Source organism: Acartia tonsa, chromosome 8, assembly GCF_053477335.1.
Source record: "Acartia tonsa isolate MP-2025a chromosome 8, ASM5347733v1, whole genome shotgun sequence".
In the NCBI taxonomy this organism is placed as follows: Eukaryota; Metazoa; Arthropoda; class Copepoda; order Calanoida; family Acartiidae; genus Acartia; species Acartia tonsa.
In genome coordinates, this window is record NC_137267.1 from 27141374 (window position 1) to 27285552 (window position 144179).

At 30.1% G+C, this 144179-nt stretch overlaps 1 protein-coding gene across 8 annotated transcripts; it reads left to right on the forward strand.

The window, feature by feature from the left end:
- Positions 1-5810: 5810 nt before the first annotated feature.
- On the forward strand, positions 5811-91962 carry LOC145326414 (CUGBP Elav-like family member 5). 8 transcript variants are annotated; one of them, XM_080169755.1, is made up of 15 exons: positions 5811-5981; positions 26268-26357; positions 41494-41545; positions 43976-44060; positions 53266-53329; positions 54955-55034; positions 61254-61298; positions 63979-64161; positions 68051-68135; positions 68848-68922; positions 70642-70695; positions 78351-78416; positions 84983-85227; positions 85358-85460; positions 88226-91962. In XM_080169755.1, exons 4-14 carry the CDS (start codon positions 44025-44027, stop codon positions 85397-85399), a joined length of 975 nt encoding a protein of 324 aa, XP_080025881.1. In that variant the 5' UTR covers positions 5811-5981; positions 26268-26357; positions 41494-41545; positions 43976-44024; the 3' UTR covers positions 85400-85460; positions 88226-91962. The 8 variants fall into 8 exon arrangements, with proteins under 8 accessions (XP_080025881.1, XP_080025885.1, XP_080025883.1 ...); XM_080169757.1 differs by having other exon boundaries at positions 5822-5981; positions 78360-78416; positions 88226-89112; XM_080169758.1 differs by lacking the exon at positions 61254-61298 and adding an exon at positions 85895-86047 and having other exon boundaries at positions 5822-5981; positions 88226-89112.
- The last annotated feature ends 52217 nt before the right edge of the window (positions 91963-144179 follow it).

Here is a 144179-nt window from a genome sequence, read left to right on the forward strand (position 1 = left end):
AATGTAAAATAAGAAATTATCAAGATTTTTTACCCTTAACCACCCTCCCCCCCCCCCACAAAAAAATAAAGATCTTGCACGTCCTTGAAAATATCTTTGGTTATGCTAATGTCAGTGACACATACACCATGTTTTGTTTAATTATACAGTGTTTGAATTTTTAAATTTTTTACTACAATTGGACAATTGTATTTCATTTAATTATTATATCTTCAAAATTTGACACAATTACATTAAATCTTTTACTACAATTTGAATTTGACAATTGTATTTTATTTAATTATTATATCTTCAAAATTTGACATAAGAAAAGTATTAGTTATTGGACTTAATAATATCATTGACGAAGTAGACTTCAGTTTAAGATTAAATATATTCAATTTCAAAGATTTATCTAAATGAACAAAACACTAGATGATTAACTATAAGCCTTTAGAAGACAAAATTTTTCGACTTATCACAAAGCTTCCCTGAAGTTATCAACCAATTAAAAAAATTTGATTATTGGATATGTTGGCTAGCATAGCTATCAATATGCTGAATTAATGTATCCAAGATTATTACATTTGTTATAAGTAAACTACTCATACTTCATGGACCATACAACATATAATTGATGTCAATTCTTAATACCAACTCAATAACACAGAAAATGCTTTGCTAAGATCACAAACTGTCGAGGTTAAAAAAAATTACATTAAAATAAACTATAGATTGGGTTGTTAGTACCACGACCTTTATGAAACACTTTGCTATGGTCACAAAAATCTAGATGAACCTTTATTAAGAACAATTAAGTCGATAAGACGCGCAGCAACAAGCAAGAAAATTTGTGTTTATGAGCAAAAGATAAACAATGTATTATTGGGTAAATAGTAAGGAAGCAAAACAAATAATTAAATTGGATTTACAAATTTGATTTTAAAGGTTTTAGAAAACTTTAAAAAGCCAAAATTTGGCAAATCATTTAAAATATTGTTAAGCGAATGAGAACGGACGTACCTATCATAATTATGGAGTGGCGACACAACTTATATAATCACTAGCGGATCGCCATTAGCATATGGGGAGACAGTTTAATAGCCTATAACCGTTTCCTAGACTCAAATCCAAAAATATAAAAGCCTTAAGCTATCCAGAGCCCTATATGAAGCCAGCCTAAAATAGTTCAGAAGTTGGCAGGATCCTAAAGAAAAAATAAAATTTTTTTCTGCTTTATATAATAGGATAGAGTAGCTGCGCTACGAAACATTTTTTCCTTGTTTTAAAGACAAGTATTTGGGGAGGAAATGTTAGAATAATGCAAATTTATGAAAATTTTATTCATCGTTTTATTCTTTTTAAAATTTAATTACAATCCTTCTCACGGTGTACATTCACTTTCGCATATTAGCAAACCTGCGTGACAGTTCTATTTCACAAAACATGGATGACAATATCCATGAAAGCAAAGCTCTGTAACGGCAGGACAAACGAACATTAACACTTGTAGAATATTAGAGCTGAATAAGAAGAATTTAAATACATAAGGACACACTTACATTATTAGGACATAATATAGAGATGCTTTCATGCATTATATGGACGTACGGACTTTCTTGTGACGATTATAGAGTTGCTACGCTTTCTAAATTGTACCTAACTGTTATAGGAATCATATGCAAAGTTTGAAATCGATGGGACAATTCAAACATGTCTAAATTAACAAAAAGAGCTAACCGTTACGGACGTACGGACCGACCCTAATTATAGAAAGGCTTCGCTTTTAATAAGAAACAATAGAAGATAAATTTAAGGTGATGTTCAAGCGTGAGATAAGGGGAAAGAGCAGTAAATGCTATTGCTGCTGTTCTGATGATTTGATGTTGTGAAACATGTGCGTTTGTGAATGTACACCCTTTCTCACACATTAGAAGAGGGTCTTAGATTTTTATATGTATGCCACACATTGCAATGGGTTTTCATTTTACATTTCTAATTATCAAGGATGCCAAGATCCGCATGTACAAGTCAGACAATATGATATATATGGACTTACAAAATATATCATCATAATTATGATTGTAGATATGATTTTCCTAACAACATATCTAGTTGTCCTAGGAATTAATAATTCAAAATTGAAAGGAAATTGCAGTCCTAAGATTAAAAAAAAACTGAGTAGGGGGAGTGGGGTCTTTTTAAAAGCGAAGCTTTTCTACAACTAGGGTCGGTCCGTACGTCCGTCCGAGATAGAAAGCTTTTATTCGTTAATTTAGGCATGTTAGAATTGTCCTATCGATTTCAAACTTTGCATGATGATTCCTGTAGTAGTTAGGTACGATTTAAAAAGCGTAGCAACTCTATAATTATTACCAGAATGTCCGTATGTCCATTTTAAACATGTTGATTTTTTTACTTCTTTAACAACAAATTTTTATGTGATCTAATTATCCGTTTGATCTGATTTTCGGTATATTGATTCCTGGGACAACAAAGTACAACAGTATAAGCAAAGCAACTCTATAATCAAGTCCTAAAAATGTAAGTATGTCCAAAACATTATCCTGTATCAAACAGTTTTTCAACAAATTTACTTACAATTTTGATTCGACTCTTTCGATACTTTTATATTCTGATTATTCAGTTCAGACACTATACAAGTGTCTGTTTGTCCTACCGTTTCAGTGCTTCGCTTTTATGGATGTTGTCATCCTTGTTATTTTGGATTTATACACACCTAAACATTTAATAGTTTAAACCATTAACAGTCTGGCCCCTTGCTGCACCTTTATCGGTCGGGGGTGGAGGGGTTTTCGTTCAACGCCCCCCCACCCCTATTATCTCAGCTCCAATAAGAGCTAGAGGGCTCAAAAATTTCAAAGGGCTGTCATTTTTTTCTTTTTGAAGCTAGACAATTTTTTTCTTCAGAAAATGTTTATCTTTATGTAAATTTTATATTAGAAATCTCAAGTTGGCGGTCAGCAGGAAACAGCGGCGGATCTTTATGAAATTTTAATACGTTATGTAGACATACCAGAAAAGCTTAAGTAGAAAATTTGAAGTCTCTAAGTCAAAATTGCGGTCACAGGAGGCTTTTAAAGATTTCTGGAGACCTGGAGGATCAGGACTTGCAGGATCAAGCCTGGAACCTGAAATTGACTTGAACACCTATATTCTATTTAAGGGTTTAATACTGAATGATATTTTAGTATTTTGGTAAGATAAAATGCTTTGTTCCAAGAGTTCCAAGAAAAAAACATTCATTTGAAAATTAGATTACAAGCACATCAGACTGACATAATCATTCTGTTTGTTGCGCTAGTACCCAAAGTCGATTCAGAAACTGCTAAATTCTTGTACATTCCGTTTAAGCCAGTACCCAAAGTCTGAGACTTCCAAAAATTGAATATTTGATCCATTGTCCCCTCCCTTACTCCCTGACACAATAGGCTATGATTTTTTCGTCAAATTGTACCTCATGGTTACTGAATTTTAATGCAAGGTTTGAATTAGATAGGACGATTCCAGCATATCTAAAAATAGGTTCCATCCGTTGTAGACGGACACACTCAGATGAAGAGAAAATATTGTTATAAAAATAGCACACACTGAGTTGGACGGGCAGGCCAGACTTAAGAATGTAGAACACTAAAAATAGTTGGGAGTTGCAACTGCAATTTTGGTAACGCAACTACTCGATAATATATCTCTACAATGCCAATTTAAAGAGGATGTCATCATTAAACATGCACATTTTTCTTTTTTATCAGCAAAATAAAATTTAAAAAGAGCAAAGTTTTAACAAAAAATAATGTTTGTCGTCGAAAAAACGTATTAATCATCAAAATTTCATATAAAACTTTAATGTCAAAACAGCTAAAGGTCAACATGCTCAACATACCTATAACAATAGTCTTTAATACGGACATATGTACGTAAAATCCTAAATATGCATTCGAAAGTTTTGCTTTTAAAAAATACATGTCAAACTAAGAATTAAGACAGAATCCATTTTTCCATTTACATAATATTGGCTTATTTTGTTTACTATTGGCTTAGTTAAATCGAATAGAGGGTGAGAAACATATGTAAACCTCGCACAAGGATGACAACATCCTTTGAAGCCAGCTAAACAAATAAGACGCACAAACATAAACAATAATAAAGTTTTGTGTTTGTTTTGAAATTCCATAAATAATCGGGTATAGTACCTTTCGTGGCAACGCCTCTTAAGGGGCGTTTCTTCGTATTTTCACAGCAGCTTTTCTCCTATTACTAGCCCCTGTGGGGAATATTGCCTAACCCTAAGTGGCAATCACCTAAACCAATATAACCTAACCTAACCTAAAATGTAAAACACTTAGTTACAAAAAATTGAAAAACGTATTAGCAATTGACAATTTTATCAGTGGATTTGCAGTGCGTAATTCAAAATTATTGTTTGACAAGTTTGACCACTGATAGTTTGTACAATTCACTAAAGTCTCCTAAATGTTTAGCCATTGAATGAATGATTGTCCACTTTGGAGACAAGAATGATTTACAATCCAATGTCCATTCTCTCCTTCCCAAAAATAAACTAAAAAGCGTCAGTTAGGAACAGGAGTTAAACGGACAGACCCAGTATAAAAAAATCTCAGCTTTTCTAAATTGTGTCTCTCATTTAATCTATTACAACCAAACACACAAAACATTAGGAAAGGGTTTAAAAATGGTTAAAACCTTCTTATAACAGGACAATAACAGGTGTTATAGATAAGAATTTGTGCTGTCAAAGCATCTTGATAAATACCTACAGGAGCAAACTTAAAGCCAGTGACAAACAAAGACAAACCGACAGATAGACAAACAAACATGCTTAATCCGAAAGGAAACATACAAAAAGGCATCACAAAAGAGGAGTGATGTGGGGGGGGGGGGGTATATAATAGATAGATCTTAAAATAGATAGATAGATATATGGCCAAAAAGCAAGAGAAAGAGAGGTTTAGTGCTTGTAAGAGTTGGTCTAGATGAAAGTTCTTCCTAAAATAGCCCAAAACCATGCCATTTTATATAATTACTGCAAGACGGCTTTAAAATTGTGTTGTTACACTGTAGAAAAAGTAAGATCTAGGAAACGGCCATGTGTCAAGCAAGCAACAGGCAGTAGACTTGGCATACGAGAGATAGACTTCACACAAACTTTTGGCCTCATCCATCCCAATCCCCCCCACCCACCCCACATAATTCCTGCAACAATTTGCCTATATCCCCCAGAAAGATTTCACCCTCCGCCCCCCCCCCCCCCACTTCAAGAACCCAATACTTCTCTTTTATCCTAACTTGTCTCTAAAAGTTGCTTTAATGATGATATTTAAGGAAAGATGTCCGATTTTACAGGCATACATTTCATAATTTATTTTAAATGTTTTTTTAATTAGTGGCATATATTTGTAATAGAGATTTTTTATGAAGTTTTTAATAATATTGATTTGTCCGAAGAGGACCTTTTCTAATTGCCGGGGCACACTGTCCCAACCTCCCGGTAAGAGTGGAGGCCGATTCCCCCCTCCCCTCCACCAAGGATCCACTCCTCCCCCCCCCCATATGTTTAAGTTGAAATAAAAGTATCCTTGTGCATTCCTTGCCTGTTGCTTGATTCCGTACATTGGACTTTCGGAGGGAAATTTCCCCAGTTAGGGGGGTGAAAAACTCTAAGGGGGTAAACCAAATTAAATGCATACAGTTCTACTTGAGGGAGGGGGAAATCAGGCTCTTGGGGGTGGATTGTAAAGGGACGCGGGGAATATAACTTCAGGGGGGTTCAGAGGAAGATAGAATCCTCTGTGTAAAATTTAGTAGGCCGCTGTCAGTTCTCTTAGGAGGTCATATACACGTACTTGCTCCGTATCAACACCAACAATAATTCATATAAATCACAAATAGAGGACCCAATTAGTTTTCTCATAAAATAACTCAGATTTGCCTAACAGAATATAAATCAGCTTTTATATAAGGTAGGATTTTTAATATATATTTTTTTTGGAAAGATTTATTTTAAGATTTAATATGTAGATGAATGTGTCTGGGTCTTAGCAGACATTTTTCTATATAATCTAATCTTAAAACACATCTAGGCTTATTTGCAAACTTTTTTATATTCACGTCATTAAGAATTACCAAACCTCGCAACAAATATTTTTTTTAGTTTTTTTACAATTTCTTTTTCATTCCATAGTTTATTTACTTATGGTGTGCAATATAATTGATTTAGGTATGAGTAAAAAATAAAATAAAAGGGTCTTAAAACTAAAAATAACTAAAATTTATGACAACATATGCTTCTTTCCTATTGAATTATTTATTCTTTTAAAAACAAACTATACATAATTAAATCATATGCAAAGTGACATGTAAATTATTTTAAAAATATCTTTTGTTTAAATTCTTGATAAAAAAATAGGCCCAACCTTCCCCTCCTGTCAAAAAACAAGTATATGTAATGTTTGGTATAAAATAGATTAACATCCTTACACATAAAAGTGATTTTTATACCATCGCTAAAATGAAATAATAGTAAGACACCTAGGGAGAACATGCAAATCTGCTAGTATTTCTATTTCTCAGAGTAGAAATGAAGTCTATTATTCTATTTTGCATTAACTCGTCCCGTTTTCTTAATGCACATTCGGGTTGTAAAACTAAAATCTCTGATTTTATTTTCCTAGAATGCACAATACAAAGTTGTGTGGGGAAACCATAAAGTTAGGTAACTTCATATTTAACAGCCCTGTAAACTATGGACGCGGCATAACAACATTTTTAACGCCCACAATTACTAAAATTTTACATAAAATAACCTAAAATTATGCTGTGATTTCACTGTCTTTCTAACCCCATAGGATTCAATTTATATGGGTTTGCAAAGGCTTTTAATGATAACTGTGGGTTAGGTCTGGTTAAAAACTATCCAAATATGGAAATATTTTTTTTTATTTTACTAAAAAATGGAAAATGAAATTAAAAAAAAAATATTTCAATACAGAATTTACTTTTTAGTAATTAAAGAAATAGTTTTTATTACACTCTGTAATTTAAAAAAAGGAATACAAAATATTTGCTTTCGTTTTTTAAACTATTACTTTATTACTAAGACAAATATTTTAAAACATTTTTGTTAATTCTTAAAAGTTTTAAAACTAAAATATAAACAACGTCTTTATGCTAGTTAATAGCATAGGGTTAAATTTGAATTTTTGTTTTGGAAATTGTGTTTTATATTTAAAAGGAAAATGTTTTATAATAAGATTGATCTTAGTTTACATTTAAATTTAGTTTATTTTAAACTTTTAAAGCAAAAAAGCATAGATATATTTACAATTTTTACTTGTTCCAAATTATAAATGTTTTTACTTTAATTAAACTATTTGAATTATAGATTCTAATAAATTTTAAATATCCGCAAAAGTAAAGATAAGCAAATCAAACAATAGAACAAACAAACATTTGGAATTATAGGTTGAAAAACAGAATATTATTTAGAAATTATTCTTTATCGTCTATAGAATTAGATATTGGTTTATGTAAAAATTGGTATGAAAGTTGAGCATGGTATTACTGTTGTTAAACTTTTAAAAATGAAACTGTTTGTCAAAAGAGTCCAAATATAAGGTTACAAATTGGTGGGTAGATTCTTTGCCGAATTTTTAGATAAAATCTATAATTTAAGAAATATTAAATTCTATAATCTATAAAAAATGAATATAATGCATTTAGATAACCTTAAAAGCAGCGTACTACTAAAATTAACCCTAGGGGGACTTTATAAAGCTTTGAAGAATAAAGCTGGTTCCTTTGGTGGCTTCATTTTGGAGCATCACAGTAATATTTTATATAGTTTTACTTTTGGTATTGAGATAGAATATAAATGTGACTGAATAAATTTAGAAACCACTGTTAAGAAGTGAGTGTAGAGTGAGTGTTTTTCCTTTAAATATGTAAATTTCAGCTAAAGACATGGTTAGACATACATTCAAAATAACAAATAAAAAGAATAGCATTACAACACTTGATTGTGTTTATAAGAGATTTACCAACCTATCTTATAATGACATAAAAATATCATTCTTTAGATCTATAAAATCACATTTCAAGTTTTTTTTGTAACTTTATATAAGAAAAAAATTATTATTGTATGTTATTGTAATATAAACATAATGGTTAATTACTTATACTGTTATTGCTTTTCATTTCATCTTAATGTTTTATGACCGTAAGCGTTCTTTTTTCCAGTAAATTTAATTTTTTGTTGATATTATGTTTATACCTGCCAGACATGAAGCTAACCAAGTGAATATAAAGGGAAGATTAGCATTGCTTTCAAATGGGGAATTAAAACAGCAAAACATTTTATTTGAAAAAAATCTAAAAAAATTTTTTTGATTCGGTATTTGAATAAAAATGTAATAGATTTATTTATTAGGGAAGATACTCTTTATCTATTTGACCTAAAATAAAAAAAAAGATTTTAAGATTTAAAGATATTTGTTACGTTATTCAAACCCTCTGGTTTTTAAAATGCCAACGGGAGGGGAAATACAATTCTAACAATATGCTTATTTGCTTATTTCATTTCCATACTATTTTAAAAGCTTTACAGTTCAATTTTCATTTTTTATTCTATATATTTTTCTTTTGTATTGTTGATAAATAGATATGGAGCACTGTTTACTTTTATCCAAAGTAGTAAGCTTTTTTGTCTGTAGCAAAGGATCTCGCTAAACGCTATGGTTCTTTTTTACAGCTTCTTATGGGTCCAGTAAAGGTTTATAACTATTTTGGGGAGAGTTCCCCTAGATGCCTCTAGGGGCGTAGCAGCTAGTAGATATGATGAAGTGGTAGATTATTTTGGTTAAATTAACTCTATTGACTAATATTTTTAAAAGTACAAGTACTGAATAAAAAAAGATTTTTTTTTATAAACAATCAGACCTTTAACAAGTCTGTAAACGGTAATAGCACGCAAAAATGAAATTTAAAAATTGAAATTGTATATATGTACTGGATTTATTACACTTTAAAGAAAAACCACAGCGTTTTATAATTACATAGTTATGAGTATTGCACGTGAAAACATGCTTTAAGTAGTATGAATCTTAAAGATGTCTAATATAATCAGTTTATTTTCCATTTCTCAGATTCGTTGGATTAAAAACTTTGGGTACTTTTACTAATTCTCAATTAGTTGGTTAATTAGCAGTTTTAAACTTTCCAATCAATAATTTTAATCTAGCACAAGGGTAATTTTGTTTATCAATAATTGGACTGTACATCTATTTACCGTCCATTGTCTTATCCCTTCTAATACTTGTGACTGTAGGTTATCAACGGATTACTGCCTGCAGAGTAAATATAGGAAAGGCTTACAGAGACCTACAATTATTACACAATCTATTTATACAATAAAAGGTATTACAATAAAATATATTTATCATTTGCCATTGCAGACAGTTGACCGCGGATAGGAAAATAACAATTTTAAGATAAATTCCTTTTTTTGTGAAATATTTTTATTGAATAATAATATACGAGCATTTTAGAAACGCTTTATTATTAAAAACTCAAAAAGATTTCGTTGTTTTTTGTTTCTCAGATGACCGTTAGTGTAATTATTATACATTTAAAATATGTTGATTTTCAAAACTTGTTCAATGTTGATTCCTAGCACGATCAGATAAATGTCTTGCTTCTATATCCTTTTCTCTATAAATGTCTTTTTAGCCCGCAGAATCCAATAACATTCACCATAAAGTATATCTTTAATAATAATCTTACAATAAAATATTTACAGCTATAATACTGAAAGGTTAGGTCAGGGGAGACCATACAATCACAACAATGTTCATCATAATAAGCTAACATTATTCTAATAAAAAGTACAAGATAAAATTTAAATATATTTTTTAAAGATCCACTACACTTTGTTTTAAAATATCAAAAAAGAATGCTTTGTATTTTTTATCTTAGAAAATTTCTATATTTTCTTGGGTTAAAATTTCATGAATATTGAAATGTATTTTTTTTTTACACATTTTATGTAGTTTGCAAGCTTGTAAAGGCTGTATTTATTTGTGTGTGTGAGAGTGTATGTGTGTCTATGTGTGCATGTGTGTGTTGTGCCTAAATTGTTCATTATCATGTTTATTCATGCATTATAGTAAAAGGATTTAATGTGTCATACCACGACCATATCACCCCTTCTTATTTTATCCCCTCTCACGCCCACTGCACCCCCGCTCTAAATAATCCCCCCTCGCCCCATGTCATCCACTAATAATAGCCCTGAAATTTCCCCACTTACACAAATAGGGATGAAGATACCATAAAACAAGGATGCCAACACTAATATTAGCGTAGCTCAACAAATATGAGACCGGACAGACGAGAGCTAAACGTATAGAGTGACAGCGCTTTCAGTATCTAAGAAACAATAACTAGAACAAAAATTAAATGTTAATCAGTCGTACAATGAATTGCAGAGTGTTAAATCTTTAAGACGTTATTGTAAAAATATAGACTCTTATGAATTTACTAATCGCCTTAGTATTCACCATTCAAAATACAAAGACTAATAAAACATTTCAATTTTCAGAATTTAAATCAATGTTCCAATTTTTTCCCTCGGTGCCCCCACCCCCTTAATCCTTAACCTTACTTCTTATACCTTTCCGTTTATTTCATCCTTGATGCAATTTTTACAGGGAAATGGAGATCTGCAAGTGCAATGTTTAGTGTTTTTAGATTTTGAAACATTGATGTTATTTATACTCGCGGTATTAGTTATTAGTCTGTCATATGTTTGGTTTGAGTCTGGAACATGCAACATCATAATAATGATACTAAAAAGTAATCTATGCTATGAGCAGAATGTAATTTCATTAGTAGGAATACCTTGACTCACAAATAGACGCAATAAATTACCATGCGCAGTTAGGACTGCAATAATAAAAGTCGGTTATCCTTTTATTGGTTCTCTTACTTTTCTTTTATCTGAATAATTCCCTATAAACATGTAAAACTATTGATTTCTTCTTATCTCTCTCTATGCAATAATAATAATAAAAATAATAACTACACAACCCACAAAGTTATTATGCAGGGTAGGGTATTCTAAAAAAGAAAAACTCTACAACCTACAAAGTTAATATGCAGGGAGGGGTATTCTAAATAAGAAAAACTCTACAACTTACAAAGTTATTATGCAGGGTAGAGTATTCTAAAAAAGAAAAACTCTACAACTTACAAAGTTATTATGCAGGGTAGAGTATTCTAAAAAAAGAAAAAAAACTATGCAACCCATAAAGTTATTATGTAGGGAGGGGTATTCTGAAAAAGAAAAGAAAACTTTGCAACCCATAAAGTTATTATGCAGGGAGGGGTGTTCTAAAAGTGAAAAGTATACAAGAGACCATTTACATCATCAAATCATACTAACGACATCTTATTACCACAACACAAACTTATAATGTTCTTTTGTTTATACGAAATATTAAGCTGAATTGATAGCACACCAAATGTAACCCGAGACAAAAAATATTTCTTTGATTGAATAATATCATGTGAATATGGTTGTTTGTAAATAAAAACCAATCAGCATGTGCGTCGTTAGTTTGTTTTTTTTATCCATAAAAAGGATTTATATTGATCTTAATAAAGTTTTAATATAGCATTTACGTGAACTTATTCAAATATGATTTTTGCCTACATAGATTTGATGATTGCCCGAAAATCATCATGTTTGGCTATGTTTCATCCATGTAATTTGGCGGGAAAGATTTTTTTTATATTTCGTACCTTATTTTTGGCGCCTATTTGGTCTTTTTTTAACGGGACAGAAAAAAATTCACAATCTAAAACTTCTATTCTGCAAGTTCTTTTTGTGCAATTATATTCAAAAATAATCAAATGCTTATATAATTAGTATCGTGCTATAATTTTACATGTCTGCCTTCTGGTTGAGATAGCTCATACAAATATATTTACGAATGAAATTAGATTATAGAGTAGCTTCCTCTAAAACCAATCGGATTAAAGAATATAGACTTTAATTGTCTACCTTTGCATGTTAAACAAGGTAGTTCCTTAAGCTATTAGACATTAATTTATCACAATATATTTTATTGGTATTTTACCGGTGAAATTATTCTGTTATATGTTGATACATATAACTTTAGGACCCGGTATTAAATCCACCTGCCTGTCAATTTTAAAGGTTCCTCGTCATGTATTAAAGTAAGCATGTTAACTAATACTTAGTTATCCAAAATCGATTTGGTTTAATTCAGTTTCTAGGAACTTTCGTTAATATGACATTACATTATATTAACTATCTAAGTAAGAACATTTGCATTTTATCATATCATATATTTCTTTTTTAAAATATGTTAAATGACAATTAAAAGCAATAACGTCGAAGTTGATTTTTGTTGAGTTTTATTTTCAAGTATATTTGCATCCTTGTTAGGAATCCTATTTCCCTGTTGAAAACCTTTTTGTTCCTTTGGTGGGCCAAATAATAGAATTAAGAAAGTTTGGAGAGGAGAATTAAGTAAAATAATAGGACAGCCCTGGTTCAATACTTCAAAAGTAAACTGAATAATCATTTGTTATTTTTCATGATCTTTCTCTTCATTAGGTATATTATTCAGAGATCTAAAGGGATAAGATAATGGTCAATGCTGATATACAAAATAACCCATTTTGATTAAAATTAGTGATTGAATTGTTTTGACCCCAACGTAATAACCAACTAATTAAAATCCACCAAAATTAAAATCCCCCAGGTTGTTAAGCCAACAAATAAGTATAATAAACAGCCCATTGTCCCCTCTCTCTCTGATATCATTTTAGAATTAGGATTAATAACAAATGCAATTTTGTCATTTAGAATATAATTATATTCATTCATCTACCTTAAAACTTTTTAAAGTATCGGACTAAGTCTGGTAAAAGAATTAAGTGTTAGTTGAGTGTATGGAAAAAATTACCATGGAAAAAAACTTGGATTAGTGGATTTTCTAAAATATAAAATTATGCTCCTTTGATATGTTATGATATTTTTTTTAGAGATTAATAACGAATTTGCAAAGACTTTAAAATAATTTTCTTCTTCTTCAAATTATAAATGTCTTTTTATCCATTTGTCAATATTCGTTTGTCCAACTATATAATTATCTAGGACTCGCTATTATGTATGTTGTCATCCTAGTTATTTTTACAACTATCCTTATAATAAAGTAACAGGATGTGTGTATGTCTGTGTGTCTGTCTGTCTGTACCGAAGGATCTCGCTAACCGCTGAACCGATCGGGTTCTCCTTAACAGGGTAACTTCTCATAGGTCCCGGGAAGGTTTATAACTATTTTGTGGGAGGGTACCACCACCTTCCCAAGAGAAATCACAATAAAATCGAAATTTTAAAAAATATTTGAGAGACTTGAACGTGACATAAAGAGATATAGTAGAGACTTGAACATAATGAAGTATCGTAGAGACTTGAACAATAAAACATTTAAAGTGCCACTAGAGGCCTCTAGGGGAGTAGCCACTAGTCTATAATACAAAGTAGAACGATGTCTGTCCGTCTGAAGCTTAAGATCTCAGTAACCACTGAACCGATTGGGCTCTACTCTTCAGGGAATATACCTACTGGTCCTGTGATGGTTTTAAGCTATTTGTTGGAGGGGTGGGACACCCCCAACCCCCCCAAAAAATGAAAAATACCCCCCCCCCCAAAAAAAAATAAATTTTTTTTTTACTTTTTCTTTTTAAATCTAAAATACAAAAAAATTGGTTGATCAAACCTCTTGGGGCAAAGCCCCTAGAAGCTAGGGGCGAAGCCGCTAGTGAGTGAATAAGGAACCTATTATTGAAGAGGGTACAAATAATGTTCAACAAATTAATTGTTGTATCACATTAACAGATCATCATAACCAGATTTTTACTAGATTTACATGTAATTTTAAAGACCTTCCCATTTTATTACTATATTTTGCTAAAATGAAGCACTATTCGTTTGGATTATTACATATTATGTGGAAGTGAATACACACTAAAAATGAGTGATTGAAACAAAAAGTGTAAAATGTAAATATAATTTATAATTTATTACATGTAGGTTATGTTCAACTAATTTTATATTGTAACATTAACATTTAACCATTATCCTATTATATAAGGTAGTACGGTAGTTTGTCTGTAGCTTAGGATCTAACTAACCACTGAGCCGGTTGGGTTCTCCATTGTAGAGAACCTTCACATAGGACCTGGGGTGGTTTTAGGCTATTTTTTCTCTTTTCTACCCTTTGAAATACAAAGCAAATATCAGGGCGGCCGCTCGTATTATATAAAGTTTTACGGTTTTTATGTTTGTCCCTTTAGATCGCACTAACAAAAGAACTGATTAAGTTTTACATTATGTACAGTCAAAATAAAATATTTTCATAGAAATAAAAATGAAAATGGCTTAATTTATTCTATTAATAATACATTCTATTGAATAAGACTTTTATAAAATAATTAATCATTGAATCTATTCTTTTCATATCAATATGTAGCATGAATAAACGTATGCCATTTTAGGTCTAAAATAAAAAATAATAGATTAGTATTTAACTAAAAAAAATTCCTCTGTGTTTATCTATCTATCTTGATATTCTATCTTAATAATCTATGTGTCCATCTATCTATCTTGATATTTTGATGTTGTTGAACTGGTAAAAGATTGAACTAGCAGCCCACCACATTCTAGTGTCCATACAACATTACATATAATCTTATATTAAAACATTTTATATAGAAATTGTTTGATAATATGCAATCTTTCACCAAAGTTGCTTAAAGTAAAGTCAAATGTTTAGACTGTTAGAAGTAATATGCGCCTATTATTGCCTAAAGGTGCCACAATATGTATTTACTAAAATCTTTCTATTTTGCCAGTAGTAGGTTAATTGCACTCAAATCAGTACCTACTATCCCAAAAAGAATAATTCGTATTACTAATATTTAAGTACACTACAATTTATAGATATTCAAAACTTTACTATTTCTTAGAAAATGTTTTGTGTGAGAGCCCCCCACATTAAAATTCCCCCCACCAACTCTCATTAACCATGGGAATGTAGTCAGATTCAACTCACAGACAGGCAACATTTCTCCAGAAAATGGGAGAAGAATTTTAAAAATTAAAACATCCCCTTTACCTTTATAAAATTAAATATAACATTTCTTTTAATTTAATTTTTCCTGTATTTTTATTCTTGATACTCTAATAAATGTTTGTTTCTTGGAAAACTTATACATTTCTGAGGATTGAACCAAGGATAAATCCCTCACAATTTTCTAAAATCCATTATAAAAAACTTTAGAATTTTCATAACTTTCAAAGTTTTGTCCCAAATTTATGAGAAGATAACGAATTTTTTACTTATTTTTACTCATTTCCCCATACTTGTCTAATTACAAAAAATGTGGGATGATTACAGTTTTTGGTAAAAATTGTCATTCTAAGTGTTTAAAGTTTATTTTGAAATACTTTTTTCAACTAAAAATATTTCTCCAACTTCATTGCTTAGAATAAACCTTTATGCAAAGTTTGATTTTATTTTGTGTAGTTTGTAAATCCTGTGTGTATCAAAATGTCATGAATACTGAATTTAGATAAACATTATTAGACTTTCATTTTATGTTAATTTTTAAATAATCGATTTATCTACATATTTGAAGCCCTTCTGCTTTCCTTACTTTACCTCTATTCAATCTACTTAATTTACAACACTTATTCATCACCTTATTGACCACTAATCTTATTCTCTTACTTTATTATTTTTACCTTTTTGAAGAACCTTTAATCTTGTACCCTTGCAAATCTATACATATTTCCATAAAATAAATCTTTGCGTGTTATACGTTCTTGTGTAGAGTACAGTATAAAGTACCTTAAGAAAAGTTTCACACTAACGATTTGAATTTATTTTATCCATTTGTTGTGTAGCCTTTAAATCTTAGCTTGTGACATTTAATAAAACTTTTACAATAGTTCTAAACATGTAGTAAAGATTGATAGATAAATTTATTGAATCTTAGTTAGATGAATTGAAAATTAAGATACAAAGATAGATAAATGAATTTATTCATATACCCTATGAGCTAAAGATCTAACAAATTGCTGGTCCGAATGAGTTTGTTTTTTCAGGGAAGATTTAGGATGGTTTTAGGATATTTTTTCTTACCTTTACCAATCCAATTCATATAAATCAATATTTTAAAATTCATTGATTGAAATAACATGCTTCTAAATGTTAGGAGAGTTGTTATTAAATATTCATAAATCTCCAAACAAAATAATAACATATATACTAAATGTATTTTAACAAGGATGACAACAGCCATAAAAACGAAGCTCTAAGCAGAACATAAATGTTAAGTCTAAACAAAATGGTAGGTAAATTTGCTGCAAAACTCTTTAAATACAAAATACCGTTTAGGGACATGCTTACTTTTTAGGACTTATTTTAATTCTTTTAGATTTTTGTATTTTTTGTTGTCATTTTAAAAATTGAGGAATTGCCGTAAAAAGTATTTGAAATAAACAGCGGATGAACGGAAATACTGACATTCTGTAATTATAGAGTGGCTGTCCAACCAATAATATATATTAAATATATTACTTCCAATCAATAAAACAAAATCTTTCTCTTTTTCTCTCTCTCTCACACACACACCCACACTTTTTGTCTCTTTTGGTAAAAACGAAATAGACAAAAAAATATGGAAAAAATTGTTAATTGGTTTAAATAACTTTTAGCTTATCCTATTTTCTAGAGAAACTGAAGGTTTGTCTAATAAGATCTTGTAAACGACTAACACAATGATTACAAATTTGTTTGGATGCTTAGTGTTAGCCCTGAGCTGGTCAATGGTTATATGGTTGGGTGGCGAGACTACAAAGCAAATCACACTAATATTCCTTTTTAATGTATTTCATATTTTAAAATACTTTTTAGATCATAGTTTCCAGTCCCTGTGAAGTACAGGAATTGACATTTATGTTGAAATATAAAAGGAAGGCAGATATAACTTTTTTCCCTTTCATCGCTTCAAATCATTTGTGTGTGCGTAGGTGTATTTATATGTGTGTGTGTGTGTTTCTGTGTGTGTACTGGACTGTAAAAAAAGATGGTCCAAAATTATATTTATTTGGCTATTTTTGGTAACAAATCTTTTTAACTGTAATTAGAAATATAAAAAACTTTTTTTGGTTAAAAAAGAAAAGGACATATGTCATTAAAATCTCGTAAATGGCTGATCCTTCACAATTGTCTGGAAGTCTTAATATCGGTCCTGTACAAGTTTTAGGCTATTTAAAAAAATTTTAGCACCTCCTATCCTATAGTATATGTAGACAGACAGGCATTGGAAAAGAGATTTTGGTGTCTCCAATATTCCAACTATATTTCTATATTTTCTATGGTAGAGATAAAGTCAATTTTGTTCAAATTTCAAGACATATCTACATAGCATCTATACTTTTACAACTTCTTCTTTTTCAAAGCATAAATACATCATTCCTAAACAAGGATCATACTGTTCATAAGTAGCGCTGCGTACACATTTTGTATATTTATGAGAGGTTACCAATATAAATAGTATAAAAGTACAAAGCCTAGATCTTAGATAAAACAAAAAGATTAATCAGACAGCCAATGTCATTTTATTGTTGAACATACATTTTAAGAAGAAAGAGATATCAACAGACAAATAAAAAACCTTACCAATTTACATAATATAGATTACAATTTGATTTCTTTAGAAGTAAACAATGAAACATGTGAGGTATTATAATTCTTATTACCAAGATCTCAATTTTAGCTTAAAATGAATAATAAAGTAACTTGATTACATGTGAGGTAGGTAGATTCTAATATAAATTTAAAATTGTTATCTCTCTGAGCTCCCAGCATACCTCCAAGGGATACAACTTATAGTTAAAAGAATTAAAATGAGTGTAGAAACTCAGGGAATAAGGATAATTGCCATATTCATTTACACCTGATTTTTAAAGAAAAAATGATTAGTTAACAACACATTAAACATTTTCTAATACTAAGTTTAGCATAAAAGGATATCTCAAAGCCAATGTCTTTGCTGATTGTCCTTAATTTTTCAATTTGTAATTATGTATACCTTGTTCCTGTGTAAAACTAGTGAGAAGTGTTCTAAGTGCCAGGGACAGGGACCCAGATTGAAATACATTAGAGGATCTTGTCCGTCCTTCTGTCTATTCGTCATAATCGGTTTTTAATGTATTTCATTCATGAATTTTAATTGTAAACTAGCGTCTAAGGTTCAAATCCAGTAGAATACATTTTTTATAGGTTTGTATCATCTTTGTTTTATTATTGGTTGAAAAGTTCTAAATCAATCATATTGGTTGAAATTGTAATTCCTCTTTTTTAGTTTGCTTTAAACAAACCTTGCTACTATTGGGATTAATCGTCCAAGTTTGATTTTCAAAATACTTGTCTTTTTTTCCATGGAGTACTTGGTTAATTATTATTCTCATCGCCTAACAACACAAAGAAAAAATAATATTCTTCTCAATTTATCAATTTTACAACAATGTATCTTTAAAAAGCAGGCTTTGGTAGCAGCGAGCCAACCGTTTATTAACTGCCATTTAACTGCTGTATAGGGGGGGGGGGGGGCATAATAAGAATGGGGTTAGCAATGCAGATACACAGGTTGCTTTTAAAGTAATAAAAAGTCTTATTGGCAACATGCGTATTTATTAATAACAAAAAGGCGTTTGAATTGTTAAGATTCGGATTTAAGTATAACTCTTGGAGAAGGCTTGGATGTTTTCATCCTTGTTATCATATGTTCAAGAAAATTTAGGTTCCCTTTTGAGACATTTTTGTAGTCTAATAATCATATTCCATTTGCATAAATTACACTAATACATACAGAAACAAGAAAATTGCCTTCCAAAACAGCGAAGCAGCAACTAAAAAACAACAAGGCTCCAAACGGTCCTGAACTGTGCTGAAAATATACATATGTATCGTATTATTTTATTTATATTGTCCACAGAAAATAAATTATAAATTATAGGATTAATTCTTCTCTTGTCAGCCAAGGCATTCGGCCTTCAGGACAAGAAAAAAAAGTGATGATCATATAAATTTTCCTCCCCGCGGACAACAGTTTACAATAAAAAAGATTATTATTCATTTTATGGCTTCCATTAAAATTTGCTATAATTTTTTTCCGTAGTTTTATGTAAAGTTTAAAGAAGACTACTTTTTCCCTTAATTTACATAATATTATTTGCTTTTGATTAATAATCATACAATCATATAAAGATTCATATACCTTAAGCTGCAGTATTGTGTCTTTTTACATAATTAAACAAGCACAATTATGTCCATATATAGTGAAGTATAATTAAACTATTATCAAAATCAAAATTATTTTAATGTTAATAGCAAAATTACGCACAGATGCAAAAAAGTAGGAAGGTTTAAGACGGTTTACCTTACACAGTAAGATATAGACGGTATAGAAAATGAATTAGAGGGTAATGAAACTGATTTATGTATAAAATTGACCTTTTTCATGATGGACAGTTGTCGGAAAAAAATTTGTGAAACGTACATTGTGACGAAGATACATTAATTATATAGTAGCTCCTCTTCTAAACAAACTAAAATAAGAAACAAACATGTACAATTGTAAAAAGCTAAAAATAGAAATATGATTTTCCTGATTTTATTTTGTCTAAATTTGTCTAGTAAAATAGTTTGAAAATTATTTAATCATGCAATTTCATGATTAGCTTAAAGTTATGACGTCATAGTAGCAGACTTTATTACTATTTAATATATTATTACTATTTAATATATTATTTTGATTTTTGATTACTTTGACACCCAATCGTTACATGATATCTTTTCCTATTCACTTGATTTTAAATATCAAAAAAAAACTTTATTTTACCAAAATTGTTATTTATCTCTAAAATTCCCCCCAAAACATCCAATATTAAATTATATTATGATATTATACACAAGAAAAGGCAAAATTGGTAGTAAATATATTTATTATATTGTTTATATATCATTTATTATCATATATTTGTGGCAAAATTTTGAACAAATGTCAATAATGTATTATTTAGTAGATTATCAAATAAGTATTTGTTGTCAGGAGTTGGGGAGGGGGGATAATAGAATAATTTGTTTGTAGGGGTAAGGGGGGGGTGGATAATAGAATAATTTTCAATGTACAAAGGTAGGAAAGAGGATTAACAAAAGGGAGGGAGGGATATGAATATTAATAAAAAGAATTAAAAAGATTAGATACCCTTAAAAGCGTTGTTCTACACTAAGAGATGATTTTCCGTGATTAATTTAAATTCCTTTCAAGTTGATAATTGAAATGGCAATTCATATTACGATAAAGTACAATATAAAAATAGCTTTACCGATATATTTACATCGATTTATTGTTTAGACTTGTTTTTAAGTATCTTTGTCTTTACAGATTAAGTCTAGATTAAGAAGGAACAATGTTATAGACATGAAATATTCTCAAAAGTATAAATGTATTATTAATTGTGTTCCATCACTACCGCGTGTTGACATATCTTTATAGTGATGATTCATATTCGCTAAATGACAACATAGCAAAACTGATGACTTTGAATTGAGGTTTATATGATTTGCAAATGTGATTATTTGCCGGAAACGATAGCACACCCATATTATTATCTAGAAATGCTGATTAAGTATTTTTATTTATGCTTCAATTACCAGAAATAGAAGCCCAGCTGTTTGTCAGTTTAACAGTTTTTAAATCTAGTAAAAACTCAATAGTAAGGGAAATGCTCTTTCCAAAAATATTTAAAATCAAAAGGAGATGTAAAATAGTTCTGTGAATTGAAAAGGCAGACAATTCATGTTTCAGTTGGGTTTGAGGGTTATGAGTAAAGGGGTGGGGGGGGGGGGGGCTATAAGCATCTCGTAATGTATATATCCTTGAAACAATCTATAAATATTTGTTAATTTTTATCATACAACTTTTTTTCTCCTTTATTGTCATTTCAATAAATCAAAAAAATATACATTTTTCCAAAAAATATATTTAGTCTTTAAGACATTTTTAGCTTTCCATGAGTGCTCACGATGGATGGATTACAAGATAACTACAACAATCTCCTCCCCCGATTTTTAGCCCTCTATGAGGATGAAGGAAGATCTCGATCATAACTATTTTCGGATAGATTCACCCCCTCTCTTTCTCCATTCCCTTTGAACTGGATGGATCTGGATTGTCTATTACCAAAACTTGTTAGCGATAAGGTGTTTATACAAGTGCGCCAATGTTTTTTTTTATAAAATTGTTAAAAAATGACATCTGTTTGGTTTTCCTTTGCAATTAAGCTTTTTTTAAGGTACAGGGAAGGTTTTTAACTATTTTGGGAGAGCGTATCTCCACCCTCCCAATTTAAAATCACACCCCCAAATTTTTTTTCTGAATATTTCTTATTAAAACTCAAATTAAAAAGTAGAAGGGCGGTTGACTTATCCCCCTCCCACCTTAAGAACACCTAGAGGCTTCTTGGGGGCGTCCGTTGCCCCTAGTCTTTCTTAAAATAAAAGCTATGTCTTGCATTTTTTTTCAATTAGGTGTTTGATCACGAATTTCACATGGTAAAAATATTTTTCTTATTTAATTGTTATCCTAATAAGATAAAAGTTATGCTTGAAAATTGTTTTAATAGCTATTATTATATGTTGCATTTTAGATAAACGTCAGAATTTGCGTCAGAATTTGCGTCATTTGCGTCATTTCTATTTCAGATTTTTATTACCCGTCATCCTCTATGAGTACTCTAGATAGATGTATTACAAGATATCTACAACTATCTCCTCCCCCGATTTTGTTGCAAGATAGAGAAATTGGAATGGGGGGGGGGGGGGGTTGAAATTTAAAGAAAGAATTATGGCCAAACTTTGAAAGTAAATTGTATCCCGTCTTCACATTTCATCCAAAAACTTTTGGGTTCATACTTTTTTTTGTCCGGTTTCAAATGCAAGTTTTTATATTTTAAAACTAGACACAAGCTACTCTTCATAAAATACATTTTCTCAGCTGCTATTAAAAGATAAATGTCTGAAATATCTTACAAAGATTCCAGGGACTATTCTATATTTATTCTATAACTTATTTGTCCATCCATCATCCTACATAACAGATTTCTCTAATCAAGGAGTATCCAATCGGTTTAATTATTCTATCAAATTCATTTACATTCATAAACTATATATGGACGTTTTATTAAATCTTCTAAAGTTGAAAGTTTTTTTTTCACCTAATACATAGCTCTCGGATTTTTTTTATTCCCTTGCTTTTAAAGCTCTTTCAAAGATTACTAAATCGAGCTGTATCACATCTTAATTATAACTCTTGTCTAGCCTCATATTTATGTGTGACATAATTGTTATAATGATTTTGGGTGGGAGATAGTAAGTGTCAAGAACATAAAAACCTAGAAACACTTTCAGTGTGTCATTTACAGAAAAAGAAAGATGGCGTTTCTCTTGGTTTTACACAAAAATTGGTTCTCTAATAGGAATGTGGGATAGGTATTCTAGAAACAAATTTTCTCTTTTGTTAACTAAGGAAGTAAATGATGGTTGAAATAGTAGAATTTGCTCTACACAAGGATGAAAACATTTATAAAGACTTTGCCCATTACATAGTCAGGCAAATTAATTGTATTCATGATTATAGATTTACCACACTTTCCAGATTATTCTTGATTGTATTAGAAATCCTTATATTTGATGGGACGATTTTAATATTTATAATTTAAAACTTAGATCCTTGCTATCTACGGACTGGAACGTTTTATATCAAAAAATATAAAAATAAAGTTCTCATTTACCTTGGCCACTTTTTTCTTGTGAGTTTTCCTCCCTTTCTCTGTAGCTCACAATAAATTGAGAAAATGGATGATAGTGTTGTTGTAAAGGTGTTTCTTTTTATAGAAAAATATTTCTTGTCCTTAGCAAAAAAAAAAAAACTTACACATAGGTCAAGAATTGATCGATGTTCTCCCAAGGTATTTGTTTTAATTATTTTGAATATTTTTGGGGGGTTCTAAATATAAAAGGACAAACAGTTTTTAAAAAATAAAAACGTTCTTTTTATCTTATAAATTTGATCTTGATTAGCTAAAATGTACGGACACCTGTGTAAATTGAAGTACATACCAAGTTTGTGAAAACTATCTATCTAAACTATCCATCCAATCTTAACAACAAATGAGTATCTAAATTCCAAGATGGATAGATTTCTTTCTAAAGTATTGTGGTTCCCTCAGTATTTAAGGGATACCCATTCTTAAAACAAGACGCTTTACGGAAATAACACACAAAAATGAAAAAGAAAAGCGATGAAATAAAGATATCATAGATTATATAATTTGTGCTTTTGTTGAAAGATTTTTTTTATAATTATCACAATGTGGTGTAAATTAGGCAAAAAGAAGTATATCAGATACAGCGTCACAAAAGCAACGCTTTATAGTTCTCATTTCCAAACTAATAAATTTTGTCTGTACTGTTCTACCTTTTCTTTTTTTGTACTCTTTCCCTCCCTTTATTTAATCTAAAAATACAGTTAAGCCTTTTACTTTTTGTACATGTACAATATACATTCCCCTTTTACATTTAATCTAAAACAAATGATAAAATGTTGTATCTATTTTAAGTAAAGACTACCTTAAAATAAATTGAAACACTGAAAAATTTCCAACTCATCGTTCAGCCACCAAAATTTACTCTATTGTTCTTCTCCTTATCTTTAATTAAATTTGTAAAATGTATTTATGTAGCATAAGATTTATAATACGGATAATTAAATATTCTCCTTAAGTTTTAAAAAGTATTTTCTTGAACTTTGTGAATGAAGTTGTAAGGTTAAATTTAGTTTTTAAGTAAAAGCAACATTAGATTAATACAGTCTCATTAGATTTAATTGACATTATTTGGCGTGTGCTACAATAGAGTTAACATAGATTATTCTTATTAGGGTTTTTATTATATTCTTATGTAGAGGTCACGTATATTGATTCCATTTCCATTATGCATCCTGTTTCTGCATATTATAAAATATGTAAGAAGTTTTGGCCTTTATGAGATCTCTGTAATAATCATCTTTCAACTTTTCTGGAGTTGTTAATATTTCTAATGATTGTTAAAGTCATTTGTCTAATGCCATGTCCCCCATCTACTAACATGGCGTTAAAAAGTGTTTCTATAATAACACATAAGTTTTCTTTAACACTTTTTAAAAAGTAGTATTGCTTTCATTGTTTGGTAGTGTCCAGAAGACGTCTAAAACGTTTGTCTTAAAAAATTAATTGTTTTAACTTGATAGAACAGTTAAATTACTTCTTTCAGATGGCCTAAGTGTTAACTTAAACTAAATTTGTTTAAAGAAACTTCTTTTGGGGTAAAAAAACACATATATAATAAATAAAAAATAATATCTACGCTTTTAAATTTATTTTCGTTGTTTTGCAAAAATATTTTGAAAAATGTCCCCGAAGAGTATTTTGTCGTTAATGAGGTGGGAAAATAATGCTTACCCGCCCAAGCTAAATAAAATGAAATAGGATGGTTCACAAAGTGGATTAGGGTGGTGCAGTTGGATAAAATAATGAACACCCTTCTAAAATAAAAGCAAGAATAATTGACTAATACTATGGTAGTTTCTAAACATGAAGAAATTTTTCCAATATTTTCCAAGTTATTTTAAGTCCATAATAATTACTCTAACAAATAGGTATATTTCCTGTTAAGGAAAGCATGTATTTAAATTTGTTTTATCCTAACACAGGGTGCATTAGGAAATAAAAATGTAATAGTCATAATTTTAGCTAGATATATTTTTGTTAAAAAAAGTTAGGGCAATTATTGTAATGTAGTCAAGGATATTAGGATATTAAGAAACTTCATATAAAATTAAACCGATTTTGGATGTTTATAAGTATCTTCATACGGTGAAAACTAGATTTGTATTATAACTCCTCCCCCCATTTATAAACTAAGATATTTGTTGACTGCCCTGTATTTTGTTGGTCTCTGCTACTGTATATGACAACTTGACACTTATTGAACATGGACTCGACTACAAACTATACCAACTATCTTAATGCAAAAATTTTCTACATTTAGTGCTCATTCTTACTATTGTTTATAACGGATAGCTATTTGTTTACATTAAATTTTTTTAAAATTTGTTAGAAAAAAAGGTCACTTTATTTTTATTAATGTACTTTCGTTCTATTGGCTCATTCATTAGGCTTTACTTTTATGGATGTTTTAATTATCGCCTTTTTATGATATTTATTTATATTATTAATTGTTTTTGATAACCTTTATCCCTTACTATTTACCAATAAAAGAAATTATTTCTTATTTCTGTGTTAATTTGTAATCCTAGTAAATGTAGCTAATTGGATGATTTATTTCAAAAACAGACACGTTAATTTAGCCACACTTTTTAGTCTTTACTTAGTTGTAATTAGGGATAGAACGATTATACAATAAAAATTGTACTAAATAAGTTGATTTGTTGAACAATAACTTGTTTGAAATTCCCTTGAAGATTCCGATGGATATTTGGCATATAGTCTTTAAGTTTGTTGATAAAGATTGACATTTCTATAATATATGCATAACTGCTCTCTAACTGACTTTGTCAGTCCCATCTGCTGCTGCTGATCTTATTCTTTTTAAGTTTGTTTGATATGAATAAGCTCTCCTACTTTTCGATATTGTCATCCTTGTATCTTAATGCATCGTTTTATTTAATATTTTTTAATAGAAAGCTTAATAAAAAATGAATAGATGATAATAAATATGTAAATAACGATAAATATAGCTTTTGAATATAATATGGTGTTATATGTACATACATATAATGTTAAGGTATATTTATCCATAAAATCTTTCCCATACAATATAATACACAATCAGCTCTACTAAAGGATCGAATTTCTAACAACGCATATTAGAGAAAATGAAAATTATGAATTTGACTATCTAAAGATTATTTTATTAAAGACCAGTGAAACAATGTTTTACTTCGTTTTAGCCCCAACGTACATTGAAATGCAATTTAAATATAATAAATTTTGCTACTTATTAATTTTAATTTCTTATTTTTTTCAGGATTAAAGAAGAATCCTAGGCCTTTCTGAACCATATACATTGGCGTGTCTCGATTTTACCTGATTTTTTTTGAGAAGTACTGATCTTACGGTAAGAAATATTTTTATTTAAATAATTCATATCAAACGCTTTGATAAATTCAAACTGATCATTAATTGTCTAATTAAATCAGAACTATGAATTTTAAAAAGTTGGTATTATAATGTTTAAGAAAGGTTGAAAAAAGGTCAAACAAAGGACCGAGAACTGTTTCTAGAACGTAGAATTTGTCTAAGAGTAAAACTTCAATATAATTTGAGATTATTTCTTGTATTAGAAAAATTTCTGTGTACGAACTTGAAAGCCATTGAAAGTCTTTTTTTTTCTTAAAAATTATATATCTATCTAATGTTACTTATGCATATAAGAAAATTGAACATTTAATTGACTATTATAGCAAGACTGTGTAACCTAATGTACCAACTGATTAATTTACCGCGGGTTTATTATATAATATAAATATATATGTATACATATATATCCTATTTAGAGGTGGGTGTGCAGTTGGGGGAATGATTTATTTCAAGCTAAACTTCTATTCAATCTGGTTGGTTCGTCCGTCTGATTTTTGCAAAAAATGCAATTGTCGAAAAGTCTGTAAAGAGTTTCATTGTTTTAACAAAAAGAAGTTATAGTGTTTTAAGAAATATTTTCACAGTTATCTTTGGATTTAAAATTGAAAAATCATAGGATTAAATATTTTTTCTTTGGCTCTTATTGCGAATGAATATTATAAATTGTTTTATTTTTACCTATTCATATTTTGTAATAGATTGTTATTGCTGCGCTACTTATGAACCTAATTGTTCGTATTAATATTATGTACATTATTATATGCATAATAATCACACCTAGTTCATACCACTGCCACACGGATGGACAATCAGACAAAAGAACATAAACAAATTTAGAGTGATAGCGCTTTTTAATATTACTAGCGGATTCGCCCCTAGCCTCTAGGGGCTTTGCCCCAAGATATAATAAAAAAATAAAGAACTGGTGCTGCTCATAGTCTAATGTGTTCCCAAGAAAAATATTATTTTGGGGGGGTTTGGGGTGTCCCACCCCTCTAAGAAAATAGCTTAAAACCACCACAGGACCAATAGGTATATACACTGAAGAGTAGAATCAAATCGGTTCAGTGGTTACCGAGATCTTAGAGGACTGACAGACAACGTTCTACTTTGTATTATAGATATAAGTTAATTATTATCTTAAAGTTAAAACAAAAATACATTTCTCAAAGGTTTTTTGATTGGTTAAAATCTAGGATGGGTAATTAAAACATAATAGCTAAAAATAGCTAGAACTTTCCAGAAAATTAGTTTCATAAAATCGTCACGAACACTTTTAACCTAGCCTTTAAAACGATAGGACAAATCCAACGAGTCTAAAATTACAAATCTTACAAATTATATAAAGAACCATGATCACTACTCTCCCCTATTAAAAAAATATTTCCCTCCCTTTATCCTACAGCAGGGGGTGTACTTACCAAGGTGTGTATTTCAAACAACTTGTCTTTATTATATTTCTTATATGCGAAAGAAATATACAATTTAGTCTGACTGTTGTTTTTATTATAATGCCAAGCCTTAAATTTTGAATTTGGATGGGAGAGATAATATTTTACTACAGTAGGACAAACAGAGACCCGCATTTATAGAATAGCTTCGCTATTATATATATTTTGGTTGTTATGTGAGGAAACCATATATTTAATCAATGTCTACTAACTAGTGTTGGTAGAATTTTGAGGTTAACAACGATTAGCAGCAGAAGAACATTAAATTAACTAAACTTTACAACAATAAAAACTGGTAATTTATTTACAAAAACTTTTTTGGCTGGTGTAAGAAAGTTAATTTTATCCTTTCAATAAGAAAATTACAGTACTTTTAGGGTGGTACATAAAAAATATTATCAGAATATCTTTAATTTCTAGCGCTTAGAGATATGACAAACATTATTGTGCTATTTATGGTTTTTTAATTGTGATACAAAGTGGGTATGTGTGTTTGAATGAAACAGTCCACGACAAGGCCAACAGACTAACATTAAACAAAAGGCCTCTAATTATTTATATTATGATATAATTTAAGCCGATATGGAACAAACTGTTCTCAAGACATTGAAAATTCTATATGGGATGGGATAAAAAATCATTTATCATTGGGGAATTCAATTTTACATGGGGATTTTTAGTAAAACAAAGATTAAATTTTAAGGTAAGGCGAGAAAAAAGTTTATACTTTCTTAAAATTCAATTTTAACTCTTTAATTTTTAAGATGTTTTAAATAGTTTGAAATTGAATAGAAGGAGAAAGAATTTCTTAGTGCTTGTGTGTTTTACATGGTGTTTGCTTTGGATACTTTTAATTTTCATTTAACCCTTATTATTTTAGTCCTCCTTCTCCAGGGATAAGGGGGATATTAGTCTTTCCCCTCAAACTTAATGAAATAGTTGATATAATTGCAAGATTTAAATTCTTTTAAAACCTTTTTAAAATCCACCAAATTAGAATTTTTGTGTTTCACAATTGGGTTAAATGATTAATTTATCGTTTATTGTCCAATCTCTTCCCTTTATTCATGATCCTCTCTCATTTTAGAAACAGGGTTAGACAAGGAGAAAAATATTGTTAGTCTGCGGGGTTTGGAGATCATTTAAAAGCCCAATATATTACAGTAAGAAAGGATAAAACAAGCAAGAATTTCAACAGTGTTGTGTATTTTAAAAGTTGAAGGAACCAAATTTGGTGGTCCCCAAGGGAAGAGATGAGTGGAGAAATATTGAAATTTTAAATTAAAAATCCCCCCTTCCCCTCCAACTTTCAATCTCCACATACCCTGTTTAGAAGCGAAGCTTTTTTACATTTAGGATGTGCAATTACGACCGACTGTTTGAACTGGTTATCTCTAGTCTCTTGCATGTTGCAATATTTCTAATGATCTAACATCTTGAATGAGGAGTCCTGTATAAATCAAATATAACCTAGAAAGCGTATGCATGTATGATTCAAAGTTTATTTTGAATGTTGATTTTAAACTTTTTGATCCAAATTCTTTAATGATAAAATTATTGCTCAGCCTACCATTTCACACATAACATTGTAAGTATTCGTTTGTTTAACTTCGCTTTTATGGATGCTGTCATGCTTGTTTGTGAGTCAGGCCATGATGATATATGAGGGTATTGTGTTCAGGTTATTATAACATTGTAATGATACATTATACCTATAGGAAAAGGCGTGCAGTGGGATGTTGAAGGAACTGTTTCCTTCTCCTTTCCTGTAAAGTTAAATTCACCTCATACTAAAGTAAAACTTCCATAAAAATGAAGGGTTTACCCCTCCCTCCTAGGATTTACACTATGGATTTTTTTGATGAACACCCAAAAAACCTCTAATTTAAAATATTTACCCCCTATCAACCAATGCACACCCTTGATTAAACCTATAGGAAATACATTATAACCAACCAAAGAATAAGATTAGCCAGGGGTTATTTATTGAAAACTTTGACAAAAACAAATGAGAAGAGGGGGGAGAAAACACCTGTTTGTATTTGAGCAACTAGTATTTTCCTAAAATTATATTGCAAAAGAAAAGAAAAAAAAACGAAGTGTATGTCCATCATTAAAAATATAAACTATAAAAACTAATGTGATTTTTTATTACGTTATAAGAAACGGACATACAGAAGGCACTAATCATAAAGTAGCTGAATTCTTGTGTAAAATATTTTATTTAAATATTCTTTATTTCTTTATTGAAGGCGAAAGTTTCAGCCATAAATGCTTTTACATTGAATATATTTCATTTAAACTTTATTCATAGACACAGGGTCATGTTCTAAATAAGGATGTTAACATCCACAATACAAAGTTAACAAGTAATTTTGATCTCCTGTAGAATTTCCTAATATGATAGATGCTGATTATGTAGTAATTGCTATTTAGAGCATAATAATGAGATACTATGCATACAACACATTGTCTTATCGTTCAGGGAAACACCATTTTAGTAACAAAATGGTAATTATTTTATATGAGAATTTCTCTTCAATCTCATAATTGTAATAATGTTGATTCGTTTTAAAGATTATACCCTATTTTCAAAGGAATCGATGACCAAGAATCTTTTCAAGATTTTCTATATATATCTGTGTTAATGAATGATCTGAAAATCAATTTTGATTTGCAGACAGAAGGAAGGAAGGTTGCTCTTGTAATCTTATTCAAGAACAATACAAAAGAAAAGTTCTATAGTCCCCAATGAAATAATATCATTACAGCACAATTTAAACAAATTGTGTCTGGTTAGTTAGATGATACACTATTGGAATAGAACCACTTGTAAACTAACATCAAGTGTGATATTAACACTAAATTACAATAAGATAGTACTCCCCCATTTAATACTTTCCATTTTAATTAAATTGCTTTAAAATCATCCATTTTTAATACAATTAAGGCTTATAGGCCACTAGCTGCAGAACAGTCGTGTGCAAGGTTTAGGTCGAACACCGAAACTTGCTTTACGCGGCCTCTAAAAATAATAGAATAGCCCAAAGTTAAACAAAAAACATGTCTCGTTTGAGAAAAGAAAATGAGCCCTTTTTAGGGTTTGTTTGTCGTTTTTTTGTTTGACCAACAGTTTTCTAAGTATCTGGCTTTAAAGTAACTGAAAATAAAATGATTAAATGGGGTTTAAAATGAAATTGGTAGGATAGTGCACCAAACCCCTCCTATCCATAACAATATCTTTCTTTCATGTTAAGATTTCATATTGAGAAGTTAACTTTGAAACTTTCATATACAGTTAAAATAGACAATAGTTCGAATCACAAATTGATATATTCATTCCTGTGAATTAAAAGGTTTAAGTAAGCCTTTAAATAAGTTATGTTTCTGATTTCTTTACGTTTTCTTACAGTTTTTTAATACCAGATCAACAGAATATAAAGACTTGGGAAATACAGGCAGAAATAACACTCCAAAATAACTTTTTTATGTCGTTTTTTTAGAACACTCAGCTAGTTTTCTCAAGAAGTAAATTTAAGAAGATGCAAAGATAATACAATTACAGGAATTCTGCAATTTCTTTATCTCTCTTTTTCTCCCTTTCTCCCTCTCTCAATTTTTTATCTTAAACCTTCTTTCTATTGCTCTATCCATATTTCTTTCTCAATCTTAAAATCTGATCAAATTTAATTATCATCAAAAATGACTGATATTATATCAGACTTTCTATGAAATGTGGATTCTTTTTTTAACTTTATTCTTTATTAGAAATATTACCCATCATACTTTAGAAACGCCACATTAAGTAATTCAAATATAAGGTAGGAAATAGAATACAAAAGAAGAACTGTTAAATATGAACATCAATTTTACTAAACAGAAAGCAAAGTTGTTTGTAACAGTAGAACAGTTAAGATTATTATTGGGTTTATAATCTAATGGTTAACTAACACTGTTCATAGTAATTATTATTAAGATTATCCCAAATAAATTGTAAAACCATAAATGTTTACCTATGAAGTCTAGTTATGGATGGTATTCTTCTACTTTTCTGCAAAACTTTGAAAAATAAGTTAAGGGTTATAACTTTGGGAGCCGTGTACATAAAACAAATGTAGTATAAGTAAAGTTGTAAAGTTTTCAATTTCAAGCTCATTCCATAGAAAATAGAGGGGGTATAAAAATACACTTACCGGCCAAATTACTCTATTTATTAAATCAACATCTGTAATACAAAAAGGACAGAAATAAGTTAGACAAAAGAAAAAGTACTTTTCTTAAGAATTATTCTGTACTGGGTGGTTGGTGTGAATTTATAATGATAGTAAAACTTTTACCCAAGTAAAAAAAGTAATTTACTAGTTATTACAGGTCAACCCTTTGTAATTGTATTGACTATTGCCTAAACCAACATTAATATTATTCTAGGATATGTATTCCTATCCAAGAGACCATCCTATTCTTACTTTACTTATCCTTCCTAAAATTAGAAAGTTCTCTAGAATGTTATGAGACTCTGTCAGATAGATAAATCTCATCAACATATAATACAAAGAAAAAAGGGAATATTTTTTTATATCTAAAAATGAAAATGTTTTAGTTTTTAGTCACAGTATAAAGACATATAGATGAAGTTTAGATGGTTCTTTCACTAAGCGAATTAATTTTACCCCTCTAGCCCTTCAGGGCCCTACTATTGCGAAGCTATTCTCCTAACCTAACCTAAAATAAGCATCAACAGTTAAAATTAAATCTTTTTTCAAAAAGATTATTTGCGGTGCATTTCATAGATTTTAGCTAGTAACTCTATCATGTCAAAAATTTATAGAATTAGTTGACCTAAAAGAATCAAATTATAGAAAAAATGTCATTTATAATCCATATACCTTTTTTTCTAAAATATCAGAAAGCATTTTTTATATTTTCTTGTGTTCTACTAAACAAATAAACAAAAGTTTTTTTTTCGGTGAATACAAAGGTTTATCCAAAAGCTTTTGAGAAAGAAAAATAGATTTATAAACTATTTGTTTTTATTATTTAAACTTTTTTTCGTCCCTTTTTTATATTTTGAAATAGTGATATGTATTCTGATAAACTAATTTTCCACTTTTAAACAAAAAAGGAAGCAAAAAAGCAAAGTTATTTTAGACTTTATTGAATTTATTGGATGCTAAGCATTGTTCAAAATCGTTCTGAAAACCAATAAAACATTTTTAATTTAAAAAAAATGGTCAACAATCAACGATAAACGATTATGAACTAGCTTATCTTTACGATAGTACCTAATAGTTACAGGAATCTTCTTGCAATTTGACTGAATACATGTCCCTGTTTGGTGAATAAAAATAAATAAACAGGGCTTGTATTGACTCAATATAGAATATCTGAACTCTAAGCTTCTCAAATCTCAAGATTATTCAAATTAATTCTTTTCGGCAACGATTCTTTTCTACAGGTATTAGAATTGGCATTACCTACGTTTGGTATGAAGGATGGGGCAGATATTTTTCAAATGAGAGAAAACATTTTTGCCCATACTTCCATCATCTAACTATTGTGTTTCTATTAAAGCATTTATTAGACAATACATACGAGTATTGTAGTGTATCATTCAAACAAAATATGATATTAGTGTTCGCTGCTATTGGATGTACTTGACCTATCTAGATTTTAGAGGGCTGATACAGGATTTTGAATAAAAGGGAAGTAAATAAGGATTTAAAAAGAGGTTAAAAGGCTTTAGAATCATGAAATATGGCTTATTCAGGGAGAATGATTTCTCTTCTTAAGTTAAAGCAAAGTTATTGAATTTTCTTTTTTTAATTAAGTCATAATTATCTTATCATAAAAGATCCTAAAATAAAAGCTGCAAAAAGTAGTATATTGATAAATAGGTAAATATTTGAGATATTTAAAGTATTTTTCGCCTAAATGACAATATATGACAGTCTATAGAAGTGTAGAGTGGGGAAAATATCAAGGACATGGTTGGGTCATTCTAAAAATAAATCTGTCTGTAATACTGCTCTCAACTCGGTTCTCTCTGCAATATAAATACTTTGTACAGTAAAGATTTGACGTTTTTGGCTTTCATTTGAAAATTACTTTTATCCGCTCCCTATTTAAATTCACTTTTATACTTTCTTGGCATTATAATTCAAACAATAATTGGCACTATTGGACAAAGAGAGAGGGGACAATGGAAAGTTAATTACACTAGTCCCCAAATTTGATAATAACTTTTTTTTATTTGTTGGCTTAAAAACTTATGCTACTTAAGTCAATTTTGATTGGTTGATTCATAGAGTTGAGTTTTCAAACGTTTCAACAACAAATTATAATCTACAGAAGATGTAATTTTGTGTATCATCATTTGGGATGTACATCAATTTACCGACCATTGTCTTATCCCTTTAGTTCCCTGACTATTGGGCGTAATCGTCTTTGGTTATATATTTGTCCCGTGTCCTGGAAATGATGAAAATAAACGCTTATTTACGTGAGAAAATTGGAAAAAAATAGCAGGGAACAAACAAGGAAAGAGTGGGGCGGGGAGAGGTTACACAGGAGCAAAACAAGTAGAGAATGTGTTCGTTAACCTCTAAAAAGGACTATAATGAATATTGAAGGGCGGGGATTAGGATCTTAAAACTGATTTAACATTCTTAATTATCAGTCCTGGTCTACCCTACTGCTTTTCTGATTTGTAAGGGCCGGTGACAAAAATTGCATCTATAAAATGTGTGTTAATAAATTTAAGCATTTTAGAATTATTTTTTTAATTTAGAAGCCATGCATAAAAATTTTGTAAATATGATAATACAGAAAGCCAAAAAACTCTATAATGATTACCAAAAAGTTTTTAATTCCAATTTCAAGTTGTTAATTTTGGTTATATTGACACCGTTTTTTTTATGCATAGAGTGTCATTCAAAATGGAATAAAATTATCTATTTGAGGATGTTGAACCTAGGATATATTTGTTTGCGTGGAACACAACAGTGTTAGAGCTCTATTCTTATCTCAGCATGGTATAAATACCAAAAATTTATACAAAAATTACAACAAAATCTTATTCTAATTCTGCAATTTTTACACAAAATCATTAAATCCATTTTTGTTTTACCATTAAATACTTTTAATCACGTATCAATAATAATTATCATTATAAATACTTTTTTAAAATTGTTGGTTGATTTGTTGAAACACCCTTTTTTAGCAAACCTAGGCAAAGCCTGATAACAGATAACAAGCTCCTTACAAACAATACAATGCATTTCATATATTTCCTTTTTATAGTTTGTCATTTTTCAGCGCAGAACTCTGTATTTAATTTATGTCCGTACGTTCAACCCCACAAACTTTGATATCCCTCTCATTGCAATGTTGGCTAAACAGTCCTCCACCTCCAGTCTTCCTTTATACATTAAATCCTGATTAAATCTTAACTTCTAATTCCCACCAAAATGAATTTCTGTTCGTTTTCTTTCAAATATTTTGAGCAATAAGATATATTATTAACTATAAGTACTCGAAATTTTTATTCAAATGTATCTAAGTTTTTGTTTATCTTAAAATGTGCATTTTTGATATAAAAATATTTGCTAACAGCTCATAAAAAGTAAAAAAGAATGTTAAAAATTTACATCGTTTGAACCTGAGAGTCACATAGCGTAAAATACAAATGCATACTCGGCAAGGGATAAATATTATCACAATCAAACAAAGATTTTAAAAAATAAAAGGAGTGACATTGTTTTTTTTTTAAAAGCCGGTCAAAATTGTATTTATGAAAGAAATGAAGCAAGCAGGAAGCAAAAGCTTGTGGTTTAAAATACATAAAACATAAAGGATATATAGAAAAGGTTATTTTGTACATATGTGGGCGTGTCTATGTGACTAAGAAAACTAGTGAGAAGGGTATGGAGTTAGAATTCATTTTACTTCAATGGGACTCTACAAGGTGTCCAAAAAAATTAGTCGTGTGACGCCATAAAAGGGAGAATAAGAGGAGAAATGGGAAAGGAAACCCATTGAAAACATATGGATCTATTGACGTCACACTGTTTATCTTTTTCGGACACTTTACAGAGTCTACAACTCTACTTCAACATATTCAAAATAGTAACAAAATAAAACGCAATCATTAAAAAACTATTATATAACATTAATACATATAAAATCTTTATTAAGGTATATTAATGTGTAATAAAGGCCTTTCATTAGTTATTTATCAATATAACAAGAACGAAACCTGATATAATATAAACTATTAGATATATTTTATTAAAATTATTTTGACCACATGACCTTTGCCTAAAAGTCGTAACTGTGCACGAAATTGAATTGAGCCTTTTTGGGCCAAGGAATTTCCCATAAAATTATAATCCATGTTGTGCCCTTGATTATCTACATTTTTTAACATCTTTATTTATGACCTTATTTGATTAATTCTTCTCCCATTGTACTACCCACATGAACCTAAATACAACGTTTATTTTGGATGCACACTCGCAGACCAAATACAAATAAAAGCCTTGCACTTTCTAATGAATAATTTTATTAGTTGTATATGACTATGCATTAATGAATACACCAATGATGTAATAATAAATTTATTACAAAGAAAATAATGTCCATAAGTAGCACAGCTTAAAGCTAAAAAAATTTGTGATTATGAAATCTAAAACAAGTTATATACAAACTAAAGAACAGTAAACTATGTATAATAAATACAATATTATGACATGCTCATCATCATAAATTTTAAAGACATATTATCAAAGTATTTCTTTCATTATTCGTATAAATGTATAGTGCATTATAATGCTCTAACTTACAGAGTGACGTATAGAGCTATCCTAATTATCGAGTAGGTGCGCTACAAATAAATAATCGATATAATTACAAAAGTACTAAAAGGAACTTGTTTTCTTAAAAATGTATTGAAAAAGTTAAAATTTAGTAATTCCAGATTGTTTTCTAATATTTAATCTTTAACCTCCCAGCTCTACAAGTATTCTAAATAACAAAGCTACTCTATTATTGTGATATTTAGAAAACATATTCCTTTCCAACGTTATGTAATGCTTTAACATTTAATCAATTTCGTGGTAATTATGTTGTACTTAAAATTAGGGAATTTTTATTGATGGTATACCAATTAGTTTCCAACTTACCGTTATTAAGATTCAAATGAAGAAAATGTCATATATACTGACAGACAGGCCATACAAAATAGAGCAGCTATGCTATTAAATACTTTATAAAGTAAAATATTCTACTGAAATATTGAGAAAATAATTTAAAATGAATTGAGAGAGGGGGAGGCTTACAAGCAGATGTCTTATTTCCCATACGCGGAAAAAATGCGAAAAAATTACAATAGCATAATCAAAGGTTAATAAACAAACTTTTTTGTCAATAGAAACATAACAAAAAAGTTGTTTAGAATATATTCAAATATAAAATGTTGTTTTGCTTCTTACAAAATAGTATTTAATATTATGTAGATGAAATGAAAATATGTATTTGAATTTTCTTTGAAGAATTCTTAAAATTAGGATCATCCCTTTTACATAAAGAATTTAAGCCATACAAAATTTCTTTACCAAATTACTCTTTTTAGAACTACAGAGGACATGTATTTAGATACACAAATACCAAAATCATGTAATTTTTTAAATCCTCTTTGCTGTGCTGGATAAATATAATTTTATTTTTTTGCTGCGCTACTTATGACATACACAATTGTCTGTTATTTTTTGGTTAAAATTTTTACATTTAATTTTAACGAAACCTATACCTTACCTTAATATAAATAGGGGAAACCATATTACTAAACATTTAAAAGGATATTTTCAACTAATCTCTACATACAGATCTTCTTTTTCATATGATTCAAAAGAGATATTAAAACGGATAAAAAAAATTCTATAACATTAAGATGGAAAATATGTTTTTGATAAAAATTCAAGTTAAATTCATGAAATATTAAATAATTAAACTGATTATTATTAGATAAACACGTGAAGAAGAATGTTGTAGGGCAGCTATATTTATTATATTATTGTGTGAAAGCCAATGAGAGAATTTGTATAAATATATTTCCTTCCTACAAATACACAACTTGTTTAAAGCAAATATAAGGGAAGGAAAGAAAGATTAAGCCTCCCAAGCAATAGTGCTTTAGATTGAGGCAGTCCAGCTAAGTCTCCAATCCCCCCTTCCTCTTCCCTACCCCTCTCTCTCTCTGTGTAAAGTTTATCTGTGTGACTTAGTATAATGTTACCCCTATGGAAGGCATGGCAGGCTTAAAGGCAGGCAGTGTAGTGCAGTTGCCTGAATTTCCCCGCCTCTCATTGGACAAATTTCCCCCCCCCCCTCGCTGAGGATTGGTAGAAATCTTAATATTGGGATGTTTCTATATTTGTGTGTGTGTGTGTGTGTCTGCCTGCAAGCATTAGGCAGAGATCTCCAAACACACACACACACACACACAAACTTCCAGAAACTTATTTAGATTGTATATATTATATAAAGTATACATGTATATTATATACATTGCAAGATGCTGATTTATAATCCGAGGCAGTAAGGGTGTGTGTGTGTGTGTGTTGTTTAGTTTCGTATGTCTGTGTGTAAGATCAATGGTATACAAGATGTATATAAATATATGTTTAGGGTGGGACTGGTATTTGTAACTATCCAGGCCAAACGAAGCCTACTGGCTTTGAACCCCACCAAGCCACCCTCCCCCCCCCCCCCCTCCAACCCTTGTTTTACATCTTGTTTTGCCGCCAAAAGTTGGCAAATCTCTTGGCAAAATAAACAAGACGGCCCACAATTTTTTTGCACAACGTTTTAGATCAAGCTTATGTTTTTTTTTTTTAAATCTCAATATTAATGATAAATCAAGGATGGCACTATATATATATTAAAGCGAAACTAAGCAAATCAGATGATAAAATACAATGTTGATTGGAAATGAAACTGTTTTAAATGCATAACGTTCCAAAAACGTGCATATTTGTTTAATAATTACACCATTTATTATTCAAGGATGGTTCTAAATAACTAAAACATCAACTTGTTTGAAATTAATAAACGTAATTTTTTAAAATGGTTTTTTTTTTGTATATTTTTGTCAGAAATAAAACATTTTTATAATTTGTTTCTTATCGTTATGTGAATATGATTATATAACTGTAAAATAAACTTGATGTTGAATTAAGTTGCTTAAGTTGAGTAAACTTAAGGCCTCTGCTACCTAATATATGCAATTTCTTGCAAATTTACTGGTACATGTGCAAAACTGCAAAATTTTTCCTTGAAAAAAATGATATTTTCAATAAAGAAGATGCTTTGCAATCTACCAAAAAAAATGGGAAAGTTGAAAAATTAAGCATTTATTGTATGCCTTTTAAAGGGCTTGAGGGGAGGGGGGATGGGTATTTGTGGGTGATGTTTTAATTAGTCAAAATTCTTTTCTTATATTTGATGCTTAGGAATTCATCTATCTTTAAATGGCATTTAAATAGATAAGAAGTTGTTAGTTTATTCGAATTCTTACTCCAAAATGCCTTGCATAAAATTTCTAGTGACTAAGGGAAAATATATCAAAAGAAAAACTTTTACCAACCTTTAACTATTCAAAAACAATAAGCTTGAATTACAAAAAGATAATGAAATTATTACCTAAAAAGTTTTTCTTTTAATGCATTATGCCTTGTTCCTGGGAATTTTGAAGTTGAAGAAAACAAACATGCATACAAAAATTTTATGTGCATTTCACGTCAGGTACAAAAGTTATTTGGTTTTATAAGATTTTAAATTTTTTTAAACATTAAATATATTAGTTATTATATTGCTACTGCAGTCATACTAACATGATAATAAGTTATATAGATTACTAGCGGCTAGGCCCCTAGAAGCATCTAGGGGCACTTAAGGATGGAGGGGGAAAAGTCTACCTTAAATTTGAATTTTAGTTTCAAAACAGTAAAAGAAAATATTTTTTTTGGGGGGAAGGGAGTGAAGACACCCTCCCCAAAAATAGTTTAAAACCTTCCCAGAACCTATGAGAAGCTTCACTGTTAAGGAGAACAATATTGGTTCAGCGGTTAGCGCGATCCTTCGGGACAGACAAAAACGCTTACTACTTTATATAATAGGATATGTCAGCCATGACCACGAGTATGTTCCATAAAATGGCGACACTAATGATTTTACTATGACTTGCTTTTTCTTTTATTTTTAGCTATATTATTGATAAATATTATACATACATTAATATATAAATCATATATAATAAGTACTCAAAGGAACAGTAACATAAAATCTGCAAAAAACAATCAAATTTTATCGACATAATATAAGCAATTAATTTTTCATATAATGATTCATATTTTACATTTAATGCAGCGAAAAAATGCCAGTATTAATAAATGTTCAATAAATGTTCAGTATAATTGTCTGTTCCCGAGATATTAAGTGCAAGGAATGCAGAACTCCAAACTATGATAAGAGAAAATTGTTGACTCGATAGTAAGATCATAAAACAGCTGGAAAAAGTAATAGCAAAATTAGGTAAAGTAAGGAGAATGCCTTAGCTCAAACATATTCCCCTCATTATCATAATAAGACTTCTATGCATAGATTGGATATTATATAAAAAATGGTTGTTTGCAATACTATCTAAAATTATCATAAACTTATCAACGTAGGAGAATAAAGAGACTTTTTTGCTTTTTTGAAATTTTATCCCCTCACTTTTTCTTTCTATCCCACAGATTATTATTATTACTTCCCTTCTTATTTTTCCTTTTTCCTCCCTCTCCCTCTCGCTATCTCTCTCTCTCTCTTCATCTCTCTCATCTATATGACATCACCACTAATCCTCTTCACTTTTCCCCTAGGGGCAAGTATCTCCCTCTACCTCCCCCCCCCCCTCAATAACTCTGATTTTTTCTAGAGCTTTGATAAGTAGATGAAGGGGTTTTGGGGGGAGGGGGGTTGTTTGTAGGTTTGGTATAAGTATCAGGGGTAGAGATAAGGATATCAATAAATGACAAAAAATTATGCCTATTGGCAGCAAAAACAAACTTACAACAGAAAAAACGCGTTGTAAAGTAAATACATAGGAGTGTCCCACAATCTAAGGAGACTAAGGATGGCCCTTAGTGGGTACTCTTTGAAGTTCAAGAAACGAACGTACGTACATACCTTTATTATAAAGAAAGATGTGCTGATATGAATATGGAATATAAGAGAAATTTTTCAAAAATATATGTCCATGTTTCTGAAGCGGATTTAGCAAAGTTATCTTTATACTTTGTAAACAGAAATATATTGGTATACCCGGCAAAATAGAGTTAAATTAGAAATATATTAGTATACCCGGCAAAATAGAATATTAGTATACCCGACAAAATAGAGTTAAATAAGAAATATATCAATTAGTATACCCGGCAAAATAGAGTTAAATTAGAAACATATTAGTATACCTGGCAAAATAGAGTTTGATTAGAAATATATTAGTTAATAAAAAAAGTAAAGCAGCATATAAACACACATGTTCACAAACTATCAAACCCAAAATAATTATTGATTCAATTAAAAAAGTCAAAATTTTAATTGTATTAAATTTATTTTATGTTTTAGATCTCGTGATACTTTCTGAGGTGGATATTTCTGCTCATGATAAGAAATTTAGGTAATCTTTAGTAGTGCAGCTACTCTATAGTTAGGGTATGAACGTACGTCATACTGTTACTTTGATTTGATTTGGTTGTACATGCTGGCTATGTTCAAAATGGACTTATACCTTAATATTCCTGGGTTGCAGCTTACCCAGATTTTCTGAAACTGGCTGAGGTTGAAAAACTCTTGATTTCAACAATCATATAAAAAAGCTAACATATGTTTTATAGCTTAGAAAACATGATAAATTAACTTTTTATTTGTAATGATTATTTTAAATGAAATAGCAAATAGTACTTAAGTACATTACTGTTATCTTTTACCATAAAAGAAATAACTACCTTGTTTTACTTTGAAAACAAGGAAAATTTTGTCCAAAAATTGCTGAATATAATGATATATTGAAAAGAAAACAAATGTAAGAAAAAAAGTTAGTCAAAAAGTAATAGAAAAAGTAAAAAAAAACGCAGAAGTAGGGAAAAAAGGTGGCTAAGGACGGTTTAGCTCATTCAACTAGAAGGTAGAGATTGAAATTGCTGCACTTACAAAATGTGGACGTGCACTGACGTGCTTCAGTTATAGAGTAGCTTATAAAGAATATCATAGATTTTAAAATCTCAAATTGTAACATTGAACAAGAATTGTAAAAATTTAGAATATTTTCATTGCTATCAAATTTAAAAACATCACAGTATATTATATGCCTGCTTTAGACTCATTATGTTATGTAATATTTTTATAACTAATTGACTATAGGACCACGTTTAGATATAAACAAAATTTCAATGTATAAACATAAAACACTGATTTATTTTATAAACAGAAACAGTAAAATGCAAGAAGGAAGGGGACAATGGGTTGTTTATTACACTAGTCTCTAAAGTTTTATAATAATGTTTCCTTATTTTTTAGCTTTGGGGACTCCTACTGAATTTTGATTGATTGGCTTATTAAGTTGAATGTTTAAACGTTTTAACCACTAACTGTAATCTACAGAAGGGGTATTTGTGTATTAACATTGGGGATGTACAGTTATTTATCGGCCATAGATCACTAAGTAAAATGGCTTGGATAAAAATACTTGTGGGATTTGTTTTATGTAAGATTTCGGATAGACTGGTCAGGGGAAGATTATTATAGGATATCTGACGGAATAAAAAGATATCTTCCATATCGCTACTGCTGCTAAATATTTCCAAATGGTATGATTTATATCCCCTATATAACATAAATGTCAGCCGGTTTTCCTAGAGCTTTTACCAACTATATAAACTAATACATTACCATACTAAAGAGTGCAAAAAATATCTGCAAAATTAGTTCATAGAAACGAACAGAAAGAACTTTTGGTACAGTTATATAAAAGTGCCAGGTACAAGCTTGCTACTTAAATTAGTTTACTGTTTTGTAAATAAATGATTTTTCTCTAGAACCCAGCTGTCATTGTATTAACCTTTAAAAGGTGTGTTAATAATTAATAAGGTTTATATTGGATGACTAGAATATATTTACTACAGCGTACCTTGGATAAGGATGCATGATCTAAAAAGAAAGGGCGAGAAATGATATAAACAAGGATCACAATATTCATTAAACATTTGTTTTCCCTTTTCATAACTGGTTTATTTACTACCTTTAGATTTGAGAAACTAATTATAGAGATGATACGCTTAAAACATTATGCTAAGTTATCATTGGAATCGAACAAATTTAATAGTACTATTACATTTTTGAATGATTAATTAACAAATTTAGAATTGTTGTTTAGGCTTTCTAGTAATATTTTTCCTCATTATTACAATAATCATTTTGAAAACTTCTCCCGTATATCTATCCCTGCCTTTGCAATGCATCTGTGTTTATATGAAAGTAGGTTAGGGCACCTGACTCACTAGATGTTTCAATATAAACAGTTTAAATTTGCGAAGCATTTCTAAACTAAGGTCTCTTAGAATCTAAAGACAATTTTGGTGCTTAGTTAGATATCATAAAAACACTAAGTACATTTTGTAAAAATATTTTGGTATAAGCAATTTTTCAATGAAGGGGTAAGTGGGTTGAACTAGACATAATTACATACAAGCCTGTCTTTTAAGAATAATATTTCTGGATTTATAAAGGCCTTTAGCATGATTTACACCTATAAATGTGTTCATCCTTGTTAAATAAAACATGAGTTACATTTTGTTTACAATTTAATGTTTATATTTTACACTTAATGAATGCAATTTAGAATCTAAGATATTGCCATTAAACTCTATTACATATTTTTATCAAGTTATACATATTCTTTTTATGAGCGCATATAATCTATAATTTCTGTTTGTATTTCACATTAATTATGTTGGTGGCTTTAGCTAAGCTTCTTATGTACATAATTATCTTTGATTAATTTGGAAACTCGTTCGCTTTATTGCAGTACTTTAAATATTTCTTTTTTTAGGTGTACGGCGATTTGTGTGACTATCTTAAATAATTGCTGAGAAATCACAATGCTGGGCAAGGAAAATAATGAAGACGCAGCTCAGGTCTGTTTTTAAGCTTTTTGTAATTAAATCTTACTTCAAAAAAGTTTAAGAGCTTTTTGACCACATTTGTTGTATTTGCTTTAATCTAAAAGTGTTCACATAGATAGGGATTGGATACTAAAAGAAATAAGAAATTGAAGCTAAATGTCCCCGGATATTAGCTGTTTTATTCTACATCAGATGGATAACTTGCATCTGAACTGGATCTTATTTATTATTACTTATACCAGGCCTGATGTTGGCTGTTTTCTTATTTTAATATTAAAAAAACTTGGAGTTGAATTTAAAGTAATATGAGAATTTAAACCATATAACATTGTTAAATTTAATGATGTTGTGAGCAGAAACAAACCATCAATAAAAATTATTTTACCTATCCCTTGTAATAGGTATCTAAGTTTGTCAATATCTTGCAGATTTTTATAGACACAGTTAACTTTACCCATAGGGGCAATCAAACGTGGTCTAAAATGGTGTTTCACCATAAAATTACATCCAATCACAGGCTGTAATAAGTCATAATCATACTGTTCTGTTAAAGACTTAAAAAGTTTGAGAAACCCTCTGAAATCATTTTCCAATAACCACATCAGTCTGTTGCTCCCTCCTGGATTATTTCCCAGATTTTTATATTTTCAAATATCACGGAAGAACTAATACGTTACATAGCCCGTAACTTTATTGTAATATAACTGTCATTTATTATTCTTGGACACCACTTTAAGTCTTAGAGACATTTTTTTCAAACTTCTCATCTGTACTCTTTCCTTTTGCTCTAAAGAAGGAAAGAAATCTGTTAAAACAAGAATGACAACATCCTCAAATGCCCAACCTTTAAGAGCTTGCACAGATATTTGACTGTAATTTTTTAATGATTAAAATTCTTTACCTTGTCCCCCAAAACGATATATTGAACGTTTTTCCTATCCAAGAAAAAAGTGTATTGAAATCTTTTCTTTCCGTTTTCTTTCAAAAGTTTCTCTTGTTATTGAAGAAATTCTGTATTCAATATAATGAGGGGGATGGATTGGTTTACTCAATTATTTTTTAGTGAAGAATCCCATAACAAATGTTTACGTGTATATTCTCATTTTATTAGTTTATAAGATGGAAGTCTGAAATATCTCTGTGTCTGTGTCTGTTCTTAATTTGTCCTGATATTTTTTTTGATAATACAAGTCCATGTAACGAAGTTAGAAATAGATATTTATGACGATATTTGTCAAAAAATAACAAATTATTTAGATAGTTCATATAGAGATTATTAGGGCGACTGTGCCCCTAAAATTTAGGGGATTTTTATTCGAAGGGGAGCTTTCCTAGAATAGAAAACTTTGAATTCTTAAGCTACTGACAAAAAAAGTTTTCTCCTTTATCTATAATACAAAGTAGTATATATATATAGAAATATCACAAATATGAGATATTTTTCAAAGATAAATGTAAAAAGAACTCATAAATAATTTATATACATAAAAGTGTTGTATAAAACCTAAAACAAAGGTTAAGTGATAAATACATACTGACCCATCAGAATTTGAAAATTAAGAGTGATACACTTGTGTCTTATTGTAGTTTGAGCAATAATATTAGTAAGCTATCAATCTAAATTATTTCTATTGTAAAAAAATATATCTGAAAAGAATGGTAGTTATTTATTTGTTATAGAATTTTGATAATCCACCTTCTTTCTTTTATTGTTTAATTGTTTCTTTTAATAAAGAAATAATACAATAATATTAGATATTAATTCCATAATAATTAATAATTCCATCTAACTTGTTCTATCAAAAAGCATTATTTATTTTAAATTATTCTATGAAATTCAAACTTTGCATAAATGTTTTTTTTAAATAAGGTAGAATTAGAATATTAAAAGCGAAGCAATATATAAGTATTAATAAAACGCCCAATCAACAGTATTCGTTTTATGTGGTTTAGTTATAAAAAGTGACAAACTGAAAGTAAATCTAATAAAGTTTTGTGCATTTTATGACATATGATCACAAAGTTTTTAAAGTAATCTTCAAGAAAATATAAATTATTTTGTTTGTTCCTATTTTATCTGATGTTATCCTACATATATCTCGTGGCAATTATTTCTATTTCTTCCAATCAATATGTTTTTATTTCTCAGGATTGCTTCCTCCTGGTTTTCTTGCAAAACAGTTACAAAAACAAGCACAAAAAGAGCCAAGAACTTTTAACAAAATCTTTTCTATATTGCTTCGCCTCTTAATTAAAGAGCCAAGACTTTATTAATCATCAATGAATAGCAAAATTAACCATATTGGTTAAACCAGTGGTGTGCAGTCATGGGATGTAGGGGTCTCATCACCCCCTTAAACACTGGGTTAAAAAAAACAAGTTTTTTTAGTAGTGATATACCAAAACTTTTTAAAACTAGCTACATTGGAAAAACTTAGTGTTTTTCTGCCCTTACAATCAAAATATATCTTTACAATATGTGCTGATGACCAATATTGGTACTAAGAAAAATAGCTGCAAAGAGTAAATTGGTAGGTAATGGTATAGTAATGCATTTATGTGGGCTTGTTTCTAGAAAAACCAAACGGCTTCCGAAATTTTTAAAGGCTATTTATATTGGAATAAAAAATCTGTTGGAAAAATAAATGATCAAAGATATGTTGTTCAGTAATGATCCTCGAATGAACAGGACCTTCGTGTAGAAAGATGGCATTTCTAACAATTTGGAACATTTGGACAATTGTTTTTTTTCTGAATAAAAATTTCTCTTTCAAACATTTAGCTTTAATGTATTACTTTGTGAGTTAAACATGTAACTTTAAAAAACCTTCTTATGTCAAATGTTTGAAGCTTTCCTGTAATGCAAAACTTCCTCACTCGAGATCTTTTGTTTTGATTCACACCACAGGATTATGATTTTTGCTTTTGTTGATAACAATTTTGAATATTAATTTTTATGTTACTATCACAAAAATGGGGTGTCTAGGTATCATTGCGTCAACCATATATTTCCGGCCAGGGGCATTATTGTTTATAATCACCAATAATATGACGTGCTAGAACGTTTATCTGTTATCTTTTAGGCGTGTTCTTTAAATAAAATGAAAGCCCAACCCCTGGATCTTTTTAGTTTACCTGTAAAATAATTCCAATACTTTATGATTCTTATTAAAATAAAATTATACATATCCTCCTGTCCTATCTTTGGGACTCTGGGGCTAGAATATCCTATTATCTCCTGATTTCCCTCCCTTTGGCTTTTATTGAAGACATGACATACATTAGGAAATGTTTTAGGGACCTAAAATAATTTTGATCACAGTAGAATGTCTGCTTAGAATAGCCTGAGATTTCACTGTTATATCCGTGATACTGATAGATTTATAGACCCAAGACATTGCCTGACATCTAATCTCTTTCTGATAGTCCTTTCTCTTCATAACCTGGAATATAGGGATGGGACAATAGACTTTAAATATTCTCTTTCTCTTCCCGCTTCAAGTTTAATTAACGAATTTCATATCATGGTAGATTTAAATTATTTGTAAAAAGTTTTAAGAATGTAACTTTGTACCATTTAATTATAGTCCAACCTTCCACATTACAATTTTAAACTACTAATGACAGAACAAGTTTAAAATTTTGGGGGAAGATTCATCTATAAATAGTCCACTTCCTGGCACATCTTGTCTATTTCTGATAGTCCTTCATAACTCAACAAGGAGATTTATTCTATAATTTTTTTAAATACTATTTCAATAATAATTCTATTATTTTGTTTGTGTTTATCATTGAAAAAGCGCAACCTTAGCCTTTTCTATCTAATATAGCAGTACACAAAATTTACAAGGAAGCTTTTTTCTTGTTTGCCTATTTTTTTCGAACTAAAACATTTCCCTGTCCAATAATTCAAAAGATGTAAGAACACTATTCTAGGAAAGAAGAAAGAATACTTTTGGAATGTCAACTTGAATTACAATTTTACTAAGAATTATTCTTATATAAAACGGCCTTTTTAGGTCTAAAAATGTAAAAAAAATGCACAAATTAAAGTAAAATGATTTATATTCAATGTTTCAAAACTCTTTTTCCTAATCCCTTATATACACTCTCCTTAATCAGTTGGACAAATTCATATATGAACATAGACGTACTTACATGTCTCATTACGAAGCATCTTATAGTGCCTGTAAAAATGATGTCATACAAATACAAATGACCAATGATAGGCAGTATACATTTTAATAGAGCAATCGTAGGCCAGTATGACGTCATTTTGCTAGGCACTATAAGCTGCTTCTCTCATTACCCATTCATTCTTATGGACCTCCATTGATTGTGTTAGCTAATTTATCCTCATTCTCCCTCCATTGATTTGTTACAATTATCAAATTTTGTTTTATATTTCTACATAAATATTGTTCGCTACTTTGAACATAGTTGTATTTTGGTTGTTTATAATATTTATCCCTGTCATTGCTATAAGTTGGATTATGTAGTTGGAAAGAGATTGTATAAAAAGGGAGGACAGTAGAAAAGAAAATTGTGGCAGTAAGAAAGGGAGGAAAAAAAGTTTTTGAGGCCAAATCTGAAAGATCAACAATAATTCTCATTATGGTATGCATTGCATACAGCTTACTCGATATGTACTCAATAGATCACTATGTCCGTCAGTCCAAAATGGAAAGGGTAGCTTTCAGTTTTAGGGGGGAAATGTGATTTTTCGGTTGCTAATTTTTAGTACATTGATTTTTCAATATTTAAATTCACTTTATGTGTTTCGCTTCGCATGGTTGTAACTATCCTTGATATTTACTAGACTATAAATACATTTAAAAACGTTTTGCATCAGTTTGTAGACAAATTTACTAATTGATGAAAACTACTACCATATTAATCGATATTTCATTACTAAGATGTTGCACCATATTTTCATGTACTCTAATAAAGTTATGCTCGCAGCTGGCTATACTATCTCGATCAGTCCTTCCAATCTAAAGGCACTTCCAAGCTGGACCCGTCTACCTTAGCCTTCAGAGCCTTTTTTTCTCCCAAACGATACTCCCATCTACCCTCTTTACCCCACCCCCTCCCTTCCTACTGAATGAACGAATTGACAAATAAGTGAGGTTCATTCCATATTAGCATGCTAAATTGACGACAAATTTATCCATTATCATATCAGATATAATGGTTACTAATAAATTTGATTATTTATTGTTGTTTTGACTTTATAAACGGATTTGACTATTGACAGATACTTTTTATGGCTTTTAAACTCATTAAATTAAAAGAATAAAGATTATTTTTATAAGTATATGAATATGTATCTAATTAATTTTTACCAGCAAATAAATAGTTTTATGTTCCCTTTTAGTAAAATAAAACTAATTTCCTGCTGAAACTATCTATTTAAATAAGTTTTATTCAAATTTGTTGAATAAGAAAAATATCTTGAGGCAAAACAGGTATTTAAGTTGTTAACAGTTATTTCTTTGTACCTGGCGGCTAAATTTTAAATTGTTTCTACATTGCATCGTAAAAAAAATAATTTGTAAAAGCAAAGTTTTTCATTATTTACAGGTTTTTAACTGCTAAATTGAAAGCTTTGCTTATGATCTAAGGCATGTTAGAATTGTTCTATCGATTTTTAAATTTTCAAGAGAATTCCTTTGACAACGAGATATAATATATTTCAAGTCTATTTAAAATGTATGCTATTTCAAATCAAATTTTTCGCTAAAACAGTGAATCCTATTAGTAAAAGTTACAATGTACTGTGCAAATCATCAATGTTTTATGAAGAAAACCACCTGCATTAAGAGCATCATGTGACTAAGCATTTCAGCAACAAATATAAATCTTCAAGACTTCAAATAGCAAGCACTGTTCACATTTTCTTTTCATATTTGCTTTTGTATAGAAACGTAATTTTACATTGGTATCAGAATTTGTTTAATTTCCCGTTTGTGAATATTGAATTTCAATCTACACATAAATATATTTCCGTAGCTTACAGCCATATAAACACTTTATTTTGACATACACGTTGTGTTTCCACAGGATTTTTAAACTTTGCAAGAGACTTTGTCATTGTCATTTTAGGTTTTCAACACTCAAAGCGTATTCTATAAAATTCTGTCTGGTTTGGTATTATGTGAAGTCTGATATAATATGAAAAAATTACAAGCTCAGAGGATAAAATGCGATTCTGATTATATTTATACTTATTGAGATTTATATAAACATATCATGAACTAAATAGTAAGATAGAATTTGGGATACCCAATACAAAATTATAATCAAAATATGTTTTAAACTTAATTTCCTGAAGTTGAAATAAAAATAATTTTTATATTACATTGCCTGGGAGCATTGCTTAAGAAAGGTAAGAGAAGTGAGGGGTAGGTGAAAATTTCACCGAATAAAAATAAAGTATCCTTGAAAAATTGTAAATATTGTTATTAACCCTCCCAAATCCTGTTTGAAGAGATAAAATATGTCAATCTATTTCAACAAAAGTTACAAATCATATCTTATTCAGTTAATACCTCAGATTTTCAAATATAATATTTAAGGTAAAAGAAAAAAAGTTTTATAAAATAAATAAATATGTTTACGCGCATAAAGTCATCTAGGGCCACTTGAGGATGGGGGGGGGGGGGGGGGGTATTTTTTATGGGCGATTTCTTTAGGAGTTTGGTGGTATTATATTCTTCCTCAAAATAGTTGTAAACCTTCCTCGTACGTATTAGAAACTCCATTGTACAGGAGAACCATTTCGGATTGGCAGTTAGCGATAACCTTCGGTACAGACACATAAACACACAGAGATCCTATTACTTCTTTACTGTTTGATTTTTAGAATAATTAAAAATGTATTTATATGGAACTAAAAAGTTAAAAGTTACCCCCAAAGTATTGAAAAGTATTTATGGTGAAATGTTTACCTTTTTCCCCTAAGAATGAATAGTGATAAAAATTATAAAAATGGTAAAGTAACTTATTTTTTTCTTTTATTACGAAGGTTAAAAAGAATATAAAACATTTTGGTTTTAAAGAAAAATCATTACATTTTTTCACAATTATTTTAGTTTTCTGGAAATTGTATCCCAATTAATGTGCCTAATTCCCTACACACTGATAAAAGCTCTTGAAAAGTTTTTGCATAATTTAGCATTTGCAATATTCAGGAATTAACATACTCACATTCTACTAATCTATTTAACATATTTTTTATTTTTGTGAAATCATTAAAAAATAGACTATTGTTTTACCTTTGTATATAGTATTAATGATATTCCCTCAAAAATTTTTATATATGGGCTTCAAAACTTTTATCTTTGCCTGTCTATAGGATAATATAAAATTAAGTGTTTTTATCCCAAAAACTTGAACTATTTTTGTTTTTTTGCACCTCAAAGACAAGTCAAATCCACATGATCATGAACATTTTAGTAAATTTTAGCTTGTTTATCTATTTGAAGCATAATTTATATCAAATTTACATAAAGCTCAAGCTTAATTTTTAAATTATTTTAGTAAATTTTAAATATTTTAGTAAAAAGTTTACCTGCTGATATTGGTATTCCTAAAGCCAGCTAATGATCTTAATTAATATAAGAGCTATGAATTCGAAGAAGTAAGGAAAGTAGGAAAATAGCCTGAAACTAAACTTAGAAATAAGAATCAAATAAACTAAAAACCAACCAATTGGAAGCTTCAATAAAATGCAGAACTTAATCGGCCCAGTAGTTATCGAAATCTTAAGCTACAGACAAAAAAAACCTTACTACTTTATATAATGGGATACATATTTCTATCAATATTACCAACCCAAAGGCTGATTACTGCAGTATTAGTGCCTTATAATTTGTTCCCATTTGATCATTCTAACTATTTGGTGATAGAAAATAATACCTGGTTTTAAAAAAGAATAATATTTGTACTATAATGCCTGTAAAGGATTAAGTGTGTATTTTTATCCTGTATGTATGTGTATAGTATAATATTTAGCTTTATACAGAGTTAGTTGACTCAATTTAAATTTGCATAAAATTGTAATAACTTAATTGAATGCAGTTTACCTAGAAAATGGACAATAATTCATATAATCTAAACCTCATATAAAAATACATGATGTTTGCCTGTTTTGAGAAAAAATGCTTTCTTCTTAACAGAGAAGTTGCTTAAAATTTGTGTATTGTCATTTATAATTCTTAAAAAGTAAAGGGTTTAATTGTTTTCTATAGGTAGTGCAACAATTTAAAAAAATGAGACTGAACGAATTAGTTTCTGTTTCCGAATCATTGTACCTGTCCCTGACTTTGCCTGCCTGGATCCAACAGGATGCCAGATGGTCGTCCAAAACAGCATATAATATTCTAAATTTTATTATTCTCAAAGTAAAATAATAAAATTGATTTTTCACAGAGACATTCATGTTCATGTGCAGATAAAAAAGAGTCTGTTAAAAATGTTATGTAGCAATATAAGAATAATATAGGGAACTTTGGAACAGCTGTTTTTGTGTAAAACTGGAGGAGTGTGTTCAACCAATCAAGGACCAAAATTATAACTTAGAATTTGACCTAATAAGGCCAGAGTTTGTGTTTACATATCTGGCCAATGCTTATTATATTGCTAGTTTAGTTTCTCTCTCTGTGTAAGAGTTTTAAAGTCTAGCCAATGAGGGTCTGAACATTACCTTGAATTTTAATGTTTTTAGAAGGAGAATAAACGTTATTAAAACATTTAAATTTATAATCAATGTTTAAATTGATTTTTTTTATTTGTAGCAATGTTTTGACTCCCCTCCCCCTGAAATTGAATGTAAACAAACTTCACTGTCACAATATAAACACAAACTTACAAAATCATAGAAAACAAAATTTAGATATTTCAGCCTAGGTTCAACTTTTTTATATACTTTCACATTTTAAAACTTTTTAGAAACTCAAAATTTTGTTTATTTGTGGCAGTGTGTGAAGGCAGCTTCATGAAATAGTTTAATATTGAAGTGTATTATTTTCAAATAGTATGAGAATTTGATTGGTTCTAAAAACCACTTTTCAAACTTTTCATGTGAGCTGTTTTTAATCATATTGTAAAAATTTGAAATTTAAATTTCTTTAGATCTATTTGGTTTATAACTGCTTTGTGCTTCTTGTTCCAAAGGCATGAGTTTTGGCTAGAACTAATCCTGTTTTTTTTTCAGGTTCAATATCACAGTTTTCCTGCCATAGAGGAAACTCTTTTTAGACAAGATAATAATAACAAAGGTCAGTTTACACCTTCTTCTTTAACAGGGGTCAAGATTAGAAATATTTTGTTAGGGGGACAAATAAAAAATAAATTTTTATGAGGTTTTATAGATTTTTTATTGTTGTGAATAAGTGAAAATTAAACTCAAATATAGTTTAGGGCGAGTCTAACCCCTACACCCCTTGTTTTTTCTTACTTTTGTAAATTATAGAGTCCTAAGACCTAAGATGCATAAAAGCCCACAACGTATTCTAGTTTTTAAAATCCTAGACAAATATGTTGTTTCTTTATTATACTATATAAATTTTCCCCTTTGCTTGTATATTTCACGTCTATGCATGGTGTCATTTATTATGAGTGACAGAATCATTTATTGGTTGCTTTAAGATGGGTTCTATGGGTATTTATCCCCATATAATGCTACAGTACAGTTTTATACAAAATTAAATCTAGAGTATACTGTCACATTTTAGGGATATTTTGATTTTGGAACTATTTTTAAACAGGGAAAGATACCTTACTAACAAGGTGACCAAATAAATTTCTTCATGTTATAATATTTTGTTATAAATATCCAATCGGTGGAAACTATAACCCTGCTGGACTCCTTAACAAACATAATCAACCTAAACATTTTAATCTAAAGCAAGCATAGTAATTTTTGTTTCGAAATATTTTTATTATATTTACCTAGATAGAAAAAAAGATATCTTGATATATTGCACACTTTTAAATTTGTAAACTTTTGGTAAAATTTGAAATACCATGTATCTTAAGAAAGGAAGCTTCTAATTTTCTTTGGATTAGCTTATGATAAATGTTTTAAGATAAACAACGCAAAATTTTAAGTATTTCATTAAATCACAAGAGGGTATCAAATTTATATTTTATAGAAGCAAATCTGCTCAAAAAGTTACAATGAATGTCTGTCATGTAGATTTCTTTGAATATCTGGGTTTTTATCATTTTTTTTCTTCCTTATCTCTTTCAACAAATTTTCTCCTTTTTCTTCTTTATTCTTTTTACCTAGACTAATCCTTAGCATCTTGATTGATTTTTCATAATTATTTTCCTTAATGTTTAGCCTAGCATTATCTACTTGTGTACATAACTCTTCTTGTTATATTGGAAAGTATCTAATTTCTCTAGCTAGAATAAATATTAAAGAAACAAATATCTTGAAATTTAAGAAGTTACAATTTTATACATCTAGGGTATATCTATCTAGTTGTTCAAGGTACAGACACAGAGACAAACTGGTCTATCTATCTATCTAGGTGATCAAGCTGTCTAAAGGACCAGACAGACAGACATCTCTCTCTATCTATCTATCTAGGTTGTTGCAAGGTATACAAGCTAGCAGGAGGACCAGACACACAGACAACCCTCACTATATATCTATCTATCTATCTAGGTTGTTGCCAGGTGTACAAGCTAGCTGGAGGATCAGACACACAGACAACCCTCACTATCTATCTATCTATCTATCTAGGTGGTTGCCAGGTGTACAAGCTAGCTGGAGGATCAGACACACAGACAACCCTCACTATCTATCTATCTATCTATCTAGGTGGTTGCCAGGTGTACAAGCTAGCGCTGGAGGACCAGACACACAGACAACCCTATCTATCTATCTATCTAGGTGGTTGCCAGGTGTACAAGCTAGCTGGAGGACCAGACACTCAGACAACCCTCAGTATTCTTCAGTCACAATCTTTGCCGGTAATATTTTTATTACTAATTACTTACGTTTATCTACCTTTTGCGTCTGTCAGAACAATCAGATGGATAAGATTTGACTTAACCTTCACCTGACATGCACCTTGGTAGTATTTGGGGAAGTAGTTCCTTGTCAAGGGGGTTGTAGAGGGGTGGACACCTAGGAGGGTGTATCCACCATCTCCCTTAATATTGTCAGGGGAGTTAAATGTGGAAACAGCCCCCCTATCCCCTTCTGCACGCCTCTGGTAACATCTATATTAATGTATCTCAAAATTGTATTCATGTATTCTGCATTTCATGCAATTTATGACTGACTATTTCAACTTCTTCTATATGAATGTTGTTAACATTGTTAGATATATTATACATTCATATTTTTGCCTTTTAACACCAAAGTTTGGAATATATAAAGCTTTTTGAATGGATTTAAATTCATATCTTAACTAATTCTCCAGTTTTTCCCCTTGTCACGGGTAAAAGACAAATATTCAGAATAGTTAGGCCAAAGAAAACGCGCATAAAATAGGTAGTTTCGTTTGATTGCTTGCACTGACTGTACAATCTTATATGGCACTGCTATTTCAGATTGTTAGTTGGTATTGTTATGCTATTCCTAATGATATTACAACTTAGGTAGTGAGGTCAGCCTATTATCATTTGGTCATGATCACGAAGTTTATAAAAACAAGTTGTTTAAAGGCTAAAAGCTTTGGCAGATTTAAAAATTTTTATCATTGCTAATATTATCCATGTCTGTGTCAGTGGGACCCTTCCCCCCATTTTTTCATTTTATTTATTCTTAATCTTTATCTTTCCCTCCCCATTCTTCAATATGAACTTGAATAAATGATCTGTAAGTTACCTACAAAAAAAACCTTATTGAAAATTAGTCTACCAGTCAATGTCCTTTTATTGTCAACATGCCTGTTAATTGGAGAAAATAAAAAAAAGAATATTAAAAAATTATTAAAAATAAAATTTAAAAAAATAAAAAATCTCTTTAATTTAGTTTTAAAAGTTACTTTAAAGTGGTGAAGTAGAAGTATTTCTTATAAGGATTAAAATGAAATCATCACGTTTAAAAATCCTTTACCCCTGGTTCTGTAGCACTTTTGAAGGTTGTAAGTCCCTGATGGGACATAAACTAAAACTTTACAATTTATATTATTAAAGTTAAAAGTGTTTATGGGTGAACTTTGAATCACATTCTATGTGTAATGTAAATGCTTCAGTGTATACTTATTTCAATTTTAGAAGTACATTTAATGTACTTATGGTACCTCTGTCCGTATATATATCCGTCTCTCCGTATGTCACTCGGAATATTTAATTATTTTAGATGCACTGGAAATACCTACAAATAATGAGGGAGAAAAACACCCGTCTCCCAAAAAACTGCACTCCTTGGCTACTAATAATTATCCAACAATTTTGAAAGTTGTTACTTTATTTACTTTTTCGCTTTTCTTAAAACTTTTTATTTAAATACTTGTAGTACTCTTTCAGCTGTTTCTTTGGTTGGAATATATTGGCTTTTGATAAATCAACCATATCAATAAGTGGTAGATAAATAGTAAAATGTAAGCTGCAGTCTTCACTATCCTTGGGTTTAGAATTCCCAGGACACCATAATCATTTTAGGCGAGGATTCGAACTAAAACATTTATTAATCTGTTGTAAATTTGCTTAAAATACAGGCTGCATTCATAATGTAAATAGACTTCCATATTAAATATTAATTATTGAGATGCTATTCTAAACAACGTTCTTAAAACCCCTATTCAAAATTTTAAAAGGGTAACATAATATAAAAATAAACTTCTAATGTTTGGTATTTTTGTTAGCCAATTTACAATTTACAATGGAAGTAATGACTGACAGGCCTAATTAAATGAAAACCTCCAATTTTAATAAATTGTACTATAGCATTAAGCCAGATGTTGGTCCTCAATGATTTTGGTGGCAGATTTGTCCACATGGGAATTTATGTGTCAATCAATCAGTAGGAACACAGAAACCAACTTTAGGTCATGGAATATTTACCAATGGTTGCAAAACAGTTTGTACAATTCGGCTCAATATATTTACGTTGGCCACAAACCGTTCATAAAAACATATTTAGTATAAAACATATTTAGTATACATAGCTTAATTGATGTGTTTTCAGTATATTATCCTATTCCATTGAGTTTTGTATTCACAAAAGACATATTAACTTACAAATATGAGAGTGGGTTATGATGTCAGTTGTGTTTGTGCTGTTGTAATAATATAAATTCTAAAGTCTTGATAAATGGATTAATGAGCGAAAAAATCTGCACTGTTCAAAATTTTGTATTATTTCAAATTGTATTTTTTTCAAAGTATATCTCCCCTCATAAAAATCTGTATAAAATAGATAAAAACAGAGGCTCAACAACTGAAATACAAATTCATTGATTTGAATTAAAAATTCATGACAATTTTAAGAACTGTTCTATCTCTTTATAAAATGTTGAAAGTTTTCTCAAAGTTTTGAAGAAAACATATTTAATTAAATTTCAATTGTGCTAGAATTGTAAAATTCTAATTCATCTGTTAGGAACTGAGGAGCGACTCAACAAACAAGAAAAAAGTAAAAATTACTTTGAAAAACTTAATTCTTAAACTTTCATATCTTCTCTCTCTCTCTCTTTCTCTCTCTCTCAATCTCTATCTCTATTCAATTCTCTGTCTCTTAATATATATTTCCATCTATCAATCTATCTATTATCTATCTATCAATCTTTAAAAAAACTGTCCCATATTAAGATTATTACCTATGTGATAGATTTTATCTGTCCTTTTGTTTTTCTGTAAAACAACATTCTGCCTCTTTCTCAAACTTTATTTTATTACTTTTGCTATATATTTAGTTTAATGTATGAATGTAAGTCCTTTATAATAAGACTAGGGACCTATAAGAAGCTTCCATAAAATGGAAGACTAAATCGATTAAGTAGTTATCAAAATTTTAAGCTACAGACAAAATTTTTGTTCCTTTTAGACGTAATTGTATTTTTCTTTCAATCCGTTCTAAATTCTAATATTATTCATACATTATATAATATCTATCTATGTATTTTAAAATATATACCTTTCTCTCCCTTAATTTCTTGATTTAATTTAAGTTGCATTACATTTGTTTTATCTTTATTCAAAGACAGTATATAGTGTGTATGTATGTAAGATGTAAATTGTATATATTATATTTCATAAATTAATTACAAAAGAAGATTTCAAACCAGGGGCGTCCAAGCTTTTTTTTTTTGGGGGGGGTAAAAAATTTTAGGGGGGGGGTAATTCGTGTTTGGGGGGGGTAAAATGGAATGGCGCGCGAAGCGCGCCAAAATTTTTTTTTACCCCCCCCAAAATTTTTACCCCGGGGGTAAAATTTGATTGGGGGGGTAATTACCCCCCCTAAAGTCTGTTGGGGGGGGGGTAAATACTCCCCCCAAATCTGTTGGGGGGGGTAATTACCCCCCCAAACTAATTTACCCCGGGGGTAAAATTTTTGGGGGGGGTAATTTAATTATGTAAAAAAAGCACCTACCTAATCTATTAAGTTAATAAGTACTATCCTATAACATAAAGTAGTAAGTAAGGTTTATTTGACTATAGCTTCAGATTTCATTACTTTTAATACTGAGTTCTCCTTTTTAGGAAAGCTTCACATAGATCCCATGATGGTTCCACACTATTATAGGTCAATCCTTTGAGTGGTTTTAGGCTATTTTTCTCCTCCCTTTTTACCCTTTAGAAAACACGAGTTCTTAGATGCTAAGGGCGCCACTACTATTCAAATATATAGTAGTATCTCATTCTTTAGAACATAAAAATACAATAATTATCTCACTAACCAATGAACCAATATGATTATACTTTAAAGTGAAGCGTCTTATAGGTCCTGGTAAGTTTTATAACTAGTTTTGAGACACCCTGACATCCTCCCAAAAGAAATCGCCTATAGAAATTCTTTTTCATTATTTAATGAAATATTTAATTTAGTTAGGTATCTATTTTATGGAATCTTCAGTGCTTTACAATTACATCAATTACATTAGATCCCCGGGATGGTTTTAGCCCTTATAAAGGCCCAAGCAAATAAAACATGATCAAACTATTAAATTTTTTGTTATCATGGTTTTAACTGGTTGGACTATATTGGGGTATAGTCCCTTTTGTGGCAACGCTCTTTAATGGGCGTTTCTTCGTTTTTTTCACACAAGCTTCTCTCCTATTTCTAGCCTCTGCGGGGGGCCAATTGCTTAACCATGTGGGGCAATCACCTAAACCAATATAACCTATCCTAAAATAAACTATCAGTAAAATTTTTTTTTAAAGAACATACAATTTGGGGGGGGTAAATACCCCCCCCCAAAATTTTTTTAAAGAACATTTATTTTGGGGGGGGTAATTACCCCCCCTAAAATCGTTGAGGGTGCCTACGGCACCCCCAAGGTAGGGGTAATTTTTTTTTTGGGGGGGTATTGTTCACAAAATTTTGGGGGTGCCAAATGGCCCATTACCCCCCCCCCTTGGACGCCTATGTTTCAAACGTCTATATTAGATTATAGTTTTAACAGACAAGGATGACAACAACCATAATAAGCGAAGCTCTTAAATAATAAATTGTATAAACAGTGGTCATATGAATCATCACGAAATTTCAGCCGACAAAATTTGAAAATAGCTGAAAAAAACATATATTTTCTTCTAGTTATCTCTGTTATGAATACATATTCTAATTTAGAGAAAAAACTTTAATCTTTGACTAAGTGACTTCTAGTGTTTTATAGTTAGAACTTATTTGGGTTTTAATTGGAAATCTCAAAACTTGGATAAAGTTTGACTTTACTTTTCTTCATTTATTTTCCTATGTATGGTATACATATATGTACGTACACAAAGTTACATTATTCAAGTCTTTTTTATTTAAAAATAAATTGTAAACAATCTAAAAGATGTATAATCAGATAAGATCTCGCTAACAACTAAAACAAAGAATTTTTGCATTTTAGGGAAGGTTCAAGAATAATTATAAGCCGTTTTAGTTTTGTTAAATTAATTTAGCCTATTTTTCTATCCCATCTTTCTATTTATGTCCGTATGAAAAGAAATCCTAGATGCATATGACGCATGCACTCTTTATTTATCAAAAGGATGGATAAGTAGAAAAACATTTCAAATAACATAAAAGATTATCAAAGTTTTACATAAGAAGAATTTCAACGCTACGTACATATTTAGAAACATGTTTATTTTCGAGAATAAATTTTTAGGTATACCTATCACTAAGAGTTGGCATATTTCCTCTTTGACTTTAATGTATCCAAATTTGTTTCAAATATAAAAATTTTTAGATTTGATATTTTTGTATTTAAACTTTAAATTTCTAATTTGAAATATTTGATTTTAAATAATAAATTTTATTCTCAGATTCATTTGAATAATATTTGCTAATGAACTAAATTTTACATTTTAGAATTAATATTTTTTTCAAATACAAAAATTTAGGAGAAAATTTGTTGAATTTTTAAAATGAAATATTGAAAATTGTTTTCTAGAATTCATCAGACCACCAATTCTGTAAATTTAGCATTTTTAGAATCAGGAGCTAGAGAGAAAATTTGGGTGGGGGATATTTTTTATTTTTCACTTAAAACAGCAAATTTTATAACATGATCCATATACTAAGGTGACAGGATATTTGTCTATCTGTTTCACAAAGATCTCAGTGGATCTTGAACGATTGTTGCATAATTCCTAAGAAAGTTTTTAATTGGCAGATTAAAAGTGTATAGAGTTGCAAATAGGTTGTTTAGTTTAAGAAACTATTATAAAAAGCTTTAAATAAATTTGACAATTATACCACACTTTAATAAAATCTTGTAGATAACATTTTATTTGCTGTGTTTTTCCCTCACTGTTGCTGAGTAATGAAATTAGCTGTTCATATAAAAAAGATAAAAAAGCAACTTTTTCCTAAAATTTGTAAATTGAGTTAGGTTTTACATTTATTTTTCTACAGAATTTTGTAATGGAATTTAAAAGTAGATAGATCCTACATAAGTACTCTTCTACAAATAATAAAAAGGATAATGTTCTTTTTTAAAAATCTGTAAAGGAGAGAAAATTTAAGCAAATTTTAAATTTCAAAAATGTTTGATTTTTCCTTTCATATTCTCTGTTTTCTTTCAGACCATGTCACCAAGCTTGGTTCTTAAAGTTGCAGAATCAGAGAAGGTGAGAGCCTTTTTCATTTAGTAACCTTTGTCTATAAGTTCCATTTATTTATTTTTCCTCTTTATCTGTTTATTTAAGTAAGTACTTAAATTTTCATCTTGACTGACCTTTATAAAGAAAACTTGTCTATGGTTAAATATTGATTAATATTTAAAAATTTGATCTTATTTTTAAGAAAAAGATGTAACATTGAAATATGAGAAAAGAATATAAAATAATGTAAGGTAAAAAATCAGAAATAAAGTAATAGATCAATATGTTTTTTTCGATACGGTAAAAATAAATAAGCAAAATTAGTTTGAAGTAAAATTAAAAAAAAAGTTTTTAAAATTAAATGCATGCAATGTTGTTTCGCCTTTTTCATGAATTAACATTTAGTTTAAATGACTCTCCTCGTCATTTATATTGGTCCTTTTTTTTTTGATAATGTGTCTTATGCTAATAAAATATGATTTCGAATAGTTTTTATTTATTAACAAATAGTAAGCTTTTATGAAAAAATAATTCTGATGAAGTTAGATTCAATCTGTATTCTAGCTTATAGTTGCTTCCCTATTTTCCTGAATTAAATATTTTCAAGTACCCCTGAACACAATTCAATAAAAAGTTGAAAAGCCTCCATAAGAGGGCTCCAAATACAAATAAAGATTCAACAGAGGGGTCTAAACTTGACCTGTTACAGTAAAGAAAACATTAAAACCTTATGTTACATCATACAAGACTTATTGTTACACAATTGATTGAAAGACCTTAACACCAGTTTTTAAATCTTATCAAATATCTTTTGTTGACCACTTATACTCTACAACAACCATTTCAGTTGTATATTTATAATAATTTTGGTTCAGTTATATTCATTTAGTCAAGAGAAAGATTAAATTAAAAAAATATAAATTTGACAAATATGTAGTGCCAGTGCTATCAATAATGAGAAAAAAACATATGTAAAAACGTCTGAACGAAATGAAATTTAAAGCTTTCGTATACAAACTATTACTGTTACTGAACAGTAATTCGCTGTAAACTGTTTACTTGCCTTCCTATCCTAATCCATGTCTTTGACGCCATGTGTATAAATTTCGGCAAAAGTATCGCATTTTCAAATCATAAAAACGATATCATTATAATAGCCAAAACTGAAACTCTCAAGTTGCTTCACCTTTATTAATTAATACTCTGTTATATATTTGCTATTGTGAAAAACTTGCGAATGCGTAAAGATATATCCGTATATGATAATATGCGAAATTGAAAGCACACCCTTTGAAGCTGCCTCTGGCCCTGGTTTCCACAAATTTACATTTTTGGGAGAATTTAATTTTTATACCTGGAATTTATTCAACAACTATGCATCAGGGAATATTTAACCCTGTCAAACTTTTAAGCTGTTTTTATATCATGATACTACCGACCTTCTATTTTGGGTTATGTCATTCAAATATCTATATATGTTAGTCATGACATTTTTCACGCAATAAATCGACAAAAACCATACTTCCATTCTTTTAGTTTTTGTATTTTGGAAATTAATGCTTTTTTTCATTAATGTATCACTTATAATTTCAAATTGCTTCGCTACCCTTGGACATGAGCTGGAAAGTGTCACGTGTGACGTCATAACAATATGTCTATTATTCATCTCTTTTTAGGGGTTTCCTTTCTCACTTCTCCTCTCATCCTTCCTTTTAGACGTATTTTTATGGCGTCACTCATGACACTTTTCTCCTGAATATTTGTCCATGCGCCCGGTTTTAAATATCCATTGAAATTCCTGTTATCCTGGTACTGTGTGGCAGGATTGTTCCTGGAAGCCAGGCCAGCAAAGGCATCCAGGTGTCCACACAAAACGGCCACAACAAAAAAGATATTTATTTCCAGTTAACAAATGTGTTAATCAAATCACAAAGATGAAAGATTTATGTCTTAGGTTAAATTTAAGTCTAGAAAAATCTCAGCCGCTTTTCGTTTGCTTTTCGAATTTTTATTTCTACTCATTTCATGGAATTTATTCTAGAATGATCCTATTTTATAAAGTAGTAAGTTTTATTTGTCTGAAGCTTAAGATCTCAATAACTACTGAACTGATTCGGTTCTCAATTTAAGTTAAGCTTTACATAGGTCCCGTGATGGTTTTAGACTATTTCATTTTCAGATTTAAGTCTTAGGATGGTTTAAAGCTGTTTTCTAGCCCATTTGAATACAAAACCTCTAGATGCTAGGGGGTTAGTTGCTAGTTATGTATAAAGTATTGATATTTTTGAAGTTGTCCTATGAGGTTTATAATCCTCAATTTAAAATGTGTAAGTTTTCACATTCTTTTTGTAGTTTTGTAAGTTTCATATTAAAATGTAGGAAAGGCTTTACAAGAAAATGAAAGGGTTCTTTTCTTAGATAAAATATTAAAGAAAAGGAAAATCTAGATGAAGCAAGAGTAATAATATTTATAAGGAGGAAAATTAGCTTTACAAAAATCAGCATTGTTAGCTTTTTTTATAGACTAATGGATTATAGAGTAGCATTCCCAATAAAAATATATATTGTATGACGAGCTAAAAAATGAAGAATTATTCTTGAATAAAGTTTAATAAAATTATAGAGTTATATTTCATTAACACTTCAAAATAGAATGTAACACAGTTTAAGAATATTTTTTCGCTGCAACTAAATGTATTTTTTTCAGGAGAGACAATTGCGTAGAATGCAGCAGCAGCAAAGTGGTAACCTGGGCAGTCTGGCGGCTACCAACTTGGCCGCCAGCAACCTTGCGGCCAGCAATCTGGCAGCAAGCAATCTGGCCGCTAGCAACATTGGTATCATAAATCCACTCATATTCAACCAGTTTGGTTATGGCACTTTTTCACAGGTACGCATAAAAATTCAAATCACGAAGTAGCTAGAACTTTTATACAACATTCGGCATAAGGGTAAAAACAATCAAACAAGATTAAATAGTTATTTTAAAGACCCAAATCAAATTCTAAATATTTTAATTAAATACATTATTTTACTTTATTTAATAAGATTTAGGATTCAACTTGGGATTGTAAAGTAACTTTGAGATTATTTAGATATTTTTTTTAGAGTGAAATTCTTTTGTCTATAATGAAACTATAGATAAAGATCTCTTTTACATAAGTAGGTATAGAGTAAAGAGTTTTTATAATATTCAAGCTTAGCAATTTCTTTTATAGCTGACAAAGTAAGTTTTAGGCAAATTATCTATTTTTAATGTCTATGCTTTTTTTCTTACTTTCAAAATAAAATTTAGATTTAGGTACATTAGAATATAGCTTTTACTGTATGAAGGACTCAGTTTAAATTGTTAATCTATCATTCCACCCATTTCTGAGATCTAACTGGAAATGCAAGCACACAAAATATTTCTTTAGCTAGGTGGATAAATAATATATGGATAGGTAGATAAATGAGGTGAATGATTTTGTGTGTATAATGTGTAAAGTTGAGCAACAGTTATTGCAAACTATGAAACTTTGGACAGGGGGAGTCCTTGTTCTCATAATATCACTAAATTTGTAGGTTTGACATTAGCAAAGTATTTAACACTCCTTTATTTTGGAATCGAGATCAGCCTAAACATGTTTGAAAGTTTTCATGATGCTAATAAGTTCACATCTCGGCCTAAATTACACTTTTATTTAAGACTTTTAAATTAGTAGCATAACAATAAAAGTAGAGATTAATGCCTTGGTCCATAAACAGGTGCATCTCATTACCATGCACATGCGATGTCAGATAAGTGTCGTGCAATCAAAGAGTAGTTTAGTTTAAAATTGAAATACTATTCCTGATATTTTGAACTCAGTTTATTTACGCTGGAATGAATGATAACCAAAAGGAATTGACTAGCTTTATCTAATTAACTAAATGCAGTGGATATGGTTTATTTGTGTGAGCGTGAGCGTGTGTGTGGTTCCTATTTAATAAAAGGATAAATAAGGTTAGTACGATAGTTAATTTTCAGTTTATTATTTTTTGGAACTCTAAAATTGTTATTGCATAGTAAATTTTTTTAAAGAACATAGTTTAGAAGTTTATGACGAATACGGTTTTCGCTAATGCTTGACACTAGACAGTACTTACAGTACAGTATACAAAATATTTGTTTTCTATTCTTATTACATATCCCTCCATTATGAAGTTAGGTAAAGTTTGGGAGCCGTCACATTTCGTATTATTAGTTACAGTTATATACTTCTGGGACACTTTGGGATACCTTGCAATATGATGTCTTTCCATTTTTTTACTAATATTTCTTACATAGTAAAAGTTTTTTTTATAAAGCTATTGTTAATTTCTACATTACAAACTTTGCATTAAGATTCCTGAAACAATCAGTCTTTGCGATTTTTAAAATCATAATATTTGAATAATTTGATTGCTAATTCCTCGAAAGATTGGGTACATTTTATATCACAAGCGTAGAGCCCATTTTACTTTAGATTAATATATAATCTTTGTATAGAATTGTTGAATTAGATTTTAGAATATAAATTAGCGCTGTAGTAATAATTGGTATCATGTTTTCTTATCCCTGTTTAAGAACATATATTTAACTAAGGTGGTAATTAGTGAATATTTGCTAAAGGGTAAAGAATGGTTAAGAAAGTGCATTAAAGGGATGGTTGTAAGCCACTCTTACTTGTTCATATCACAGCACATAAGCAGCCGTTCTAACATTAGGCTTTTACTGTACTATTATTCTTTAGTAGTCCAAAGAAACCATACTCAATTAATTTGGATTTCTCACCTTAATTGATTTTAAAATTTTGAATAAAAATTTCTTGCATCAAATGTTAAATGGTTGATTTTACTTTAAAGAAAATTGGATCACATACAAACATTGAAAAAGTACCTTTCTTTCTTTATTTTGGTACGGTCAGGTTAACCCACAAGGCAAACGCCTCGCAAGGTTTAGATACTAACATACGTTCTAGAAATACGTTAAAAATGAAGATAAGTGAAAGGTTTTTGGTAGTTCACTTATCCATTTAAAGGATTTTACAAGTAGATTAAATTAAATGATTTTGAAAATGTTATTTACTTCTGTTAGCTAAGTAGATTTACATTCGGAATGGTTTACAGATGGACTACCTAATTAAAGAAAAGCCATGGTTTTTCCAAAATGATTATTCATCCATTTAATTTTGCTGTATGTGTGTGTATAGGGCAAAGTTCTTATGGTTGGGAAAACTAGAATTAATAATGTAGAGTGTCACAAGTTTATTGAAATAATATAGACTATAGAGTTGCAACGCTTATAACACTATACCTCAATCTATTTATAATTTTTTTTTGTAGAACTAGTAAGAAAATATAAGAATTCTATCATTCTATTCATAAATTTTTTTTGTAGCACTAGTAAGACAAAATAAGATTTCTATCATTATATTCATTAAAATCTATTGTAGCACAAGTAAGACAAAATAAGATTTCTAACATTATATATATTCATTAAAATCTATTGTAGCACTAGTAAGACAAAATAAGATGTTTATAATTCTATTTATAAAACTCTATTGTAGCACTAGTAAGAAAAAATAAGATTTCTATCATTCTATTTATAAAACTCTATTGTAGCACTAGTAAGACAAAATAAGATTTCTATCATTCTATTTATAAAAATCTATTGTATCACTAGTAAGACAAAAGACCAAATTTGCTAAGAGATGACAAAGCAAACATAAGAAATGTTAACACAAAACTGCCACAAATTTTATGTCCTTATCCCTATGTCTATAATTATGTTTTTTTTATTATTTTGCGGATTTTTTTTGTTTTATTCCCTAATTTTTGTCACCCAAACCCGATACTTATTTCACATTTATTTTCTTCCAATATAAATTTAACAATTAAATTAATTAACACACTGTTTTTGTAACCATAAAGACTAATTGAAACAAATTTATATTTCATAAACCAACTATTGTTGGCGTTTTCATTTTACTATTGCGAATTCTACCTTAATTTTTGTTTTTTTTTCGCATGAACATCTTTTCTACCGCCTTACTTATTTTCCCCTCTGAACTAACACATATATATTATGTATATTCAGTTAAATGTACATATGCCTAAAACCTTTGAGGAAAAAAGAAAAAAAATATTTGATGATAAAAATTCTTGTTTTGAGTATTTTGCCGGAATGTTAAGTAAGGTTAGGTAACCCCAACTGGAACATCAACGCTTTGACTGCACGACCCTTGTCTGTAAGTTTATATAATTTAGCAACTGGCTATTTTTTAAATAAAACAAAAGCCTTAAGGCTGGCAATGCCTGTTGGTAGGATTAATTCATAAAAAATCTTGATGTTTATCATAAATAGCAGCTAAATAAACATACAAGAGTAACTACACTCTCAAAAACAGGGGAGATAGGATTCTGACCTCATAAGTAAATCCTTAATAATCTGTATTTTGGCCGGGATGAAACAAGTTTGCCGGGTATTACTAATCTCTCTGGGACTTACCAGCTCATATTCTCAACTCTTAAGAGTATTGTAGCAACAAACCTACTCTATAAGTAAATATTTTGTCCGACACACTTGGGAAAAAATGGGTTGTAATCACAGTGAATTAGAGTAGAGGGAATGCCTTACTTTAAACAGGAGCAACTAAACAACCAGCATAGAAACAGTCCTACAATCAAATAAATGAGAGTTATGTCATAACTAAGTACACATAGGATTTCCATATAAAGGTTTTACAATCAAAATAATTTGTTCTTTTTATTTTCAGCCTTACTCGCAGCTAAACAGTTCACTTCTTGGTCAACAGTTAATGGCTGGCACAACACAACCTGCTTATATTTCCCCCGTCACAGGTAAAAACACACACATTATTATATTATAGAGAACCTTTGCTCCAAATAAATTTAATTCTGATTTGTGACTTTGGCCTGAATAGAACAGGTATTGATCAGGGAGGAATTGAAAAATTAAAATGAGGGATGGATAATTATTGTACAAATCTTGTAATACAAGCATTGATCATACTTCAAAAGCTAAATCTTCCTAGCTTAATAATTCTAGATTATTTTTTCAATTTCTCCCTGGTTATTAAATGTTAAACGTTATAATAGTGTTTACACAGTACAGAAAGTGTCTCATAAAGGATTTTTCATTTTTGAATTGAAAAATCTTAAATCTAATACAGACTGTTTAACAATTTACAGATGAAAAAATGATTAACAAATATTTCCTACCCAATGTAACACATGATGGACTAAAAGTTCATCATTTATTGAGATTAATTAATTTGATAAAGTCAACTTTCTGTATTCTATAAACACACTTTTCTGTTCCTATATATCCATAGAAAACTATAGAAGTATAATGACAGCTGCGTTCTATTGCACCATTTGAAAAAAAAACGCAATGGATAGTTAATAGGAGCATGCTAGTTTTTAAATAGCAGGATGATTTTAGCGATTTGTATTTGTTTTTCTTCTTAATAGATAAGATATACTTTCAAATTGTGCCAGGACATGCAAAAGCACCCTCCTGTTAATCTATAGTTATCTATGTATTGTGCAGGTACTACCCAACCTGCTTATATCTCTACTGTTATGACCAGCACTTCCCCGCCATCATATATCTCCTCAATGGCAGGTAACTAGTTTGGACTCTATTATAAAATCCAGGGAAGAAGGGAACATTGGACTGTTTATTACACTAGACCCCAAAGTCTTATAAGTTGGTTCATTTATTTGTGTCCAAACGTTTCAATCACCAATTTTAATCTTCACAAGGGTTAATTTTGTTCATCATATCGGCCAATGTCTTTTAATGCACTTTTTGTGTAGCATTGGAATGGAAATAAAACAAACATGGCCTGAAAATGAAAACTACACAAAAAATAAAAATAAGCCTTTTATCAAGTGTATATTATTTGATGCCTCTATCTAATATGTAATGAAACCCAGATAATGTATTGGGATAGTCTGCATATAATGTATTTACAATAAAATACGGAACACGGACTAAAATTCACAAAATTATTAATATGTGTATTCCATCCATATTTGACTGACAGAACATAACTGTATGTAAATTTATAGCACAATTAAGTAATTGCATGAGTTTTTTTTTATACATTTAGGCCCAAGACCAATACAGAGCCTAGGTTACTATAATTTAATTATAATAACAAGATATCCTGTCTCAGTTATAACAGGTTTCTATCCATCAGAAACTAATCGAATACAAAAAGTCTTCAAAATTAGTAATTTAGTAAATTATAAATATACTTGTTAAAACCTGCACTTCCCTCTATGCAATAAAATGACAATAATGAAATTATAAATTCCACACCTAATTTTACTACAACAGAACATAGACTCAATATATTTATTTCGCCTCCTTTCTGTCTATCAAAAAAACTTATAGGATAGATGTAAAACCAGACCTGGATCCCCTTGTTTGGACCTTTTTCGTCTGCTGGCAAATTGCTTCCTACTCTTTTGTAGCGACTTGGCTTGTTAATATTCCCGACACTATTTATTTATTTTCAAAGACCAAATTGAAAGTAAGCTCAGGGTCCTTGGGAAAGGGACATACAGTTATTTAACTCCTTCCCCCTCTAGTGATTTACTCTAATGTCTATTTTTAAAATTATATTTATTACATATTTTTACTTTTACTTTTTGTAAATTTTTTATTAAATTTTCTTTTTGTCTATATAACTTTCTATCTTTAGTGCAGATCTATCATATTCTTGATCATTGGATATATTCCCTTGGTCAATACTTTTACCATAGATAAAATAGAAATGTTTTTCAAACACTGCAAAAAATTAAGATTAATATCATTTGGGAACAAAGATTTTTAAATGGACGAAAATTATATCTCTAGCGAAACCTAAACAACTTCCTCCCATCTAAAAGACATTAAAACTAGCATAGTAAAATTTAGCTTAATCGTAGGGCCACAAAAAAGTGTTGATTATGGTAAAAATATAATTTTGTATTGAATGGTGTTCTGATTACTGTACCACCGTTTATTTAGCCTATTCAGTACTATTTCATGCATGGCTTTCCAGGGCGTGCACACCATTTTTGATGGGGGGTTAAGCCGTCGCCTGCGCTTATCTGTGTCTGTCTGTCTGTGTGTACCTTGCTAACCGCTGAGCTAATAAGGCTTTTCTTTCCAATGTAGCTTCCCAAAGGTCCAAGGAAGGTGTACAACTATTTTGGAGGAGGGTACCACCACCTTCCCAAGAGTAATCCTCTAATATCCTTTTAAAGACAAACAGTATGATACATCTGTAATACTTATGATTATGAATTTTATTCAAAATCTATATCGAATCTGAATATAATTCCATTTCAGGACTATCGCCAGCTCTGAGTCAGTTAACTTCAACAGTGGTCCCACCAACTACAGGTAACTATGGCTTTTAGTAATATAGGGACAATCAGGCTTATGGTATAGTCATCAATTATATGGCTTTTAGTAAAATAGAATTTGTATATAGAAATATAAGGAACAAAACAATAAGGAACATTACTTTCAAAATGTTATGTCAGGGATTTAAAAAATGCTTAATTTTAAAAACATTGTCAATAGTATTCCTATGCAGCTATTTAAAATATTGATGACTATAGTCTTAAATTAAACACTTACGTGACACTTTCCTTCCCTTTGAACAGAGAGGAAAACTTTTAAAATGAGAAAAAAATATATTTTCTCAAAATTGATTTAAGATAATATAGATACATTGTATTAGATTGTCGTAATTTTTTTTTATAAAAAATTATCCTTCTGACTTTTTAAATTTATCTACTTTAAATTTTTGTTGTTGTAACCTTGATTGGATATTTTATTTAATTCTGTCCTAACCCAGGCAAAAGAAATGAATTCTTGTCCCGTAAAAACTTCAATAATATTCCCCTTAAAATTTTTATCATCCACGAAAATACTTGTGAGCCCTTTTGTCAATACAGCAAAATTATAAATTTAAGCCAGGTAGACTAGCTGTTAACATATATTTTTTAAAGATAAAGAAACTCTTAAGAGTAAATTTTAAACTTTTATTTTTAATAGCAGCCGAAAAACCTGCTTACCCTTGGTGAGTCTTCACAAATATTTCAGCCGTTTATCTTTATTACCAGACTAGAAAATCAAAGTAACTCAATAATTTTTCAAATGGAAGGACAATTGAATTTATTTTGCATCATTTTAACAAGTTTTAACTTTATCATACTCAACGTTTTTGTGCTGTTTTGTAGAGTTAGCAAATAGTTGCATAAATATGTTCATATTTGAGCCATGGAGAAAATAATATGCAGGTGTTTACATAGTACAACACTCAAATAAAAATCATTTTAAAATTTTGATATTTTTAGATTTAATTTTCTTAAATATCTAATTTAGTCTTTGACTTTCTTGTTCTTCCATTTAAAAAAAAAACAGTACATAGTTTGATATTTACATATTTGCTATTTAAAATATTATGCTAATTTAATAATTTGATATACAATATTGAAAATCTGTGTGATATCAGATACTAGGATAATTACTCTAAATAAAAGAAAATAAATGAGACAGTCGGACAAACGGGTAAATACAATTTTTTTCAAGGTAAAGCAACGCTGTAATTTAAATTGCTTTGGCAAATAAGGCTTGTTTGCCATTTGCATTTCCAAAATTTATTATAGATAATCTTCTCTTTGAACATTGTGCCCAATATCCTAAGGAATTCCCATTACAAAATTTAATATATCTAGAATACCCATCCCTATATGTGTAATATGCTCTTATATATGACAAGTAATATGCTTAATCCCCTTCCCCTTACCCTCTTATTTTCTATCATAATCCCTCTATATCTGGCTATCTTTCTATCTTTTTTTAGTAGCGAAGCTACTCTATAATTCACTTTGTCCGTCCGTCCGTCAGTCCGTCAGTCCGTAACGCTATTGGGGAAATGGGATTTACTCAGCTCCTATAAAAGATAGAATGCTAACATTTTTTGACAACATTCCCATCATTAAGGAGCACAATTAAGTATAAAACATTGATGGCAGTAGGACCGCTTTTTAGCAGGTTTTAGGCTATTTTTGTATTTTTTACATTTTTCTCCATATCTTCAGTGTTTATGGTGCAATTTTCAAATTTTTTTCTGTTATAGATATCGAAATTAAATTTCCAGTCGTTTAAAGAAAACAACTATGACGGTCAGACTGCCTTTAAGCAGGTTTTAGGCTATTTTTGTATTTTTCACATTTTTCTCCATATCTTTGCTGTTTATGGTCCGATTTTCAAAATTTGTTTAGTTATAGATATCAAAATTAAATTTCCTGTCCTTTAAAGAAAACAACTATGACGGTCAGGCTGCCTTTCAGCAGGTTTTAGGCTATTTTTGTATTTTTCACATTTTTCTCCATATCTTTAGTGTTTATGGTACGATTTCCAAAAATTTTTCAGTTATACATATCAAAATTAAATTTCCTGTTGTTTAAAGAAAACAACCATGATGGTCAGACTTCCTTTTTGCAGGTTTTTGGCTATTTTTATAATTTTTACATTTTCCCCCATATCCATGATTTTATTTTTTGTGCTTCGCTACTTATGGATGTTGTCATTCTTGTTTGTGTACACTTTTACCTATTATTTTGTAATTTTCCCCTCACTTTTATCTTTTTGTTTCTCTATAAATATGAAGCTTTATACATATTTTTAAAATCAATAATTTTACTGTACGCCCATAATACAAAAAAAAACTTTTTTTATTTTTATGTATTATTTTGGAAATCATATTTCTATTGAAAACACTTTTTCATTACAAAATAACGACAAGCATGTTCATAAGTATGAAGGAATTAGAAATAAAATTCATAGAAACAATAAATAAGAAAGACATGTTAAACCCTAGTTAAAGAGTAGCTGCGCTTCAATTGAGTATATAAATTACTTGGTTTACCTTACATTTTCTACGAAAATAAGATGAACAGAAGAAAACCAAATTATAATTATAAAACACAAATGTACTAAGGATGAAGGAACAGAAACAAAGATAAAGAAGAACAATATGTTTAAACCGTTTAAAATAAACTCTCTCTAAACGTTTATTGTTTAATTGAATATAATTTCTTTCAAATTAATTTTTTAATATGCTTATTTTCTAAGCATTTCATATTTTTTTTATCTAAAAGTAACAGGTTGCAAGATTCTGCATGTATAATATGTTTTTTACTTTATACGCCTTTGGTTATAAAGATGAAATGTTTTCACCTTATTCCACAAATTCATTTATTTGATTTTCCATATTTTCTTTATGACTAATCTATAATTTAAAGTAGAATGATGTCTGTCCGTCCGTCTGTCTGTCCGTGTGTCTGTCCGTCCCTTAAGATCTCGGTAACCACTGAACCGATCGGATTCTACTCTTCAGGGAATATACCTACTGGTCCTGTGGTGGTTTTAGGCTATTTTCTTCCCAAAAAATCCCCCCCCCCATTTTTTTTGCTGAAGATTTCCTTGGTCCTTTTTACGAATTTCGCCAAAAAAAAATTTTTATCACCTCTTGGGGCAAAGCCCCTAGAGGCTAGGGGCGAAGCCGCTAGTAGAATATAATTGGCAATTATTTTATGGGTTCAAGAAAGATTTTAAGGAAAGAAATAGTTTAATTGGACTTTAAAGCAAGATGGTTTATCTGTATATGCCCGACTGGTGCATCCCTTGAAATGCTCACCCTCCCAACACAAACAAATTGTGTAAAGATTTTGTATTCAGAGGGAAATTACTGGGAAATGAGGTTTTCTTTTACAAGGTTTCTAGTTTTGTATTTTGAAGTAAGTACAGGGTGCCACAATATTTTCTAATAAGCATATTCAATGTAAGGAAAAAGAATAGTTCTATGAAGTGGGGGGGGGGGGGGGAGGGCACAAGGTTTTGTCTGAAGGGTTCGAGGTTGGTGTGGGGCAAAATCAAGGTTGGTGTAGGGGGATGGTTTAAAGATATAAATAATGGCTTTTTTTTCCGAGGGATGGATACATCATACGCCTCCCTAGGTCCAAGTCATACTCAAAAAGAGTACTTTTATTAGTAAATTTTTGTTTAACAATTCTTTAATTACTCTAAAAAATGAGAACCCTGTATTTTACACGTATATGTACCTGCTAAGCCTTTGTATGTAAAAACATTTATTTTTTAAAGAAGCTGTGTTAGGTTTTCTATGTAAGGTTGCTTTAATTTACATTTTTATTGATTATTTTCACATTTTTACTAAAATGATTGGAAAGAAATTTTAGTAGAAAAGCAACTCATTAATTGGAAATAAATATAAATATTGCCATGTTAATATTAAATGATATTTATCCTTTGCATTTGGTTGAGAATGTCCTTGTTTTTTTTATTCAGTGTTGAAATTAATTTTTACTTTGGGTAAACACAATTTTTTTCAATATTTGATTTTGACATTTTGGAAATTGGTTTTTACTTTTTAGACTGTTTTTTGGTTTCCTTCCTTTACTTGATATTGGATTACTCATTGAAACCTTAACCAAAACTATTTAGTTTAGAAAATTGAAAACAACAACATCTTGTTTTTCCCTCTTTGTGTTGGGGCCACAATCATCTAGGGATAAAAATATAAATTCAGAAAAAAAGTGTATTATGTTGATGTTGTGTTGACTATATGTAGTGTCGTCGTGTATGAGAATGAAAAATAACTGAAGGAAGGATTGAAGCTCTTGCTATCTAATAGAGAATTAAAAGCAATACCTAGATTTCTCATTATTTTCTAAATATGATTATGTCAAGAATCCTAATTTTATATACTACTACGAATGGAACATAGAATTTGTTTTTCATATATCAAGTCAATATCCCTTGGACCAAATTCATTTGAAAGTCGATCTGGGGGGTAAACTCTTCAAGGTGAAGGAGGGATGTGCTGAAATAACCATCCTATTGATTCTAAACTTTTATTTTAGACATAAAGGCAAAGTAACTAACTATAAGGAAGTATCTAGCAGCTAGCTCTTGGGCTATAATCAAAAAATAAACCCTCACAAATATATATATAGGCAATCAAACTAATAATTTTCTAAATGTTCAAACTAGAACTACTGATCTTTTTAGAATGTATCCCCTGATTTAATCTGATATTACAAATCTACTTGGTTTTCGTTTACAAACAAAATTAAAAACAGCGGTTTATACTTTACATTTTTCTTATATTTTTGCAATGCGGTTTTATCCAGTTTCTGTTAAAATCCCATTAACGGCTAAAGCCAATAATAATGCTTTTATAAAAATATGCATATTATGTTTGAGTTTTGGTATGTATTATGTGGTATTACTTAGTCTTTTCCCCACATGTTATCGCCGCTTTTTTTTCAGGATGAAAGGGACTCTGTTTCAATAAAAATACTATCCAACACATTGTTTTATGTAAACAAATACTGTATTAATTGACAATATCTGCAATTAAATTTCTCATGGCAACTAACATTTGCAATGCTAATGTTTTTTACAACCTTTCTAAAAATATTTTCTACCTTTCATAAGCTGAATTTTTATTAAAATAACTGTGGGAGCCGAAACTAATTTAATTTGTAATGTGCTCTCCCTGTAGTACTACATAGCTGTGAGTAAATATTGACAATATGCTGATAAAAGTGTGTGTTGATAGTTCAACACCACCACAAGGGATCCTTTACACATCCCCACAATAATTTTATCCATAAAAGTGTTTGTGTCGATAGTTTAACAACACCATAACGGACCCCTACAAATATTTTAACAAATAAAAAAAGTTGTTTTGTACAATTTTACTTAACCCAAAATGCTTAAAATCAATTTTACCTATCAAAATAGAAGTCTGATTTTATTTGTGAAAATTTTCTTAAAAATTTAGCATCTACTAAATGTTAGAAGATTTTTAAAGGTTGTGTTTGATTGTGTTTGCAACATTTTGCGAAGATATCCATAATCAGTTAGGATCTGCTCTATATCTCTGATTATCTGTTGATTTGTTGTCCTATTCTATTAATTTTTACATAATAAATACAATACTTTGGAATAATTTAGTTTGTATAAATGGTCCACTGATAGTCAAACTAACCCTGCATAACACACATAATACATAAAAATACACATACAACTTCCACTTAAAACCCATCAAAATTACACTACTATCCCTCCCCCGTGTTCACCCATCGCCCCTATTATGCAATGAACAAGTAAAGTTTCTTCCATTACTACATTTAATGTAGATATTCTTACTAAGCAATTCGGTCCAATCAATCAAAGGACACGTCTTTTAAACGTTGTACAATCTGAAATTTGGGTATTTGCTACATATGTAAAGTATAGTACCACAGAAAACTCAATAAAAGGTCTCACTCTAAGTTGCCACTTAGCACCACTAGAGGCATTCATCAGGGATGAAACTACTTGTGGAGACGGAGCAAAGCTAAAAAATTCCGATAATCAATTTAATTGGGTACAAGTACATATAACAAGAACTTTGTTTGTCTTTCATAAACATAGAAATGTATTCTTTAATATTATTAGAAAACAGAATCAGTTTCTAAAATACATAGTTTAGAAATTGGGTTTAATAAAGAAATATATCTTTAATGATAAAGCCCAAAAAATACATTTGTATTAGAAATATATATTTCTGATCGTTTTTCAGATTACATGTCTACTAAAGATATCTATTAAGTACATTTTATTGATTTATTGTTTTTTGTGAATCATGTAAGTGCTATAGTCGTTACACTTTTGGGGTAAATTATTGAATATTTCAATATTAATGTCATAACAGTTTTTTGCACTAGGTACTACTTTATCTATCTACTAACTTATCTACCCCTCTGCTTTATTCCTATCTACAAAAACTAATCAATAAATTATATATAAAATTTTTAGCTCAACTAATCAAAAGATTCTGAAAATAATATTCTTGAAAATTAAAAGTTTCTAAGCGAATAACCAATAATGCAATTTATTGACCTGTGATCCTCATATAAATGTAACAGGACGTCCGTTTGTCTATTTGTACCGAAGGATCTCGCTGACCGCTGAACCGATATGGTTCTCCTTTACATTGTGAGGGTGAGTACGGCCAACCAAATGAATAACCAATAAAGTGAAAATAACCAATTTGTTAAAAAAAGTATTAATTCTGAAAACTATTCCCAATCCCAGATTGATTTTACTGATAAAATATTCATAATTTTCTCAAAACTAACTCCATTTAAAATTTTTCAGAAATAAATTTCTATTATCAATTTACTCAGGGCTATATACACAGGGGTTGGTAAAAAGATACAGATTTTACCAAAGGCATAGTTCAAGAATTGAGAGACACACGGACGAACGGACAAAGTAAGGTTACTATCAAAATTAGTTTAGGGTCGGGGAGGGGTTAATCATATATTTTGTGAATGTAAAAAAATTTCAATTTTAAATGTTTTATAACTTTTTCTATAAGTACATCCAGTAATCATTAGATTTTCTTTTGAAAATGGAATATATCTATTTAAGTTTATGATTAATCCTTCTTTAATATGCTTGATGCAGGATTTGAAATAATCTATTTGAACATTTTAAGTAGCAAGCTCAATCATAAGCACAGCAATTACATGCCATTACTTTTTGTAAAACAGTAATGGCAGCATTTTTCAGTTTAAAATTTTACTGATCTACGTCGACTATATGGCTGTAAGTTTATAGTCTTACATAGTATGTCTAAAAATAGACTTTAGTAAAAGCTGGTTATGGCTGATCTATTATCGACATAATGATGTTCTAAGTGTGATATTATAATCACACAACTTTAGATTGGGTAAGTCTATAAGTAGCGCAACAGAGTTGGTATGACAGCCATCAGTATTAGGTCAAACATGTCTGTTATTCAGTATACTTTTTTCAACACAGCTTGAAAATTTTACTGATATGTACGTATAGACGGCCAGGTCTTAATGTAAATAGTAGATGTACTACTCAAGATATATTTTAACATATGTACAAATACTAATTGAATCTCTAAAAGATTGGTTGGAAACTGATTCTGCACTGTTTAGGGTTATCAGAAGCTGGCCACGTCATCCAAGCCACAGCCTACCCAACTTTACCTTTCCCTGGAGTAGGTAAGATCATTTAGTTTTCATAATGTTTGATAAAGGGATAAGACAGGGAAGTTAATCCCAGATGTTTGGTCGAAAATTATGTTACTTAAATATTCTATTAGGTTCCAATGTACTTTTCCAACTATTATATTTTTAACAAAATTAAGCTAAATTAAGAAGCCAGAAATTATTTTAAAGTTTAGATAAAGATTTATATAAAATTTGTTGTTCTCCCTTTATTTCAAAGTTAGGTGTATAACCTCCTAGCTAAATAAAAATAAAGAAAGAGTTTTAAATAATAAGAATTTGGATAAAGATTAATTTTTTATTGTAAATTAGTTATAAACCTAAATTGGATACAATGTGAATTTGTTAATTTATTGATTTACACTGACAGACATACTATTATCAAGAAGTTGCTTCCAATAGAAGGGCAATGCTCGGATTTACTCGGAACTAAATGTGAATCTTTTGAGTGGGGATAAGATTAGTTTTTATAAATAATTCTTCACTTAGTAATTTTTTCTGCATCTTTTACAAGAAAAATAGTATTTATTACGAGAAAGTTTTCTTAAACTCACAAAATTATTTTTTGCGTTTCAATTCAAATTATTTGAACAAGATATTACACTAATGAACTAGCATAAGGATAGACTTCCACTCGTAGAGTAGTTTCGCTAACAATTCTAAAAATATGTTTGAAGGGACTGAAATATATTCCCTTAGTCCAGATATATTAAAACTGTTATTATAAGCTTGTAAAATTATTAGAAATCACAACAAATTATCAGTATCTCTCAACCCTTAATTCTGTTGTAACAGTATACACCAATAGAACTTTAAACCTCGGTAAAAGTTATTGGTTTGCGTGACTAAGGATGATTAAATGTAATTCACTTTAACAAATAAACCTCAAAGGTGATTCTGAATTATATAATAACTTGGAGTTTCGCCCCTTGAATCCAGGGGTTTTACTTTAAACTTCTACAAAATATAAGGGTTTTAATGAAGTACCTTATATAGGACCTAGTAAGATTTCATAAAAAGAACATTATCTATTCTAACCGATGGGTGCTGAGATATTTTCTTGCTATCGGTGAGACAGACAGGAAGTCATTCCTTTACTCTGAAACAAATTAAGATTGTAAATAGACTAACACACAAACAAAATTGTAGAGAATTTACTAACATATAATCGAAATCACATAGCCATAACTAAAGAGGATATTGTTACGTAGACATGAGAGTTATTTTTCAATTATTTTTTACTTACTATTTCAAAACATATTGTTTTATGTTACAATCTTCAACTATTGCAAATTAGTATGGCAATAGTAACCTTTCTTTAAAAGTTTGCAAGCAATCAAAATATTTTTTTAAAAATTGATGGGATGGTAAATTATCTTCCATTGTCCTATTTTGTTAATTTCCTAACCTTAAAAAAGGATATTTTTGGGGTAGACCCAAACTAAAATATATTAGATTTATCAGGACCATAACAATTAAAGATAAAAGCTATTTTACGTTTTTTCCCCATGGATTAAAGGGTAAGTTGTATACACTGAAAATTAAGCTTTTTGCTCATGCATTACATAATGATTGTATTCTTTCTAATAAAGTAGGTGATGTAAGCATGTATTTTCATTAAGTAAGATTTCATAAACGGCTGTACTCTTTACAATTTATCAAGGGTTACGCATTGATTGTGGAAAGGTTTTGGGGTATTTTGAAAGAGGCCAGCTATATTTTATTATAAAAAGTATTTGCTTAAAATGTAAATTTCTTTTTTTCTGACTTACATCACATTTGTAGATGGTATAAGAGTTTTAATGCAGCTATCTGTAAAGTAGAATAACAGCAGAATAATAGGTTGTTTACCCCATAATGTTCTGGTATACATCTGATATATATAGAGCTAAAACTTGCCTTTTTTGGAATAGGGGAAAATGGGGTATAATTACATTTTATAAATGTATCCTTTACCATGTTGTAGTAACTTTAAATTTACTTATACACAGAAAACTTTATTTTGTCCATTTTTCATAAATATATTTACAAAAGAAGAAATTAAAGAGTAGCTATACTTACACCAACAAAAATATATTTCCCCTCGTAGTAAAAGCTATTTAATAATGAATATGGTACTTAAGGACAAAGAGATGGGAGCTTTGAGCATTTAAAAATATGTATTTCATTTCAAATTATATTTTATTTGCAACTATTTTAATTCATGGATTAGGATTGTTATTCCGAAAAACTAGGGTGGATTTAATTTAAACCTTTTACTACAAAGCACCTAATTAATTTATTATGTATATTTAATAATTAAATTTATTGCATTAGTTAATAAATTCTATCTATTCTATCTATCTACAAATGGTTACTACTGCTACTATCAGGCGTCTGTGTAATGAGGAGTGAGAGTAGGGTAAACTACATGTAATATAAACAGTTGTTTAGGATGAAAACGGTGGTGTAATAAAGGGTTAGTATGAGTATTTAGCCCTTTCTATGTTTATTTGATTGTATACATTGATGTTAAATGGCCCAGGGCTTCAGGGAATAGTTTATTAGGGTTCCAAACAAAACAGTTTAAATTATTAAGAATAACTTTTTATAAAAAGGTTTATATCAAAATTTAAAGTCAATGAATTTAGCTGTCGATAAATGACCCAGTCATAATGTAAGATATATGACAATATTTTTTAGAATCTAATATTTTTAAAAATTGCCAAGTATATTTATTTAAATTCCCATTTATGTCAATGAATTTAAAAAGCAATATAGAAATATAGTTGTGCTAAAAAATAATTTAACCAAGTTGTATGTACGCTAGTTTATTAATTACATCCCCCCGGTTTCAACTTCAATGTTCATTTCTGTATTTAATTTGTGTCCAAATGCTAATTTATGTTTTTACAAAACAAATTATTTTTCAAAGCAGCCTTCTATTTGCCTTCTAATCTTCATTTTTAATATTACGTTATAATCAGCTACTAAAATAGAAAAATATATAAGTAGCCCATAGTATAAAAAAATAATATAGATTTATAGTGGTAAAGCTACTCTACATTTTTTACTAATGCTGCTTTTGAAGGAGCTGGAATTTTAGGTGTAGATTTATCTAAACATGAGGATATTCTCATTTCTTTGTTTATGGGTTTATTTTTTTGTATTTAATTTCAAAAATGTTAAAATTTGCAATTAGATTTAATAGTCGTATAATTTTTTGGTTATGTTGAATAAACACCGTTCAAAGGTTGACTATCTCTGTGAAATCATTTAAAATTTGCAAAATTGTAATTACAAAATTGGTAAATTTATATCAATTATATGTTTTTCAATGAAATAATTTGATTAAGAAATCTTCATAACAAAGTAGAATAATATAAAGCACCACATTTTATAGCAAAAAAGATTATGCAATAAATACAAACATGCTTAATTTTGAAAAAATACTTTCATCATTTCTTTTTTTATCAGAATTAAAAATTCATATTCAGTGTTCTTATTTATGACATTTTTAAAAATAAATCAAATTAAAATATCAAATTCTTTTCCTTGCAAAAATTTAGATAAATAACAATAAATCATACATATTGCATTTAAGTTAGCATTTTGGCTTTGTATTTTTCAGTCAAATATATCAGATGGACGAAAACAGTGTTCATATAATATTACGCAGATACATTGCATTCAAATTTATGTTTTAGATGTCTTTTTTTAGCATATTCAGCAACAAAAGGCTTTGAGTTTTTTTGTTATTTCTGTATAGGAGCTGATAAATATTGCAGTATTTACAGAGGTACGGACATTTCGACGTATAGAGTAGCTTTACCAATAAAAAGATTTAGGGCAGAAAAGTTTTTGGTTGTTTTATGTTGACAACAAATGACGGAGATATCGACTTTATCTTGATAGGATTTCGTGATCTGACTTTCCACCATGCCATTTAGACAACCAGTCACAAGGACAATTTTTAACAAAAAAGGATTTGCTCTGTACCTAGATGACCCAGCAAGGTTGGCTGGCCCACTTTAGCCACCAGGATTGTTATACTACAAAATTGTGATTTCTTTAATAAATGCCCCACCCCTAAAGTTATTGGTTATTCCTAAATATTTAAGGTAAATTTTATTAGATTGTTGCTGAAAAGAAAGCCCTTAAATTGGACAAAATCAACTTTATAATGTATGTTTCATCTGACATTTAAGGAAAAGACATTTAACATCCACATTATAGATAATTTCTAGGACATTTCCAGTATAATTCATTTAAGTTAAGCCTGTAATTATTGTGTAATATCAATTAGATAGATTAACTTTAGAACCACCATTTCATGAATTCATTTCCTTTCGGAATGCCATGTTGTAGTTCCATTTTAATCTTATTACTTGGAGCAAAGCCAATCCGTAACTTACTAATGATAAATTTAAATAAAAATTAGCAGATTTTATAAGTAGCTATTATAGTGGAATGTTGGCCTATGCAGGTTAAAGACCTGATATGCATTACTACGTGAAGATAGGTATTTTAACATAATATATGCTATGACCGTTGTCATTCTTGTGATGTTATTTACATTCTATGTATACATTTATAATTTAAATATCAATAGAAAGCTTTTGTATTGGATTTTGTATAATATAAGGTATATAATTAAGTAAAATATCTTGATATTATTTTTGTATTGTTTTCTTTAAATGTTAGTTCTTTAAATAGTAGAAAACCATAGTACAAAAATTAATTATTAAACAACAATTTTCTTCTTACTTCTCCTATTAAGTAATTAATAAATATTATCTGTTTTTTTTTTACTGTCTTGATGTAAAACTATTTTTGAAGGTTTAATTTTTTTAATAAGCAATTTCTCTTAGGAGGTTAGAGCTATCATCCCCTAAATATTTCCAGTACCTGTAATAAGCTTTACTTCTAATGAGATCTTTTGGTACAGACAGGCATACACATCGACACCTTACCTTTCTTTTTTAGTTTTAACTTGGTTTCTATTGAAGTCATGATTTAAAATATTAAAGAAAAATTAAATAAATACCAATAACTACTAAATTACCCCACTAAACAAACTAATTTCAAGTGGTCTCAAATGTTTATAGCAAAATGCATCTACTCAGTAAACTTATTTAAGTCTGTGCATTAAAACAGGACAGTGATAGATTTACTCTTAGGATTAAAATAAAGTATGATTTTAAAATAAATTGAAGGCTTTTGCTGCAAAAAAGATAGAAAAAAATATTATGTTTTCAATAGATTACCCTGAAAAAATTAAATTAATCTTAACCTGAAGTGTTAGAAAATCTTTGTTCCCTTATAACTTATTAGCATTAAATCTTTCCCCCTTTTTCAATAATGCAGACACTTGGTAGTGCTACAACTTAGCAACTATGGTAATAATTAGCATAATTTACAAACAATAAATTGGCAATAACAGCACAGATTTAGATTTAAAATTGTACATTTAACTCCAAAAATATAAAAAATCTTGTAGATTTTTCATAACAGAAAATATTTTCAAAATAATGATAAAAAGTAAACAATATTGTAATGATTTAAAACTGATTTTAAATAATTTTAAATTTTGATATATTTATTTTTTTGTTAATTTTGTAAGTTAACCCTCTGATGGATTTCATTTAATTATTGATCAAATTCAATTTGTGCCATGGAGAGGAGTACAAGTTTTATTATTCAAACAAAGATGCTGATAGATTTCTTCAAATAAATAGTAAAATCCATATAATATCTTAAATTAAAACAAATTAAATTATATTTTTTCACTTATTTTTATTTTATGCTGTAATTGTATTAAAAAATTTAGCAGCAATTTTATTCTCTTTATTTTTATTGAGTTGCAGGAACACATAAGTTGTTAAGTAATAGAGAGCTCATTATATAATATTTGATCCTTTTCATTAGCTTACTCAGACAAAGTAGAAACTTTACAGTTAGGGATGGGAAAGGGTTCTATATATTTAATTTCTATCTATGGACCTATTTGTTTATCATCTGTATATATTTAGGATGTTCTATCTCTGGACCAGAGGGTTATAACCTGTTTATTTATCATCTGTATATATTTAGGATGTTCTATCTCTGTACCAGAGGGTTATAACCTGTTTATCTATCATCTGTATATATTTAGGATGTTCTATCTCTGGACCAGAGGGTTATAACCTGTTTATTTATCATCTGTATATATTTAGGATGTTCTATCTCTGGACCAGATGGTTATAACCTGTTTATTTATCATCTGTATATATTTAGGATGTTCTATCTCTGGACCAGAAGGTTATAACCTGTTTATTTATCATCTGTATATATTTAGGATGTTCTATCTCTGTACCAGAGGGTTATAACCTGTTTATCTATCATCTGTATATATTTAGGATGTTCTATCTCTGTACCAGAGGGTTGTAACCTGTTTATTTATCATCTGTATATATTTAGGATGTTCTATCTCTGGACCAGAGGGTTGTAACCTGTTTATTTATCATCTGTATATATTTAGGATGTTCTATCTCTGAACCAGAGGGTTACAACCTGTTTATTTATCATCTGTATATATTTAGGATGTTCTATCTCTGGACCAGAGGGTTGTAACCTGTTTATTTATCATCTGCCCCAAGAATTTGGAGATGCAGAATTGATGCAAATGTTTCTTCCCTTTGGTAATGTTATCAGCTCCAAGGTGTTTATTGACAGGGCAACCAATCAAAGTAAATGCTTTGGCTTTGTTAGCTTTGACAATCCTACCAGTGCCCAGGCAGCCATTGGAGCTATGAATGGATTCCAAATTGGAATGAAACGTCTCAAGGTATAATTGTTTTTTTTCTTAAATTTTTTTTTAATACTTTTTTTACTGGTACAAAATTGAATAAAAAAATCAAAATAAATTTGAATGCAATTTATTGTTTAACCTGATTAATTATTACTAACCTTTTTAGGTTCAACTTAAGAGGCCAAAAGATGCGAGTAAACCATATTAAAAGTCTGGTGAAAATTCCCCATTTTTTGGAATCAAACCCCAATTCTTAAATCAAATTTAAGGTAGGCAAAATTGTATTAATTCTATATGTTTCAATATAGTATTGTTCCTAGAGTTTTATTTTACTTGTAGCTAAATAAAATAATTGAAGAAGCTTGCTATTGAACTGTGATACAAGGGAAGAAAAGCTTTAGGAACAAGTTTAACTCTTTATATTTTTAGATGATTTTTCTCTTATGTGAATTTGGGTGTATCTACAAAATAGTATTTTCTACCAAAATTAAAAAGACCATAAAAATTGGTTTAGAAGCTCCAAAACATTTTAAAAATATATATAAAACTTTACTTGAAATTTTGAATTTCAAGAAAAAGAAAAACCTTAAATAATATGAAAATTGCGGATTTGTATTTCCACCAATAAAATTTCCACTTACTTGGTAGAAAATTGTATTTAGTTGTGACAATACTTGAGTTAAGCAGATATTTGAATATTCAGTAAATTGGATGAGTTGATCGAGTATTTGCTCAATCTATCTACCTATCTACATTCTACTACGGCCAAACAACAAGAGAGACAGAATCTATATTTGTATCTAAGATGAAATTATAAAATGAGCCAGCTCTACTAGCTACTTAGTCAGTCTTCCTTGTAAGTGCTAACTAAATGTTAACTTTCAACTAAGCAATGTACGAGCTGTATATCTGTTTATGTTTTTGTGATTTCTCACTTTTTACTGTTTTGTTTATGTTATGATGAATGTATAATTACATGCGAAATAAGGAAAGAGAAATTAGCTTAAAGTAACAATCTAAACAAGTGTTTAAACTCATTTTAAGTATATTCATTTAGGGCAGTTTAATTTTCCTACATTTTTTCTACTAGGCTTCAATGACACGAGCCTTGTAATGATAGCTACAAAAGCTTAAAGAAGTAATGTAATTGGAAATTTATAAGTTTGGCTAGTAGTGCTAATTTTCTAAAAATTGGTGTTGGATGAACAATTAAAAAATATATAGGGAAACTGTTTTTCTATCTAAACTTCTTATTAAATGCAGGAGGAAATTGCAACTTGCATATGCTCAAATAATTTTACAACTGTAAACTTAAATGTTCCACAGTTTACAAGTTGTTTACAATTTAAGACTTTTCAACTACTGACTTTTATACTAATTTGTTTCATAGAAAATATAAACGTCTTCATTAAAAAATGCTCTTATTCAATGGATCGATGTTAGGAAAATTTTTATCAAATCAATATTTTGTTTTTAGAAAAAAATGTAATTGATTTTAAATTTATGTTATTGATTTGGTAACAAGTTTTAATACATAGAAGCTACTGGCACTTATTTTTTTGTAATTTGATAATGTTGATGTATAAAAAATGTTTCTAATGTTCATATTTTTCGATTTAGATGTATTGTTTATATGTCTTTTTTTATTAACTATGTAGAGTAATTTATCTAATATAATACAAATGAATTGAGAACTGCTGATAGTGAAGACATCCATAAGAAGCTAAGCCAAGGACGTCCAAGCTTTTTATTGGGGGGGGGGGGGGATAAAATTGAAACATAAACTTTTTTTGGAGGGGGGAATTTTTCTGTGTATCATAGAGGCAAGGACGTCCAGTTTTATCTTATTTGGGGGGGGGGGGGTATATACTAAAAATCAAAAATATTAGGGGGTTGGGGGTAATCACCCCTTTACCCTGGATGTCCCAGAGCTAAGCCCATATGTATTCTAATCTTTTCCTTCAAGGTTTTTTAAAATAGAATATATTTTAAAGTTGATTCCCATTGGCCAGGATGATTATTATAGAAGATTAAGCTGACAAACTTTTGACTTTCCCTGTTCCACCTTTGCTTTTTGGATAGTAAGACATACTAACAGATGAACTGTGTGAATTATTGATTCAAGTCTTGTTTATAAGGAATATCTCTAATACCAGCTGAGTAAATATTATGTTCCCTTTTAATATTATTGATGAAGTTCAACTTATGACAAATCTCAGAGAAATTTTCACATTAAACTAAGCAGTCTTTGAATATATTTGAATTTCCAAAAAATGTTATCTTATACTTTATTAGATTTCTTTATTTAGGTAAATAAAAAATATTAAATCACTGTATATTTTTATAATTGGATATCTTATATGTAGGTTAGCAATGCATGAGACAGACTTACAGATTTTTCCTAGAAAAAAGAAACTTTATATTTATTATAAAGTTTGCTAATAGTTATTTTTGTATTACACAATTTATCAGGATGTTTGCACTTGATGGAATAATTGTTACAAAGTTCTGTCAGATTAATATATATTTTTTTATCATAAAAGAGAATGATAATTGACTTGTTATCCTTCTTCTATGTTGTAGAACAATCTGTTCAGTTGGGTTAGGTAAATTTACAGAAAATAAATACTCTGAAATGAGTTTTGAAGATAAAATTGTCACTAAAGTAGTTTTCTAAAATTATTTCATATTAATCAAATTTATATAAAACAATTGCTTATGTAATATAGTGTTAACTTTTTTCTATAGATTTTTTATATAATATTGGAAAAAATATTACAATTATGGTATAGATGATTCTCAGATTCTATGATTAGGGACCAACCTTAATTAAAATTATGCTTGATTTAGGAAATGAATGTGTATGAATTAGAATGATATCATATCACTTTATCTTATTTTTGTGTCTATATCTCAATGTTTTTAGTGTCTGCAAATTGATGGAATGTATTTTATTTTATTGTTAATAATTGTCAGGAACATATCAAATTCAGTATTTGTTGTTAGTTTTCTAATTTATTTTTTTTCTTTTTAGGAACATGTACTCGCCCTGTTGCCCTTCCCTCCTCCCTGCTATACCCTGACACTGAAACATACCTTCACACAAACACTCACACAGTAACAGTATGCCAAATAATAAGGGTAATATGAAAATGGTAATTTATATCCCCAGAAATATACAATTACGCCAAAATGGTGTTTTGCAAATCTTAAGTTTACATTATGCGATTGTACAAAGTGTAAGGAAAACCATTTTCATGCTATCTAAAATAATTAATTATATTGTTATGAATTCATATTATTATTATTATTATTAAACTATCTAGAGTTATCAGTAAGCAACTGATAAGTAAGAGTTATCTTGTATATTTCTACATTAAGCTATAATTATAAACATTACACATAATGTAAATATTTAATTTAAGTTTTCTAGCTTTGAAAGTTTTTAGAGCGTAAGTAATTCTTATTTTTGAATTTTAAAAAAATTATCATTTCGTAAAATTCAAAATGATTTAATTGTATACAAAAGTTAAGAGCTTAAACTTATGATATTGTTAAGTTGATTCTTTATTTACTAGAATTAATTCAAACTAGGCCTTGTAAAATAATCAAAAGCACATTAATAAATAATTTCATTATTTAAAAGCACAAAATTAATTTAGTTGAGGCCACACAATTAAGAAGCATTTTATAACTTTTTTCAAAACCTGTGATTAACATAAATCATTTTTTTAAAGGAGGCCCATTCTGATTAAATATTTTTTACTAGTCACATTATAAATTAAACTAATTTTTATTACTAGTCATTTATATCAATGAATCATGTATTTTACAGTGAAAGGGAAAATGATTAAAAACAATGTTAGAACTCTTAAGTTAAATTTTTTTATTGCATCTTAACAAAGCAGATTCTGATTTAGCCTAAATATGATTATATTAAGCTTATTAATTTAGAGTTATTAGTTCTAGCTGTTTTTGATTAGTTTTCCCTATTTGAAGAATTTAAGATCATGTTTGAAAATTGATCTTTCTCCCCCTTTGTATCTAAGAATATAAAAATATGGTATAAAATACATTTTATCAATAACATTGTTTAATTTGTTGAGTATCATTAAAGCAGAAAGAAAAGTTATCGCACAATTTTATTGATAAAATATCTTGAAAATATAGTAAATAAATTAAGTTAAAAACTTATTAGACAAGCTAGAAAATTGTCAGTGAAATGAACCTATATAATATTATTAATATATGACATATTTATACATATCAATTTATTACCCCCATTTAATATTTACAAAAAAGATGCTAGAAAAAAGAAGTTAAAAACATTGAATCAAAAAACATCTTAATTCTTGATTAAGCTAAATTATAATTGAAAGCAATCATACTTTTTTATTTCTTATTCTTATATTATCTGAAAAGTAATTATGGATTCAACTTGAAAAATCCTATAACCAAAAATTATTAGAATAAGCCAAAGATTTTAACATGATATTAATTTTACCAAAGATATGATTTTAAAAATTACAATATGTTATTATATCAATTCTCAAAATTGAAAAAAAATACTTTTTTATTTTTTCATGTTTGAGGATAATATAATTTGCTAAACAGGGTTAATAGAATGTAAGAATGATAACATATACATTAAGTTTGAATTGTAGAATTTTGACCAAACCTATAAAAGCCTTCTCCTTCTATGATATATGTATGCATTATAAAGAAAATAGTGTGTAATCCAAGTTACAATCAATAGAAATTTGAAGTGAGTATATCTCACAATTTTCAGGGAGAAAAGCATTCTGAATTAATATATACTAAAACTGTTTTGGGGCCTTTATCATTATTTTTTTTTTGAAAGAATGCTTGTCTTGTTAGAACAAACAAATAGCATTTATGTTACATTTTAAAGCAAAAAAATCAGTATTAAGTCTGAAATTACAAAACTGATTTAAAAAATGTTTGTGAAACTAAAGAAGGAGAAATGGTTTTTGAGGAATACATTTCACACCCCTTTCCTTTCATACACCAAAATTTTTCATTAATGAGAGACTGAGACAAGGATTCTAAAACAATTAACGGTAGAGAAGGACATAGATTTATTTTATTATACTTCTAATTCAATACCGATTGATTTTTGGAAATAATTGCTTAGTCTCTCAAATTGCTTAGTATTGCTTACCTAATCTTAACCTTTGCTAATGCATTTGTAAATTGTATAAAAAAACTAATAGTATTAATTAACCTCTGTTATCTGAATAAAGTAAATGAAACTTTTCCAGATGTTTAAGTGTAAACTTTTGTCAAAAAAACCTCATTACTTTTTAAAAATTGTAAATTTGATTTAGTATTTAGAAGAATCAAATTATATAATTTCTAGTTCTAAATAAGGATAACATCTAATAATTTGTAAATTTATTAAAATTGCTTAACCTACTATATGATAATGCACATAATGATTTAAAATATACAGTCATTTTTATACTAGTTATAAATTTAGTTACTTATAATGATAATTAATTATAAATATTGCCATTTTTTTAGTGAGGCAATTTGTAGCACTTTGAAGTCAACAAAGCATTTGATGACTTTTATTATAATTTGATAATATTTTTTAAACAAAGTTATTATTTCATAAAAAAAATACAGTTAATGATTTTAATGAACCAACATTTTTTCACTCGTATTTCTATTATTCTAACCATTTTCCAACCCCATCCAGCTTTTTCTATCTCACAAATTTGTCCTAGTGAAACCTATTTTGTGATGAAAATTTGATAATTTTTAGTAGAGTAGCTACTTTATAATAACCCTATGTCCGTTTGTAAATCTAAAAGAAACTACAAACATTTCTTTCAAACATCATATATATCTACAAAGTTAAAGTCATACAGAAAAAAACTCGCTTTTTATGAACATATGTCCATGTTTTTTATCCGTTGTAAATTTATTAAAAAGCAATGCATTATTATTGTTAGTAAAATATTACAGGAGAGTAATTATTACTTTTTGTGGAGATTTGATAAATTAACGTATTAAGAACACCTCTTTCTGAGAAGATTTACTTTGAGCTCTTTATGATGTTTGTACTGCATATTTATCCGAATACATAAATCCACCCTAGAGAAAGCAGCTTTAAAATTGCTTCTTTTCTTGTAATTCCCTTGTTTACGGTTCTGCTACCTGTAATATTCTGCTAACAAATGCTTTTTATGCATTTTACGCCAACTTGAATGCATTTTTAAAGCATACATGTTTACACAAATGCGCCAAAATAGTAAATTAGCATAAATACTCAACAATTCAAAATATTGAATAAATTGATCGATTCATTTGGTTAATGGCGTTTTTGTGTAAACAGTAAACATTTCCAAACAAATCTTCAATTCTAGATGCCAAGTTTTTAACCTTTTAATATGCCTCATTGCATACACACATACACAAACAAACACACGGACAGGAATAAGAATTTCTTTAAACAAATAGTAGAACAGAATCAATACATGCATTTTTTTTATTTAAATCTGATCTACTGGTTGTTTTTGAGAATAAATATTTCTCTCCTAAAATACACCCCACATTTTTTCTAGTTTCTAAACTAGAACATTTACAGTTAAAGTATTTTGTAAACATAATTTTATAGTTGATTAATTGATTGCTTAGACTTTGTTAATATTATAAATTAATTATTGATTATTACACATTTACTTACTTATTATATAACATGAGTATGACCATTGAAATGATTTGAAATATAAAGATTTATTAGAATCTATTGTTTTTTTTTTTTTAGCTCATTTACTCTATATATGGGTAATGGTAATGGTATGTATTCTCCCGTCTATCTGCTAGATAATAAATTTAAGATCATGATTGTCTCTTATGTCAATAAAGAAAGATGTATGTAATTTTTAGGAAAGATTTCATCTACTTCAGAACTTACTGTCTGTCTACATAGAAGTTACTCTAATTATCAAATAGATTTTGCCATGATTGTTGTTTCAAACAAACATAATAACAAAAAATATTATATTTTACCACTAATATAAGAAAACTGTAAGCACTGTTAACCCCCTCTCTTTTGAGAAAACAAGGATGACAACATCCATAAAAGCGAAGCTCTGAAATGGAAGGACAAACGAACATTAACACTTGTAGATTGTCAGAACTGAATTAGCATAATATTAATGCATCAGTACAAACAATATTTTAAGAAAATTTGTTGCAAAACTGCATAAATAGATGACACTGTTTAAGGACATGCTTACATTTTTGGGACTTGTTTATAGAGATGCTTCGCTTATAACATTGTACCTTGTTGTAATAGGAATCAGTTTTCAAAAAATCAGAAGAATCGGATAATTTTAACATACAAAAATTTGTTGTGAAAAAAGTTAAAAATCGACATGTTTAAAATGGACGTACGGACATTATGGTATTGTTTATAGAGTTGCTAAGCTACGCTTCCTTAATTGTACCTAACTACTATAGGAATCATCATGCAAAGTTTGGAATCGATAGGACAATTCTAACCTGTTTAAATTAACGAAAAGAGCTAACTCTCTGTGACGGACGGACGGACCGACCCTAATTATAGAAAAGCTTCGCTTTTAAAAAGTATTTAATATAAAGAGGGGGGGGGGGTGATTTCGATTGTTTGTTTATTGCTTTAATTCAGGTCTGTTAGGTTATATTTAGTGCTGGGTAGCCCTGTAGGTTTTGGGCACCCTCCTCTCCATATTTTATAATTCATCAAAAAATGAGGGGAGGGGGGTGAAGTATCCTTGCTTAACCGAAACTTTGTGTGAAAGCACTAAATTTTAATGCAATTAATAAATAAAAGTTTTCTTACAAAATTTGAGTTCGACATATCCTTTATCAAAGGTTTAAAAATATTTGATTTCTATCTTAATGTTTATATCATTGAGCCTAAACATTATGCGAAATTAAGTCATTATTTAACAGACCCTTCCCTCCCCCATCCCTTTCTCTTATTTCAGAATAAATCTTGATAAAGACCCTTTTTAATAAGATTAACACTTTCCATAAAAGCGAAGCTCAGAAAATTAGACGCGCAAACGACAATTGATAAATCTATAGTGGCTGGGCTGATACTTATAAAGAATTAAAACATTATTTCAAAATCTGCCAAAAATTCTAACAATGCCTAAAGTGCCTATCAGAGCTACCGTTACAAACGGACCGATTCCAATTAGAGAAAAGCCTCTCTTTTAAAAATACGAGAATAACAAAAATAATGAGTACAATGTATATTATATATGTGAACTATACTTTATTTCGGGAAATGAATATAGATTCTAAAATGTGCAATCTTTAATATTTAGATACTATTAATGACATTGTCTTTGGCACTTCTGATCTTTTTCAACTATTAATCAAATTGATATTCTAAATTTTTTCAATTGTGCAAGGGAAGAATAACAGGAAAATTAAACGCAAAATCCACATTTAATTTTTAACCGAAGCCGGGTCAGTTTAAAGCCCGGCATAGCAGCCGTATTTACCATTTCTAAGAGTCTCTAGAATGCCACTGTGTTTTCCTAACCCGAATCTAAAACTTTTTCGACAACATCCAAATACGTTTACCTGTACGTTCATGTCGAAGGTTTTTATTGAGAATATTTATCCCTTTTCTGAGGGTCTTGCTTGACTAAAATGTTTTTGGTGTCCCAGGAATCCTCTCGGGACCCTGGTCACTTCATTAGCAGGAGTGCTCCACAGTGAACCATAAGCGTGACATACAACTCTGGCAAAGTTGACATAGTAATATTGTCTGCTGCAACTCTGCAAAGCTTGCGAGACACTTAATATCACCATTGTATGGAAAATAACAAAATCTAGGTTTTCTTTTAATGGGGTGTTGCTAGCTTCAGATATACCAGGAATATTAAGGGATTTTGCTAGCTTCAGATATACCAGGAATATTAAGGGATTTTGCTAGCTTCAGATATACCAGGAATATTAAGAGATTTTGCTAGCTTCAGATATACCAGGAATATTAAGGGATTTTGCTAGCTTCAGATATACCAGGAATATTAAGGGATTTTGCTAGCTTCAGATATACCAGGAATATTAAGGGATTGGACAATTGATGATAAATTTATCTACTTCCTTTAAGCAGCTTAAAGTTTGTGGGTCAATAAAATTGAATAACAAGTTAAAAACTTTGGGGGTCAAAATCATTTATAATGCAATTTCCCCTCCCTCCCTGGATACACACACATATTTCCCCTCCCTCCCTGGATACACACACATATTTCCCCTCCCTCCCTGGATACACACACATATTTCCCCTCCCTCCCTGGATACACACACATATTTCTTATATAGTAAGATACAAATAAAAAGATACTTTCACCTTTTTGATATAAAACAAAATTTTGTTTTGCAATTTTACAGAAAAAAGTTTGACAAATTTTTTTTAGTTTTATAACACTTTTTTTTTAAATACAAAAAATGAGCCATAAACAATGTTTATCTTTAAGCATAATTCAATTATTCTTTTTATAAACAAAAACAAATCAAATGAGTATTTTCTATGTATAAAAACATACACAAAGATTTACTATTTCTTTTATATTAAAACAAGATAGACAACATCCATAAAAGCGAAGCGCTGAAACGGTAGGACAAACGGACATTAACACTTGTATAATGTCAGAACTGAATAATCATAATATAAATGTATACTAGTCAAAGCAAAATTGTAAGTAAATTTGTTGAAAAACTGCTAGATTCAGGATAATGTATATGGACATACTTACATTTTTAGGACTTGATTATAGAGTTGCTTCGCTTATTACATTATACTTTGTTGTCCCAGGAATCAATATACCAAAAATCAGATCAATCGGATTATTAGATCACACAAAAATTTGTTGTTAAAAAAGTAAAAAACTCAACATGTTTAAAATGGACGTACGGACATTTTGGTGATGATTATAGAGTTGCTACGCTTTTTAAATCGTACCTAACTATTAAAGGAATCAACATGCAAAATTTGAAATCGATAGGACAATTCTAACATGCCTAAATTAACAAAAAAAGCTATCCGTTACGGACGGACGAACGGACGGACCGACCCTAATTATAATAAGCTTCGCTTTTAATAATTATAGAAAAGCTTTGCTTTTAAAAAGGTTATTGTATTATGTTTGTGAAGATTTAAAGAAATGTAGAAGATAAAAGAACAGAGACATTAGTAGAAAAGGATTTGAAAGGATAGAAAACCGCTTATGGTTTTGGAAACTTTGTATTACACATCAAAAATGAATTAACAAAGCCTTAAATAATGTAAAATGACTTATTTACAGAATGTCTGTACTCTAAATGGCCAGAAAAAATATCACTGTGAGGGTTAAATAGTAAGTAAAGGGTAGAAGGAATGAAATAGGTCAAATTATAGGCATAGCTAGGATAACATAGAAGGTAAAACTACTAGACTTTAAAAATAGATTCTTATCTATATAAAAAGAGCGGATAGAGCTGTACGTCATAGAATAAAAAAGTGACTATAGAATCTAAAATAACAATAGTAAAAATATAAATTTATTAATACTAATACAGGGATGATAACATCTTTAAGTAGTGAAGGTCATACAAATTTTAATATTTAAATCCACCACTAAATTTCAAACGGATTACTGTACCTGCAGTGCCATTAAACCATTACAAAACCTAACCTAAAATTCACTTTTCAATGTAAGCATAGCTTACAAACAAACCAAAGGACATTTAGAATCCTAATATAGCCTCGCTCTACAAATATGCCATATGTTTTATTAATACATACTGACTGTATTGGTTTTCAGAAAGGGAAAATTTAAAGTAAAACAAGAATACACAAACACCACAGTCTAACCCTAACAGAAAACGGATAATTGGGCAAGTTCCTGTAAAACCTATATGATTTTTTAAAAAAAATCAAAAGGTGTTGTTGACCTATGACAGTAAATATTTGTGGTCGTGGTTGACATATTATCGTCAGAATATCAATAATTTTGTCAAAATCCGAAATATATTATGGGTGGGCCTAAAAATAAACCATATAGAACAAATGTTGCGTGTTAAAAAGAGAAGAAAAAAGATAGTATAGGATGGAGAGATAGAAAGATGGAAAGTAGACTAGGATAAATATACATATTATAGATATTTATATTACAGTCAAAACCGCTTTCTGTGCTCATTGTTGGATGGTTTGTTAATATTCTTGTTATTTGTATGCAGAGAGGGGGGATAATGGGCTGTTTATTACACTAGCCCCCAAAGTTTTATTATAAAATTTCTTATTCGTTGGCTTAACAACTTTGGGGACTTTTACTGAATCATGATTAGTTGATTTATTAAGTTGATTATTTAAACGTTTTTAACCACTAATTTTAATCTACAGAACGGATAGTTTTATGTGTCATCATTGGGTATGTACATTAATTTATAGGCCATTGTGTTATCCCTTAAGATCCCTGATTAGTATGGCTTTAAATAGGGGTCGTGTCTGACATGATAGTAACCTAAAATCAACTACATGCTAGCATACAATTTTTATCTATAATAATTATCTTTTATTAGTTACAACGAAGGTTGTGCGCTAGTAATCTTTAAAGTTAGTATTCTTCGTGTTTTAGACTTAAACATTACATTTACATAATAATATAGCTGGAGCTCCTATAGAAATATTGGTTATAAATATCAAGTAAGAAAATGTAAAGATTATTTCTAAGTAAATTTTCCCCTTTAAAGAAATACAGAGGCATTTTCTACATGATTCAAATTGGACCAGTTTATAAACCAAGGGACATTAAATGAATTGCTAGTGTAGTAAACGTAAGCTGCGGACACGACAGATGATCCTTGGTTTAAATGATAGAGAAGCTTCGCTTCTAACCGAACAACAACAGAGATTTCTATTCACAAGTTTATTGATCTAAAGTTTTAACAATAGTAATCTTTCTATCTGAAAATTAGGTTAGGCCAATTGCGATATAGATAGCTATTCCTACCCTTTGTATATATTTTGGGGGAAAGAATCAAATATACAATAGTTAATGTTAAACAAGTTAAAATTAAAGTTTCTTAAATTATACATATTTTTACAATTTATCTAGTATTCAAAAGGAGCGCAGCTACTCTTAATATAGGTCTGTCCGCATCAGATTCACCACAACGTGCCATTTGCAAATCTTTCTCAACATTGTTTATGAGTCTACCTCATAAGATAACAAACGAAATGATTGCAAAACCTTTGTCTGAGAGTCCTAACTGAGAGTTCAAATTCTTAAATAAAATTTTTATTTCAAAATATTATTTCTAAACAGTAAACAGTCCACGTTTTTTTTCATACAAAGCCACAGAACAACGGGAATTAAAAAGTCACAGTGTTATAACTATAGATATTGATAAAATACATTATTCACCTGTAAATATATAAATACATACACACAACATATTTTAGTCAATTCTAAAATTGTATAGAGACAACAATCCCATAATTTTTTGGTTGAAAATATATTTCGTTAGATTTCTTATTAAATATAGCAAAGTTAATCAATAATCATTACAGCATGCCTGCCCGTTCTTAAAAATGTTGGTTAATGCTAGGTGAACTCTCATATTGACCAACACAATAATTTTACACCTGTTCTTGAATCCTAAATATGCATTGTAATTATTTCACCTGAATATTGTTAATGGGCATTCTCCATAATGTTTGATGTCACATGCCTGATATAGCATCACTATTATAATGCACTTTTCCATTCCTGCCGCTGGTAGTTCTTTTAATACCAAAAATGTTATAATTTTTTATGGACATAACTGTCCTTGTCCCCTGGATGTAGTTTTGGTGCACTCCCTTCTTTATTCCGCCACTAAAGATTCCCTAGAGATGGATATATTTTCAAACACACAGAATATAAACACTTTATAAATCAAATAAAATTCAATACCAAGTAATATTTATGGCAATAGCTGTTTTAAGACTTATTCTTATTTAAGTTTTATGTAGAAACAATCAAGCAATCAATATCAGGGATAAGGGATAGGAAACCTGGCCATTAATTAGGTCCCGGCCAGATTCTAAAGGGATATTGCAACTATTACAAATTACTATCAAACTGGCGGACGCTCCCAAGTAGCTATAGCTCTAAACCAATAAGAATCGGCCTGTTTTTAACAACCAATCACCAATTGGCAAAAATTTTAGAAGCAGACAATGTTAGAAAAAATAATGATTTCGTCTGCTACTAAAAAATAAATATAAATGGTGTTAGATCACATTAGCTTAATTATTAAATCTGCTTAGAGTTAAACATTAAAAAAGGGCCACAAAAAAGGCTACGAATTTTCATTTGGTAGTTTATAAATTAGATGTTGTATTTTGAATTTTAAAAATTTAATACGGAATTGATACAACACTTTAACCCTAATATATGTACAATACCTAATACAACACAGTACAAATATATCACTACCCAAAGAATACTTGATAGAATGTTACCCAAGTGCATATTAATTTATTTATTTTGAATTTTAATTAGCAATGAAATTTTCAAATAAAATTTTTACTCATTAATAAAAATGCAAATAATACAAACTAAAATCTGTCTGAGGGAAACCCAACGATAGCTTTCTGACAGTTCAAATTACCAAAGTAAAAGATAAAAAAATTTTGGGAGAGAAAAAACTTCATTTTAACAAAAGCCATTAATATATAGGTTTATAAAAAGTTATGTTTTTTACTTTAAACTAGCTACCTGAATTTGATTCTATACTTTATCTACACACGCACACACAGCTTTTTTATTAGCGTTTTATACGAAGCACTGCGCCATCCCAAAACTGGTTTATTAGGCTAGAAATAGGCCTAGGCTTGAAATAGGCCTGAAATAATATTTTCCTACGTTTCCCATCCCTTATCCCTGATCAATATAATTTTATTCTTGTATGTGGAATTTTTAAAATATTTAAAACTGATTTGTTTGTTAAATATGTTTTTTGTCCTGTATCTAATCCTTCTTAGGTGCCAGGATAAACTGTTTATCTGCAAAAAAAAAGGACTTTCTCGGCTGCTATTCAAGAAAAAAGACTGGATTTTTAAAAATGATACCCTATACCCATGAGCATCCAGTATATAATTTACTTGGTCCCTCAATAATACTTTGACTAAAGTGATATATCTACAAGAAATATTGCTATCTTTAAATCCTAATGCTTGTGAAATCAGTTTACAAAATTATATCAGCTCATTTCTTTGATACTTAAAAACATAAATGTGCTTTTATTGATGTGAAATTGCAGCTGTAAATTGAACTTGTAGCGTAATGTGTAATATACTATGACTAGTAAAAATTTCGGACACATAGTAAGATAGATAGACAAACTTTACAATAAATAGTTTTTTCTTGGTACATACTTATTATACTACATGCTGTTACAGTAGCATTTTAGACATGTAATAGGTTGTATCATGGTGTGCAAGTAGAGTGAAATGACTTTAGAATCTGGCTCCTTATCTTTGCCACAATTTACACACTTTTTCCATCTCTTATGGAAATTCGGGTAAAGGAATTGCTAAATATAATTTGATTCTACAATTTCCTTTGGACTTTGAAAAAATTTTGCTAGGGAGGGGGCTGAAGGGGGGAGGGATAAAATTTCAGAAGAGGAATTTTTTAACCCCCAGAAGCAAGATTTAAACACTTATTCGAGGATGGAAAGGACAGAAGGACAACATCATTCTACATATTTTGTCTTCTTTACTTAAATCTATTCCCTGGCTCAAAGATCAACATGTATTAAAGTTAATCTTACATTAAACACATGAGAAGTTTTCTGTTTAAAAAGAAGGCTGTATCCAAAGTTTACGAATTCTTAAGCTTCATCCAGATAGACAGAAGGACAGAAAGTCATGGTTCTGTTTTTTATTTTTATTTTTATATAATAAGTATGACATTTTGTGGAGGGGAAAAGTCATGTAAATTATCCCTTCATTTTTTATATCAAAGAAAAAAGTTATTGCCCATCTCCATTTTAGATAATAATCAATAATTCTAACAGGAAAATATATTCTAAAAAAATAAGATTTAATTTTAAGGCTCTTTTCCTAATATCTTACGTGGACAACAAAATTTGAAGAAAATAATTGATGGTGCTAATAAAGAGTCATAAGAGCTCTGCATAGATAACATTTCCAAGAGTTTTTTTTAAAGCACCCAATTTCTTCAAAATTATTAGAACCTTGGATTTTCTACAACTTCGTGAATCATGACATTCTAATAATAGATAGCTTTCTGGCATAGCATTAAACTTGCCAAAAAATTAAATCTATTCTTGAAACCAATATTGTTATCAGTTTTTATTTAAAATTGCAGAAAATTTATGTTCTTCAATTTTATATTTTTTTATTCTTGTTTTCTAGGTTCTAAATTATATATTTTTATTTTATAATATATTGGCATAAAATTGATACTAAATAGGTAATAGCGGGGGAATATCAAATATCAAAGTAAGTTTCTTTCAACGATAATTTGTACTCCATATAAAATTATAAATATATCTATGCAATGTAATGAGTTGCACCAGTTTAATTTCCAAAACATTCCCTCTACTCTTAAAATCAAAATCATGCATCTGACAGTATGAAGCAATTTTTTTGTGCTGAAATTAAATTATATACAAACCAACTTTAAATTTATGAAATGATTGTGACCAAAAAAGATCTTCTTATGTATTGTATTCTATGTATTACGGGTAATTTTAGTAAAATTTTTGTCTTGTCAAATACAGACAAACCTTTATAATACAAAATTAACAAGAATGAAAAAATTGAAAATAACACAGGTCAAGAAGTAAACAACATTAAAAATGAAACAATGATTCAAATAATCACTATTTTAGGTGTAAATACCTAACCAATCCTATCCCTGAAACTATAAGAGATAGCAAAATTGCTCATTTCTATAATCAGGAAGATTATTTTTTTCCGCCGTGGCACCGTTTTTACTGTTACAGTTTATAGTAGTTATCAAAATACTTTTCAGTTGCAATATAATGTGAAAATCGGCGGTTTGTCACCAACATCGTTTCTTAAAAATCAAAATTGTCCTATATAAAGTAAAAAATAAGACGTATTAGATAAAGATATATTTTTTTATTAAAACTAAATAAATGATCAAATACTTTGCTAATATCAAACTGTTCCTTATTCGGTTAAATTTAAATAATAGTATGTTCGTAAATTCCTCTTATATTTTTAGTAGCGAAGCTACTCTATAATTCACTATGTCCGTCCGTCAGTCCGTAACGCTATGGGGGAAATGGGATTTACTCAGCTCCTATAAAAGATAGAATGCTGAAATTTTTTGACAACATTCCCATCAATTGACTATAAAACATCATTGGCGATCGGACCGCTTTTTAGCAGGTTTTAGGCTATTTTTATATTTTTCACATTTTCTCCATATCTTCAGTGTTTATGGTCCGATTTTTAAAATTTTTTTAGTTATAGATATCAAAATTAAATTTTCCGTCGTTTAAAGAAAACAACGATGAAGGCCAAACTGCCTTTTTAGCAGGTTTTAGGCTATTTTTATAATTTTCACATTTTTCTCCATATTTTCAGTGTTTATGGTCCGATTTTCAAAATTTTTTCAATTATTCATATCAAAATTAAATTTCCCGTCTCTTAAAGAAAACAACCATGACGGCCAGACTGCCTTTTTAGCAGGTTTTAGGCTATTTTTATATTTTTCACATTTTTCTCCATATCTTAAGTGTATATGGTCCGATTTTCCAAATTTTTTAAGTTAAGGATATAAAAATTTAATTTTCTGTCGTTTTAAGAAAACAACCATAGCGGCCAGATTGCCTTTTATCAGGTTTTTGGCTATTTTTATATGTTTTACATATTTCCTCATATCTTTGTTTTTTTTATCCAACTTTTTTGGGATATCAGGATCAAATTAATTTTCCCCATTGTTATGTGCATCTTTAATGTAATTTACTTTGACCATCGTCATCATACAAAATAAAACAAGGTTTCGTGTTTATTTTATCCAATAAATCTATTCTTGATTTTGATAAATACCCTTTAAATCTACTTGTACGTATTCCCATCTATGATTTTTGTGCTTCGCTACTTATGGATGTTGTCATCCTTGTTTACTATATAAATAAATTATAATCATCAGCGCTAATGTATGCATTTAAAATACAAACAAGGATGACAACATCCATACGTAGCGAAGCACAAAATTTTGTGGATGGGACTGACCGTCATGGTTGTTCTTCAAACGACATGAAATTTAATTTTGATATCTTTAACTGAAAAAATTTTGAAAATCGGACTAAAAACACCAAAGATATGTGGGAAAATGTAAAAAATATAAAAATAGCCAGAAACCTGCAAAAAGGCAGTCTGACCGTCATTATTGTTTTCTCCAAACGACGGAAAATTTAATTTTGATATTTTTAACTGAAAAATTTTTGAAAATCGGACTAAAATCACCAAAGATATGGGGGAAAATGTAAAAAATATAAAATAGCCAAAAACCTGCAAAAAGGCAGTCTGACTGTCATAGTTGTTTTCTTCAAACAATGTGAAATTTGATTTTGATATGTATAACTGAAAAAATTTTGAAAATCGGATCATAAACACCAAAGATATGGGAGAAAATGTAAAAAATATAAAAATAGCCAAAAACCTGCAAAAAGGCAGTCTGACCGTCATTATTGTTTTCTCCAAACGACGGAAAATTTAATTTTGATATCTTTAACTGAAAAAATTTTGAAAATCGGACCATAAACACCAAAGATATGGGGGAAAATGTGCAAAATTAAAAAAATAGCCTAAAACCTGCTAAAAAGCCGTCCGACCGCCATTGATGTTTTATAGTTAATTGTGCTCCTTAATAATGGGAATGTTGTCAAAAAATTTCAGAATCCTATCTTTTATAGGAGCTGAGTAAATCCCATTTCCCCCATAGCGTTACGGACGGACGGACGGACGGACTGACTGACGGACGGACGGACATAGTGAATTATAGAGTAGCTTCGCTACTAAAAAACAATGAATTATATAAAAGCTTTAGTCTTACTAGAAATATTAAAGATTGTAAACAAAGTTTATCATTTATGAGAACAATATACCATTGAAAATTTAAAAGGAAATATTAGGGATTATTTGTTTTTAAAATAAGAAGATAGTTTGTTTAGCTACAATGATGATAATATCTTTAGAGCAAATCTAAAAACACCCAATATTATAAATTATAGAATGAAAAAGCAAAAAAAATGTATATGATATACTTATCAAGTAGTAAAATCTCAAAACAAATTATATTATTTATTTTTAGAAATTGCCTAAATATCTTTTATAACAGCCAGCAAAATCCTACTCTTTTCTATGAGACAAACGTATAAGAGTAATCATAGAGTATCCTTTCTGCTTAGAAGTTAGTATATACTTGAGATGATATCTCTTTATAAATGAATTGTGAATTGTATTATTCTATGAAATTGGCCGATAATCTTAGAATATTACTGGAAATGCAGTGTCCATCCATTTCAGTTAACATTTTTTTAGCAAAACAATAGAAATTTACATCTCAGTAGTGGTTATAGGACGGGAAAGAAGCTCTTTATAAAAATGACGTCATACAAGATAAATTATCAATGATAGGCCAATAAACAGACTAAATTACCAATGCAATGGTAGGCCAGAATGACATGATTTTGAAAGGCACTATAAAATGCTTCGACGGGAAAATATGAAAAAAAATATCATATCAATTTATCAATGTAGTTTATAGCATAACCAACAGGCTAACGGACTAAGTAAGTTGTGTACTGAATACTCTTTGGTTACGGATGGCGTTAGTGTATTATATTTTAGTATTGCTATTGGCAAGAAGTTATAATTATTTATTACTATATAGTCTAGAATGTAATATTTAAATCTTATTATTTGTTTTGTAAAAATACTATTAGAAAAATAGGAGGGCGAGGGTAAAATAATTGAGGGAAGGATTTTGGGTTCGTGGTGGGACTTGGGGGGGGGGGGGGAGGGGGTTGATAGTACACTATGATTTTTCAACTCTAGCTCTAGGATGTGCAGATATTTTAAAAAAACAATTGGTTAAGGTGAAAGTATCAATAAGCTTAACCCTTACAGATCGGGGGGGGGGTCATATTGACCCCCCCCTCTAGTTTTTTCAATGTCATTTTTTTTGTAGGTAAGATGGAGAGCTGTAACTTCATGACTTTTTAAGTTTAGTAATTATACGTCGGCAAGAGTTGATTTTATTAGGATATCTGGTCTGTGTCGGTCGTGGTGTCCGGTCAAAGTCGGTTGGGTAGCACCAAAATTAAAAAAATATTCTAAATAAATCTTAATTTCTACATTATGACTTTTGTGTATAAGGTAGAAACCTAAATTTTTTTTAGTGAATACTGAGATATCAATGACCTTATGAGAAATGTGGTGTTATGACCGTTTGACCGCACCCTGACCGACTTTATGACCGATTTTTGTCCGGCTTTTACTACAGACATATATCATGAATATCGTGGCTTCTATTACAGCTAGAGACCTAAAATTTTTTTTGGTAAATCCTTGAGCAACAATAAACAGATAAAAATATTAATTGGCGCCGCCAACCGCCGTTTTACCGCCGAAACCGCCGAAAATGGCGGTTTCCGTTATTTGCCGTTTTTCGGCGATGATCAGAAAAAGTAATTTTTTTGTTATGAAAAATAAAAGTTTGTCCTAAAATTTGGTCATCCTAGCTGCAAAATTGGCCGCTCTACAGCTGTTTTAAAATTTAGCGGCTGGCTGCTAAAAAGCGGCTAAGGAGCGGCCTGGCCGCTATGACTAGAAAAAGTAATTTTCTCTAAAAATACACATGAACCACCAGAAAAAAATTTTACGTCTTTATCTGTAACAGAAGCCGAGATAGAGGGGGGGGTCAATATGACCCCCCCCCCCGATCTATTAAGGTGGGAATAGGGGCCCGATCTGTAAGGGTTTTAAGAACTTTGATAATATTAACTTAATTTCTTAGACGTAAAAAAATACCAATAGACAGGCACCCTACAGTTAAAGTGTAGCGGTACTCCCAATGAAGATAAAGAAGTCTGATTATTTACTGCACACTTCTACGTTAGTAATATCCTTGACAACTTTTAACTGTTAATTTTTCATTAAAATATTTTCTATTTTTTAGCTTTCTTTTTATGGACTTAAGTTTTCTTGTCCCATACTTGTTGTCCCTGTGAATGTGTAACCTCTCTCAGCCCTACCTCTCCTTCTTACAGCTTTCCCTTTTCTGGTAAATCATATTTGCAGATAAATTGAAATAAATTGACGGTTCCCTCGTGGCCAAAGATTTTACAACTCATTCCTTGTGTCCTTTCTTATGTCATTTCTTATACAATTATAGCAGTACGTTTTAAACCATGGAAAATATTTTTGGTATTAAAAGCAACTCTATAACTTTATGTGTCTTAACGCTAATTTAAACTCTCTACATGAGTCAATGCAGGGAAAAGGGAAAGACTCTGCAGGGTAATAAGAATAATCTATTGAAATATCTTTTAATCAATTTCCGCTGCATGTAATTCCATTTATTTCCTTCTTTTTATTTTTCTTACTTTTTCCCATATCTCTCTCTCTATCTCTTTCTTCTTTTTCTTTTTCTTCATCCCTCTCTATCTCTTTCTCTTTTGCTTCTTTTTATTTTTAGTCTTTCTACCATATCTCTCTTTTACTTATCGTCTTTTTATTTTTTCCTTTCGCCCTCCTCAAGATCTTTCTTTCTCTCTTTTCTTTCTCAATGTATGTTACATATACATATGATTTTAGCTTTTGGACGTAATGGTCCTTGTGGTGTACAGTAAATCTAGTGTAACTTATTGACTATGGAAACCATCTCCTCCCTTCAAATTGTATTTTTCCCTACCTTTCAGTTTTCAATAGCATTGATCGAAATGCAAAAATAGTCATATTTAATCATAGGATATTATGAGGTTCAAGTGTCTATTCCTTCAATATACAGGGTGGGGCAAATAAGACCAGACAAACTTTAAACGGCCATAGCACCAAAACTACTTGACCAATCAGGACGTTTGACCACACTATAAAAAGCTTGGGTAATGACCTTTTAGCACAAAGAAAAATTTGGACGAATATGGACGTGTACAACGAGCTGGCCGCGCATACGTTTAACAAGGCAGATTCCAAATGCGCCGGTGGTTTAATCTTGATTCTCGACTAGGGCCCACTACATCTGACCTCAGCCCATCTGTAGGTGAGGTAGAGTTATGCAACTTGCTGGGGATACTGTTAGATACATAAGTAAGACACTAGAAAAGACTAGAGCTCTCTATCTGAAATGGCTTGGCCTTAGTACTCCAGCAAAGTGGAACGGGACAGATTTTGAGATGTAAAAAACGTCAAAAACCATGAAAATTCGTGAAAATTTCTCGGTTCTTGACTTCAGAGACCCATATTGAACTTTAAAACTCATTTTAGACTATAGGTTGCACTGACATCCCTAGCTAAAACTTCATGCCAGTTCCAAAAAGGTAAAGAAAGTCGTTCTAGCTCAACTGTGGTCCAAATAAGATCCTCCGTGTATAAGGGTAGCTTAAAAGTTGGGCGAATTTGAATCCTGCGGTTACTCACGTTCCTAAGGAAATGTGGCCTCCCAGCAGCCCGATCTAAATTCAATGGACTTTTGGGCCTAGGGCTCCTTTGAAGCATGCACCAATAGACCTGCCCATACCAAAAAGACCTCCCTCATTGTCACTATCAAGGAGAACTACGCCAGCTTGGACAGGTACATTTTGACCTGGACCTGCTGGCAGTTGAGGAGGCGGGTAGAGACGGTAATTAAGGCTGGCAGCGATTTTATTGAATAATCTAATAGTCATATACCTATTTTGCTTGCCAGTTTTTAAAATTCAATAAAATCTTGAAAATTGACGATTTTATGTTCATTTAATTAGAAGTTAGAATTTGTCCGGTCTTATTTGCCCCACCCTGTATATAATGCTTCTTATTTGATTTAAATATCCTTTCTGGACAAAGGTTTAGAAATATAATGCATATAAAATGGCCATGCATATTTTTGTGTTCTTCTGTATAGGAATGAGAAGCTTCCTCAGTAAGGAATGGTCTTTGGAATAATCTACACATATTAACAATTGATGAATATTCATTCTAAAATATTAGACTAATATATAATATGAATAAATATTCATTTTTAAATTTTGCATAAGTATGTTCTATTGTATTCCATCAGATAGAATGAAACCCATCATTAATACATAGGTAGTGAGGTGGTGGGGAGAGTATTTAGACACTCCTCTGTTAAGCAAAAAAAAGTATAGCCCTCAATTAAGCTCTCATCCCTTTAATTAATCTCCAAGAACGCACCTGTTGTTTAAAGATGATATTTTTGTGTAACTAGGAATTGATATTGAGTCACAAAAAAAACTTGTCAATTCTAAATAAGAAATCTAGAATGTTTCGATATGTTAGAAAGTTAGGTAACATTTTACAAATTATTTTTTTAAAGAACTCCTTTTTGACCAGGCTACTATTTATTAATAGTAATGATTAGGTCAGTAATTTTATTTAACATTATTAACTGCCTTTTCATCAGGGTACACAGACAAGAATTCGCAATAAGAGTTTGGCTTAAATAAAGCAAATATATAAGGAAGACAATATCCAAAAAGCGATGCTCAAGAAACCATTTAAGAACAGAATAATTTAAATTGACGTACTTGATCTTTAAGTCGTTATTATTTAAAAATACCAATACCAAAATCTTATGAATTGGAGAAGTAAATGATAAAAAATAAACATGTTAAAATATAAAAAAAACAGACTGTCTGGTAAAAATAATAGTTTTGTCATACTTAAAATGCCGTTTGTTTAAATTCAAAATATCTGTCTCTATTTCTGTTTGGAGAGGGGTTCTTTACAAATTTTTATTGCAATTTAATAATTGTTGATTTTCCTTTTCAGTTATTTTAGTTATGAATTTCAATCCAAGAAATTTCACAATTTAGCAAGTTTTCTTTTAAAAATTGTACTTACATTTTATGAATATTCAAATGAATACCAAATTTTAACAGGACAATTATACCCAAAGGTTGCGAAGTTTCCTCACCTATAAAGTGTATATTTGTGTGTCTCTAAACATTAAAATGATCAATGAACGTATATTACCTTCCCTTTCTTTTCTATTTCTTTATGAAATAGCTTTCTTAATGCTTAAATATAATTGCGTATCAAAACAATTCATAATATCTCCATTATAGTAAAACACTAGAAGGAAAGGGGTTAAATAACTGAATGTTCCCCTCTTAAGTAAACTGTGCCGACTTTCAATTTGGCCTTTTAAAATCAACGAATAGCGTTGGGTATATTAACACAGCCAAGTCGCTACAAAAGATCAAAAGCAATTTGATAGCAGACGATAAAGGTCCTCAACAGGGGAATCCAGGTAATTGTCTAGTTATACATCTATATAATAAATTTATTATATCTCCTTTCAATATTACCAAAACTTACCATCGGATTGACGAACTTGTAGAGGAACTATACTACAAAAATTTCTATCTTATTATCATATTAATATGTTTTGTTAAAAAGGTGTTTAGTATTTTTGATGGCACGTTACAAATATTTTGATATAAGGTTGACACATGAAAATTAACTCTCCCTACCTCATCTAAATTATCCTTCAGGAATTACAAAGATATTGTTAACATTAGAAAAAAAACAAATATTGTAGTAAAAAATATATCAAAATGAAAGGAAAGTTTTGTCCAAAGGGAGCGAAGCTGTTTAAAACACCTTTACTTATAGAGCTAGACGTAGTTGGGGCAGCTTTTTATCGTGACTTTAAAAAATGACGTCAAACTGGCCTACCATTGGTCAATTATAGTGTATACTGACCTGTTATTGGGAATTTAGTCTGTGTATTGGCCTTTCAATGGTCATTTGTATTTTATTGTATTTTTATAGGCACTATAAAGAGCTTCGTAGTTAGGGAGAACAAGTATCAAATAGAGGAGCCAGTTATCTGTGGGCCTTGAGTGTGTTTCTATGTGTCTTAGAAGAGGAAATAGACAGAGATAGAGCTAATAAAGGCACACAACTATAACCTAATTATAGAGTAGCCTTGTTACTTAAGATGACAATTTCATAAAAAAAACAGTGTCATGGCTGTTTTAATATTTCAACATTATACAGGGTGCGGCACATAAATCCGGACTTTTTCTTATTTGTAAACAAATGAACATAAAATCGTCAATTTTAAAGATTTTATTGAATCTTAAAACTGAGAGGCAGAATAGGTATTTGACTATTAGATTATTTTTAAAAATGGCTGCCAGTCTCATTCACCGCCTCTACCCGCCTCCTCAACCGCCGGCAGGCCCAGGTCAAAATGTACATGGCCAAGCTGACGAAGTTCTCCTTGATAGTGACAATGAGGGAGGTCTTTGTGATATGGGCACGTCTATTGGTGCATGCTTCAAAGTAGCTTTAGACCCAAAAGTCTATTGAATTAAGATCAGGCTGCTAGGAGGCCACATTTCCTTAGGAACGTGAGTAACCATAGGATCTAAATTAACCCAACTTTCAAGCTACCCTTAGACACGGAGGCTCTAATTTGGACCACAGTTGAGCTATAAAGACTTTTTTTTACCTTTTTTGAAATGGCATGATGATCCAGCTATGGTTGTCAGCGCAATCCAAAGTCTAAAATGAGTTTTAAAGTTCCATATGGGTCCCTGAAATCGAGAACCGAGATATATTCAGAATTTTTCACGATTTTTGACGTTTTTGACATCTTAAAATCTGCCACGTTTCACTTTGCTGGGGTACTACGGCCAAGCCATTTCAGATAGAGAGCTCTAGTCTTTTCTAGTGTCTTACTTATGCATCTAATAGTATCTCCAGCAAGTTTCATATGCCTATCTCACCTACAGATGGGCCGATGTCAGATTTAGTGGGCCCTAGTCGAGAATCAAGATTAAACCACCAGCGCATTTCGAATCTGCCTTGTTGAACATATGAGCGGCCAGCTCGGAATACACGCCCATCATCGTCCAAAATTTTTTTTTGTGCTTAAAGGTCATTACCTAAGCCTTTTATAGTGGTGTCAAACGTCCTGATTGTTCAAGTAGTTTTGACGCTATGGCCGTTTGAAAAAAGTTCGGATTTATGTGCCTCACCCTTATATGTATATCCCACAACAAATACATGCATTACTGAAAAAAACACCATAAAATATTTTGTTAATCTTAAATAAGACATTTGATGAATGAATTATGGAGAAATCACATACATGATTATAAGCATCCTAGTTTAGGAGTGGAGATACCCGGTATCATGAAAATTAAACCCCCCCCCCCGGGGGTATGCATCTATTTTGACACCCGGTATGCATCAATTTTGACCCGGTATATATTAATTTGGTCACCCCAATTTTTTTTGCTTAAAACAGACAAATGGGTAATGAACAATACATAGTGGGTCAAAAATAAAGCATAAAGGGTACAAAATTAAAGATAGGGGGTAAAAAGGTAAAGGGTCAAACATATACCCCCCCCCCCCCCCGGTACAAAATTAAAGATAGGGGGTAAAAAGGTAAAGGGTCAAACATATACCCCCCCCCCCCCGGTATGCATTAATTTTGACCCGGTATATACTAATTTGGTCACCTCAACTTTTTTGCTTAAAACAAACAAATGGGTAATGAACAATGGATAGTGGGTCAAAATTAAAGCATACAGGGTATAAAATGAAAGATACGGGGTAAATAAATGAAGGGTCAAACATATAGCCCCCCCCCCCCGGTATGCAACAATTTGAACACCCGGTAAGTGTCAATTTGGATACCCCCCACCCCTTATAATCCTGTCCATTGAGGTCGGTCCGCGCGCGAATTTCCTCTGGACTGAGATTCATCTTTACCCCAATTATATTTCATAGAGGGGTAAGGGTTGAATGATAAGGTGATATTCTATTCATAAGGAGGTATATAGTTAGACAACTGCCACTATCCATATGTTGTTTTGTATTAAACTGACTTTATTGTATAATAAAATTGTTTTCTAATATGTGTGTGGTGTAGAATATGTCATTTTTTTACCTAACATTGATGAAAGTTTGTAGGTTTGTGCCTTGTTTTATTTAAAAATTGAGACTCCTAGTGGGAGATTTTGTTACTAATATATAGGGCCTGAAATTTGGCCTAGAATAGCTGAGGCTTCATCCTCAATGGAGTTATGAGATGATTAGACTGCTCAATAAAATGGACCATCTCCTTCCCTTGTCATGTGATGGACACAAAAGAGGCAAGCTATTTGCAATAAAGCAAAAAAATTGGGGTGACCAAATTGATACATACCGGGTCCAAATTGATGCATACGGGGTGTCCAAATTGATGCATACAGGGTGTCAAAATAGATGCATACCGGGGGGGGGGGGGGGTAAATGTTTGACCATCTATCTTAATTTTGTTGGTGTCATAGGAAAATGTTATTATAAAACTTTGGGGACTAGTGTAATAAACAGCCAATTGTCCCTCTCTCTCTATTTCTACTGGTGCAATTAATTCTTATATTAAAGTAACAGGATGTCTAACTGTCTTTCTTTTTCTCAGAGAGAGATGAGACAACGGATTGTTTATTACATTTGTCCCCAAAGTTTTTTTTAATAATGTTTATAAGAATTTTGGGGACCTGAGAGAATTTTGTTTGATTGGTTTATATTAAGTTGAGTTTTCAAAGTTTAAACCACTAATCGTAATCTAAAGAAGGGTTAATTTTGTGAATCATGTACATTAATTTATTTTACATTGTCTTATCCCTTTATATACCTACTTTTTTTCTATGCAAGGATCAGCGGACCAATTTGGTTTCTTTAATTCATTGAAGCTTTGGGTTGGTTTTGAGTATTTTTAAAAGCGAAGCTTTTCTATAATTAGGGTCGGTCCGTCCGTCGGTCCGTCTGTCCATCCGTCCGTCACGGATAGCTTTTTTCGTTAATTTAGACATGTTAGAATTGTCCTATTGATTTCAAATTTTGCATGGTGATTCCTTGAGTAGTTAGGTATGATTTAGAAAGCGTAGCAACTCTATAATCATTACCAAAATGTCCGTACGTCCATTTTAAACATGTTGATTTTTTTTACTTTTTAAAATATCTTTTTCCGTTAATTTAGGCATGTTAGAATTGTCCTATCGATTTCAAATTTTGCATGATGATTCCTGTAATAGTTAGGTACTAGTTAGAAAGCGTAGCAACTCTATAATCATTACCAGAATGTCCGTACGTCCATTTTAAACATGTTAATTTTTTTACATTTTTAACAACAAATTTGTATGTGACCTAATTATCCGATTGGTCTGATTTTTGGTATACTGATTCCTGGAACAACAAAGTACAATATTATAAGCGAAGCAACTCTATAATCAAGTCCTAAAAATGTAAGTATGTCCATAATCATTATCCTGTATCAAGCAGTTTTCAACAAATTTACTAACAATTTTGCTTTGACTCTTATACATTCGCATTCTGATTATTCAGTTCTGACATTATACAAGTGTTAATGTCCGTTTGTCCTACCGTTTCAGAGCTTCGCTTTTATGGATGTTGTCATCCTTGTTTAAAAACAATTTCTATAAAAGTACCAAAAGTTTTTGAATACAAAAATAAGGGAGTATGTATTTAAAACTTTGGGCACTAGTATAATTAACAGTCCAATATCCCCTCCCTCCCTGTTTATAATACTGATAACCAGTGGACCTATAAGGTTTTTTATTCAATAAAGATTTTTCTCGTATTCATTCGAATCCGGTGGATATGAACCGGTTCTCATCAATACGAAAAAACTATGTCTAGCATCGTATTATATCCAGTTTTCTACGAATATAGAAATGTACAATCATAAGATTAAAACTAGTTTTTTTAGTTAAAACCAGTTTTTTTTAGCCGGTGCCTTCGGCACCACGGGGCTAAAAAAACTAGTTTTAATCTTATAATTGTACATTCTATATCCGCGGAAAGCCATTTATAATACGATACGAGAAATAACTATGAACAGTATTTTCTTAATTAACAAATCTTTATATAAAAGTAACATAATCAGTGTATATCTGTCTTTGTGTACTGAAGGATCTTGATAACCGCTGAACCGATATCCTTCTCCTTTACAGTGTAGCTTCTCATAGGTCCTGGGAAGGTTCATAACAAAACATAACATAATAACATAATAAAAAAATACACATATCCTCCCCCCCTCCAAAAAAAGATTTTACTTTATCTTTTTAATTTATAATAAACTAGCGACTTCGCCTCTAAGGGCACTTGAGATGGATAGGGAATTGACCCTCCCCCCGATTTGAATTTTAGTTTTAAAAAGATGAATTTGGAAAATAAAATGTTTTTTTTTAAGAGTGGTGCGTGGTACCCTTACACAAAATAGTTGTAAACCTTCCCAGGACCTATGAGAAGCTACACTGTAAATGAGAACTATAACGGTTCAGTGGTTAGCAAGATCCTTCGGTACACCTAGACATACACAAATCCTTACTTTTTATATAAATAAGAAATGATTATCTAAATTCTTTAATTTAAAAAAACAAATTGGTCCACCGGTTATCATGATTTTGTATATCCGTATCATAAACAGGGAGGGAGGGGACATTGGACTGTAAATTAAACTGGTGCCCAAAGTTTTAGATACATACTCCTTTATTTATGTGCTCAAAAAACTTTTATTAGACGAAGCCCAATCTTTCCTACTTTCGATTCCTATGACGTCATAAAAATGAGGGAGATGAGAGGAGAAGTAGGAAAGAAAACCCTTAAAAAGAGGTGGATAATCTCTCATTTTTATGACGTCACAGGAATCAAAAGTAGGACAGATTGGGCTTTGTCCTTTTAATTATATTCTAATTGGTTGGTTAGCAGTAATGAAACACATATTTCAACCAAAAGGGATCATTTTGTTTATTATTATAAGGGATGTACATCAATTTTTCTTATACTAGCGGCCACGCCCCTAGAGGCCTCTCCCCCAAAATAGTTAAAAACCTTCCCGGGACCTATGAGTAGCGGCCCTGTTAAGGAGAACCCGATCGGTTCAGCAAGATCCTTTGGTACAGACAGACAAACAAACAAACAGACATCCTCTTTATGATAAGGTTTATCTAATCCCTTTAAATAAAAGTAAAATAATTTTATTTCAATAGGACTATTCAATCATCAAATATCGGGACTTTGGTACCCAAAATTATATAACAAGGTTAGTAAAAAACTTTGGGTACTCTTGTTAAATTTTCATTGGTTGATTCTTTTAAGTATCTGATATTAGTGTCTAAACTAACCAACCAATAATTTACATCTACAGAAGATATTATTTTTGTCTATCATCAATGGGTACGTACATCAATTTACTGTCCAAAGTTTTAAATCCCGGACTTTGGACTCTAAATTATACTGGTACCCAAAATTATATAACAACAAAAAACTTTGAGTACTCTTTAATTATTAATGGTTATCCAAATTTTTCACCCAATAATTTTCATCTACACAAGGGGTAATTTTGTCTTTCATCAATGGGTACGAACATCAATTTAACGGCCATTGTCTTATCCCTTTAGATCCATTAGTAAATCTTTATCATATACACACATACATAGACACACACACACACGCACACTCACACACACACACACACACAAACACACACACACAAACAATCTTTATCAAATATCTTTATTGGATAAACAAAATTAAAAACAAGGATGACAACATCCATAAGTAGCGAAGCACAAAAATCTTTTTTTTGACGGGTGGTGATGTAAAAAAACAGGATAGGGAGGGGGGGATACCGGGTATGTCCACTCCTAAACTAGGATTATCCCTTTCTTTTTTTTACATGTTTAAATACAATTCTTTTAACTTTTTTATAGGAAACTTTTATATATTTCTTTAAAATCCAGTATTTAGAGTAAGTCCTGTATGAGACTAGGTGTAAAGATATCAGTTATAAAACTTTGGGTACCAGGTGTAGTTTACAGTGAAATGTTTACTAATGGTTATAAAACTTTGGGTACCAAGTGTAATATACAGTCCAATGTTTACAAATTGTTATAATACTTTGGGTACCCAATGTAATTTAAAGTTCAATGTTTACTAATGGTTATAAAACTTTGGGTACCAAATATAACTTACAGTCCAATGGTTACTAATGGTTATAAAAGTTTGGGTACCAATTAGTCCTGTTAATATAATTAGCCTTATTCATTACAGGTTTATTAATTGAGAGAAAATTGTCTGTAATATGATGCATTTCAGTATGGCTGAGAACCGATTCTAATCTAGCGGATATTTATCGGTTGCGAAGCCATTTTTAACGTTAACTTTTCTTGCAAAAAAAAACACTTAAAATAAAGATAGGAGTCTGAAAATTTTTGTGTAGATTCCTTAAACAAATTAGAATCGCCGCTCTTTTATGCTTTGTGCTCGATTTTTAACTTTAAAACCCTTTAATTATGCGATGTTTGTCCGTAGGTTATTTATGTTTAAATTTCGTATCAATTAAATTTCAACAAAATTAACATTAACTTTTTTTGCAAAAAAAAACAATTAAAATAAAGATAGGAGTCTGAAAATTTTTGTGTAGATTCCTCAAACAAATGAAAATCGCCGCTATGTTATGCTTTGTGCTCGATTTTTAACTTTAAAATCCTTTAATTATGCGATGTTTGTCCGTAGGTACTAAATGACACTAAAAATATTTCCTCAAATCACGATCCCCCTTTGAATGGCCCTAACTCGGTAGTTTTTCATCGTAAATCAATTTTAAATTTTAAACATAGTTAGTTTAAGTAGTTTCTAGTACACACAAAAAATTTTATTAATATCGAAGCAATACGAAAAAAGTTATCGCTTTCGTAAAAAAGGCACTAAAAACGATAAGAAAACAGCATTATAAACTCTCTCAAAACTGGTTTTTATCTGTACCTATTAAATTAGCTTAAAAATAGCATTAAATTTGACGATTTTAACGTTAAAACAACGTTGAAAACAGCAAAAAAGGCCGTTATTCTATAGCCATTACATTACTTTAAAAGTATAGTCAAAAAAATGTTAAAAATCACGTTTTTTTATTCACCTATTGGTCTGTATTAATTCTCTATCTAGGGACTTACATCTATTGGGAGTAAAATCAAGAAAAAGTTAAAATATTTGTTTAGTTTAAAAATTCACACATAGATGTCTCCAAGTTTTAAGAAAACTTAGACTTGCCAAATTACAATATGACCATACAGGCATTAAAAACACATAACAAACACTTATAAACAAAGGCCAAACTATTTTATCCTATACTTTTATCATTTTAATCATCTTTTATATGTGATCAGAGCCTCCTGCTACTTCTATCTAGTCCTTAAGAAGGTATTAACCACTCTTGACCAACCCTTTCCCCTCTTTGTAATAGAATTGGGGTCAAAGATGATTATTAGTCTAGAGGAAATTCGCGCGAGGAATGACCTCAATAGACTTGACCCCCACCCCCCTGTATGTGTCAGTTTTGTCACCCGGTATATGTCTAAACGGACACCCCCCTACATATTGATATATAGGGGGGTGTCCATTTTGACATTTACCAGGGGTCAAAAACGACGCATACTGGGGGTATCCATTTTGATACACACCGGGTGTCAAAATAGATGCATACCCCCGGGGGGGGGTTTAATTTTCGTGATACCGGGTATGTCCACTCCTAAACTAGGATTATCCCATAAATTAGATTATTGTTGTTGTCCATAATGGGAAAGGTATAATTTAAATTACTCTGCCTCTACTTTAAATAGACCATTGATAATAAGTATTTTGTGAAGATATATGCAAATTCTGACTATTTTTTGTCTCGCTACTCTTGACTGTTGTCATTCATGTTTGTTAAATGAATATATGATAATTGTAAGAAAATATTCCAATACAATAAATAACTTTTCTTAAATAGAGCTAATGGCTACTTTGAATCTCTTTTGATTTCATGTACTGTATTACCTCAATACAATTCCTCCTTTCCATCCATAGTTGTAATTATGTCATTGTATACTATATTTGCGCTGACATTTATCGTAGCTGCACAGTTCACCCATAGAAATATTATCTAGCCGATAATAGACTTGAATATACATGAAGAAAGTTATTATGAGTAGCTGCACTCATAGAAATATTATCTAGCCGACAATAGACTTGAATATACATGAAGAAAGTTATTATAGAGTAGCTGCACTCATAGAAATATTATCTAGCCGACAATAGACTTGAATGGACTTGAAGAAAGTAATTCTAAGAGAATTCTAGGAGCTGAGCTTCAATACAAACAAGAATAATAATATCATATTTTAGAGAAAACTAATCACAAAAATATAACAACTAGCAAGAAGATAGACAAATACAAATCACACTCATTGTTTGTCCATTTCCACTATACTTTTAGAGCAGCATCTTTGTCTGTAACTTGAAATATACTTCTGAAACTATACCTGCCCAATGAACACCTAATCAGGTACTAATTTTGTTCCACCCCCCCCTCTCCCTCCCCTTTGTGTTTGAATATCAATTGGCGCACTGGCGAAATAATTATTTATTACATCTTTTATAGACAGCTTTCCACAGATAGTAAAATGAAACATTATGAGTATTATTCCATTTTGTCAGCCTTAATGGTGTTAGTATACATATAGAATTGCTACGCTACAAAAGAGTCTAGATAAAAGTTAAGGAAGGGGAATGACAGAAAGGACAGGAAGTTGAACTTAGGAACAGTAACAAGTATTAGGCTCAATATTTGGAAGAACAAAGTAGACAAAAAATAAACAGGTAGAACCAAGAACTGAACTAGCTGAAGAATTATAGAATAAAAGAACCAAAGACTCTGCTAGTTGCCCAATCAACAGTAGAACATAGGAGATGTCTAACTGCATAATTAATGAATAGTAGAACCAGAGGCTGTGCTAGTTGCATAATTAACAGTAAAACAGAGTAAAGGTCTAGCTGAATAATTATTGAATTGTAGAACAAAGGACTGTGCTATAGATGCATAATTAACTGTAGAAGAGAGGAGAGGTGGTAGAATCTATTAATGTTCCAGAAACAAGTAATAATATTAGCAAATGAGAAGAACTAAATAATGTACAAGTTCTTAGACAAGTATTAAAAAGGGAGAAAAAAATGACAGATGGTAGAACCGGGATAAACAACTAGTAGAACAGGTAGGACAGACAGAACATATGGTAGAACCAGGATAAACAACTGGTAAAACAGAGAGTACAGACAGAACAGATGGTAAAACCAGGAAAGACAACTAGTAGAGCAGGGAGGACAGACAGGATAGATGGTAGAACCAGGAAAGACAACTAGTAGAACAAGGAGGACTGACAGGACAGATGGTAGAACCATGATAAACAACTAGTAGAACAGGGAGGACAGACAGGACAGATGGTAGAACCAGGATAAACAACTAGTAGAACAGGGAGTACAGACAGGACAGATGGTAGAACCAGGAAAGACAATTAGTAGAACAGGGAGGACAGACAGGAAAACTGGTAGAACCAGGATAAACAACTAGTAAAACAGGGAGTACAGACAGGATATATGGTAAAACTAGGAAAGACAATTAGTAGAGCAGGGAGGACAGACAGGATAGATGGTAGAACCAGGAATGACAACTAGTAGAACAATGAGGACTGACAGGACAGATGGTAGAACCAGGAAGTACAACTAGTAGAACAGGGAGGACAGACAGGAAAACTGGTAGAACCAGGATAAACAAATAGTAGAACAGGGAGGACAGACAGGACAGATGGTAGAACCAGGGAAGATAACTAGTAGAACAGGGAGGACAGACAGGACAGATGGTAGAACCAAATTAAACAACTAGTAGAACAGGGAGGACAGTCATGACAGATGGTAGAACCAGGATAAACAACTAGTAGAACAGGAATGACAGACAGGACACATAGTAGAACCAATATAAACAACTATTTAGTAGAACAGTGAGTACAGACAGTCCAGATGGTAGAACCATGATAAACAACTAGTAGAACAGGGAGGACAGACAGGACAGATGGTAGAACCAGGAAAGACAATCAGTAGAACAGGGAGGACAGACATGACAGATGGTAGAACCAGGATAAACAACTAGTAGAACAGGAATGACAGACAGGACACATAGTAGAACCAATATAAACAACTATTTAGTAGAACAGTGAGTACAGACAGGACAGATGGTAGAACCAGGATAAACAACTAGTAGAACAGGGAGTACAGACATGACAAGAAGTAGATCCAAAGAACTGTGACAAGTATCATACAAAATGACAAAATGACAAAGTGATAAATTAGTTAATAAACCAATAATGGCAAAAAGTATAAATGGATTTAATAGTATAATAAACAAATAGCAATAAAAAAAAGACACAAAGTTAATACAAAAATAACGTTTATTCTAGTTGAAGCAAAAAAATATGATAATTATTAGAACTTTTTAGAACTTTGTTCAGTAATAATTTTCCTGAATGCTTGTCAGTCTCTGACTAGCTAAGTCAGATAAAATAACAGTCAAAGAGATACAGATAGACAGATAAAAAGCAAGAGTAGTAAAAAGGTAAGATTGAAAGAGAGAGAGAGAGAGAGAGAGAGGGAGTGTGAGAAAGAAATAGAGAGAAAGAGGGTGAGAAAATAGAATAGTGTGGTCCAATGAAAATCAAATGAAGATTTTCGACAAATTTTGTAAGCTACATATATTTGCCTATTTTTATTTTTTTCTATGTCCACTAAAAAAACATTATCTTAGATCTTTGGTTTTGGTATAGGTAAAGTATGTAAATGCTTGTTTTTTAGTAGCGAAGCTACTCTATAATTCACAATGTCCGTCCGTCCGTAATTAATGAATTGGGGGAAACGTTATTTTCTCGGCTCCTATAAAAGATAGAGAGCTGAAATTTTTTGACAACATTCCCATCATTAAGGAGCACAATTAACTATACAACATCAATGGCGGTCGGACTGCTTTTTAGCAGGTTTTAGGCTATTTTTTATATTTTCCAAATTTTCCCCATATCTTTGGTGTTTATTGTCTGATTTTCAAAATTGTTTCAGTTAAAGATATGAAAATTAATTTCCCGTCATTTGAAGAAAACAACAATAACGGTCAGACTGCCTTTTTAAGGTTTTTGGCTATTTTTATATTTTTCACATTTTTCCCTATATCTTTGGTGTTTATGGTCCGATTTTCGATTTTTTTCAGTTAAAGATAGGTATCAAAATTAAATTTCCTGTCGTTTGAAGAAAACAACAATGACAGTCAGACTGCCTTTTTGCAGGTATTTGGCTATTTTTATATTTTTTACATTTTTACCCATATCTTTGGTGTTTATGGTCCAATTTTCAAAATTTGTCAGTTAAAGATATTAAAATTAAATTTCTGGCTTTTTAAGAAAAGAAACAATGGCGGCCAAACTGACTTTTAGCAGGTTTTTGGCTATTTTTATATGTTTGACATATTTTCCCATATCTTTGGTATTTTTGGTCTAATTTTAAAACTTTTTTGCATTAACAGTTTCAAAATATTTTTTTCCCATCGTTATGTGCTTCTAAAATGTAATTTACTTGTAACCGTCTTCATCATACAAAATAAAACAAGGTTTCGTGTTTATTTTCTCCAAAAAATCTATTCTTGATTTTAATAAATACACTTTAAATCTACTTCTACGTATTCCCATCCACATTTTTTTGTGCTTCGCTACTAATGGATGTTGTCATCCTTGTTTTGCTTAAACCTTGTTGGTTAGGTAGTAAACAAAATAACTGACAGACCTTTAATTTAATCTAACTCGTTTATGTTTGGTTTACGCATAGGGCACAGCATTTTTAACAATTTAAATTGATTTAAAACTTGCTTGATGTGTATAGCGGTTCTTGAAGGAATCACAATATAATACACCCTCCTCATTTCTCATGCCACTCTTCGAACCATCTCAGAGGGAGATGGTACAATGGGCTGTTTATTACAGTAGTCCCCAAAAATTTACAATAATGTTTTCTTATTCGTTGGCTTAACAACTTTGGGGACTTTTGAATTTTGATTGGTTGATTCATTAAGTTAAGAGTTCTAACGTTTCAACTATTAATTTTAATCTACAGAAGGGGCATCTTGTGTATCATCACCCCTTACATCAATTTATCGGCAATTGTGTTATCTCTTTAGATCCCTGAGGTGGCTTCTTAAAAAAAAAATAGGGCAGCTGCATCGCTGCCTCACCAAAATTATTTTTGTGAAAAATTGTCCAAAATCACATAAAAACTCTACAGAAATTAAATAAAAGTAATGTTTATAACCCTACTATGATTTTATTTTTGTATATTTTTGTATATGATTTATTAGGATTTTTAATAAAAACAATTTATTTGAGGCAGAGATACAGCAACCCTATTTAAAAAAAAAAAGAATCCACCATTAGATCCATCTACCAAAAGACACAAAAGATATAAATATTTTTCTGCTAAGCAAAGTAAGATCTATCCTTGTGTAAACACGAGATAATGTAAAAAAGTTTGCATAAGATTACAGAAATAAAAGGTGTTTTCATCAAAATATACTTTCATCTTGGAAAATATATATACTATGAAAAATATTAGTAGTATTAGCACTAACAGATTCAGATATTTTTTGAGTTTCCCTATTAACAGATTTATGATACAATATGCTATGAACCTGGAATATCAAGGTACATCAAGAGAAGGCAGTCCTTCCAAGGTGGAATTACATAATACATAATACATTATACTTATCCATGATCCAAGATTTTGTGAAAATGAATACTTGAAATGAATATATATTAATTTCTAAAGTTGTTTAAGGATAAAAATAGAATAAGAGTTTCAATCTTGGTTAGTCTCTAACCCTTCTGTTAAACTATTTCGACAGATTTTTTTAGAATCAACATAACGTCTGTCAAATTCTTTGGGTAAAAAAGTTTTTAGTTTCTGACACTTTTCAACTTATTTATTTATAATACACTCACTAAATATAATATAATCTTAACTTTAACTTCATTTTTTTTACATGCAAAGTGTGTTTTATAAAGCTTAGCGTCCATACTTCTGTCTATATATTGACTGTCTTGGCGTTGAAGATTAGAAACCCATTATATTTAAGTTCTCCTTTAAAGGAACTGTAATACATAGGTGACATCTTATTTATAGTATTTGATTGTTGCATTTGGTCCCAGTTGTATCATAGCTTCTCTATAATCAACTTTTTTTCAAGCAGTACGTAAACTATTTTGATTTTAGATGTACCATATCATAAAGTATAAATTGTTGACTTGTTTCCTATTTACAATTGTGAATACTGAATACTCCCCTACAGGGCTCTAGGGGCACTTGAATAAATAGAGAAAAGGGGGAAGTCAACCCTATAATTTTGATTTGAAGATAGAAAAAATAAATTGAATTTATTTATTGGCAATATCTCTTTAGAAGCTGTTGATACCCTTTCCCAATATATTTATATACTTTCCATGGACCTTGAGAAGCTTCACTATAAAGATAATCATATATATCTAGCAAGATCTTAACATTCACACACAAACACACAGACAAACATCAATTTGTTACTTTTATGTAAGAATTTCAATATATAAGTTTTTCTACAGAACTAAAATTTTCATTCTATCTTAGCCTGTTTAATGCTTTTCTTCATATATCGCTGCACTACTTCTGCATTCTACAATCTTCCTTGTGTTATCATGAACAACTTTATTATTTATACAGTTAGGGAGTTGAATCCATTTTTATAGAAGCAGAAATATAATCTATGATTATGGTTTGGACCTTCTAAAACTGTAATCTACCTTTCCACTTTCCCCTCTCTTGGTGAAGATATCTTCAACGCTGATACGATTTTTGAAATGTAAGATTCTACTTTCCCTTCTCTTGGTGAAGATATCTTCAACGCCGATACGATTTTTGAAATGTAAGATTCCACTTTCCCCTCTCTTGGTGAAGATATCTTCAACGCCGATACGATTTTTGAAATTTAAGATTCCACTTTTGCCTCTCTTGGTGAAGATATCTTCAACAAGAGAGACAAAAGTGGAATCTTATATTTCAAAAATCGTATCGGCGTTGAAGATATCTTCACCAAGAGAGGGGAAAGTGGAAGGGTAGATTACAGTTTTAGAGGGTCCAAACCATAATCATAGATTATATTTCTGCTTCTATAAAAATGGATTCAACTCCCTAACTGTTATAATTTCAAGTTTTTGTCAAGAAAATAATTTTTTATTAGATATTATTTTGAGAAATTTGGTCGAGCAAAACAAAAGACAATTATTAATTTATTTTCATATTGTAAAGTTTTATAGAACAAAAGATCTGTGTGGCGAAGCTACTCAAAAATATCTTTTTCCTAAACATTTAACCAAACAAAAATATATATAACAAAAATCTTAAAAATATCTTTGAAATAAATTAAAAATAAGGAGTGAAAGGTATCATCGCAGCGCTCGGCTCCTGGCCTATAAACTAACCTAACCTAACTAAGAAAAATAACGGGAACGAGGGAGGGGGGGGGGGAGGAGGGGTTGGTTGTATAAAGAAATTCAAAATTGAAAAAAAAATTGGGACTCCTGTGTTTGTCCACTCCTACGTTTGGAACTCCTACGTTTGGCGTAGAACTGAAGAAGGATGTAACTTTAAACTACTTCCCTTCCATTTCAATCTTTTTAAAAACTGGAAATGACTTACAAATATTTTGAATTTTAGGCTTCAAGTATTTTCGCTTTAGGTTTTAAATGATATTCTACTTTTTTTCTATTATGTAAATTTTTACTTAACATGTGTTCACCTGTCCCTGGCACCTACTGAACGAACCTAGTGTGGCATACATTTATTTTTTACGTTTGTACACTCTATTCTGTGTGCTAAATAAAAAAAAACATGTATAAACATTAGATTTATGGACAAACAACACAAAAGTTATTTACTGCAAATCAATAAAAATATAGAAAATTTTCTTTATTATATTTTGAAGATTTTATCGTAAAAAGACATACCATACTGTATGGGATCTCTGCAACCAACCAATTAATGAAGAATTCTATTGAGAAATAAAAGAGAAGATGATTAGTACATTCTTAGAAATTATTAATTAATACAGGGACACAGTGATGTGTATATGAAGATTTGGCGTTATCCTGTTACAAAATTTTTTATCAATTTGAAAATTTGAGTACCCCCCCCCCCCCCGACAGTCTGGATAGTCTGCGGGAGGAGGAAAAGATTTGGACACGGGAAAAAGGCAAGCTTCAATTTAATTCAATAACGTGTCCGTGCTGTGTGGGGAAGCCGAGCGAAGCGCTGCGGCCACGGATGTTCGTTGTCTGGGGTACTTTAATTTTCTAAATTTCAAAAAACTATTTTAGGTTAGGTTAGGTTAGGTTATAGGCTAGGGAGCCGAGCGCTGCGGCCACAGATGTTCGTTGTCGGGGGTACTTTAATTTTCTAAATTTCAAAAAACTATTTTAGGTTAGGCTATTTCTTTTAAATATTGCTACGCAACCCACAAATAAAATTGTTCTTGCTAAAAATACGCGGACGAGAGGGAGAACATAAAGGGGACTGGGAAAAGGGGGTTGTTGGTCAGATGGGAGAGGAAAGGGGTAAACAATACAGTTAAAAAACGCGGACACGGAGCGGACGAGAGGGAGAACATAAAGGGGGCGGGGATAAGGGGGTTGTTGGTCAGATGGGAGGGGAAAGGGGTAAACAATACAGTAAGAATTCTGTATATAAATAGACTGAAAGCTTGAAGCTGTTTGTTAGTCGACTACAGATTGCCTTGTAGCGAGGGACTGAGATCCTAAACTGGTTGGCATGGTTGACTAAGGAGGCAAGGCAAGGCTCGTGTCTCGCCTTATATACCCTCCCTCCCTTCCTCCTGTCCAACCTAATAATAGTTTACTTAAATTATTATTTTGTTGGGGGGGGGGGGGGTACTCAAATTTTCGAAATCGCTAAAAATAATACTAAGAGGAATATACCGAAGATTTTACAGCTATTTGTGCTAGGGTAACATGATTTCTATCTGTGTGTCTGTATGTTCGTCTTAAACAACTAAACCACTTGTTTTACAATCTTTAACATTTACATGCGTCCAAAGAAATTTTTAGGAAAATGAATTTGAGAGGGGGGACAAAATCTCCTTAATAAAAATTAATGTGCATGCATTGTAAATTATTTTCATTGGTAGGTTTTTTTAAAGTCAGTCTATATTTCAGGAAACAAATTTTTAATTTTCTGCTATCCTTATACTAAAGTAACAGGATGTTTGTTTGTCTGTCTGTGTGTCTGTACCGAAGGATCTCGCTAACCGCTGAACCGATCGGGTTCTCCTTTACAGGGTAGCTTCTCATAAGTCCCGGGAAGGTTTATAACTATTTTCTTGGGGGGTGGGACACCCCCAACCCCCCCAAAAAAAAATTTCACCTCCAAAATATTTTTTTAAATTTTTCTTTTAAAATCTAAAATAAGAAATTTCAAACTTCCCCCTCCTCAAGTGCCCCTAGAGGCCTCTAGGGGCGTAGCTGCTAGTATAACATAAAACAATTGAGGTGGAATAAATAACTGTATGTCCCCATCCCGTAGCGTCGGGAATATTAACACAGCCAAGTCACTACAAAAGAGCAGAAAGCATTGTGCTAGTAGACTAAATAGGCCCCCAACAAGGATCTTTATAGTTGTCTGGGTAATAATTCTATATTTATAAATCTATTTATAAAACATTATTTATTGAACTGAATTGTTACTGAACGCCTTATGAAAGCCAAGAGTGCAATAAACATATTAACAGAACTTACAAATAGAAAATATTAATTTGACAAAGTATATAGAAGCTTGGATAGAATTTTATAAAAAGTTCCACATATGGGAATTAAAGGGCTTATAAGAGTAAACGGATCATGCAGTGTTATAAAAAGATGATACTGTACTAAATACCTAGACCTACCTTAGGATGACCTATATCATGATGCTTTTTCAACTAAGATTTAAGTTAACTCTTGTAGGTGTACAAATATACAACATTATCCTTTTTGGCATTTCAAAAGATTAACTTTTATAGCGACTATAAAAAATGATGTCATACTAGCCTGCAATTGATAATTTAGTATGTGTATCGGACTATCATATTGATCATTGTATTGCATGACGTCATTTTTTAAAATCCACTGTAAACATTAAACAATTTTATCAAAAACTATGCTTTTATAGGAAGTAATCGTTCTTGTTATATTTTTGATATTTGTTAATATGTTGATGTTTAAATGGCAGAATCAAGGATTTGTGTCGGATACAGGGAATTAAATAATTTAACAATCTACACACTTTTAGGAGCATACCTACTTTTGGATTATCTTAAATCTGTTCGTCTAAAATGGGTTTAAAAATTTAAGAACATAACAGTTACGTAACTGGATTATAAGATACTAGTAGAGAACGAGCCATTAGTACATAGAGGCTCTTCATTGGAAGGGGCAGAGAATTGCAGAAAAATAGCATAAAACCAACCTTGGACCTATGTAGAGATATCATAAAATGGAAAGATTAATCGGTTTAGTAGTACTAGAAACCTAAAAAAACATAAATTACATGACTTATCGACATATCATAAATACCTACTATAATAAATATTATCTATCAAAAGAGTTATGCTGTCATAATATCAGTATAATCATGTAACCGCAATTTTATGTTGATATAATTACAACACATTGTGACCCGCAAAAGGGGCATAAAACTTGCTCTTTAACTTTTTAGATTGATAGATTTTAGATTTATTTCTGCCAAACAGGATCAGCATTTTCAACGAATGAAGTTCTTTTAATCTAATGATATTATTATGTAGATTGATGTGCTAGTTGTGAAAATACTTTTCCTTGGTAAATTTAAAATTTAAGAGTGTTGGATGAAATGATTTGCCAAATATCCAGGATTTTCAGTCGACAACTTTATTTTGTCGCTATCATAATTTTGTGGAATTGTAGATTATTGAGATCAAATGAAGATAAAGCACTATTAGGTTAAAGAGTTTTTAACAACATATGGCTTTGCCCCAAGTATGAAGGGCTTTGATCCCCGAAGACGGTTGGGAAATCTTCCACCATTTGTTTATTACTACAATTTGTAAGAAAATGATTTTTAATTGAGGAACCTTCCTATATATCTTTTCATAATGTAAGGGGGGGGGGGGAGGAGGGGGTTATTTTTCCCGAGAGTTACACTTCTAATCAATGGTCCTATAAACATTAGAAATTTTATACAATTAGATAGAATGTTGTCTTTTTGGGAAAAATAACACCAAGTAATCTATTACAAAGACCTAGTCCTTAGTCTTATCAACCAAGGCATGAGGCATTAAAATGTGTAACACACCTACCAACAGACCAATACTAGAATTAACTGATATAGTATCTTCCCAGCTTTCGGCGATACCTATCAAATATTCGGTCGGGATTAAATAAAATTCGTTTTACCAAATTTCAACAAATTTGTGATGTTAAATTTTTAATGGTCCGTACTATGCTGTTGGATATTTTATATTTACATTGAAAATCAATTAATTAGCAAAAAAGATAAAAGGATTTGGACAATCTGTTTTTTCCCGTCCAAATATTTTTTAGTGGGAAAGCTTCTCTTCAGCTTACTTTGTGTGCCTGTCTGTCCATCATAAAGGGGAATGTTGTTATCAGAAAAGAAAGGCTTGAATCGTATTTCAAGGACGTCTATGATTTTCTTGGGGGAGGGTTTAAAGCATTACTAAAATATTCAAGTTAGAAATCATAGTACAAGTCTATTGCAGAAAGTTAGATTTTCGTTTTCTTGATTTAGGGATGCATAAAATTATTTACATCCAAGCATATCATTATCAGTCGCATGCACAGGATTTTACACAGGGGCAAAAAAGAGAGTGTGTGAAGATTTTATTTAAAACCTTCCTAATGAGCATCCTACTAATTTTGTCATTGAGTGACAACAAAACCATCTCACACCCTTGCATGCCCCTCTGTAAAACCATGTCATGTAATTTATGCACGAAATATATTTATTATAAGTATGGATATATTTTTGTAAATTAAATGCTTTACATAGAGACAGTCAAAAAGAAACAAGAAATAATATAAAAGCGCAACTAACAGAAAGACTATTGAGTAGAAGTTCTTATTCAGTAAAACAATTCATTTATCTTGTGTAATAGCTGAGAAAAATATACATATATAACGATACCTTGATGATTGAATCCAACCCTTTAATTTTGCTAGGGAGAATGGATACACCCTACCCCCCCTCAACCCCATGGTTCAACATTTAATCAAAAATTTGTTTGAGTGTCTATGGATAACTTTTTACAGTGATGTATCCTAAACTTTCTTGTAAGTATTCCTCTTAAAGCAACTAACTGTTTCATATTTTGTCCTATTCTATTATTCACTTAGAAATGTTGTATCCATATACAACATATTCTTTATAAACACACATCATAGCAGGGAGTGAAACCCTTTCCTTGGGGAATAAATATCCATTTGAAAAGATGAATTTCCATTCTAAACATTGTAAACACCATTTAACAGAATCAAATCAAATTTTCAAGATTGTTGAAAATTGTATTGGTGTATCTAATACGTATCTTTACATTTGTTATTTAAGTTAAATAATTGATTCCAAACCTTACATGGGGATTTCTGTTTCAAATATGTACAATTAAAAAAAGACGTCATACAAAACAAATGACCAATGATAGGCCAATACATAGACTAAATTACCAATGGCAGGTCAGTAAGATTTTAATTGACAAATGATAGGCCTGTAAGACGTAATTTTTTATAGGAATTATAAAAAGCATAATGTATATACCCTGTAGCTATACATTAAACAGTATGTGTTATGTATATAAAGTGTGTAGAAATGTGTATTAGAATATTCTAATTTAAGGGAATGGTCAGAAATATTGGATTTACCAAAGGTGGAGGAATTAGTTTGTGTGTTTTCAATATTCAAATATCCAAAAGAATTTCAGATTTGTATTGAGTTTTATTTCTTAAAGCTGTTTATTGGTGAATGCAATGACCTTCTCTTGTTATCATTGTTTCTGAAAATATAGCAATTTGGTTCTTTTTAATATCTGTAGTAAAATGTAGTTTCCACCAAGACTCTGAAACATTAACTTATCGGAATAAGCGGATGTTACATCCATAGTTTTTTTTCCTACATATAATTTATATCTATTTCTAATTTAGTAACGGATAAGGTGAAGGACAAAACACCAAAAGATGAATTAAATGAGAAATTTAAGGTTTCAGTTGTTTAATTTTGAACTAATCTTACCATATTGTTAGTTAAACTATAAATATCTTCTTAGGGTTAACCTATCCCTCCCATCTGATAAATTATAACTAGAACTCTTCCTATACCAATTACTTTAAATTTAAACCATGTCAAAAACGTAAACATAGAGAAATACTGGTTGTTAACTTTCCCTGCATTAAGATGGTGTGGTTAGTTTCTTTGTTTAAGTTTACCTAAAATATTAATATCTCGTTCTAGTATATTTTTATACATATTTGATCCTTATTTGACTTCAAAATTCTAAGTTTTACATTTTTTAATGTTTTATGAAAATTATTATTATTCAAGATATTTTAATCAATTAATTTTCTAAATCCTATTTTACAAAGAGTTTTTGCTTTAAACATTGGGGGGTTTTAGGTCCTTTTCAGAAATGGAATAAATGTCACAGAAAACATTTAAAATATAAGATAAGTTGAAAGCTTTTTGTGTAAAATTTAAGTTTATCTTCTTAAAAAGCACTAATAAGAGAAAAAAATTGACTGGAAGCTAAATTTAAATTCCACACGCATCAAGCTACGTATTGTATATTTATAAAAATAAATGATTTTGTGAATTACTTTCAAAGCAAATATATTTAGTTACCTTTTTAAAAGCGAAGCTTTTCTATAATTAGGGTCGGTCCGTACGTCCGTCCGTACGTCCGTCCGTCCGTCCGAGATAGATAGCTTTTATTCGTTAATTTAGGCATGTTAGAATTGTCCTATCGATTTCAAACTTTGCATGATGATTCCTGTAGTAGTTGGGTACGATTCAGAAAGCGTAGCAACTCTATAATCATTACCAGAATGTCCGTACGTCCATTTTAAACATGTTGATTTTTCTACTTTTTTAACAACAAATTTTCAAGTGTTTTAATTATCCGTTTGATCTGATTTTTGGTATATTGATTCCTGGGACAACAAAGAACAATATTATAAGCGAAGCAACTCTATAATCAAGTCCAAAAATGTAAGTATGTCCATAAACATTATCCTGTTTTTAAGCAGTTTTTCAACAAATTTACCTACAATTTTGATTCGACATTTATACATTTATGTTCCGATTTTTCAGTTCAGATACTATACAAGTGTTAATGTCCGTTTGTCCTACCGTTTCAGTGCTTCGCTTTTATGGATGTTGTCATCCTTGTTTTATTGTACTTTCTCTAGGATCTATTAATAGTTATTAGCTAGAAAACTTATAAGCTTGTACCTTGTAAAATTACAAAGGTTTTTGTTGCCCAAGAAATTTTTGGGTTATAATGTATCAAAACAAAGTGACTTGGAACAGAAAAACTAGAAAAAGGAAAAAAAATAATTTTTGTATGAGGGAAAGAAAACTAAGTAGAGAGTTTCATCGTATTTTCACAGCAGCTTTTGATAGGGTATTTTAGGTTAGGTCAGGTAAATGTTAATGATTGCCCCTCAGGGTTAGGAAATAGGCCCTGCAGAGAGGCTAGAAATATGAGAAAAGCTACTAAGAAAATACGACGAAACCCGCTACTTTGTTTTTTTCCATTATCCCAATTTTTGAACAAAACATTTTGGCATTTAATAATTTCATAATCTCAATGAATTTTGGTAATTCCTATAATTTCAATTTTACAATGTATGTGAGTGTGTGCTTCTGCGGAAGTGTGACTGATTTTGTAAATTTAAATGTATCTGTTAAAAAATATTTCGTTTGACCTATTTATGTTCGTATTTACATACCTTAAATGAGTATTCCTTGGCAAATGTAATACTCTCTGTAAACTCTTAATCCTGTGTCCTTTCATAGGAAACTATCTCAGTTAAATTCTACTAGCTTTTCAATTGCTAAGGACTAAGTACAGTTTGAAAGATTGGATTAATCCTAAAAATTAAGAAGTAAGTTTTTTTTTTCTCTGAAGCTTAGGATCTCAATTACCATCAACCTATTGAGCTCCCTATTTTAGTTAGGCTTCACGGAGGTCCTTTAAGGATTTTAGGCTATTGGTATTTTCAGGTATTGGGATTCGATTTACATAATCTATAACCTTCTTAAGGTCATATAAAAACTTTATTTAGTAAATAAACAAAAAGGGTAACATAATTTGGTAATCTTTCTTTTAAAAAAATATGTGTGTCTTTGAGTGTCCTATTAAGTGCTAAGAAAAGGCTGGATGTTTTTGTTTGTTCATACCTAGACAAAATAAAAGTATTCAAACATTTCATCTGATTTGTTATAAATCAAAGTTATAGATTAAAAAATATAATTTAATTTTTTCTGGTTCTCTTAGCTTTTGTAAAATTTTATACTTTACGATTTTATCTGATTAACTTAACTGTATAGTATAAAAATTAATTAATAAGGCCTCAATTTTCACAAATTATTCAAAACTTTATATATTTTTAACATGCAAAGTTTAGTTTCCTTCACACATATTAACAACTTGAAAAATAAGTTATTATTATAATTTATTCAATAGTTTTGGTTCCTTTTTAAAAAATATATATTCCTGAAAAGTACCTAGTTATTTTCGTACACTGTTATTATGTTTTTTTTTGCTTTATTGAAGTGACACACTAAGCAAAGGATTGAAAGGGTTGGTTTCCATAGTCCTTGGTTGCTCAGGTATCATTGTATTTTCAGTAACTATATAATAATACTCTATTGTTTTAATATCTACTTTAATGGGGTTTAGAAACCACTTTTGGTGACAAAATTGTTACATTTTCAACACCAATTATCTTCTCAACTTTTTGCTTCTTTTTTGCTAGAAAGAATTCTATTCCAAAAAACAAAATAAGAAAAGTACAACTACGAGATTTAAATTGATTAGAAATATTGTAAACATTAAATGGGCAAGACAAAGGATATAGTGGGTATTTTTAATCAATAAAAGTGAAATTAAAATTAAATTGTTCATATCAAACAAATTTTCCTTCCCAATGAAAAAGGTATTAATATTTAAATCAGCAAAAAATATTTAGGCCATGTTTAAAAATTTAGCTTCTGTCATTTTGGGGGAAAAAAAGCAATTTATCATTTTCTTATCCGCAGAAAACTTGTCCAATAACAATGCGATGAAAATATCTATACGCGTTTCCAGTTTTGTAGGTAAGAGGGAATTTTCTAAAATGTCTACTTTCAACTATAATATTAAAGGAATAAATATTTAATTTTGAAAAACAATATTTATATTTTTCGTTTTGCTCTATGAGTTAAATATTTACAGATGTATCTTTTTCTTCCCCTCCAGTTTTAACCAGCGAAGCTACTCCATATTTTACTCAATTACTATTATTGGAAGTTGTAGTCCTTGTTTTTTAGCTTTGTCTATTTTGCAAATTATTCTTTTCTGTCTCTCTTTATTTTTAAAAATCGTTTTCTCTCTCCCTGTCTATCTCTCCCTCTCTCTCAAAAACACTTAAAGGTAGAAATGGAAATGATTAAAAATTGAAGAGAATTGCTAAAAACTGTCAAATTTTCTGCAAAGCTCTGTGAAGTAAGGGCTCACATAGTCTTTTTTATAAAACGAAACTTTTCTATAATTAGTTTAGACTTGGAAATTAATGTTCTGCTTATTTAGATCTGACACTCTTCAAGAGTTATTGATCGTTTGGTCTTCCTGATCCCGAGCCAAACTTTTATGGATGTTGTCATACTTGTTTTAATGTAAAAATATAATCATTGTATTGACATACAATGTGTTTAAAGTGGCTTGGTTATAGAAATAGGCAATGACTGACAAAGAATGTCTGATTGTCAGTCCGTCAGAAGCTCAGAAATTTGCTTACCGCCTGAACGATTAGTCGCAAATAACAAATATTTGTTTTTGTTTACTCCCATAAATCCCATATTGAAGCAAAGCTACAAGTAATAAATAACATAATTATTATCTTAAACCTTATAGAAAGCCTATCCTCATGGTACGCCCTGGCTTTTAAAAGTGATAATTTTTGCGTTCCTTTTTATTTGCTTTATAACATTCAAATAAGCAAATAATGTTTAAAAATAATAAACCAATCTAAAATATGTTTCTTACTCCGTTGAGTCAAAGGAAAGATGAATATATAAATCGTCCTATCTATTTCAAACCTTGCATGAGAATTTCATTGACAATATGGACATTTCCTTATAATTTATTTAATAATAATTGGGAAAAGATCAGCAGCCACAAAGTTACACATTTAATTACGAAATTGTAAGCTGGAAATATTGAACTGATATCTAATGCTTCTAATAGACTAAAATAAGACCCTGGCACATAAGATTGTTTTTTAAAATATTAGGATAATGATCTTTAAAATCCCCCAGTTTCCTATTCCTATAACTACAATATACACAACCAAGCATAAGATTAAACTTTATTAAATACTTGCCTATTTCTGTCAGGTATATAGAGATTTATATTTAATAGAATAATTATGGTAAAAATATACCATATTTAATGTTTATATTATATCAATATGAGACTGTTTGAAGGTTCGAAATCACTAACCTTTATATAAAAGTAACATGATGTCTGCCTGTCTATCCGTGTGTGAGTCTGTCTGTCGGTAAAAAGATCCTAGCAAGGTTTATAAATATTTTATAACTTCTTCCCCCTCTTCCTCAACTCAATTGCCCCTAGAGAGGCCTCTTGAGGAGTCTAAAATAAATAAATTCTTAAATGAGATCCAAATAAACAAAATTAAACTTGTCAAGATCAAACCAGAATTTATTTTCTTGTCTTTTTTATCCATGGACTGAAAACAAGACAAACTTGAACTAACTTTATGTGGCTCCGCAAGTTTAAACTCCTGTCTACAATTTTTAAACAAAGAATCAAATAGTAAAGAGAACAGATACTAGAGGGGTTTAAACTTCCTTGGAATATTGTATTAAGCCCGCGGTTGATACAAAACTAAAAATTATGTATTTTGTGTAAGAATTCTAAAAATGTATAAAATAGTCCGCATAAAGTTTATTCATACTCCTCAAAAATAACACAAATAATGTCTAAAAAATTTTAAATTTTAAAATGGAAACGAATTTATATGAATTTTTTTAACTGTGCTTATGATATTAGAGTAAATATTTGTAAGAAATTCGCAATATATTACAAAAAGTTAAATATTTTAAATGGAAACTGAATCATTATTTTTCATTTTAGTTTCTTCATATTTAGTTCTTTGCATTGGATGCATTTGACTTTATAAGGTTTGTTTACTCAAATACATGTAAACAAACAAGGACAAGTGAGTCTTGACGTAGCGCAGCAAGGTTGACTTAAATACAAAATATGGCATTTAAGAGGGACATTGACTAACACCCCTAACCTTTTCATTAATTAAAAGCCTTGTAGCTGCTGAAATTTATTTTAACTCTTTTTTTTAGACTTTCAATGTAAAGTTTAGAGTAAAACAATATAGGGGGATAACTGCACGTTCCCACCCCGTGGACCCTGTGCCGAATTTCAATTGGGCCTTTGTATATTAGCCAATAGCGTCGGGAATATTCATACTGCCAAGTCGCTAAAAATGAGCAGAAAGCAATTTGCAAGTAGATAAAAAAGGTCCCCGACACTGGATCCAGGTAATTAAATGGATTATATATCTAAAATTGTTTAATATCTAATTTATCATGCAAAGCTCTTTTTAACTTCAATTGAGTATAGTTTTAACTTAAACACATTAAGTTAGCTAACAGGCAACCTAACTGCGTATTGTAATAATATGAGCCAGTTTATGAACCCATGTATTTTCCTGTACCATTTAAAACATGTCACTAAAAATAAACAATTTATTTTCCAGCTATTTTGTAACATATATTTGTGTAAATAATAATAAATCCTGTGTAAGACAGGTTTACAAATCCGCACTTGTTACTTGATAGATAGTCAACACATTGGTCAGCTTCTTATGCTTGCAACATCAGTTTTTAAAACATTTATTATTTTTCTTCTACCAAATGTATTTGGATGTGCTGTAATAAACATGTTCGCCAAGCTTTTATTTTCTTATTTTCTCGACTTTAAATTCTAGGTTTCACTCAATAGCGTAGGGAAGGTAGGTAATCTGTTGCTTGAAACACGATATTTTCTTTTTTTTGTGGTGGAAAGATATGTTTAAAGTTTGGTTCAGGTACATTCTTCTTATTTTACTCTCCTTATATTGGAAAGGTTTCTATGCCTATTTTTTTATTTTGGTTCACTGTAAATTAATACTTTCGTACTTTATTTTATGCTGTGATTTTAATGCTTTATATTCCTTAGAAATTACATCTTGCTTAGTTGTACAAAAACTAAGGGAAGTGTGAGAAAAGAGATTGAATAAGCAGGTACTAGGGAAACTTTTACATAGAACATTTACTCAATAGACTATAAGTAGTTATTAGTAGTTTAATTTAGAAATTCTTGCATCATTATTTAATAAAAGTCTAAGACAAGTTTGAGCACACATATACGTCCATAAACAACGTACGTAAGCAACTATGCCTAAGGATGCCTATACTTCTTTATAAGTAACTGTTTTTTTTAAAAGGGGAGGAGGAGTTTAATGCAACCATCTCGTAATCAATGATTAAATGGCACTTAGAATTCAAATTTTGATCAGAAATTTTGCATGAATAATCCTTGGTAGGTCTATTTTCCCTAAATCGAAAAAAAAATTGGAAAAGTAATGGCTAACGGCTGGTGGCTCAGCTGTTTTGCCATTTTATTACTATCTTAAGAGCAAAAAAGTCACGAAACCTATCTTCACATAATACTTTTTCTCACTCAAAAACCTTATCAAACGGTTCTAGCCGGTAGCTGTTGGTACTAGAAATTTAAAAATTGGTTATTGCTATCATTTAACATGAATTAAACCAAAATATGTTTTAAAAAGTTGATTCCTACGTAATTAATGATGAATTTGCCCTGAAAATAGGCAAAATACGGCTAAACGGCTGAGCTGCCAGCCGTTACTTTTCCAACTTTTTTTCGATTTAGGGAAAATAGACCTACCAAGGATTACTCATGAAAAATTTTAGATAGAAATTCGAATTCTAAGTGCTATTTAGTCACTGATTACGAGACGGTTGCATTAACCCCCCCCCCCCCCCCCCTTGGCAAATGCATTATCATTTTACATAATTTTATATCTTATATTTTAATCTTCCTATAATTACATTTCAATATTTTTTTTCATATTTCAAATATTTACACTTTCTATAATTTATTTTATAGTGTCGGTTAGGTAAGTTTAGCTTATATTGAAACGGCAGCACTGCAGGGTTAAACTACTGTAGTCATAGGCCCTTCAAAGTTAGGGCTTCCCGCATGCAAAACTATTAACAGTACTTAAATCCTTATACTAAAGTAACAGGATGTTTGCTTGTCTGTGTGTCTGTACCGAAGGATCTCGCTAACCGCTGAACCGATCGGGTTCTCCTTAACAGGGTAGATTGTCATATGTCCCGGGAAGGTTTATAACTATTTTGGGGGAGGGTACCACCACCCTCCCAAGAGAAATCACAATAAAATCAAAAATACTAAATATTTCCGCCGCATAGTGTCGCTTGCATAGTTGCGCTACGTAGTCGCGCTGCGTAGATGCATGAATTTAATTAATAACATAGACAAGTTATTTCTCAAATTAGATATTTAAAATAAAAAAAAAAACATTTAAAGGCCACTAGAGGCCTCTAGGGGCGTAGCCGCTAGTAAAATATACAGAAACATACTTATATAAATTGACATTACATTAATTAATACTGAATGATAACCTTTCCCTGATTGTCGCATTCTATCTCAAATTATTCTTTGTAAATAAAAGAAAATGAGAATTGTTTTGTTGTGTTGGCCTCATGGACAGGGCTGGTGATTCGCCAAAAAGGATAATTATGTTCAAAAGCAGCGCAGCAAGAAATATTGCAAAAAGAGAACTTAATAATCCAATGACATATTTATTGGATACGAGTTTATTTGATAAATAGTCCGTCCTTATTGTAGCTATTTTAATCTCCTGGGATTTTTTTTAATTTTAAGAAATCAATTCAAGATGAAAATAAATGCCTTGGGTAAAAACAGACAAAATAAATTTTCCAATCAAAAGTAAAAGCTCGTGCAATCAATGGTTTGTTATCTGTAAATGTAGGGTGTGTAAATAGTTTTTTATTCAGTGATGTATTTTTAACCTTTTTCGTTCATTTACTATTTTGTTCCAACTTTTCTTGTTGTGCTACTTGTAGACATAATTGTCCCTGTTGGTAGAAGATTTATTGTCTATCCTTGGTTGTTGTGTATAAAAAGGTTGATTTTGTTTTGTACTTGTTGCATTAAGTGTATTAGTATTTGGGGGCAGAGTGTGTGTGTGTGTGAGTATGTGTTAGTGTGGGTATGTGAAAGGGCTTTTATTTTATTTTCATTTACTTAGTCTTATAAGTTGTGTAGTTTTCTTTCTATTTACTTGCTTGTGGCATCTTCCTTTGCCTTTAAGAGCTTTGAATATCAGGGAATAGGTTTTGGAAAAAGAAGAGTTTATGAAGATTAAAGCCTAACAATATTAGTTCTTTTATACTTTGTACCAGGGGTTATAAAACATAAGCTTTGTATTTTTAAGCTGATTTGGCAGCAAAATTTAATCCATGGTTGATTAAGCACAAAAGTAATAAGATTAGATATCTAAGATATTGATCATATTTAGAATCCTGCAGTTTAGATAAATTTACTGAAGAAAACATCGACATTTTTCTATTGTGTTATATTTAAATCTGTAAAATACTGTAAGCCTCAGTCTCAGTATCTCTAAATAACAGTCTTAGCCATTTTTAGCGCGGATAAAGGGCACCCTGGTTGATATTATTTGTTCGCATACTGATGTTGTTATCCTTGTGAATATGTATTTACATCATATATATATATCCATAATCCAATCTTTATTTGATTGAAAGAATTTCAAGTAAGATCTCTTTCCACAGTTTTCAGCAACGTTTTTATAAGTTGTTGGTAGGTTTTAGGCTATTTAGTTAGAAGAGGCCTGCATCAACCACCCTCAGGTATATTTGACAAAAAACAGAAAGCATGTTCAAATTTTTTTTGCATGAAATAAAAAAAAATACATTTCCCCATAAGTTGATATAGAATTAAGGCATAATTGCTTCTGCTGTAAGTGGTAGAAAACCTCTCTTGTAACCAATTTTCTAACTCATAACAGCACTTTAAACCTACTCAGCCTATTATGTGCTTGTTAACAAAAGTTGGTTATAAATTTAGGAAATAGCGAGAGGTAAATTAATCAATTAAAATCAAAGTTTAAACAAAATGCAATGACGAATAAATTCAAACCAATATACAATTTTAATTTTCATAATAAGACAGGAGTGCACAGCAGCGCCTTCTAATAGCCACCTAGTCTGGTGGCTACGGAGGAATGAGGCTTTGGGTGGCTGTATTTGAAATTTGGTGGCTGTATCTCCGAAATCTGCATGGTTGACAATGAGGATAACTCGGTGGCATTCGAAGCCGCTCGGCTGACTGTGGAACTTCTGTAAGCCGCGATGCTGATGGTGACTGTATTTTATTTGTCTAAAAAAAATACAGTGACATTGCGATCTAGTAGGAAACATAGATTATTAAAAATCTAGAAAGGCCATCTTGAACGTCCATTGAACAAGCAACTTCAAATATACTTTTTTTGATGCAATAATTTATATCAAACAATATCTGTTCAACTTACTTGTTCCTTTTCCTCTTACTGCAAACATATTAGGTTAAACTTTATTGATTATAGATATAACAATAGAAATTATATTTTAGCTTATTCTATTATTTAATTCATTTATTATTTTTTTTATAATTCATTTGAGATTCATTGTATTTCAACAAAGCAATTTGGTAAATGTTAATAGAAGGATTGTACGTCCGTTTTAATTTATGGTATTTTGACAATGTAGGATCATTCAATTGTTAAGGTTGAAATGATAATTCCTGTTGTAAGTGTAACCTCTCCTTAAAAGATAGTAAGTAATTAAAAATCATCAAATGTATAACATTTAAACATTCTAAACGAATGATAACAAAATAATTTATAGAAAATTAATACCTTTTTTTGGTGTTATGAGAAAAGCCGAAATATTTGGCATGAAAGTTTAGATAATATGAAAAAGTTAACATTTGAAAGTTACAATTTTCAAAGACAAATTTGAATGTTAAGCCAAGAAAATTTGATGACACACAGTATAAAAGATGGTTCTATGATTGTTTCATATGATGATTTCACAATAGATAATTTAAATGTTTTTTGTTGTTGTAGGGTATAGTTTGTTCAGCTCTCGTTATGATACAGCAACAATCATAAAGCAAAGCTCTAAAACTAGACGGTGTGACAAACAAACATGAACATTTGTAGAGTATCAGAACTTAATAAGCAAAATATTATTCCTTAAGTCTAAACAAAATTGAATGTTAACGGGAAATACTTGCATTTGGGACTTGATTCAAGAGATGCTTCTCTTATGATATTGTACTTTATTTTACTAGGAATCAATATTAAAAAATCAGATAAATAGGATACTGCACAATACAAAAAATTGTCAAAACTATTAAAAATCAGCATGTTTTAAATGGACTGTAATTATAAGAAAAAGAACTGCACTTTTAAAAGACGTTAGACCCATGATAGATCTCTAACCTAGGAAATCCTACATAATTCTTACCAAATTTTCAACACACAGCCTTAAAAGTTTAAAAAGTAATTTGAACTTTTGTGCCTATCTAAACCCCCTCAGGCAAGGGCAGTGTGAGGGATTATTTCAAGGGGATAGAGGTGGTTCACATTTTGGGGAGGGAGATTAAGGGATGGGGTCTGATCTGGAGGGATTAAAGGGATGAGGAATATTTTAAAGATCTTTTTCAAAACATCAGGGAATTTTTTCTTTAAGAGACAAGTGATATAATTAAAAATGAAAATGAAATTTATGAATATATTGATTTAAAGATTTGCTAATTTTTGTATTTTTTTAATGAAATAAACAAAAAACAAGGATGACAACATCCATAAAAGCGAAGCTCTAAAACGGTTGAACAAACGGTTATTTACACTTGTATAGTGTCAGAACTGAATAATCAGAATATAAATGAATAAGAGACAAAGCAAAATTGTGAGTAGATTTGTTAAAAAACTTCTTGATAAAGGATAATGTTTATGGACATACTTACATTTTAGGACTTGATTATAGAGTTGCTTTGCTTATAATATTGTACTTTGTTGTCCCAGGAATCAGTATACCAAAAATCAGAACAATCGGATAATTAGATCACATAAAAATTTGTTGTTAAAAAAAACATGTTTAAAATGGACGTACGGACATTCTGGTAATGGTTATAGAGTTCCTATGCTTTCTAAATCGTACCTAATTACTACAGAAATCACAATGCAAAGTTTGAAATTGATAGGACAATTATAACATGCCTAAATTAACAAAAAAAGCTATCTGTCTCGTACGGACGGACGTACGGACGGAAGGACCGACCCTAATTATAGAAAAACTTCGCGTTAAAAAATTTTAAACATTTATGAGAATTTTGTTTTTCATTCGTATGAATTTAATTTTCTTTTTTTACAAGGAAAAATATGAACAATCATGGAAGATTTTGAACTATTATTTAATCAAATTTTAAGATACCGTTAGAGGCAAGAGGCACAGCCGCTAGTTTATTTTATATTAATAGAATAAAGTTTATAAAGATCATTTAGTAACATTGCTTCGATTTACCAATATTCTTGTTAGGTAGCTGTTTTAAAGATTTTTGGCTCATTTTATCATGTAAAACCGTGCTAATAATTTAAAAATATAATTTTGATTATGATTGGCTGGTGAATTAAATTCTCATCGACAGTGGAATCTTAATGCTAATAGGCATGTTCTTTGCAATTTAAGAATGATTTTACAACAACTTAATCAATTGAATAAAAGCGTCAGTGAATATTTCCATTTATTACTAAGACATAAAAGCGAGGACTATGTATGTATAAATAAAAGATAAATAGATAAGGAAAGATAAAAATGTAATCTGTGTAAAAAGAATTACTATTTCTTATGTTTATGTGTTAACAGGAACCGTGACAGTTATCCTGTATAAACAGTCTTTTTGTGTTTGTATGTCTGATAAGATCTCATAAATAGCTCACGATTATAGAAAATACTGTTGTTGGTGAAGGGTAGGTTCTAGACTATTTCAACGGATGATACAATACTTGACTCTGTTTAGTTATAGTGTTCTGGAAAAAACACCTTGATAATTTCCGTTATTATATATGACAAATACTTAGTTTCACGACCATTGCCTGAATGTTCAGAATGTGAATATTTTAGGAAACGGCAGTATCATGCATTTATTTTTTCTAATACTTTTCTCTGATTTATTGAGAACACTTATGTTGTACACTGATTACATCACTTTTATTTTAAAGTAAAAATTACAACAACGGCGGCTTTTGTTAGAGAGAAGCAACCAATTTTTTGCCAATGACTTGTTTCTAAGAATATGGTAGCTATTCTACAATTTTAAATATTAGTCTTACCGTCCTACCGTATAGCCGTTAATTTCTAAAAAGATTTACATGTTCAATAATCTTATTGTTTTGTGTCAATGAGCATTGCCAGCTTTATATGTTGTTATCCTTGTTTAGTTAAAAATTTTAAATGAAATATATTTAAATTATATTACTGCTTATGATGTTTATGAATTGAATTGAATTTAATAAAAAAAACTGGAAAAATGCTTTGAATTTCACCATCTGATAATTCAACCAGCAAATTGATAAATAGTTAGCTTATTTAATGTTAGTTTGAAAAATGTTTGATTTTAGATGGAGTTTCTTTTCTGTGCTCTTAATAGTATGCTTTTGTTTCATGTTAACTTTTAAATAATAACTTATACATTCAACATAAGAATGGCCAAAACAAAACAATGTGAAACTTTTTACTTTATATGGTAAGATCTTCCTGATATTTAAAGTGTTTAGAAAGTGATGTTTCATTTGACGTGATGTTCTTTCTTTAGATCTCTTGGAGAGGACAAAACTATGGATATCGTGAATTATTGACAGCTTTGCTCCTTATAATTTGTCAATGATGAAGGGAACAAGAAAATGATCCTGGTAACAAGAATAACAAATTTCAATGGAGAAAAATAATTAAAACTAAAAAGTATCGGGTCATCTTAATGATTTCTAATAGTACTGAAATTTTTTTTTAAATTTGACGAAGGATTTGATAGTGATAAAAATAGGGAAGCAGAAACAATGCTTAAATTCATATTGATTAATGACAACTTTGCATTCGAAGTTATATGCACTCAGATGCATATTTAGTTTCAGAGTGAAAGAAACAAAGCTTCATTGAAAATAATTTACTCTAAATAAGACACCCAAGGACAACGTAAAATAAAGAAATGCTTCGTTGCCATAAAATGTCTAGAAAGAGGGGCTGCAACTTATTCTTGGGGTATATGTACATTTTAGATACCTTTTTTACGCAGGACAGAACAGAGAATTGGAGCACAGTGAAATTTTAACTAAGCATAAAAAAGTATTTTAAGCCCTTCGTATATTTTTTGTGTTAATTGAAAAGACAAACTTCTTCATTCTGTTAAATTCAGAATTATAGCTACAAATATTTGCAACTAACAAAATGTGTTTTAGTTATATTCTTATCATTTTTTATATATTGTTTCTTAATTTGGTTTTTAATAAGTATAAGTGTCCGTCTTTCTATATGTTGGACTATCAGTCTCTCTGTCTGAATAAAGAATAAAATTTTGCAATCATTGGTTGAAATTTTCTAGTTTTCCTAAATTCAAAATTTGCTCACAACTTATTGTTCCATTGAGCTTTGGTATATTTGACATAATTGTTCTTGTTTAATTTCAAATCTTATAAGCAAGAACGTAATAAAATCTCCCTTTAAATTTCTATTGTGTGTGTGAGGAGGGGGGGTGTTTGGTTGTAAGTCAACGGTGGAAATATCAATTTGTTTTCAATTTATTCCCTAAATTGGTTTGAGAAAGTGTAAGGTGTTGTTAAACTCGTAGCTTGTCTTTGTATAGGGTTATTCGGTAAACCCGTCAGCCCGAAAATAAGGGATAGCCCTTGTCGTAACTTAGGAATTATCCTACACATTGCAAACTTTCCATAACATTCCTGTAACTTTAAGGTATAATCTGAAAGTGAAGCAACTAATGAAAGTTTGTCCATGTTAAATAAATATTCTTATAATGTTTTTCTTATAAGCATATTTTCTTGTGAGGTTAGCTTAACTTTTAATGGTATTATCACCCTTGTTTGTATATTTAGTTCATAGTGTATGAAGTAGTGAACAATTCTTCTTTCTTATAAAATGTTTACCCTCTCTATAAGTTCGTTATTAGTAGTACCTATAGTTGGATTATTTTACAGAAAGTTATTAATCTGAATCAAACTTAATTTCATTTTTTGTAAAAGGGGCGAATTGGCTTAAAACCCTATAAGGAACTAAAGAAACA

Bases quoted from the DNA above. Each gene is read 5' to 3' on its own strand.
- LOC145326414 (XM_080169755.1), top strand. From the start codon at position 44,025: ATGCTGGGCAAGGAAAATAATGAAGACGCAGCTCAG. The intron at 44,061-53,265 runs GTCTGTTTTTAA...TTTTTTTTTCAG, and splicing joins ATAATGAAGACGCAGCTCAG to GTTCAATATCACAGTTTTCC. The intron at 64,162-68,050 runs GTACGCATAAAA...TTTTATTTTCAG, and splicing joins GTTATGGCACTTTTTCACAG to CCTTACTCGCAGCTAAACAG.